Raw genomic sequence first — 144,179 nt, forward strand, 5'->3', positions numbered from 1 at the left:
TTTTATTTCAAAATTCTCACAGCCCATAATTTTGAGCTTGCTAGATCCCACTGGTGGCGACTTAGAAAAAAGAAAGAAAGAAAGAAAGAAAGAAAAGGATCAGTCTGATTTTTATATCATGTTTCAGTTTTGGTGGTGAGTGGGTGATGTTGCTAAGCTTGGCATCTTGATAGTATCTCTACTATAATCTATAGACTATCAAAACGTACTGTGATAGCATTTTCTGTAGTTCTAGACGAAGGCTAGTTCATTTATTTTCTTGTGCTTGAGACCCAAATCAATATCAGTTTTTGCATGTAAAAGAAAAAAAGGTTTGTTTTATCTGTTTTTTTTTTTTTTTTTGTAAAATTTACTTTTGTATTTTTAATTGGTGAAGCCAGTAACCTTGTTGACTTGGACAGTGGCAGAAGATTGCTAGTGGCCTTGTATTATTGTATCTAGTGTTAACACTTGTTCCCTAACCTGAGATTCTAGCAAATATCCTAATCATGCTAAGCATACTTCTTGAAATTGGATCTACTTGTTGATGTCAGAAATGTAACAGAAGCAAGTTACATAGGATGAAATTGGATCTACTTGTTGATGTCAGAAATGTAACAGAAGCAAGTTACATAGGAACCATGAGAGAGAAAAAGTTCTCTATGATGCAAAACCATAACAGAATTATAGACTGAATTTTCTATCTCTATTGATAACACCACGAGAATCTACTTCTGGCAGCTTCTCTTACGTCAAAGCCTTGGTTTTAGGTAACTTAGTGTCTTTATCTAAAACTATATCATTCATCTCTTAGTGAAATTGGTTATTGTTAGTATATGAGAGACGTTATTATAATTTCTATCAGGGCATGTACTACCATGGTAAGAAATACCATTATTATAATTTCTCTTCTTCTTTAAAAAATTATAGGCCATAGCTACAGCTATTAACCGTAGCTTTTTATCTGGAAACCGTAGCTGCTACTAACTTCAGCCTATTAGTACGATTAAATACAAATATAATCTGTAGCTGTCTTTTGAGTTATGGAAACTATAGCTACGGATTTAAACCGTATGGTTTATTCGTAGCCATATCTTTAAGACCTATGGATACGATACCAATTGCTACCAATATGCTACGGTCTTTATCCGTAGCTTTTTCCACTTTCTCTGTTAGTATAAGTTAATACAATCTGTTGCATAAATTGTATTTTTGATTTCATACTTTTAGGGCACCTTTGGGCGTCCGTGGTGGGCCCCACGTACATGATATGTAGAGATGCCTGTCAAGTTCTCTCTCTCTCTCTCTCTCTCTCTCTCTCTCTCTCTCTCTCTCTTGCTTTTGTTCTTCCTTTCGTTATTATTATTTTTTTTTTAAAGCTTCCATGTTAAAAGATGTACTGTTACTTGGTTGTTTCATCTGCAAAGAAAGATGCCTGGAATGAACATTGCTATCTTAATTTTCTATGCTTACTGCTGCAATACAAAGCTGCTATGCAAGAAATTCTTTGTTATGTTAGCATGACCATGAGTTGTAACATGCACGCTTTGCTTTGGGCTACAGGCTGTGTTATTCTTTTCACAAATTTACGTAGAGCCATCTCAGGCCTGTTGTAGAATTATTCTACAAGAATCCTTTCGCTCACCCATATTGAACGTAACTTCACTGCAATGTAACCACAAATGTGTTGTTTTTACAAGAGATGTTTGTTTCTTGCAGGGGCCAAGGAGCAGCAATAGCTCTTCATCAAATCCGGAATCCAAAACTAAAGACAAGTGTGCTGTAATGTAAAGAAAGCATTTGTATATGATGTATTTCCTTCCCAGTTTTGGCCAATTTGTTGTAATACATGATAAGAACATCACCTAAGCAATCATCATCTGTGTGAATTTCCAATCAGCTTTTTTTGGTTACGTAAATAAAATAAAAATTATCTAAAGCAATAGCCTTGTTAAAGGACTTTCATTTCGAGATAAGCCAAACATCGATCATTTCATTTAATCATATTCCCATATGTTCATCATACAACCGCATCATCCAACTGAGTTGGGAAGGGTCTTCTCATCTGAATGGTTTTCGAGATATGCCCTTCAAAAGTGGGGGCCCATAGTATCAATGGTCTGGATCGCTGAAGCACAGTTCCGTTGACACAAACTGCAAACTGGAGAATACCATCCATGTACATGGTCTGCAGATATCAAAACACCAATATCAGAGGCTATCAAGAAATGTGTGTATTAGAAGTAGCAATTGCCTCATGTTGTCAGGCAAAATAGACATGTCCCAAACCTGTTGACAAAGGCGGTCGAACGATGACTTGTCAGCCTTAAATAGCAGTGCCTTTGTTATTGTAAACTTGCGTTGAATGATCTCAGATCTGCACAAAAACAAAAAGTACTTGAAATTGGTAAAAAATATAAGAGAAAAAAAATGCAACCCATGAGCAAGTCAGCACATTGAACGAGATGATAGGCACGTACTTATGCTGCAATTAATTTCTAGCCTCAATCAGGCAATTTGCAAACTAGCCAACTTGCACAATGAGAAGCTCTCCACTCCTTGAAATCTGAGTGCATACAGACTAGTATTTTGTGCACCTCTCCACATGCTTGGAGACGTCTCTGTGCATCTTAGGCCAATAGAAACTTTCTTCTACTACGCTTAATTTGATTAAAGAGATGGATGACCAAATCAATTTCAGTAATTTGCTACCTGATCAAAACTTATAAATGCTACCATCAAACTGAAACTCAGAAACATTTCAAATTAGATTGATTGGGAATCTTCCCTCTCAAAGAAAACCACAGCAGCAACCACCCTTCCCATCTCCTTATGAAGCTTTCTCACCCCTTCAAAAATCTCCCACAAGCCTTGCAGGGATGCCTGCCCCACCAGACTTTTTCAATGCTACCAGCTGCATCTTACAAACCCATGAGAGGTTTCCCATACATCACTACCACCACCACCATCATCCACACCATTCATATCAAATGAAAGATGGAGCTTACATGCTTGGAGGGGAGAATAGCTGTAGCTCTTCTGATAGGAGCTGCAGCCAGATCAGCTACAGTAAGGAGAATGGTCTACAATGTGGTGGAGGTGAATAGATGGGGGTAAATGACAACTATTTCTACAGTGGGTTGGATGAAACCCAGAAGATATTCAATGGCTTCAATGGGCCGTGGGGAGAAGTTCCATTAGAGTATGGTTATGATGAGATTAAGGAGGTGATTAGCACTATTCCATGCAGTAATGGGATTCTTAACGATGCAAGTGCAGTGATGTTGGAGGGAACAAAGCCCAAGGGAGGGATATGTACAAGTGACTGTAAAATCATGGGATTTCAAAGGGAAGGGGGTGGAGATTTAGACCAGTCTGTGGAGTTGTGGTGTTTTGATCTTTCATGACAGATTTTGACAAAATATAAATGAAGAAGAAAAAATATAAAAGAAAAGAAAAAAAAAAAAACAATAACAACCCTTAGCTTAATCTAGTGAATCATATTGGCATATTCTACAGAAGTATCAAATTACTCTCTTCTATATAATTCTAGGAATTGAAATCAATGAGCATGCAAAAAAATTTATTTAATTGTAGAAACATAATGATGAAGTAACTCTTGAATCAGCCCAATTAATCACTAATCAGGAGAAAGCAATAACTACTCTGTTTCAATTAAAAACAAAACAATAACACTAGCAATCTTCTGCAACTGTCCAAGTCAACAAGGTTACTGGCTTCACCAATTAAAAATACAAAAGTAAATTTTACAAAAAAAAAAAAAAAAACAGATAAAACAAACGTTTTTTTCTTTTACATGCAAAAACTGATATTGATTTGGGTGTGAAATCAGGGAAGCTTCAGTTTTAAAATGTTGGCATGTACAATCGGGGCTATAGATATGCTGGGCCTAGGCCAAGCAACTACAAAATTTTGAACATGTCCAGCCCAACAATTCAATATCTAGGCCTAGGTCCTGCCCACTGACAGCCGGAACTATGATAATCCCTTGTGATATTCTCGATATTATGAAACCTGCTATTAAAACTTAATAAAAACCTACATACAAATTATTCTTGTTGATGTTAATAGAACTTGGAACCCCGGCCCATGATCGCTTGCTGCTACAGTTGTTAGCTTGGGGATGATACTGTGATGGATTTTAAGCTGAGGCTAAAGCAAAGCAGTAGGGACTAGGTGGAAGTTAGGAGTTGTGGTTTTGGTGTAGGGTTGGCTGTGCTGTTGTTTTTATGTCGTTATGTTGCTTTGGTTTTGGATTGCATTTGGGGGTTCCCTACAATCAAAGTCTTCATCAATCATTGGATCTTCCCAGGGAGGTAAGGGGCATTTTGGTGGAGGTTTTGCAGGGATTGGACGTACTGGGAGGTGTTAGCTTCTGTTTCTCCCCCAAGTTCCTATTAATTTTATAAAGCTAGATTGTTATGCGGGGCTGTTTTGTTTTTTCTTTTTTCACTCCTTCCAAGTATTGATGTACAAATCTTTTTTTCCTTATCAGTAAAGTTACAAGTGGTGGAACTTGGAACCCCGGTCCATGGTTGTGGAGAGTTCCGTTTGTCACAAAAGCTTGACCGCATTATTGCGGAATCACCAAAACATGTGTATTGTCATTATTCAAACACTGGAAATGTATCAAACACATGATCCAGAGCATCTCAATCTGGAAAAAAAAAAAAAAAAACAGGGAAAATACCAAAAAACAGAGGCCTTACCTGTAAGGCTCAATCCGAGGCTGCACAGCGTGGTGGTAGGGGTCTTACCTGTAATCTGAGGCTGCACAGCGTGGTGGAAGGGAATGAGGGAGAGAGAGGTGGAGGCGGTCGCAGCTGGTGGTACCGATTGAGGGAGAGGAGGGAGAGAGAGGTGGAGGCGGCTGCGGCTGGTGGTGCCGATTGAGAGAGAGAGAGAGAGAGGTGGAGGCGAACGTTGCTGGTGGCGGAGAGAGGGCTGCACGCGGAGGTCGCTCGTGGCAGGGATTGAGGGAGAGAGAGGGCTGCTGGTATTGAGGGCGATAGAGAGAAGGTTGCTGGGCTAGGGATCCCATGTAACCGGAACTACCGGTCTCTCACGGGAAAATCCCGTCTTAACTGTAGCCGTTGATTTCAAAGTTGAGCATCCGACGGCCAGCATCGTGACAACGCTCGACCTTACGGAAGCCTATGGTAAGGTCGAGCGTATAGTACCTTTTCCCTATATATATATATATATATATATATATATATATATATATATATATATCAAGGTGAGCCCCACGGTCAAGTATCCACCGTGAATCTCACCTTTTACCCAATGGCTTTTTGGTGAATTTTACCCTTTCAACCACTAGCTTTTCTAAATCACCCTGACTTTATTTTCCTGGGCTAAACAGAGTACCCCTGCAACGCAAACACTTTTTCTGAAATCTCCTCTCCTCCTTTCTTACGATAATACCTTACCATCCAAAATTTATTTTCTCAAATATTCTCTCCCATTCATATGACAATACCCTACTACAAAAAAAATCATTTTCTAAAACATTCTCCTCTTCACACGAGGATATTCTACCACCAAAAACTCTATGAAAATATCCTTTTACCGAAAACTCATTTTCTAAATTCTTCTCCTCTTACAAATCTTCTCCTCTCTTCTCGTTCGATCTTTTTTCGAACGAGAATATCCTTGTTCCCATAAATCATTATTTATTTTTTATTTTATTTTTTCAAGAAATGATGAAAATAGTACATCCATCGAAGAGGCCACGCATGGAAAGAAGAAAAATTTTGAGAAATGTTGTATTTTGTTGTGAATGATATCTTATATAAAATTCGTATTGAATGAAAACTTGACCGAGAACTTCATAAAATTGACCGATAACTTCATGAAATTGAACGAGAACTTCAATTTCATATACTGCTCGGTCAATTTCATGAAGTACTCGGTCATCTGTATGTAATGCTCGGTCAATTTCATGTATTGCTCAGTCAATTTCATGTAATGATCGGTCAATTTCATGAGGTGCTTGGTCAATTTCATGTATTGCTTGGTCAATTTCATGTAGTGCAATTGTAGTGCTCGGTCAATTTCATGTAATGTTTGGTTATTTCATGTAGTGCTCATTCAATTTCATGTAGTGCTCATTCAATTTCATGTAATGCTCAGTCAATTTCATGTAGTGCTCAGTCAACTTCAGTGTCCAATTCATGAGAGTTGGCGTCTCATTGAAAATGAACAAGGTATGAGTAAATAGTCAGCAGATCACCTAGGATAGAGTCGGCGCCTCATTGTAAATGAACAAGTTGTTCGGTATGAGTGAATGGTCAGCAGCAACCCTAAGGTAGAGCCAGTGCCTCATTGCAAATGAACAAGTTGCTCGGTATAAGTGAATGGTCAGCAGTAACTGTCACACCCCAAACTTGGAAACTGAGTTCACAAAATTCTCAATCGCCGAATCCGGCGCCGACAGCCTCCATACTACCCTATTCTCAGCTCCTGACACCCATATACCAGGTTCAGATCCCTGGATCCTACAAGGAGGATTTTTTTAATATGAATTTGATTCGTAATAAGCATAACCATGAGCATAACCCACAAACAATAACCAAGACACCATCACAAAATTTACTATGATAAAAAACTTTAATGTACAATAATAATAATAACGAAAATTCCTGAAGCTCGACTGCACGCTCCTGCTCCTACTAAGATATGACTGCGTCCTGGCGTCACCTGCACGCATTAATCGTGCATAAGCTTATAGAAAGCTTAGAGGGTGGTGAGAGTGTGTGCACAATATAAGCGTGCTCAGAACGCAATATCAGAGTAATGCAGAATATGCCGGCGAATCCATGAATACTATCAGCCGTACTAAGGCTATGCGATGCAAGGCTGTTGAGGCATAAAAAGAGGAAAAGACGGCAGAAAGTTCATTGTGCGCAAAGTGTTGTGCGGAAATGAGTGATCGTGAAGAAATGAGTATTGTGCGGAAATCATCGTTGTGCAGAAATAAGCCTTGAAACACAGATGACCGCACATAGCGATCCGGGCAGAGAAGTCCGCACACCGGGATCCGCACAGAGGAGTCCGCACAAAGGGGTCTGCACAGAGGAGTCCGCACACAGGGTTCCGCACAGAGATGGCCGCATAAAGGACTTCGCACAATGAAAATCGCGCAATGGATTCTGCACAGTGACTACGTGGCATGTTCGCACGTGTGAGAAGGCTATAAATACCCCCGACCAATCAGTAAGGGGTCATTAGCACACAAACACAGAGAATGAGAAAATTATGAAAGAGGAGAGGTAGAGCCCGTACTCGTTATACGAAACGAGCATTGTGCGGCGCACAATGATGTCAGCGCACAACAAGAGTCAACGCACAATAAGAGCCAGGGCACAACAGTGCTTGCGCATAATGGCTTCTGATAATGGCACAATGGCTTTTGACAATGGCACAATGGCTTTTGATAATGCACAATGGCTTTTAGCACAACATTTGGTATAGTGTCCTAATGCTTGATATGTTTACGCATCATGTTGTTGTTAAATGTTTGTTTTACATTATAATTCATAAATATTCTATTTAGAATCAAATGAGAGAATGATGTAAAAGAACTTAGAATGAATAAATGATGTGATTATCTTCCCTATTTTCTTTTGTTCATAATTAAATAAATAAAATAATTCCTCAAATCAAACGCATTTGTTTTCTTATTAAAACAAAATGGCAACTCTACTGGGGACACTTTTTCACTTAAATATTAGCATAAGAACCGTACGAAAGATAATCGCAACTGTTTGGTGCCTTACGGGCGCCAAAATGGTGACTCTCAGTGGGAACATCCTACCTTTCATCTCCAAATTAGAATATAACTTGATCTCAATTACTAACTTATGTTGTTTTACTATATGATGGACCCAGGAGAAAAAGATATTTCAACCAACTAATCAATGGCAACCATTCAGAAGAACACGGTCTTCTACTTCACTGCAACGGGTTTTGTCGCAGAGTATGCTAAGAAAACAGCATCAACCAAATGTATGGAGCCATGAGCAACTGCTACAGTTATAACTGCTTCACCGATTATGCAGGAAGAAAGAGATGACTAGATCATTGTCACTCGCAGGAAGACAAGGACTTGAAATATCGCTGTGACAGAAGCAAATACATCACCGAGAAGAGATAGGAGACCAATAACACAAAATACTGCTAAGAAACATCCTGAACTTGCTCCGCCGGCAATCTACCCCACGCAGGCAATGACTCCTCCAACCGCACAAGATTTTCTTGCCTTGCCCGCCAAGAACTCTTGGTGAATGAGAGAGCAGAAAGGAAAGGCTTTACTGACAAGTCTGTCAGGATCCATATCACCAATCTCTATGTCTTCCCGACCGATCAGTTACTCCAGAGAGGCACAAAGATCATATGAGTCTCCTCTTTCGGCAACTCCTATAACATCAATACACTCTCATTCAGCGTCGACCACTGCCTCGTCAGGGAATGGAGAGGCTACCGTTCACATGGCCAGAACAAACCGAGGGTCTTCTCCAACTACAGAGGATCGAATCACTGAAATGGCAGAGGCACAAAAAACACTGATGGAAGAATGTAGAAATCTCTGGGAGGCCTTAAGAACTCTTGCACACAACGTAGCCTGAATGGCAGCACCCCCAGTGACTGATAATGCGAATGAACGAGAACAGCATCTCGAAGGGTCGCAGCCGCCGAGGACCGAGTCACATGGATCTGCTCCCACGATGAGAGCGATGACACAGGAAGAAATACGACAACTTGTCAAAGAAGCAGTCAAAATAGAAAGAGAGCATGAGAGCACAGGAAGATTCAGATATCGAATGTCGTACACGAGAGAAGTAGAAGATGTCCCATTTTCGAACAATTTTATGCAGCCTGATTTTTAGAAATTCAACGAGGATGGGTCACCAGAAGAACACCTGATACACATCATCACCAGTATGGGGAATTTCTCTACAGTGCCCCAATATTGCCTCCGATTATTTGGGTCTTCTCTGACGAATAAAGAGTTCAGGTGGTATTCAAGCTTAGTGCCTGGGTTGATAAGAATATGGGAAAAGATGCAAGACGCGTTCATGTCAAACTTTTTATCATCAGAACGTGATGTCAGTATCACAGAACTGGCTTCGGTACAACAAAGAGAATGAGAGATAGTGAAAAAATTTATAGACAGATGGAAGACCTTAGGGGCTTCTTGCAGACAATTACCAGTAGAAAAAGAACACGTAAAAATGTGTCTAAACTCTATGGAAACTGGAGTAGCATTTGGACTCACCAGTGCTGATATCAGAACCTTCCGCGACTTAGCTACGAAAGTGCATGCTTTAGAATTGATGACTCGAAAAATGCTGGCATTCAATTATGAAATGATCAAAAGAGGGTCCTAAAAGTTGATCACAAATGTGGTTGAGCGTGAAAAGAGAAGCCAGTACACAAGAGAAATGAAAGGCAAAAGGATAGAAAGGAAGGAAGAGTCGAATCGCCCTAAAGGAAGGTTTTACAACAAAAAACCTCGATCATTGAATTCTCATGAGAGTTTTGCATTTGAAATAGAGAACGTACTCCCTATGATGAATCAGTTATTAAAAGCTGAAAAAATTGAATTGCCCTTGTCGAAACATTCCGAAGAAGCGTCTAAAAAAAAGGAAAGAGACTTCTGTCACTATCATCGCATAACAAGGCATCCGATGAAAAACTGTTATACATTGAAGTGTATTATACAAAGGATGATAAAAAGGGGTGAGTTAATAGTCGGGAAAGAGAAAGAAAGAGACAAAAGAGGGACATCAAATGTGCGTACCTTGCGAGAAGATCATCATGGAAGGACAAGGGTGGATAATCAGAAAACAATGGGAAAAGTTGTGGTAACTACCTAGCGATCAGGGAAGAAGATGGTTAGTCCGCCAAATTCGAGAAGTGAAAAACTAAAAATAGAAGCAGCCAAAAACCACACCAACAACGATGCAGTGGCGAAAAAGAAAAGGGGAAGGAGAAAGGGATAGTGACTTTTGACATTATAAGCCACTTGAAAGGCATTCCAGCTCGATTGAGTGTCTATGATGCTCTGAAGTTGTCGGAAGACTCCCGACAAAGCCTAATAAAAGCCTTATCTGACGAAGGTATAAGGGGGGGTGTTGATGAATGACATGGAGAATGAGAAACGAGAAGATTATATTCCAGTTATCTCCTTCTCTAATGAAGACCTAGTTTGTGAGGGGGAACATAATAGGCCGCTGATGATAATGGGCTATATTCGCGGTAAACAAGTAAAGCGAATAATGCTCGATAACGGGTCTGCTATAAACCTATTTCCATTAACAATGCTGAATGAATTAGGTTATCGATGCTCGAACCTACACCCTAGTGGAATGATGATACAGGGCTTCAATCAAGACAGACAGTGTGTGCTTAGAAAGATCACAATAACGCTGGAGATAGGAGAATTGACTACAAACGTTGTCTGCCATGTGATCAATAAGGTGACAACATATAACCTCCTGCATCAGTATGGCATCATACCTTCTACCCTGCACCAGTGTTTTAAATACTGCAAAGACGGGGTACAACACAAAGTATTAGCTAATGCAAGACCATACATAGAGGCAAAGGTTTTTTTCGCAGACACAAGTTATTATGATGCATTCGTTAGCGGGGAAGGAAAGAAGAATGATAAGAACAAGGCTCTAGAAAATGCCTGCATGGAAGTAATAAAAGAAAAGGAAGCGAAGCCATCCATAACAGAAAAGGCGAAAAAAAAACTCTATTTTGTCCCGAAACATCTGCGATAGCCAGGACAACCGCCGTTAACATTACTATTGCCAGAGCAATTGGAAATTCTACAGTCAAATTACACAGTACCGCTTCCATATGCTGAAAGGAGTAAGCCATTTCCCCTTGTTCCAAGAAGGTTTCATGTTAAGTCTAGTGCAAGATATCCGGAGCCGATCGAATTCTATGCTCCCTCAGAAATGAAGAAAGACGAAGCGGTTGATAGTGGTATGGGAAATGGAAGATTGACACCCAAAGAGCTGGAAAGGTATAGCTTGGCGAGTCGAAAAATCATGAAGAAAATGAGCTTCGACGACGAAGAACCTATTGGCCTAAATTATGGAAAAAGAGTTTAGATTCCAATAGGGGTGAATCAAAAGAAACGAGAAAAATTTTGAGGACTGGGGGCAGAATCTTCAATGAATATGGTAACAGCTGGCCAGATAAAAGAAATGGACCTTGATATAATCAGCAAGCCCGAGGTAGCCCCAAAGCAGATGGAAGACAGGGGGCAGCCAACAATTGACAATTTGAAAGAAATAAATTTGGGAACGGAGGAAGAACCGCGGAATACGTTCATAAGTGTCAGTTTATCAGAGGAAGAAGCTAATCAATATGTTAGTCTCTTGAAAGAAAATAAAGATGTCTTTGCTTGGACGTACGCGGAAATGCCAGGCCTAGAGCCGACAGTAGTGATGTATCAGTTAAATATCTCTAATGACAAAAGGCTCATTAAGTAAACGCAACGACGGTTTCACCTAGATTTTGTCCTCAAGATAGAAGAAGAAATAAGTAAAGTAATAAAGGTCGGATTCATCAGAGAAGTTAAATATCCCAAGTGGATATCAAATGTAGTCCCAGTAAAGAAGAAGAATGGGCAGATCAGGGTTTGCGTTGACTTCAGAGATTTGAATGAAGCATGTCCAAAAGATGATTTTCCACTGCCAATAACCGAAATGTTGGTAGACAGTACTATGCAATATGCAGTCATGTCCTTTATGTACGGCTACGCCGGTTATAATCAAATACGAATGACACCTGAAGATGAGGAGGTGACAACTTTTAGAACGCCATTGGGGATAAATTGTTATAAGGTTATGTCATTCAGTCTCAAGAACGCAGGAGCGATGTATCAAAGGGCAATGCAAAATATATTTCAATACATGATGCACAAACATGTTGAGTGTTATGTGAACGATTTGGTGGTCAGGTCAAATCATCATGAAGAACACCGCGAACATCTAGCATCGGTCTTCCGCCGAATCAGAAGGAAACAGTTAAAAATGAACCCAGCTAAATGTGCATTTGGAGTATCGTCAGGAAAATTTCTTGGTTTTGTGGTGAGACACAGGGGTATCAAAATAGATCCAGAGAAAGTTAGAGCTATACAAGATATGCCACCTCTGAAAACGTTGAAAGAGCTAAAAAGCTTGCATGGCAAGTTAGCATATATCCGTCGTTTCATCTCAAACCTGGAAGGAAGATGTCAGTCGTTTTTTCATCTGATGAAGAAGGGAGCAAAATTAATACGGGATAAATCCTGTCAGAACGCCTTGGATTCAATAAAAGAACTGTTGAAACAACATCCAGTATTAACAGCCCCCGTGAAAGAAAGACATCTTATTTTATATATATCGGCAGCCGAGAATTCACTAGGAGCTTTGTTAGCGCAAGTGAATGAAAATGGGAAAGAAGTGGCACTCTATTATTTAAGTCGAACATTGATCGATGCAGAATGCAATTATACACCCATCGAAAAAATATGTTTAGCATTGGTATTTGCAGTTCAGAAATTAAGACATTATTGTTTGTCTCATAACATAACTTTGATATCTCGAGCAAGCCCCATTAATTTTTTAATGACAAGACCAATATTGTCAAGAAGGTTGGCAAAGTGGATGTTGTTATTGTCAGAATATGCGATCACGTATGAACCGGCGAAAGCAGTAAAGGGACAGGCAGTGACAGATTTTTTAGCAGCTCATCCTGTGACAGACAATGAAGCCATTCTCGATGAGTTTCCTAACGAACAGGTTGTGATGACAGAGTTGCCAAAAGTGTGGCAAATGTTCTTTGATGGAGCGGCTCAGGCAACAGGGGTGGGTGCCAGAGTAATATTCATTACCCCCAAGGTGATTTGTTGCCTTGTTCTTTCACGTTAAGTACTACATGTACAAATAACGAAACCGAATATAATGCCCTTATCATTGGGATGGAGATAGCCAGTGAGCTGAAAATAAAAGCATTGCAAATTTACGGGGATTCTAAGCTGGTTATAAATCAGTTGACGACTGAATTTGAAATAAGGAAACCGGAACTTCTGTCATACTGTCTAAGGGCGCAACATTTATTAGAGCAATTTTTGAATGTTGAAATCAAGTATATACCGCGGTATGAGAACGCAAGAGCCGATGCTTTGGACAGTCTAGTAGCAACGCTATCTTGCCCAGATCGAAGCCCCCTACAAGTGACAATCGAAGAAAGGAGATTTTTGCCTTCAGCAGAAATAATCGGTGAAACAATGGAAGCACTCCCTATATCATGCTTAGAGGTGACAATAGACGATTGGCAGTAGCCTTTCATTAATTATCTCAAGTACGATATCCTACCAGAAGATCCAGAGGCGAAGTTGCAGATTAAGCAGAAAGCGAAAAGATTCATTATATGTAATGAGAAATTATACGGAAGGTCTTATAATGAAATGTTGTTGTGATGTCTAAACGAAGAAGAGGTAGGTCAAGTGCTACAAGAGGCGCATTTTGAGGAATGCGGGGTGCATCAGGCTGCAAGGAATTTGTTCCACCGAGTGCACCGGATGAGATATTACTGGCCGATAATGTTTAAAGATGAAATAGATTATGCAAAGCGATGCCACGAATGTCAAATCCATGGGGACATCATACATGTACCTCCTGGAGACCTTCATCAGTCAGCTACTTCTTGGCCTTTTGCCGCATGGGGACTCGATGTCATTGGCCCTATAAATCCACCATCGTCCAGAAGAAAATAGTATATACTGGTAGCAACAGACTATTTCTCCAAATGAACGGAAACGATTGCACTGCGAAGTGTTAAAGAGAAAGATGTTGTTAATTTCATTTGGCACGTGATAATATATCGCCATAGTATCCCAAAGAAAATCATCACAGACAACAGCACTCCTTTTAAGAATAGGGGAATGGAGAAGTTATGTCTTAAGTTTAAGATTCGTCAATCGTTCTCAACAACCTATTATCCGTCAGCCAATGGGTTGGCAGAAGCATTCAATAAGAGGATTGTAAAAATACTGAAGAGAACGGTGAAAAGGAATAAGCATGACTAGGATGAAAAATTATAGGAAGCTCTATGGGCCTATGGAATAACTCATCGCACAGCGACACAAGCTACCCCGTATTCGTTAGTTTATGGTATAAAAGTTGTCGTGCCAATCGAAATACAAGTCGCTTGACTAAGAGTAGCAGTGCATCAGTCAATTACAGATGATGAGAACGCAAGAATACGACTGAAAGAGTTGGATCTGCTTGATGAAAAAAGACCGGCAGCACAACAATGCTCGCAATTATATCAAGCCAGAATTTCTGCCGCCTTTGATAAAATGGTTAAACACCGATCTTTTAAGAAAGAGGATTTGGTTTTGATGTTGAAAAGGCCAACAGTAGTCACTCGAAGAGCAAGGGGCAAGTTTAAACCTAAGTGGGATGGATCGTATATCATAACTGAAGTCACTCCAGTGGAGCATACAGAGTAACGGATCAAGATGGACGAGGCATCAGTATACCGGTTAATGCTCACTTTATCAAGAAATATTACTCCTAACAGTAGGAGGAATTTTGATTTAGAAAAATATCAAGATAATTCTTCTATATCAAAAGGGGGCAATCACAGATAAAATATGAAATAGCCTTTAAAGGCGCAGCCTTTATTCTATCTTCATGAATGATGAATAAGAGGCAAATCTTCAAGCATATCACTATCTTCGAAGTCCCAACTATTGCTGTCATTATTGGTTGTTCATCCTTGACAAAATCCCTGCCATTGCCATTATTACTGGTTACTCATCAAAATTGATTATTATCGCCAAGCAAGCTGGCTGGACATAAAGAAAAAATACCATCAGATTATCATACAGGCAATAGCAAGCAATAACGATATATCAATTATTGATTCACCGTCTAAGGTAACCTAACCAAGCCCTATACGGCCAACTATGCATAAGACCTATATTTATTCAGGACAGCAGTGTGGAGCCAGCGGCCCTAAAAAGCCCATATAGGCCACATCACATGCATACCCATATGGGCAGCGGATGGAGCCCGCGACTAAAAAGCCTTAAGGCCAAAAAGTTGTAAAACGGCCAGTCATGCATGAGACCAACGCCGTTTGTGAGCTCTCCGATAGCGTCATGTACGAGGATGAAAATACCCTCCCATGAATGGGTCCGAACTCATAGACGAAGAAAATAGGGGAATGGAATAAGACCCCAGGATCTCTGGTTTGATTTTTGGTATTAACTCATGAGAAAGGGCTTAAAACCTACTCATCGATGGATCAACGGCCTTAGATTTGGTACTAAAGGTAGCCTTGCGCGCCCCGTGAACTCTAGAGAGTTACTGTGGCCAACCATGCACGTAAATCTCATTGAGTTCATGGCTCTGGTAGCTTCATTGGGCCCCTCTGATGAACCATGGTTTGTGAACTCCCCGACCGCGATAAGTCCAGAGAACTCACGAGAGTTAGAGAGACCATTCGCATAAGACCTGACTCCAACTACTTATGAGTCTAAAAAACTATAGTTATTCCACCACTCAAGAGCTTAAACTGTGTGCAAATCTAACTAACTAACTTTGAGATAAAATATTCCCGCCCATTGAAATAAAACATCATATAGGGTCGTCATACAATGCATAGATATAAATAGTTGAAGTAACAAAGTATGAATATGAAAGCATTAACAAGTACCAAAATCAATGATTGTATTATCAAGAATGTATTTTGTTATGAATAAAATACTGAAAGCTGCTTATATATTACAACGTAAAAGGAATATTTACATACAATGCCTACAGATCTTCAGTTATGTTTAATATTTGTAAGTAACGTTGCAACTCTTCTTTTAATTGAGATTGTGCCACAGCAGTTGTGCGTTTGGCTTCAAGAATCATGCTGGCTTGATCAGGAACGCCAATCAATTCTGATTCTAAAAAAGCAGCAGCTTCCCTATTCCTTGTTTGTTTAGCTTGTTCTGTATCAATTACCTGAGTATTCATTTCAAGCTCTTCTTTGATCTGACAAATAGTTAAATCTTCTGCTTCTTTTTGATTCTTCAGTGATAGAATCTCTCTCTCAAGAAGAGCAATTTGATCATCAATAATCGTCTTTTTTCTATCAGAAACTTTTAACTTCTCATGAAGAGACTGACTGATAGCATTGCAATTAGTAAGAACATTATCTGAACAAGAAAGTCTCTCCTTAAGTAATGCCAATTCTTTCTGACGACTTAAAATTTCGAGAGCAATGACTATATTCTGCATTGCTTCTAAGTTTTTCGTGGAATCATAAAACTATGATAAGGAAGCGTGAAGAGACTGAACATCAACATGTGCCAGATGAGCCGAATGGGTGAAAACTGCTAGAGCACTATCCAAAAAGGGCCATTGGGTTAGATCTTTAAAAGCACCAATGGTAACAGAAATTGCGTTCTTGAAGAGTCCCAACATAAGAGGTGGCACCTTTTCCAAAAAAACTTTATCACAAGCTGCAGTTACTGAATTGGACCCTTCAGATCCACTTGGAGTTGGCGCGATTGAAACTGAATGATAAGAAGAAGAGATTATAAGTTCGAAAGAAGATACATGTGTATATAATGATGAAATAAAATAAGAAAAGAAAATATATTCCCGTATTAGGGGCAACAGTAGAAGTAACTTGAACAGAATGGGTTGTGGGTGCTACAGAGCTGGGGACTTCTATAGTCATAACAGCATTAAAAGAAAGCTCCTGAGCCCTTACAGTACTCGAGTTAAGGGTACTTGGAGTTGGGACGTCAGCCAGATCAGAATCAAATTCTAAACTTCGAGCTACTCATTGGATAGGAGAAGGACGCACAATAGGGAGCTTATCAGTTTGAATGGGGACATCAGATGTTATGAGGACTATCGGCAAGATTTCTTCTGTGATAGGAAGAAGAAGTACATTCCCCATCATTGCCTGAATTTCGGATGATTGAGCCTCTGCATCCCTTAAAATTGACATTCCGCGAGCCACCACATTAGCAGTTTCCATGATACAAGGAGAATACGAAGCATCAAAAGAAAGAAAGATATTTGCACCGAGAGAACAACCATATTCTCTATAATCGAGTTGCTCTTCATCATCTAGGGAGGTCACCATAATTGGATGAGAGGTATCTGGATGAGTGATTGGAGCATCAGGAAGTGGGGATTCAACTCTAACATTGCCTTCCTCTCCAATATCCACCTCGGCGTCAGGATCTGCATTCAAGGCATCTCCTTTGTCAGTTAAGCTCGTGGGAGAAGATGTATCATCGCTTGTAGTATTCGCTGAATATTCTAATGAGCTGTCTTCTTTCGATATGATTTGTTTTCCCTTATAAGTAGTCTTCACAGAGAGAAGACAGGCACTTTGAGTGGGAGAAGGGACTTGTTTTGCCAAAACTTCAGGAGACAATGACTTAGCGCAGGAGCGAGTCATAGGAGATGTAGTAATAATAATCCGACGCGCAGCGGGAGAAGTCATGGCTGTAGCATGATTTGTTGTGGTTTTCGTAAGATCCACAACCAAGATAACTGTGGCGGTTGTATGTTTAACAGTCTAAGAGATTGTAGAGGAAATGGGCTCTGTAGCAGGAGGAATAATGGAAGTAGACTGTGTAAGCTGATCTCCTCCTTCAGGGGTAGGGGAAGGTAGAATACCGCTTGCAGTTTCGAATTCATTGTGAGGAGTGGCCGATCTTTCTCCCCATTTTATCAAATCCAAAGGAGAACCGAAAGTGATCCATCCTTCTAGAGTGTTTGGAGGCTTTATTCCTCTAATGGGCTCTTCCACATAAATTTTACGATAAAGTTGTCCTAGAGCGGCAGCCTGATCATTCTCGTAAAAATATCTAATTCCTTGCTTCGGCCTGTAGTTCCTCAAACGTGGAGGAGGAACCCAGATAGGCCGATCTACTAGAAAGCGATTGTGTACCAAGTAGTAATGATGCGTCCACCATCGCATCCATGTATGTGAAGCCGTCACTCGATGATTATAACCTGAGAAAATAAATAAGGAACCAAATTTTCTCGCTAGGAGTTGCTTCCATATTAAAGCCCAATTGTAGGGGCCAACTCCATAGCTTTTCATTGTCTGTGTAACTTCTCCACTTGCTTGAGGCATAGCTTGATCGTACCCAAATTGCCTGGCAAATCAACTTGGGTAGTATGGTTCTCGCCAGAATTATACTCCTTCTCTTATGGGGAGACTACAAGAACGAATACAAAGGAAGAAGGTCCTCTCAATGGGCTTAAGGTTATTGTTATCTTTAACTTCTCTGTCTTCAGCTTGGTGATCTAAGTAAAAAGGGAAGAAATCGATAGATTCCAAGTTGTCAATCTTGTCTACTATCCATTCATATCCCTTCTTTATCATCTTCTGTTTCGAAATATGCCACAGAGGTAAATGGTTGGGATGGACATAAGCCTTCTCTGTATCATTATAGGTCCAAGGGAAATAAATGCCAAGCCATTCAGAGAAATAATGTCATGGAGTAAAAGACGATGTAATTCCTAGTGCTGGGCTTGAGCAATGCGCCGCAGCATGACCGAAAGCTCTATACAATGAGCATAAGACGGGAGGGGCAAGAGAATATCTTTTTCTACCTTCTGCCATCGCGCCCGCTGCCACAAATAAAGTTGGTTGAATAGATTCTGAGCTTTTTGAGCTAGGAAGCATGACTAAGCTCAACCAATAGGCCAAGAAAGTGGCCAATTCAGTTTCAGCAGTGAATTCGGCCGGGCCCCTTATCTTTTTGCGAGTAGCTTCTATTTCGGCACAATGGCTGTCGGGGAACCTGAAAAAAGGAAGAAGTGAGCAATTCATATTTATAGGTAAGTAGTGTTTGAAAGGGAAAGAGGATATTAAAACACTTACACTAAGTAATGGAAAAAAATGTGCGAGCCATTGAAGAGGAGAAATCTTATAAACATCGGCAAAATAAGATGTTTCACGGAAAAGCTCGATGGTTGATGCTGTAATTTTAGGTACTCTATTGGGAGCAACATAAGCAAATTCTTCGTTCGAATGAATGTATTCATCAAGGAAAGATCCAGAGATAGGCAGGCTGGCCATCCTATACAGATCCCATAAGGTAATACTTACTTCCCCTACTGGAAGATGGAAAGAATTTGTAGTGGAAGACCAGTATTTCAGAAAATCCTTGTAAATCATCGTGTCCTTGTGAATGAACTTCGAGGTAGCTTCTATGGCATAATATATATTTACTGCCACAAGGACATCTTCGTACTTCTTCAAGATTGCCTTGGTCCACGCGTTATAATACAAATGATTAGTCCAAAGACCCCGTGTCCTAAATTCTTCTTTGCCCCACAGGGAGTCGCGATGACGGAAACGTTGTTGAATTGTTTCGAAGAAATGAGTGAAATATAAGGTATGAGGGTTGTAACATGGTGTGAGGAAGCGTATATATCTTATTTGCCCAGTCTTCTAGGATAATCCTTTATCTATGAGATAGCCTTCAAAGATTTACGGCTCTTTGATTACCCAATTTGACACATACAAAAGTCTATTTTGTGCCATATGATCAGTCGGTTCGCTCTAAAGAATGGACCGGTGATGTTGAAGTTGCAGAGAATGAGCAATAGTTTCATCCTTATAGGGGTTGCGAAATTTAATTACCTCAGCATTCAGTTTGATTGAATCCCAGGCATTTTGAAAATGTCGCGATTGTATTCTCGAATTTTTTCCTGAAAAGCTTCATCTTTACTCTTTTCTTTGTTTACTTCGAAAGGGTTGGAGCAGGAGAAGCCTCTGCAGCAGAAGGACGGGTGTCGTCTGTGCGGAAATTGGCTGTGCATTTCAACCAATCCTCCTAATCAGACTCTTGTCTTGAAGTGGTAGGTCCCTCTATCTCCTTCATTAGTACGGCCATGCGGATATGTTCAGATAAGCGTTGGATACGATCAACAAAATTAATAATGACAGGGGCCGGCTCTTTGAAGAAGGAAGTATAGTTTTCATCCGATTGGGGTCTTTTCTGACCACGGGTTTCGATTGATTGCAAGTCAGAAGGCCCAGCGGTACTTAGGGAGGTGAGAGGTCTTTTTGAGCTAGCCATCAGATACCTATATAGGAGTTAGTGAACAAGTTAAAATTCAGAAGAGAAGTTCATTAAGTTAAAAGGGAGAAGTATAGAAGATTGCTAAAAATGAGGGAGCAAATAAATTTAAAGTCCAAGTCCGCATTTTATTATAAGTCAGTATGCAGAGCGTTGTGCGCAATATAGTGTGCGTAGATCGTTGTGCGCAATACAATGTGCGCAAAGCATTGTGCACAAGTTCTTTTGTGCAGTAAGGTCATTAAGCGCTACCTATCCTTGCACTAAAAATTTGGTTGTGCACAGAGAGGTGTTGTGCGTGAAGTCCTATTATGCACGGAGAGGTATTGTGCGGGATGGGTGTTGTGCGGCGCACAACAATGTTCGTGTAAAAAGTAACTTGACGAAGAAATAGTGTGCAGTAGGAGGAAAGTGAAGCGAGGAAAAAAAGTAAAAGTGTTGTATTTATAGGTGAGGTGTGATCCATTGTGCGGTGAACGCTATGCATTAAACATTGTGCGAAATATGTTGTGCGCGCACAACACAGAATATGAAGACAAAAGTAGTAATTAGAATGAATCTTTATTTATTATTATTGATCCTACATTATTTTGTAGATATAAGAATAAAAGAATGCAGGATCAAGGGGGCATCTGTTAAGGCATAAAAAGAGGAGATAGCAGAAAGTTCGTTGTGCGTAGAGTGTTATGCCGAAATGAGTGTTGTGCAGAAATGAGTGATTGTGCAGAAATGAGTGTTGTGCGAAAATCATCGTTGTACTAAAAGAAGCCTTGAAACACAGATGACTACACATAGCAGTCCGCACAGAGAAGTCCGCACACCGGGATCCACATAAAGGAGTCTGCACAGAGGAGTCTGCACACAGGGTTCCGCACAAAAGACTTCGTACAATGAAAATCATGTAAAGGATTTCGCACAGTGACTATGTGGCATGTTTGCACGTGTGAGAAGGCTATAAATACCTCTGACCCATCAGTAAGGGGTCATCAGCACCCAATCACAGAGAAGGAGAAGATTGTGAAAGAAGAGAGGTAGAGCCCGTACTCGTTGTGCGGAAGGAGCATTGTGCGGCGCACAATGATGTCAACGCACAACAAGAGCCAGCGCACAACAAGAGCCAGCACACAATAGTGCTTGCGCACAATGGCTTCTAATAATGAAATAATGGCTTTAACAATGGCATAATGGCTTTTGATAATGCACAATGGCTTTTAGCACAACATTTGGCATAGATATGTTTACGCATCATGTTGTTCCTAAATGTTCGTTTTACATTATAATTCATAAATATTCTATTTGGAATCAAAGGAGAGAATGATGTAAAAGAACTTAGAATGAATAAACGATGTGATTATCTTTCTTATTTTCTTTTATTCATAATTAAGTGAATAAAATAATTTTCCAAATCAAACGCATTTGTTTTCTTGTCAAAACAAAGGCATGAATGCTAACGGCCATATCAAGGCCATGCGATGTAAGGCGTGAATGATGTTGGATATACCAAGGCCTTGCGATGTGAGATGCAACTCAAGCATACAAGTCCTCATCAAAATCCATATATCAATGCAGCTCATCACTAGAGTATCAAATATTAGTACAGTTCTCACGCTGGACAATCACCGGGGTCTAGTATACTTTACGTAAGCTTGCCGCCCCTATCCGAGCGCACAACTGGGTAAGTGGAAGAAACCTTACTATCCGCCTGCCAATATCGAGCCCGACTCGTTGATGGCGGACCCATTCCTCAAGCTAGTCAAACTCAACCTAGATATTACCCCCTCACTCAGGCGAGTAAGATCATACCCCTTTCTAACCAACCACAACACAGTGGGAGACGTAGCCTACTGGTATACGGCCCTCGTGCACTCATGTATCCACTTGATCTTGACGTTGGAGTCATCCTCTGATACCATCGGGTTTAGAAATTTTCACCCATGGACATCTATGGCGCCCCGATGCTAGTAACAATATTTTAGGTATCTAATCCGGCTCTCCACGATGTGCCTGTGGAGGCCACGGCCCTAATGTCGCTAGGGTGTATATTAACTACATCACACAATGCATGATACATAAGTCATATAATCCAGTCATGCATCAATCCTGCACGTGATGAGCGCTCTTGAGAGAGAACGCCGCCTATCAGGGAGTCCCATAAATGACCTGCCCAATGGCATATGCAATGGTCAACCACATCAAACATGCAGAAGATGCGTATGGGCATGTATCATAATGTTATGCTAAGCATTCTCGTATAATGATTATGTACTTTCCTTATATTAAGGTGGGCCTAACAATCATGGGGGCCCAACAGTTTGGGTTAGTCTATTAAGGAAAGATGAGAATGGGCCCAACAATGGACCTCAGTCACAATGTGAACATTTATCCATCGTTGCCCATCAATGTGAATATTTAATCAACATTACTTCCAAGGGGTAGCCCGCATAGAGCCAAACATATGGTGGGCCCATGGCCTCACGCAAAGGCCTTATACGCAACATAATGGGCCTCACATAAAGGGTCTAATGTACACCACATTGGACCTCACTCATGAGCCACACATTAATCATAATGGGCCTCACTCATGGGCCTCACATGCATCACATTGGGCCATACACAAGGGTCTCACATACATCGCATTGGGCCACATCGTATGGACCAATATACATCCCATCGGGCCTCATTGTATGGGCCTCATATACATCAAGTGGGACGCATCACATGGGCCTCAACAATGGGCCTCATATACATTAAGTGGGTCGCATCACATGGGCCTCAATAATGGGCCCCATACACATCAAGTTGTGCCCACCGTTATAGGTGAACTATCTACACCATACATCTATTTTTAAAGATCATTTTAAAGTATTACTCGAAAAGAATATGAATTATATTCAAAGATCATATGGACCATACCACAATGGCAGCGAAGATGATGATTTAAAGATCATCTGGACCACACTATAACGATGATTTTCCATCTAAACTGTTCATACGACCACAAAGACCTGAATTAAGAGGAAACAAATTTCATATTGATCCAAAACTTCTGTGACCCCAATGGTTTCAATGGTGGATGGTTAATCCTCCACTGATTTTGCAGTGTGGTCCACCTGATAGATAGATCTGTCTTATTATCCGTCTCAAGCCTACAAGGAGGATGGACGGTTCAGATGTAACCTATGGTTGGACGGTTTGGATGTAACACATACATCATGTATGGACGGTGCTGATTATACCATACAGGTATTAAAGGTGGGTCCCAACTCTCATGCACCATCAGTTAAGAGAGATAAGTGAGATCAAATGACCAAGAAATGTATCTTTGTTGGCTATGGTGGTGTTATAAAGGGGTACAAGCTATATAACCGAGTCACATGGAAAATCATTCTTAGTTATAACGTTAAATTCAATGAAGGATCCTTGTTCCGTAAGGATGAACACAAGGAACCAGAAAAGTTGGTTGTAGACGTTCAAGTAGACAGAGATGAGACACAGGTTGATACAGAGGTGCAAGAGCACGTGGAGTAACCACCTGTGAGAAGGAATTCGCCGCGACATTGTAGGATATAGGAATGATTCAAATGTTGCATTTTCTCTTATTATCAATGAGGGAGATCTGTCTACTATTCAAGAGCTCTTGATAAGTCATATGCTAAAAAGTGAAAAGTTGTGATAAATGATGAGATTGACTCATTGTACGAGAACGAGACGTGGGAGTTGGTGGATCTTCCCGTCAGCCGAAAAGCGATCGGGTGCAAGTGAATCTTCAAGAAGAAACATGATAGGTACAAGGCAATGTTAGTAGCAATAGGATACGCTTAGAGAGAATGCGTAGACTTCACTGAGATGTTCGTGCTGGTTGTGAAGTAGGTATCTATTAGATTCATGTATTGGTTGCCCAATACAATCTCGAGCTGGAATGTTTTGGTGTTCTACTCGATGTCATTGAAGGTTTTCGATGTCAATCGAAGTCCCATCGAGCGTGTGCCCAGAATTGCATAAGTGAAAGATTTGTTTATATATATATATATATATATATATATATATATATATATATATATATATATATATATATATCAGGTGTAATTAGGATTTGGGAAAGATCAGAGGAGCTCTATGCTTTCTAATTCATTCATAAGGGTTTCAAGGGTATAGCTTGGGATTGTGAAGGAGATTTGATGTTTGTTCAAATTGGTAACTTCCCATCTCTTGTATTTCTGCTTTCATAGTGCATTACTTATAGCTTTGTGCCACGATTTTTTTTCGAAAGAGTTTCCACGTAAAATTTGGATTGTTTGTGTTTGAACTTAGTTGTGCGATTAGTAATACTTTGCTTGATTTAAGTATGTGTGCTTCAGCGGTTCCCCAACAAGTGGTATCAGAGATAACGTTAGGAAGCAAACTAAATATGAAAGCATTATATCAATGACATATAACCTAAAGTTCGATGTTGAAAAATATTCCGAGGAAAACAATTTTAAACTATGGAAAGTTAAGATAACATTAAGTAGAACATCAAAATGTTTCAGTGACTAAACATAGATTTTTATGATTTTTTCAATGGCATCAAGATTCTGTTGATGACATCAACCACTACTCGATGACATCAACAAACCCTGTTGTTTACAAATTTAAGACATCAATAACAATCTCCACCATATTTTCAATCTTCATTCTTCATAGTTTTATGTCATCATCTCTAATTCTGACATGCATCATAGCTCCACCATCGCTTCTCGTGCACACTCCATCTTTCATTTACGCCCTCACTAAGCCCAGAGAAGTTGCCTAGAACTTGAACTTCTCTGTGAGAACTACCTTAGTGAATATGTTAGTCTAATTCACACCGATGTGAATCTTCTCTAGAGTCATCCGTCCTTCCTCAAGCTCGGATTAAATGGTGTTGCACATCAATATGTTTAGTACATGAGTGATAAACATAAATTTTTTCACCAAATTGATTGCACTTTCATTGTCACAATTGATCGACACAGCCTCCTACTGAAGCCTTAATTGATTTATCATCCCACTCAACCAAAAACCTTTCTTGAATGCTTCTGTTATTGTCATATTATTATCTTCAGTTGTGGAAAGAACTACCACAGACTAAAGCTTTAGCATCAAACAGATCGTTCCATGCTCTAGCACAAGCGAGTAGCCAGAAGTCAACCTTCTAGTATCCACACTATCTACATAATCAAAATCCATATATCCTACTAACTTAGCCCCTAAATTCTTAAATGATAAGACATAATCCTTCGTACCTCGAATGTAACGAAGTAGTTATTTTACTACATCTCGGTTTTGTTTGCTGGGGTTACATGTATCCACTAACAACACTAAATGCATGTAAAATATCTGGTCTCGTAAAGACCATGGCATACACTAAGCTACCAACCACATTATAATAAGTACACGAGACATATCTTGCTTTTCTTCATTGGTTTTATGACACTGTGCAAGAGAAAGCTTAAAATGAGCCATGTAGGGAACGTTGACTAGCTTTGCCTTATACATCTTATACTTCATCAATACCTTCTCAAAATATTCCTTCTGAGATAACCATAGCCTGTTCATTTTCTTGTCTCTGCATATGTTAATGCCGAGAACACTCTTTGCAGCCCCCAAATCTTTCATCTTGAATGTCCTTGATAACTGAGTCTTCAATTTGTCTATCTCAGTACCATATTGTCTTGATATCTGAAAAAGAAATTTAAATGTCTTTTTTCATGCGATTTTGTTATTATTATTACTATTTTTTTGAATTTTAAATGTCATTTTAACAAGCAACTATTCATAAATCAAGCTTTTCATTTTATGAATCTTCGTGTATACATCATTAACTAAAGATGAAGAATATTTTATTTTCATACTGTCATATTGATGGACATATACATGTGCTAGACATAAGGCGCACTAAATGCACGACTAGGCGACCGGTAAGTCCTATGACTAATGTGGGACCTAGTCAGCCTTAGGTGACTCAAGCTACAATAAGTCCCTCCCGGCCTCAAGATCCGCACTAGTCAACTTCTGGTGGTATGCTATGCATCAGTTATTTAATGTGTTTTTATGCTAAAGAATTATATGGGTATGCATATTATTGTTGGGTTTTTTTTTTTTTCCAACAGTTTCAATGTTTGTGAAAAAAAAGAAAGGCCACACATGATGCCTCAGAGTTTGGAAGATGTGTGAAGGACAACGAATTCCTATTCCCATAAGCACTTTAGGACAACCCGTTGGCTATGACTGGCGATAAGCATGTCATCAACATACAATAACAAGATAATGAATTTCTCATATCTCTGTGTCTTATAATAGACATGATGATCATATTCACTCCTACTAAATTTCTGACTCGTCATGAATGAATCAAACTTTTTATATCATTGCCTAGGTAACTATTTCGAGTCGTACAACAACATCTTGAACCTGTAAACCTTGTTCTCTGCCCCTTTTATTTCGAAACCTTCTGATTGACTCATATAAATATTATCTTTCAATTCCCCATTGAGGAAGACAGTCTCCACATCCATTTGTTCAAGCTCAATATCATATTAGGTAACCAGCGCCAACATGGATCTAATAGATACTTTACAACCAATGTGAATATTTTAGTGACTTTTATGTCTTCTCTTTGAGTGTATCCATTTGCTACCAACTTTGCCTTGTACATATCATATTTTTTCTCAAAAATTCACTTGCACCCGATCGCTTTTCAACTGACAAAAAGCTTCACCAGCTCCCACATCTCATTATTGTACAATGAGTCAATCTCATCATTCATCGCAGCTTTCTCTTTTGAGCATTTAACTCATCAAGAGCCTCCTAAAGAGTAGACGGATCCCCCTCATCCGTAATAAGGATAAATGCGATATTTGAATCATCCTTCTATCTCGTCGGTAACCTGTAATGCTGCGACAGATTCCTTCTCACAGGTGGCTGCTCCACCTACTCTTATACCTTTGTTTGCGCCTTTGTATCATCTTGTGTCTCATCTCTGTCAACCTGAACATCCACAACTAACTTTTCCGGTTTCTTGTGTTCATCCTTACGGAACAAGGATCCTTCGTCTAATTTGACATCACGACTAATGATAATTTTGTATGTGACCCGATCATATAATGTACCCCTTCACACCACTATCATAGCCGACAAAGATATATTTCTTGGCACTTTGATCTAGCTTATCTCTCTTAACTGACGGTACATGAGAGTAAGCATCACAATCAAATACACGTAGTCCCGAGTAGTCTACCTACTTACCACTCCACAATTCCTCTAAAATTTACATTCAATGGCCATAAAAGAGGACCAATTCGCCAAGTAACAAGCTATTTTAATGCCCTCAGTTCATAAGTCATTGCCCAACCTATAATTATCAATCGTACATCGAGCCCTCTCTAAGAGAGTGATTCTTCTGCTAAGTCACACCATTTTGATCTGGTGTTTGATGGACTTTGTTGTGCCTCGGGATCCCTTCATCTTTGCAATACATTGAATTCCCCACTATTATATGTTCTTAATACTTTCACCTTTTATCATGATTGTTTCTCCACCATCGCCTTTCAATGCTTGAAGTTAGTGAAAATATCGAATTTATTTTTCATAAAATAAACCCGCGCTTTTCTGAAATAGTCATCAATAAATGTAATAAACCACGACAACCCTCCACCAGAAATCACGGGCAACGGCCCAAGCGTGCACGCCACATATATGCAGATGTGGAATCTGCTACAAACGTTGGAGCTCCACCTGATGAAATGCTCCTGATCATACTGTAAAGATTTTCGTTCCTCTGTGCCTTCATGACTACGAGTTCCCCTTTGAAACTTTGAGGACACGATCAAACCTCGTGAATTTGCACCCAAGTGCCTCAAGTGCAAAGATATCAGATTCTTCCTCAAATCAGGAACACAGTTCACCTTGGTCAAGATATGCTCTATGCCATCAAACATCTTGATGCGCACCAATCTAACACCACCGCTTTACATGCATTATCATTGCCCATTAACACCTGGCCACCATCGCACTCACTGTAACCAGTGAACCAACTCTGATAAGGGGTCATGTGATAAGAAGCCCCCATATCCAAAATCTAGTCTTTATCGAAGTGACCGAATCTTGATGAGGTCAGCTCGTCACTACTGTTAACTTCCTCGTTGGATTTTGATGTGTTGGCTTCCCTGAAGGAACTCTTTGATTTTTTCTTCTTAGGATTCTAACAATTATTCTTCATATGCCCAAACATCCCATAATTACAACACTTCAACTTTCCTTTGCCCTTGTTATTGTATTTGAACCTTGATCGTGAAGATCCATTATCCCGCTCAGAATTTCTTTCGCTTGTAACCAATGCATCTATAGAAGTACCAATGTCACCGCTTTTCTTTCTCACTGCCTTCAGCTGAAGGGCTGAAATAATGGTCTCGATGATAATGGTAATTATATCAGTGCACAACGAGTCCTTGAATGACTCATACGATGTCGGGAGAGAATTCAATAGGATGCATGCCTAATTCTCATCTTTCATCATTTCCTTTACATCTAATAATTTGCAAATCAATATGTTGACCTTACTAATATGGGCTTCAACATCAGCCCCCTTAGCCATATTTAGCCATATTCAGATTGAACAACTGAAGCTTCAAGTACAAACGATTTTCAAGAGATTTCTTGGCATAGATGTTTTTTAACTTCGCCATGTACTTGTCACAATTTTCTCTCTCATGACATTATAAAGGACCTTATCCGTTAGGCACAATTTGATGGAGGTTATCGCTTTCTTATCCGTCTTGTTCCATTAATCATCTGTTATAGATCCCGACTACTTTTTAAGGAGGATATCATCCAATTTTTCTCAATATATTTTTCTACATCGAACTTTGGGTTAGATGTCATTGATACGATACTTTCAGATTCAATCTGTTTCCCAACGTTATCTTTATTACCACCGGAGAACTGTGGAAGCACACAGAAATGAATCAAGCAAAGTACTACCAATCGCACAATCAAGTCAAAACATAAACAATCTGAATTTTACATAGAAAAATCTTTTCAGAAAAAAAAAAAAAAAAAACAACGGCGCAAAGTGACAAGTAATGCACTAAGAAATTATAAATACAAGAGATAAGAAATTACTAATTCGAACAATCCTTGAATCTCATTCATAAACCCAAGCTATGCCCTAGAAACCTTTAGGAATGAATTAGAAAGCATAGAGCTCATATGATTTACCCCAAATCTTAATTACACATGATACACACACACACACACACACACACACACAGAGTATGCTATAGTATCACAACCGGAATAGGAAACAAATCATACACTTGCGCATAGATCACAATTGGAATAGGAAACAAATCATACACTTGGGCAATTCTACATGCACGCTCGATTGGACTTCGATGACATCAAATACCTTTGATGACATCGAGCAGAACACCAAAATATTCTAGCGACTAAACATGTATTTTCTTGATTTTTTCAATGGCATCGAGATTCTGTCAATCGCATCGACCGTTGCTCGATAGCATCGAGTAGTCTGTCGATAGCATCAATAGACCCTATTGTTTACAGATTTAAGACATCAAGAACATGTATGGTTATATGTTACTTAAAAAAGTACATATATGGCATATCACTATATAAATAATTCAAACTAAACTGTCCAAATTATGGGTTCCATTTAAGATGCACAATCTACATTTATTATATGATTGAAAATTAAATTAGCCAATGGTAATTTTTCACCAAATTACTGGCACCAATTTTAATGCATCATGAAGCAGCATTTGCTCTTATCCGATAGTCTTATTTCAAAAACCAAGTGTCCATGGATAAGAGCGAGGGATTAATCAACTAAACTTAACTTTTCCATATTGACAGTGGTTCCACAATTTATCCAATTCAGGTAATATATACCACGTGCATGATATCTAAGTGCCTGCCAATCAAGCAGTCTGATTATTTCCCAGTCAAATATATAACTCCCTTGCAATGGACCAGTCAATGAACTCTTGCAGGGGTGACAATGGGCCAGCCCCACACTTAAGATTTAAGGCCTGAGCCTAGAATGGGCCTAAACAGCAGGCCCAATCCTGAGACTGAAAAAATTTAGGCCTGGGTCTAACATGGTTCAACCTGAAAATAAAATGCCTACTTCCCACTGGAAGTGACACACATGCATAAGGAACCATAAATTTTAGCGTTCGAAATTCAAGATGTATAAATTACTTGGAGATTGGTATGGCATATTAGTAAGATATAACACGCGTAAATATAAAATCCACAAGCCAAGTCAGGCTAAAATGACTTGAGTCCAACCTGAAAATTGATCAGGCAATCTGTTCAAAGCCCAAGCCCAACCAATGGGCCAAGCTCAACCCAAAGACTAGTTGGCCTGGCTGGCTCTGGTATAGCATAAGAGGAGCTAGTGTTACATATTTAAAAAATAGGGGTGACTCATCTTCTTCCTACGTGGCAATGATGTAAAGCTGTCCAGTTAAGTCATCTATATTGTGAATTAATTCCAGTATCAACGGAGCATTTATTTTACAAATTGGGATCCTCTGCTTATCATAAACAGAAAATTCATATTTTCGTGCACCGTGAGTGGTCCATATCATCACTTGTGTTGTTAGTACTGCTGCATTAACAGTGTGTGATGATGTGACCCAATCAAATTGTAATAAATAGGAATTTCATGTTTGGGGGGAGTAGATGATCCATATTGCTCTTCTACACATATCATAGTGTTTTGACATTTTTCGGAACAATGAAACCCCTCTTTTTCTCCTACCTAAAGTCTAGGACATTTCCTCATCTATAAATCAACACCGGTCAATCAATCCTTAGCATCCAATTAATGGCCATTAAATAGATTATTAAAAGTAATATATTGAGTGGTCCAAATTTGAAGGGAAAAGTAAGATTGTTGTTATTATCTTGTCGTTGCAATTTTTCAATTATGTTCCATCCACTGGTAGATTAATGATTCAGACAGTTTAGAATGCTGTATAACCATGCCATGCAAATGTTGTCTCGAGGGAGAAAAGAAAGGGATTTCTCTCCCTCTTGCTTTGTTATAATAAAATAAAATAAAAATCAATGATGGTCCATGGAATCATGGAATAAAGTACATAGACCACAATACTTTTCAGCGCTTTGAGCAAACATCACGCTACTTTCCAACACTTTGAACATGCACAGTTGTTTCTTAGGCGGTGGAGAACTAACATAGAGTCTACCGCGTCAAATGAACCTCGAAGAAAGTAGAGCCATTTGATACTCCAAGAGAGGTGTAATGGTGATATGCAGGCACTTAGATGGTGTTAACGTGACCTTTAAATACTTAAGCTAAACCATTCATAGACTGAGATTCCATGTATCCCAAAAATCAGATGGTTTGAAAGCTCGGCCGGGCCCATCACAACAACACGCCCACCTAATTACCATAAGATTGAAGCTCCACCTTTTCCCCCTTCATTTTCCTATTTCTCTAGAAATTGTGATGAATGATATCCAAGTAGGGGTGTACACGAACCAAGCTAGCTCGGTCGACTCAACTCGAAAAAGCTCGATTTAACTCAATTCAAAGCTAAATTCGAGCTGAGTCGAGCTGATTTTTTGAGCTTGAAAATGAGTTCGAGCCAAGTTCAAGTAGGCCCCAGCTTGACTCGACTCAGCTCGGATCGAACCAATTTGGTGACTCAATTACTTTGCCATTGATGTTGCTCACCAACTATTTGATAAAATGACTCAAAGAGATTTGGCCGGTGGCAAGGAAGGTTTGTACATTAAGCAAATAACTTTTTTCTCTTCTTTTTTTCTTTTTAGTTTTTATGTTACTTAGAAGGTGTTTGATAAAACATTTGTAAAACTATTGCCTTTGTTTGTAAAATAGTGAGTTTTTTGAAGTTACAGTTTAGGTGTTTGTGAAAATGTCTCAATGGTGAACTCAGCTCGATCTTGGCTCGAACTCGATTTAAGCTGGCCTGAGCTGCTGACTGAACTGAGTCAAGCTGCCCAATCAGGCTCGAAGACCAAGCCGAGCCAGATTCAAGGTGAGGTCAGCTAGTGTTTGACCCGAGTCAAGCTGGCCTCAGCTCGACTCGGTTTGACTCGATGTACACCCTTATATCCAAGTACTTAGAAGTTATTTTGAATCTGCATCAGAGGCATTTAAGCAATTTCAGCTAAACTGTTTTAATTATGAGCTCCAATTAAGATAGAATGATGTAGAGTCTGGATCTTCTGACTCTTAAATAGGAAATTTTCATTTCCTGCATTTTTCTTGGCCACATTATCACTGTTGACATCGGTACTACTGCATTCAATGCAAACTAATGTCATCAGTGATGAGATGGACCAATCACATTGCAAAGAACAAAAATCTTTGCTTCTAAGGAATAACGAATCTAGATTCATGCGATGTAATGATGCACTACGGGATTGAAAGCCTGGCCAAAAGCGGGGTCAGGTTGCCTAGCCCATAGCTACTTTTAGACTTCAATACGAGGGAATAGGGATTAGACTCTCAAGAAGGACGGGTGGTGATTACCAGGGATAGAGATATTTAGAGCTGACTTGGCTTGATCCGATTTTTGAAATGTCTTACCTAAATTAGACCCAACTCGGTACCGAGTCCAGCATGCATGACCGAGTCCGACCCAATCAAAAGTACCAAGTTGAGTCGGGTGCAACGAGTATCCATAGGCTGAAATCACAACTCAAAACCTAAATTCACCTTTCAAATTGAAGCCTCTTCATCAGGTACATGGCATCTCAAATATGAAATGTAAGATCTGTGTTTTTTTAATACACACACATGAGTCGAGTTTTGAATCGAGTTGAGCCAGTACTAATTTCGATTTTGAGTCGAGTCAAGTTGAGTTATTGGATGAGTCGAATTCAACTCGATTTGAGTTCGGATTGGACGAAGCCAACTCGATTTGGATCGACTCACCCACTCGATTCGGATCGAGTCAGATCTGAACGAGTCAAACGAGTTGAGTCGTCCCGTGCCCAGCTTTAGAGATATTCATGTCCTGGGGGCTGTGTGTGGCCCATAGAGACATTCACAACAGTGTCACTCTGTTCATCTATTTTGAAAGGCCACAGTAGGACATGATTCTAAAAATTGGGCAGATCCAAAACTCACGTGGGCTACACCGCATGAAACAGTCAAACAAAAATGTCCACCTTCCAAACCTTCTTGGAGCTGACATTGTGTTTATGTACTGTTCGTAAAAAGGTTACTACTACTAGAAAATGTAAGCACAAATATTATCTTGATACAAAATTTCTATTGCCTCTAGGCCTTTAATCCCCACTGTTTTCTGTGGTATGACCCACATAAGTTTTGGATCTGCCTGTTTTTTAGATTCTTGCCCAATTGCAGTTACAAAATAGATGTACTGCAGTTACAAAATAGATGGATGGAGTAGATTTGTCACCAACATCTCTCTGGGCCCACGCCACCCAGGCACAGGAATATCTCTGTGCCCTGGGTCACATATGACATTGGTGTGAAGCTGTCAAGTTCATTTAGATTGTGATTTACATTCTGGATGGAGCATGTCTATAAAACCATACTGTCCAAGCAATCCTAAACCATCCAACGAATGATTAGAAGTAAAATATCGAGTGGTCCAAAATTGAAAGGAAAAATAAGATAGTAATTATCATATTCTCATTGCAAAATTTGATCATGCTTCATCCATTTATGGGTCAATCATTTAGACACTCTAGATGCATACCATTGAATGAATGTAGATTGCATCCATCCTAGCAAGGGCTCTATAAGGCCCACCATGATGCATGTGTTTCATTTATTCAGACCATTCATTTTGCCCAATCTTTTTAGGATATGAACATAAAAATAAGACAAATGGGAAGGTAAGTCCACCTCAAATTAGAGATTGAACCCCACCATTAAAAACTTCTTGGAAGCCACGTAAGCTTTGATCAAGCTAATTTTTGTGGGTTTATACCAGAATGGCGCCACAGATCACCTGGCAGATGGAGTCCTTTCTAGCAGGAGCAGATGCAGTCCGCTCCCTGTTTAAATCATGCAGAACTCGCACACGAGTCTAGCCCAAGCCCTTTGATACACATATAAAGTGTGATGGATGATATACTAGCGCTTAAATGGTGTACACATGGTTCATGAATGTTTAACCTAAGCTTTCACATCCTGGGATCCAATGTGTACCAAAAGTCAGGTCGACCCAAAGAACTGGACTGTTATTTATTTATTTATTTTTGAACCCATATATGCTATCTTTCATTCAGCCATTCGTTAAACGTCCACACACAAAAGAGGTAGCTAACCAACTCGTTTTAGTTGTTATTCATGAACTACGTGGGACTTGGATTTGATACTGACCTCTCGGTACTGAAGTAGTTAATGTGTCCTAAATGATGTGTATGTTTTAGCCAAGCTGTCTATCCCTATTGTCATATTCTTTTTGAGGGACGAGTCTAAACTGATGCAGATCCAAATTGTAGGTTCACCGCACCACAAAGATCATTCGTGATGATCATCACCATTAAAAACTTATTGAAAGCCTTGTAGTTTTGGATCAAGCTGATATTTTTGTTTTCTTTTCTTCCCAGTCCATGTGAGCTAATCAACATATTGGATGACAAATAAAAATCACAATAGCCATTAGGAAGTTTATAATGATGGGAGTTCAGCCACTGTGACATGCCCCCTCAGAGAACTGGATCTGCCTTATTTTTGAACTTACATGAACCACAAAATACATAGGTGGTGGAGCCTCCCACACTGACCAGTGTCACTACTGACTTCCGGATGTGAATTAGGTACTACCTGATCAAGACCTAGCGAGAGATGAATGGTCTTATGTTGGGCTCAGCTCGAAGGCTCAAGAAAAGCATACCAAAGAAAGCAATGAGGATGGTTGGAAACCTATTCGGAGCCACAAAAGTTTTTGATAAAGCTTATTTTTGAACTTATATGAACCACAAAATACATAGGTGGTGGAGCCTCCCACACTGACCAATGTCACTACTGGCTTCCTGATGTGAATTAGGTACTACCTGACCAAGACCTAGCGAGAGATAAATGGTCTTATGTTGGGGTCAGCTCGAAGGCTCAAGAAGAGCATACCAAAGAGAGCAATGGGGATGGTTGGAAACCTATTCGGAGCCACAAAAGTTTTTGATAAAGCTAATATTTATGTTTACTTTCATCAAGTCCTTTGGATGACAAATAATCATGATGGTGGCCCAAGAAGTTTTAATGACAGTAGTTCAATCCCAGTTGCTTCCCGACAGGACGCTTGGACTGGACCAAACATATTTAGCTATGTCGAAATCCTATTTTCCTGTGTCATTTCTGAACTTGTCAACACTGCTGTATTAAATGTAGTGTATGACGGCGTGACCTAATTAAATTACAACAGCAAGATTTTCTTGCGTGCGGGGGTAGAGGAACGTGATTCTTTAGCAATAACCTAGAATGTTCAAGTTAATTTGCCAGTTTGGCACGTTAACATCTTTTAGTTGCTCTGTAACATCCATCACACTCGGCTATCTTTTAGTTGCTTTTTTCTTTTCCTAACGGACGGGTCAACCTGGTTATACTTATACCAGACGACCCATTGAAATGTGTTGGCATGTGGTCCGGATTTTAAAATGGTGATCCTAACCCGTCAAGATGTGGCCCAACAAATAGACGGCTAACAAAGAAAAAAACAAAGCCCAAAAGATCTCATGCTCGAGCCAGCCAGAATCTCTCGAGCCCATCTCGGCCCGGTCCAGGCTCTCTCTCTTCTCAACCGTCTATTCCTGGGCCACAAATATAAAGATTTGTACAACTCTACACAAAAGATCCCTCGGCCATACTCCATCCACGATGAGCTGCATCAGACAAATGGGGTGGATTACCAAATTACAGGCCCCACTAGTGAGAATCGGAAACACGTGTATGCTGTGCGAAGACTATCCTCTCCGTCCTTAGTACCAAAAGCGTAGAGGACCCTTTTCCGTCCGCCAAAAGAGCGACGCCTCAGTACCGCTTCTCTCTCTACTGAAGCAGCAGCAGCAGCAGCAGCAGAAGCAGAAGCGCAGACACGCCAGTGGTGAGTAATTTTACAAATTCCATGGAAGTCTCTTCTTTCTCCTCTTCACACGAAAAACCCCAATAACGATATTATTGTTGTTGTTGTTGATTATTGTCGTTGTTGCTGTGTTGTGGATGAATGAATAGAAACACGAAATCTGTTTTGATTTCGGTGGGCGTTTGGCTGTCTCATTTTCGGAATCGGTGGATTTTATTTCTTGCTTGATTTGTTTTCATCTCTTTCTTTGGCAGTGTATGAGAATCCCTAGTGGAGAAACTTCATCGTCTCTTTATATCTGTTGCTGAGTGTTAGATGGGGGCTCTCGCTCCTTTTCCTCCTTGGATACCGGAAGATGATCTCTTGCTGAAGAATGCGGTTGAGGTAGCGTTTACTCCCTTTTCGAATGCTTTCGAGCTCATGTGGTGCTTTTTCATGTCGTTCTCATGTTGAAAGTAGCTCTAGATTTTATGACGGTTAGCTTTTATGTTGAGGAATCATGTGATTTTCAAGCCTTAATCTGTCCAAGTTGGGTGTATGCGTCGGTTAGCCAGAATGTTGATCTGACGGCCATGGTGTGGATAGACCATGCCCTACAATCTCCCAGGTTTTAAGATCATTGCCATTGGAACTTGGGGTTGAATGTGAATGGTTGTTGCATCTGCTTCTTAACCATTTACGCTAGGCTGTATTTTGGAGGGTGTCTCCATCCATGGTGCGGCCCATTAGATACATTGTCTGAATTGTTGAGAAATGGGTCCTGCTTGCTCAAACTTAAGGCTCAAGGATACTGTGGTTGTCCTCAGCTCAAGTATCATGTAACTCCTATTTGTCATCCGTCTTACCAAGTGGTGGTGATCTCACCAATTCGTCTTGATGTGATATTGAGCGTTTGCTATTAGAGCATCGTGCTCTATGCATGGCGTTTCGAGGTTTGGACACGATACATGTATCATTTACCTACTATGAAAAATGTGGGTTTCTTATTGTTTTGATGAATGGATAATTTTATTAAAAGAAAGGGAAAATAAGATAATAGTGAAGCTACAAGCTGCAGCAAAATGACTAGTACAGACATCTGAAATCATTAGCTCCTCTTTCAAAACACCCACTCTAGCCAATTGATCAGTAATAATGTTCTCTTCCCTTTTGACTAAATGGGTGGAAGCCGGCCCAGAGGAGAAAATATCTACTGCCTCATCCAGCATATTCGTATACTCCCATGGATAAAGCTCGGAGGAAAGCCACTGAAACACAAAACTCGATTTGCTCTCTGCAATCAGTGGGAGAAGCTTCTTGATTCTAACCAGCTGTAGACCACTTGTCAGCAGTATAGCTTTGGCAAAATTTGATCATTGGGTTCCTGCTGGACCTGAGAAACAGAGGATGATCCAGCCCTCCCCCGCTGTCCCTAATGACACCTCCAAAATAGGCTGGGCCTGGACTGTGAGGGATGATCCATCAAAATTGAGCTATCAAACTTGGGTTTCTTGTTAAGCTCTCTGTTTTGGTAGACTATCTAAAGTTGTCAAGCTCATTACTTCTGTCATTGCACATACATATGGGGCCCTGCTATCAATGAGCCATACCCCAAAAGTCAAATTGGTCAAATAATCCAAGCCACCAATTGAGGGACTTCCCTTTGTATGTGGACCGTTGATTGGACAACTTTTTCCTAACCGCCCATTAGTAACTATCAAGATATTAAGTGATGATATTGATTACCTTATTGGCTGATACGGCCCTGTAATAATCCTTTTTTTGAGAAAATCTAAAAAATTATTGGCAAAATTCTAAAAAATTAAAGACCCCAAATGTGTTCTTTTTTTGGTTTTGGAAATGTTTTTGATGGTGTAACAAGCCATCCTTTGGTAAGAATGTTGTCTATTTTGCTGTTTCAGCTTTACCTGCCTGAAAGTCGATGCATAATTGTAGGATCCTTCTAACTAGGTGCTGCTCTTGCTTTGAATCCCCGCTTTGGACTCTTGCTCCCGCTTCCTACCTATTTATACTTGTGTACATTCTGAAAGATATGCTTCCCAGCTCCCATACTTGAATTTGTTGCTGCTTCACTTCATACTTCGTGCAACTATAAATCGACTTAATAGGGGCCCTAATCGAACACAAATCAAGCATGATTTGGTGGATTGGGGTCCTTAAAAATAAATACAACAAAAAGAAGATGGAAAGATGGAAAAAAATGATGGTTCACCCCTTCTTTTGATCTAGTTTAAAATTAGCTTCTAACCTTCCTTCGTGGTTGAAATGAAGCAAGAAGTGAAAAATGAGAGAAAATGGAAATAAAAGTTTCCAAAATGGGCTCTTTGTGGCCGTATTTGCCTAGTAATGGTGCTAATATGGGATGTATGGATCCATATCGGCCAATATGGGCCAATATGACCCCCTTTTTTTTTTGCATAATGGACCGGTTCACCCTATCATATAATGGGGGTGACCGTTTCCTTTCCTTATTGGCAAATACAGTACTTAACCATTATGGGGAGCATCCCTCAAATTGGTGGCTTGGGTCATCCGACTAGCTGTCATATGAAATCTCTCCTGCAGTTTGATTGGTATGAGGCAATCACACAAACCTTCAGAGGAACATTTCCACTTCATCCACCTAGCTCTAATTCTATGAGCAACATCCATCTCAATCTCTTTGTTCTTATGAATTGTTACCCAAGATATTGGAAGTGGTCACTTTGGCGTACTTCTTGGCCATCAATCTTAACCAATTCCTCATTTCCACTCCTATTATTAATAAAATTGCATATCATTCACTTTGTTTTTGTGTAGCTAATTTTAAACCCTTTATGTTCTAAAGCATCCTTCCTTAGTTCTAGGCTTCTAGCTTTGTGTTTACTCCTCTCTTGCCTCGTCAATCAAAACTATGTCGTTTGCAAACAGTGTACACCACATGACTTCTTCTTGTAAATGGCTAGTTAAGTCCTCCATAATCAATGCCAAAAGATACAGACTCAACTCTGACCCCTGGATCCTTTGTTTTAGATGATTATGTTGCTTTTTTTTTTTAAAAAAAAAATTATTATTTTTATCCATCACACTCGGCTATCTTTTAGTTGCTTTTTTCTTTTCCTAACGGACGGGTCAACCTGGTTATACTTATACCAGACGACCCATTGAAATGTGTTGGCATGTGGTCCGGATTTTAAAATGGTGATCCTAACCCGTCAAGATGTGGCCCAACAAATAGACGGCTAACAAAGAAAAAAACAAAGCCCAAAAGATCTCATGCTCGAGCCAGCCAGAATCTCTCGAGCCCATCTCGGCCCGGTCCAGGCTCTCTCTCTTCTCAACCGTCTATTCCTGGGCCACAAATATAAAGATTTGTACAACTCTACACAAAAGATCCCTCGGCCATACTCCATCCACGATGAGCTGCATCAGACAAATGGGGTGGATTACCAAATTACAGGCCCCACTAGTGAGAATCGGAAACACGTGTATGCTGTGCGAAGACTATCCTCTCCGTCCTTAGTACCAAAAGCGTAGAGGACCCTTTTCCGTCCGCCAAAAGAGCGACGCCTCAGTACCGCTTCTCTCTCTACTGAAGCAGCAGCAGCAGCAGCAGCAGAAGCAGAAGCGCAGACACGCCAGTGGTGAGTAATTTTACAAATTCCATGGAAGTCTCTTCTTTCTCCTCTTCACACGAAAAACCCCAATAACGATATTATTGTTGTTGTTGTTGATTATTGTCGTTGTTGCTGTGTTGTGGATGAATGAATAGAAACACGAAATCTGTTTTGATTTCGGTGGGCGTTTGGCTGTCTCATTTTCGGAATCGGTGGATTTTATTTCTTGCTTGATTTGTTTTCATCTCTTTCTTTGGCAGTGTATGAGAATCCCTAGTGGAGAAACTTCATCGTCTCTTTATATCTGTTGCTGAGTGTTAGATGGGGGCTCTCGCTCCTTTTCCTCCTTGGATACCGGAAGATGATCTCTTGCTGAAGAATGCGGTTGAGGTAGCGTTTACTCCCTTTTCGAATGCTTTCGAGCTCATGTGGTGCTTTTTCATGTCGTTCTCATGTTGAAAGTAGCTCTAGATTTTATGACGGTTAGCTTTTATGTTGAGGAATCATGTGATTTTCAAGCCTTAATCTGTCCAAGTTGGGTGTATGCGTCGGTTAGCCAGAATGTTGATCTGACGGCCATGGTGTGGATAGACCATGCCCTACAATCTCCCAGGTTTTAAGATCATTGCCATTGGAACTTGGGGTTGAATGTGAATGGTTGTTGCATCTGCTTCTTAACCATTTACGCTAGGCTGTATTTTGGAGGGTGTCTCCATCCATGGTGCGGCCCATTAGATACATTGTCTGAATTGTTGAGAAATGGGTCCTGCTTGCTCAAACTTAAGGCTCAAGGATACTGTGGTTGTCCTCAGCTCAAGTATCATGTAACTCCTATTTGTCATCCGTCTTACCAAGTGGTGGTGATCTCACCAATTCGTCTTGATGTGATATTGAGCGTTTGCTATTAGAGCATCGTGCTCTATGCATGGCGTTTCGAGGTTTGGACACGATACATGTATCATTTACCTACTATGAAAAATGTGGGTTTCTTATTGTTTTGATGAATGGATAATTTTATTAAAAGAAAGGGAAAATAAGATAATAGTGAAGCTACAAGCTGCAGCAAAATGACTAGTACAGACATCTGAAATCATTAGCTCCTCTTTCAAAACACCCACTCTAGCCAATTGATCAGTAATAATGTTCTCTTCCCTTTTGACTAAATGGGTGGAAGCCGGCCCAGAGGAGAAAATATCTACTGCCTCATCCAGCATATTCGTATACTCCCATGGATAAAGCTCGGAGGAAAGCCACTGAAACACAAAACTCGATTTGGTCTCTGCAATCAGTGGGAGAAGCTTCTTGATTCTAACCAGCTGTAGACCACTTGTCAGCAGTATAGCTTTGGCAAAATTTGATCATTGGGTTCCTGCTGGACCTGAGAAACAGAGGATGATCCAGCCCTCCCCCGCTGTCCCTAATGACACCTCCAAAATAGGCTGGGCCTGGACTGTGAGGGATGATCCATCAAAATTGAGCTATCAAACTTGGGTTTCTTGTTAAGCTCTCTGTTTTGGTAGACTATCTAAAGTTGTCAAGCTCATTACTTCTGTCATTGCACATACATATGGGGCCCTGCTATCAATGAGCCATACCCCAAAAGTCAAATTGGTCAAATAATCCAAGCCACCAATTGAGGGACTTCCCTTTGTATGTGGACCGTTGATTGGACAACTTTTTCCTAACCGCCCATTAGTAACTATCAAGATATTAAGTGATGATATTGATTACCTTATTGGCTGATACGGCCCTGTAATAATCCTTTTTTTGAGAAAATCTAAAAAATTATTGGCAAAATTCTAAAAAATTAAAGACCCCAAATGTGTTCTTTTTTTGGTTTTGGAAATGTTTTTGATGGTGTAACAAGCCATCCTTTGGTAAGAATGTTGTCTATTTTGCTGTTTCAGCTTTACCTGCCTGAAAGTCGATGCATAATTGTAGGATCCTTCTAACTAGGTGCTGCTCTTGCTTTGAATCCCCGCTTTGGACTCTTGCTCCCGCTTCCTACCTATTTATACTTGTGTACATTCTGAAAGATATGCTTCCCAGCTCCCATACTTGAATTTGTTGCTGCTTCACTTCATACTTCGTGCAACTATAAATCGACTTAATAGGGGCCCTAATCGAACACAAATCAAGCATGATTTGGTGGATTGGGGTCCTTAAAAATAAATACAACAAAAAGAAGATGGAAAGATGGAAAAAAATGATGGTTCACCCCTTCTTTTGATCTAGTTTAAAATTAGCTTCTAACCTTCCTTCGTGGTTGAAATGAAGCAAGAAGTGAAAAATGAGAGAAAATGGAAATAAAAGTTTCCAAAATGGGCTCTTTGTGGCCGTATTTGCCTAGTAATGGTGCTAATATGGGATGTATGGATCCATATCGGCCAATATGGGCCAATATGACCCCCTTTTTTTTTTGCATAATGGACCGGTTCACCCTATCATATAATGGGGGTGACCGTTTCCTTTCCTTATTGGCAAATACAGTACTTAACCATTATGGGGAGCATCCCTCAAATTGGTGGCTTGGGTCATCCGACTAGCTGTCATATGAAATCTCTCCTGCAGTTTGATTGGTATGAGGCAATCACACAAACCTTCAGAGGAACATTTCCACTTCATCCACCTAGCTCTAATTCTATGAGCAACATCCATCTCAATCTCTTTGTTCTTATGAATTGTTACCCAAGATATTGGAAGTGGTCACTTTGGCGTACTTCTTGGCCATCAATCTTAACCAATTCCTCATTTCCACTCCTATTATTAATAAAATTGCATATCATTCACTTTGTTTTTGTGTAGCTAATTTTAAACCCTTTATGTTCTAAAGCATCCTTCCTTAGTTCTAGGCTTCTAGCTTTGTGTTTACTCCTCTCTTGCCTCGTCAATCAAAACTATGTCGTTTGCAAACAGTGTACACCACATGACTTCTTCTTGTAAATGGCTAGTTAAGTCCTCCATAATCAATGCCAAAAGATACAGACTCAACTCTGACCCCTGGATCCTTTGTTTTAGATGATTATGTTGCTTTTTTTTTTTAAAAAAAAAATTATTATTTTTTTTATTTTTTTTGTACTCCAAGAGGTTAGCTGGTGACTTTGGATGGTAAGGGCTTCAAATAGGACCCTATATGGTATGGCTTGTTTTTCCTTGATGCTACACTTTTGCCTCGTTTTTTTATTTTTTTCCTCATTGAGTTTGCTTGTGTCTCTCATAAATATAATTTAGTTGTTTAATACTCTTTGTTCTTACTTATCATAGTGTGGGGTCCCAGGGTTATGATTCGATGCAAGGGCCTGTTTGGCTCAAATCACTGTAATTGGGAGTCGCCACTAGCCCCTATGAGTCGATGCGTGGAGAGAGCTAGAACTATAAGAGAATCAAATGAATCTATCTCCAATATCATTGATCTAACCCAAGATCTAAGTAAGGGATTCGGTTACAAGAGAAGGGGTCAGGCACCTCCTCTTACCTGTATACACAGTCTCCACACTAAGAAATACAAACAACAGAGAAAATTTTGCAAATTTCAATGCATTTAACATGAATCGAATATAGTGAATGGATACAAGTAACAAATGGAAGAAAAAAAGAAAAAGAAAACGGGGCTCTAGGATATATTTTTGGCCTTGATCTTACTCTTTAATTAGCAATTTGGCTCCAATTAAGCTAAAATGGTCTTATCCTTGGTGTCTTGGGGGCGATTTCAATATCATTAGATTCTCTTTCGAAAAAGCCAACGGGGGTCGTATCTCTGAGTGTATGAAATGCTTCTTTGATTGGGTGGGAGACGATAACCTTATCGATCTTCCTTTGCTGGATGCCAGATTTACCCGTTCCAATGATCAATTGCCCCCAATCATGTCGCGCTTGGATCAATTCTTGGTTTCCACTTCTTGGATGGATGCTTTCTAGTTTGTTTCTCAATGGTGCATCCCCAAGCTGTCTCAGACCATTGTCCCATTCTTTTAGATGCAACAGAGGAAAGTTGGGGCCTTAAACCCTCTAGATTTGAGCTTTCATGGTTGAAAGTTGAAGGTTTTTGTTCATCAGTTTCTTGTTGTTGGGAGTCCTTTAATATCTTCGGCAGCTCAAGTTTGGTCCTCAATCGGAAACTCCATCTGCTCAAACTCAAAGCTTATTAAATGGAAACGTGAGACTCAAGATGACCTTGAGGTTGCTGCCTCTAATGCACTTTTAGCCATGCATTTGTTAGATTTGTAGGAGGAATCGTCCCCCCTATTGGTGGAGGACAATCGGAAAAGGGAGAAGCGAAGGGAAATCTAACCAAACAAATTGAAATCCAATGGAGGCAAAGATCCTAATCCATTTGTCTAAAGGAGGGTAATAAAAACACGCAATACTTTCATGCAATTGCCATTGCTAGATCTCGACCGACCAAGATAAGTTCTATTTTTGTTAATGGTTCTTCCATTGACGGCAAGGATCAAGTATGCAATCACATAACTTCCTTCTTCACTACTTTGTTTTCTGTTGAGCACTGGACTAGGCCCAAATTAGATAACCTTGATTTTCAACAAAGTTCTGTCGAGGACGCTTCAATGCTTTCATCTCCTTTCTTTGAGGAAGAGATTAAGTTTGCACTTTTTTCCCTTGGCAGAGATAAAGTGCCTGGTCTTGATGGTTTTCCTCTTGCGTTCTTTCAATCATTTTGGGATACTGTTAAAAAAGACTTGGTGAATTTTATCTCCGACTTTCATTACTTAGGATCTATCTCTCGTGCTATGGGTGCTTCTTTTATTGCTTTGATCCTGAAGCTTGATGGAGCGTCTAGGTTAATTTTTTTTGGCCAATTAGTTTGCTCGACCCTGCTTATGAAATTTTAGCTAAAATACTTGCCTCCAGACTTAGGCATGTTCTTTCTAAGGTGATTTCTGAGGCACAAGGTGCCTTCTTGGCCAATAGACAAATTCTTGACTATGTCCTCTTAGCCCATGAATGTATTGATTCCAAATTTAGAGAGGGTCGAGAAGGTTTAGTTTACGAATTAGACATTGAAAAAGCGTTTGACCGCGTCAATCGAGACTATCTTGATTACATTCTATGTTGGTTCAGCTTCAGCTTAAAATTGAGATCGTGGATTCTAACTTGCATCTCTTTTGCTCACTTCTTTGTTTTCGTGAACGGCTCACCGAAGGACTTCTTCCACTCTTCTAGAGGCCTTAGGCAGGGGGGTCTTCTCTCCCCCTTTTTGTTTGTTATTACTGTGGAAGGGTTGAGTAAGATTTTGATTAAGGGCAAGTCTATAGGTCTTTTCAGTGGTTTCAAAGTGGCTTGTAAACCCATATTTAATTTGTTGACGATACTCTTCTCTTTTGTCAAGCCTTAGTCAAGGCTGTTGCTAATCTTCAAAAAATTGTACGGTGTTTGGAAGCTATCTTGGGTCTCAAAATTAATCTTTTCAAAGCGAGATGCTTGGCATTAATTTTCCATATGATTGTGTTTGGCTGCAAAGCTGGATCTTTCCCTTCTACTTACCTTGGCCTCCCTCTCTACATTGGCAAGCTTACCAATCACCTCTGGGATGTGGTTATTGCGAGAATTGAACGAATACTCTCTCGCCAGAAAGGCAAATATCTTTCGGGGGCTGGCTTGCCCTGATTAAAACTTCTCTCTCTAATCTCCCCTCCTACTTCTTGTCCCTGTTTCGTTGTCCTAAAGCCATCATCTCTAGAATTGATAAGCTTAGGAGAGATTTCCTTTGGAACGAAAATTCTGACAGCAACAAATAGCATCTCCTAAGCTAGCATGAAGTCTGCAAACCCTATGTTGAAGGATGTGTTGGCATTTTGATTAGATATAAACTCAGCCCTTCTTGGTAAATGGCTTTGGTGTTTTGGTAAGGAAATTGGCTCTTGGTGGAGAGATATTGTTGCTTGTAAATATGACCTTGAGGATGGACATTGGTTCTTGAAGCTTCCTCTCTCTACAGAGCTTCCACTGTATAGAAAGCCATTATGAATCTTAAACCTCAATTTATGGGTGGCATTTCTTTTAGCCTTGTGAATGGATTTGGAATCATATTCTGGTTGGATAGATGGATTCTAGATAGCCCCCTAGTCTCTGTCTTCCCTAGCCTAGTTGGAATTAGTTCCAATTTGTCCATCCCTATTGCTAATTGCTTCTGAGCTCTTGGTTCAGGTGCTTTGTGTCCCCCTTGTAGAAGACCCTTAGCTGAGACTGAATTTGCTGCGCTTCTGGAGCTCCTTAAGTTGCTTTAGGGAGTTTAGCCTGCCCCTGGATCTTCAGACTCGCTAGTTTGAAGACATTCAACATTAGGAGTCTTCACTTGTAGATCTTTCTCATGTATTATCTACAAGAGGCTGGTGGAGCACACCTCGTTTCCATCCTTCTTTTGGAATCACGGCAACCCTCTGACGGTGGCAAACTGTACTTGGCTCCTATATAGAGGTAGGTGTCTCATAATTGATAAGTTGCGTTGTAGGGGCATGATTCTCATCAATGTCTGCATCCTCTGCATGGCTAATGAGGAATCTATCAGCCACTTATTCCTCCATTGCTCTTACGCTTCTATTATCTGGTCGTGGATCTTCCTCAAGTTTCACATTGTTTGTGTCCTACCAAGCACCGTGCTTGGTTTGCTGTCCTCTTGGCGTGGTTTGGATGAAGGCAACAGGGACTTCCAAGCAATTAGGCATCTAGCTATCTTAGTTTCTTTTTACGAGATTTGGAAAGAGAGGAGCCATCGAACTTTCTCCAATTGTTCGGCTCCCCCTTCTAGAATTCTAGAGCCAATCTTTCTGGACATCAAGGATCGGGTGACCAATCTCAGGCTGGAGGATGAATCGATGGTTTCTCAGTTCCTGGACTAGTTGCCGGCTGCTCTCCTCTTATGCTTTCTAGGCCCTTGGTGTCTTTTGTTTTTGTTCTATTTTCTGTTTAGTTTCGAGTTGTATAGTTTTCCTAGGTCTCTCTCTCTCTCTCTCTCTCTCTTCCTTTTTTGGTATAGTTTTTGGCTTTGTCTGGTTATTTTTGTGTTGGAATTTGGCTTGTCGAGAGAGAACTCATGTCGGAGCAATTCACATTGAGTCTCTCCCTTATGATCAAATTCTAGCTTTTCTTTACCTCCATAGTTCCTTTCTCTCTTCCTCTCTTAACTCCATAATCTCTAATCTTTAGGTAGGTTCTCATTGCAGGAGACATTAAAAAAAGGTTCTCATCATATGAAAGTTTGGAAATCCAAAAGCCACCTTTTGTAGTTCCAAAAGCCTTCTCTTGTTGACTTCTCTTCCAATGGGGTTTTGGAATGACAATATGCAAGATAGAAGAATATGAGAGGTGTTTAAAAAGGTATTGTCCAAATCGGGAAATTTATTCTCAGTGTTCGTGTTATCGACGAATCGTAGATAATATCAACGATAATATCGGTGTTGTAACACCAACGACACTGAAAACCCATTAATTTGTTTCTCTACTAGATATCGAGGATATTTTTGTTATCTCAAGTTGTCGACGATAATGTTGACTGTCTGTGTAGGCAATATTGGTGTAAATACATTAAAAAAAGCTTTCATTCGATTTTTTTAAAAAGATATATGTGAGAGAGATTTTTAGTATCTGTGGAGGAGGATTGGTTGATTGAAACTAGTGGGCCAATCACGGATTGATCGACAATCATGGCTGGTCCTCAACAAGTACGGAAAAATCTCAAAATTTCCTCTTTTTTCTTCTATTAGATGAGGGATTTCCTAAAATATAGAGATTTTGGCGGGTTTTTGGGAATTTCGGTGGATTTCTTGCGATAGTTGGATGGATTTTAAGGTTTTGAAAGCCCCATTCTTTCGGAAGAATCCTTTTCACGAAAGCCTCTCCCTCTCGATTCGTCTTTTATGCAGACTTAAAGGAGCTGGCAAGTAGTGGTCTGTGCTCATAGGCTCTACCATGATGTAATGTGTTTAATCCATGCCGTCCATGTATTTTTCCAGATCATTTTAGGGCATTAGTGCAAAAATGAGGCAGATCCGCATCTCAGGTGGACCCACACCAAACAAAACAATGGTGATTGAACACTGTACCATTAAAAACCTCCAAGGGCCCACTATAATGTTTATTTGCCATCCGACCTCTTCATTAAGTCACATATACTTGGATGAAGGGAAAACACAAATATTAGCTTAATTGAAAACTTTCGTGGCCCCAAGAAGTTTTTTTTATTTTAATGGTGGGCATTCAAACACTATTGTTTCCTGTGATGTGGTCCACCAATCGAATGGATTAGCCTCATTTTTTAGCTCATGCCCTAAAATGTTGTGCTAAAATTAATGGATGGTGTGGATAAAACACATGCATCATGGTGGGGCCCACAACACCAACCACTACCCAATGGCAACTCACATGCTTGTAGTGTTGGTATGTAGGGTAAGGCGTTTGATGCGGATAACATGCGAAAGCCTTTTCCTGTATGTGGGGCCCATTATCATGCTTATGGGAAATCCACCTCGTCCATTTGTTTTTTCAAATCATGTTAGAACATGGGCCCAAAAATGAGGCATATCCGAAACTCAAATAGGACCGCACGAGTGGGTAGAGAAATGCTTACCATTCAAATTTGAAACCTTCTAGGGGCCCACCGTGATGTTTATCCACCATCCATACCGTTCATAAGGTCATTCCTACTGGGATGAACTGAAAACACAAAAATATTATATTCATGGCGCTGATCCAAGACTTTTGTGGCCCCACAAATGTTTCAATGGTGGACGTTCAATCCTCACTGTTTCCTTTCATGCGGCCCACTTAAATTTTGAATGTGCCTCATTTTTTGGCCCATGTTGTAAAATGATTTGAAAAAAATGGATGGACGGAGTGGATTTCTCACAAGAAAGTAGGTGGGCCCCACCTAGCCTCCGGTAGAGGAAATTCATGCCAAAGGCTTTAGCCGGCAATTTGTCCTCCATGTCCGGCTGCGACGGTGGATTAGTTGTTACTCTAGAAATACGCTTAGTGGGTGTCAACTTTACCATATGGGGCCCACCTTGATGAATGTGTTGTATATCCACACCGTCCATCCATTTTTCCATCTCGTTTTAAGACTTGATCCCAAAACTTAAGCATATCCAAATCTCAGGTGGACCATACCACTATAAACTTTGTTGATTGACCACTAAAAACTTATTGTGGGCCATAAAAAATTTGGATCAGGCTGATCTTTGTATTTTCCCTTCATGCAGGTCTGTTTGACCTTATCAACAGGTTAGATGGCAAATAAACATTACGGTGGGCCCTAGGTAGGTTTTAATAGTGGGAATTCAATCACCATTGTTTCCTATGGTGGATTTGGATTTGCTTTAGTTTTGGGACCATGTCCTTGAATGATCCCGAAAAATGGATGGACAACATGGATATATAACACATTCATCAAGGTGGGCTTCACGGATCGACACCTTTAGATTTTCTTTTGGACTATTCATCTTGTGGGACATATGGTTCATGGCCAAGTGTATAAGAAAGTACACCGAATGTGATAATCCAAACTATCTGATTTGCCCCATTGGTGGTGGACCATCATCAACCATTTTTGTTTCAATCATTCGGCTGGAGGCCCAGTAATTGGATGGGGCCCATTTGGTGGATGATTAAGGTCATCCATATATGCAATTATTTGGGTCATTTTATAAACTGTTCAGTCAATATAACCTCCTGCAATCATGTTTTACGACTCTTTGCACTTGATCGGCCATGCAATCCTAAATAGAGTCGTATTAGGCAACTCAAGGTGATCTTTGCTCAATTTTCGATTGTAATAAATGGGGTTGACGGTTCAGTATTTCAAACTATAGCTTTTGGGATTGACAATCCTATTTGAGCTAAAAAAATGGAATAAAAAAAAAAAAATCCTAGTTCTACAAACAGTTGTCCACGAAAGGTAGGGGTTAGGATTCATCAACGAACTAATTTTGGTTACTATTGGAGTGATTTCTTATGCTAGTGCGTGCTTTTAGGACTCCATTAAATGAAAAATTATTATTGTATGCATTTTTTTTAATTTAAATTCCTAATATGCAAATATGTGTATTTAGGCATCTCCCAAAGTTTCACTGAAAATTTCTACTGTTTTCCTCATGTTTCCCCTTGTTTCTCCCATATTTGATATTATTGGTGATAACAATAATGTTTCTTTATCTCTGACCAATGAAACTTGTAGCGATACCGACAACTTAAACACTGGATACAAGGACAAGACGATCTTTGCCTTTTTTTGGTAGTTAGCGAGGAATTTCTCTAGTAGTTGTTTAATTGGGCATTTTGGGAATTCCTTGGTTTACCACTTTTTAGAGATTCTTGGAGTTATTTTGGAATTTATAAGGGGTGAAGAAGGGGTTTTATTCTGTAATCCTACCTATGAAAGGGAATCATGGATTAAAGCTTGGATTTCTCTAGAATTGAATTGGCTAGATAATTTCTACACCTCTAACCTTAAAAATAAAACATAGATCTCTCTTAATAGCCATTCATCGTTGCGAACTATGGATCTCACGATCCCAAGGCCCATTTTCCACAATTTATATACCATCGAAAATCTCTTTCGATGCCCGTTGCAATTGTAAGGAACATTAAGAATTATTGTGATCGATGATGAAATTACGGTCAAGATCTTCGTGATTGCAACTCCTCTTGTTCACGCGTTCTTGTAGGACTCGAATTTGTGCCTCGTGGGTTGACTCGACAAAAGCTACCTCGGAGATTAGAGGATTTTCCAAACACTTCACAATGAACTCCAAAATCATCTCCAAGGTATTCTGTAATGGTAACGGTGGCCGCATCGTTACCTTTATGATACGGGCTGTAACGGTCGTTACGACCCTCGTAACAGCTGTTACGGTCCCTTTCTCTCTCTCTCTCTCTCTCGCTTTTTCCTATTGAAAAAAACCCGAAAAACTTGTATCGGCCCTGTGACGGGCCATTACGGGGCCATTACGACCTTTACGGGGTCTGTAACGGGTTGTTACGACATCTCCCCATAATTCTCCAAATTTAGATGTCTATCTCAAGGAGCTAGTCGTGAAGGTTTCCAGCTAAGACTTTGACGTTTTAGATTGGTGGAATACTAGAGCTCGTGAAGGAAAATACCCTACACTATCGTTGATGGCTTGAAATATTTTATCAATTCTGATAACAACAATGGTAACGATGTCTACATTTAGCACCGGTAGTAGGGTGGTGAACAAGTATTGAAGTTCTCTTGCACCTAAAACAATTGAAGTACTCGTTTGTACACAGGATTGGTTGCGTCCAGTTTGGGGTAGCAATTCATTTGACAAAGGGGACAAGACCGAGAGTGTGGACGAGACCGGCACTGCATCTTCATCTGTTTAAAGTTTAAACGTTGTTTTTAATTTTTTGCACATCTTGATCCTATTATTTTTATAATTTATATTTTGTTCCGTAAGACTTTAATTTATGTTATTTTTGGAGTGACTTGACATTGACATTTAAAATTTGAACATACTATAATTTATTTATTGTAAATTATATTGGCTTTATGACCTTACCTAAAAATGTAATTCTCTATTAATAAAAGTCCTTGTGCATAAATGTCGTTTGATGACCCATCCATTGACATTTGGGATTACGGTACCCAAGTCTACTCCCCAACATATGGAAGAATGAATATTAAATGCCGTTTGTGTGGAGACAAATTCGTGAACAAAACAAACCGGCTAAGAATACACTTATCTGGTCGGGGAGGAGATGTAAAACCATGTCCTAATGCATCGCAGGAAGTACGAATTATATTACAAGCTCTCTTGGACTCAAATAAGAAAAAGCCCACCCCCTCCACACCGAATTCAACTGGCCCTCCACACCAAATTCAACTGGCCACAAAAAATATAATAACAAGCATATTATAATAGATGAAGATTCAGAAATAGAGAGAATGCAACAAATTAGTAAGAAAGAAGAGGAAAATGGCAAATTAAAAGCTCTGGAAGAAGAACAATTGAAAGTTGCCTTGAAGATAAGTAGGGAAGAGGCAGAGGCATTTAGATATCGATGTCCTCCAAGACAACATGACGTCGAGGCAGGGCCGAGCATGGAAACAAATAAGAGCCATAAAACATTAAAGTTCCTCTCTAGGCACTCCTTATTCTATAAGATGTGGTGAACTCCTTGTAAATTGGCTCATAAAGAAGTAATGAAAAATTTAGCTAAATCTATATAGGAACATGATGGTGAAGTTTCACAAACTTCTGATTTAGAAGAAGTAAACGATTACTTAGGAGAAGATAACACCTCTGGATCTGCAAACATATTTCCTGTCGTTGATGAAATTAAAAACACGTCAAATGGATGGGATGACGAAAGCGATGCTGATGGATTGAGTTCAGATGAAGGTAATAACTCTCTTATCTGTCGGCCGGGAAGGCGTTCCTCATATGGACCATATTAACAAGTTGTTGATGAATTTTGAGTGAGTTGGTTTTGTAGTAACAAACATTCTCATATTGTTATTTGATAGCTTGTAATAACTTGTTAGGCACTGCCATTGCACCTCTCTCAGTTCTAACAATCTTGATTTTTATCATTTTAATTATTTTATAATAATTTTTAAAATAATATTTAAAAAAAATCATATAACTTGACTTGACTCGGCTCGAATAGCTCGCTCGACCCGACTCGATCCTAGCTTGACTCGGCTCGAACCAGCGAGCCGAGGTGAGTTAGAGGGGTGAGCTCGAAGATTGAGTCGAGCTAAGCTCAAGCTTGGGTCATGGTGGGGTCAAGCTGAGCTAAGCTTGGCCTAGCTCGACTCGAACTCGACTCGTGTATAGCTCTAGGAATCACTAAAATGGCCAAACTTCGCATCTCACTTCTCACATGCAGATGCACTCTCTCTCTCTCTCTCTCTCTCTCTCTCTCTCTCTCTCTCTCTCCCTACTTTCCAATTTTACTCGTAGTGCCCTTGCAGATTTTCACTGTGCCTTGAACTTCCCTTAATTTTTCCTATGGCCTCCAACTTCTTCTTCTTCTTCTTCTTCTTCTTTTTTTTTTTTCACCACGTTCAGGGGATTTTGATTTAGCTTTTCCCTTGTTAGTGAATGACTATTTTGATTGCTGGCATCTTTTTAGGTTTTCACCAAGTCCGCCATACATCTATTGTTTTTTTTTTACTCGAGGTGCCCATTTTTGGGTTTTGACCTCACCCAATTATATTTGGATGCTCTCTCTTGGATCAGAATTCCGAATCTCAGAATAAACGACCCTCCTTGCTGTTAATTTATTGGTTTAAGCCACAGGATATCCTCACATGGGACCTTTGGTCACCTACAGGCATCTAGGAGGACTTTTCCTTGGGGTGAAATTGTGCTTTAGGACCTAGGGTGAAGAAAGAGAGGGAATTTAAGGCTCAAAGCAAACACTCACCACTGTCTCAAGAATATCGTTTTCCGACTTTTGAGGCTTTTCTCAAACTTCTCCTTTTTCCACTATCTTTCCTCATTATTCGTTTTTCTTTCGATTCTTTCCTTTTTCTTTCCTTTTCTTCAATTTTCTTGCTCCTAGCATTAAATTACCTTTTCTTTCCTTCAAGACAACTTCTTGGATAAGGGGATTTGGGACATCTCACCATTTTTCGCAAGAAATTGAGTCCCTAGGCTCTTGGAAGTGGGCTTAAAACTGCTTTCAAAGAATGCATGCTTCAGGCTCAAAATATTGGTGCAATTGATTCTAATGGGGTTTAGATGGCTCAGTGGTCAACTGCCCAAGTTTAAATGCTTGTGGGTTAAATCGACAATTATGCTACTCAGACTAATTGGTAAATCTTAACATACTTGACATTCATGGGCTTTGGGAAATCTGGCCCATCCATCTTGGGAATACAAAGAGTGATGTCTGGAAATACCTTCCATGCCCAATGTTGACAAAATCCTATGATTTACGATTTGAGTAGAATCTTAAGCAAAGCTATTTGAATCTCACCTTAAATCCCTTTTTAGATGAATCCTACGATTCTATGTTTTGAACCTATTATTTACGATTCAAATTATACTTGTTCTCTTCTTTTTTAAGCTTTAGTTGGCTTTCATTTTATGTTTTTAAATTGGTGGGGGCTTTAAGAATCCTTTTGAAGAGGTCGATTATTTAATTTTGTTCTTTATAAGGGATTACATGATGGATATTCTCTTCAACGTTAAATTGTTTTGCATTTTCTTATGATTTCTTACTAAGTTGATTGGACCACCAAATTGATGTATGACTTATCTGGAATGTTTTTATAGATGCTTGTGACCATGTTAACCCATATACTGTGGGAATGATGGAATACCTTTCAAACACCAAAGGTGCAACCCTCGCAATACCTTCCAGAGGAAAGAAGCACTGTATAACGAGGATTGCTTAGTCCACCAACCTTGAGGAGACAGACCATATTTGGCTGCAGTAATCTGCCTCCGAATAGAGCAGGGATTACAAGCCTTGCTCCATCTGAGAAGAGGAAGTTTACCTCCCACGTCCCTGGACTGTCACAGAAATTGTCTACGAATTTTATCTATTTTGCAAACACTGATTTCAGGCAGTGAAAGAGGGATAGGAGGTAAGTAGGTAGATTGGATAGAGAGGCCTTTATCAGATTCAACCAACCTCCCAAAGAGAGAATATTTAACTTCCAAGAGGAGACTAGCTTATTCTCCATTCTTTCTAACAGTCTATCCCACAAGGGTAGAGGGGGGGCTGCCGATACAGAAGGGCAAATTGAGATAAAGAGTGAGAAAAGAGCCAACCTTGCACCCAATCAAAGTAGTTACCTCAATAGGAGTGTTAATCCCAAAAACTTCACTCTTAGATAAGTTGTCCTTCAAGCCTGAGACCATCTCAAACTAGCAAATAGTCATCCCAATGAAGGTCACTATATTATCATTTGCTTCACAAAGCAGAAGAGTATTATCTGCTAACTGAAGGTGCGTAATCGGGAAATGAAAAATTTCCACCAAAAAACCAGAGAAAAGGCCCATATCTTGTCCCCTTGAAATCATTCCACTTAAAGCTTCAGATAAAATAACAAAAAGAAAGCTGGGGGGGGGGGGGGGGGTGTGGTTTGTGTGTGTGTGTTTCACCCTGACGAAGGCCTCTAGACGATCTAAAGTACCCAAATGGAAACCCATTGATCAAAACCGAAAATTTAGGGGAAGAAATGTACACTCTTATCCATGTTCTATTCTTCTCAACATATAATCCAAAAAGGCCCAATCAACATGATCATAAGCTTTTTGGAGGTCCAGCTTACAAATAATCCCTTAACTTCTTAGCTCGAATACAGGAATGAAGACATTCATTCGCAATGAGCACACAATCCAATATTTGGCAATTCTCAACAAAAGCAAATTGGAAAGGAGAAGTGATAGATGGAATTACCTTTCTTAACCTCTGACTCGATATTTTAGAAATAATTTTGTAAGGTCTACCAATGAGGCTAATTGGGTGAAAGTCATTGATCTCCTATGCATCTTCAATCATAGGAATTAGAACTAAGAATGTACTACCCAATTCAGAGGCCAAAGTATTGTTCTCAAAGAAGTCCCAAACAAAAGCAAGTAGATCATCCTTAAACAACTCCTAAAACAATTGAAAAAAAGGCCATAGGGAAGGCATCAAGGCCAAGGGCTTTATCCCTGCCCAGGCTCGCAACAGCCTCCTTAATTTCATCAATGTCCACGTTTTTCTCAAGGACCCTAACATCCTCCTCCCCTAAAGAACGGAAAGGAAGGTTGTCAACACGAGGGCGAGCTACCTAATTAGCCGACAAGAGCTCTGAATAAAAATTAACAATAGCTTCAGAGATGGAATTTTTATCCATGACAAGAGCACCATTAATGCAAATGGAAGACATGAAATTGGATCTGGCCCTGACATTAGCTATATTATGAAGAACTTGGTGTTACGATCACCTTCCTTTAACTAAGTGGCCCTAGACCGTTGACGCCACCTAATCTCTTCTTCTTTGAGCCGAGCACAATAGTCGAAAGATAAGGAATTCCTCAACAGAAGATCTTCCTCAGAGCTCTGACCTGCTTCCTCTCTTATATCAATTTCCTGAATCGCAGCTAGCAAGGTCTCTACCTCAGCTTCTCTTTGGCCAAATACCTCTTTAGGCCATAGCTTTAAGCAAATTTTCAAGCTTTGGAGTTTTTTGAACAGAGAGAATCCAGCACGCCCCTCAACTTGAAAGGAATTCCACCATTGGGAAACTAGATCTTTGAAACCCTCAACTTCCATCCACGCCAACTCAAAACAGAAAGGTTTGGGGCCCCAATTGATCTCATCAGTTTCAAGCAAGATTAGGCAATGGTCAGAAACAGGTCTCAGAAGGCCCCTTTGGCGGGCAAAAGAGAATCGGTGGATCCACTCTGGGGAGACTAGAAATCTATCAAGGAGGGACAAAACGGGGGGCGATCGGCCATTAGACCACGTGAACTTCACACTCCCCATTGGCAGATCCACCAACCCATGTTTACCCACCCAATCAGAGAACGCCCTCATCGACGAAGAAATCTTAGCCCCATTCAATTACATTTTTTGATTCCTAAATATGTAAATATGTGTATTTTAGCATCTCTTGAAGTTTAATTGAAAAATTGCACCATTTCACTATGTTTATCCAATGTTTCCCCGCATTTCTAGTCATCTGCGATATCGATATTGTTTATGTATCCCTGACCAACGAAACTTGTAGCGATATCGATACTTCGAAAACAGGCCCAAACCACACATGGCCTGACCCATTATAGTTTAAATTTGTTCCTTAGATCATGGGCATGCGGAGGTAAAACGTGCTTCGGTACCTGATCACCCGCTTTAAAAGTACACGGCCTAACCTTCTTGTTGTAGGCCTGTGCAATTCTTCTCTAGTAACATTACATGTGGCATAGGGCCTTGAGCCTCTTCTCATCTATCAGACGGTTGCTTGAAACGAGACTGCTACCAAGCTCCTTCCTCAACCTCGCTCAAATGCATATGGAGTAGCTCATGTGATAACCCAAATAGTGTATGACAACATCTTGTGCCACACTTTGTAAGCTTTCACTATTTTCTCCAATATCCTGATCAATGTCTTATTTGCAGCTTCAACCGCGCTGTTACCCTATGGACGGTAAATCGTCAACTTGTGTCTTCTTATCGTAAACTGCTCCAAGAAGTCGTCCACTTTCTTGTGAACAATTTTCGACCCATTATTTGTGACAATTGCATAACGCACACCCTATTAGTTGTTGATGTGGCTCTTCATGAATCAAATCACCTGGGCTGCTGAAACGGATGAGAAGGTGGCGACCATCATCTACTTTATAAACTAATCTATGGCCAGTAATATGTATGCAATTCAGTGGCAGGGACGTGAATGTTATTTGTGTGATCCTGGCATTTGATGCACCTTTGGATGTGTTGACAACAATCAGTTTCCATAGTTAACCAGAAGTACCCATGCCTCAAATCTTCTTAGCCATCATGAGCCCATTCATTTGAGGCCATAGACCCCTTTATGTACTTACTACTCTGACATGATCTTTTGTGCTACTGCTTATCAACACATCTCAATAACACCTGATTAGGAGACCGTTTATAAAGCATCTCACCATTGATCACAAACTGACCTGCTAAGTGCTAACTTCTGAATAGCGCGATGATCGTTGCATGATGATCTGCAGACTAAAGCTCCTTATCTGGCACATCTTCTTCCTTTTCCTTCTGCAGACAGTTCTGGGCATCTTCTGTCGTTCGATCATGGCCTCATAACTCTCCATATCTTCCGACATCCATATCATAGCGGCTACAGTCACCAATACATCAGTGGAATGATTCTTCTCTTTAGGCATGTATGTGAACAAGGTTTCTTCAAATTCTTCCATCAAAGCCTCTAGGTATTCGTGGTAAGGGATGGGCTTCTCGTCCTTGGGCTGCCACTTGTTTACTTGAATAATGGTTAGTGAGGAGTTGCCAAACACTTTCAGCTTTCTGATGCCCAAAAGAATTGCTTCCTTCAACCCCATGATGCATGCCTCGTACTATGCAACATTATTGGTGCATGCAGATACTAACTTTCTTGATGCTATGACAAGAACCTTATCAACGGTGATGAGCACTGCACACATGCCCCTGCCTTTCTTGTTTCGGGCTCCATCAAAGATCATTTACCAACATCCATCTGATTCTTCCACTTCCATCCTCTCTAAGCATAAACTTTCCTCATCTGGAAAATGGGTCGAAAAATGGCTCATAGTCTGATAGCGGATGCTTGGGCAGATGATCTGCCACCAGGCTGCCTTTGATAGCCTTTTGCGTACAAGTGTAATGTCGAATTCCAACAACAACAACTGCCATCTTACAAATCTTCCAGTAGAGGCGGATTTCTCGAACACATATTTCAATGGGTCCATCCTTGCAATCAGGAGAACTGGGTGAGCAATCACGTACTGCCTCAGCTTTTATGTAGCCCATACTATGACCAAGCAAGTTTTCTTGAACATGGTGTATCTAGCCTCGTAATAAACCTCTGATTGAGGTAATCGATGGCTCTCTCCTTATGCCCTTATTCATCGTGCTATCCCAAAACTAAGGCGGTTGCAGTCTTAGAGACATTTATGTACAACAACAAAGGACACCCTGGCACCAGTGGAACCAACACTAGAAAATTCAAAAGATATTTCTTGATCTTGTCGAAGGCATTTTGACAGTCCTCGTTCTACTTAGATGGTGAGTTCTTCCTTAGCAGCTTGAAAATCGGCTTGCAAATTGGCATGAGCTGGGCAATAAAATGACTAATATACTGGATTTGGCCTAGAAAACCACAAACTTCTTTCTTTGTTCACAGAGGAGGCATTTCTAGGATAGCCTTCCTCTTTTCTTCATCGACCATGATTCCCTGCTCGCTAACCATGAACACAACAAATTTTCAGAAGACACTCTGAACACACATGTGGCTGGGTTTAGCCACAGCTTATGTTTCTGTAGCCAGTCAAATAACTTATCTAGCCCTTAGAAGTGCTCTTCTACTGACTGGGACTTGACAATCATGTCATCAACATAGACCTCCATCTCCTTATGGATCATAACATGAAAGAGAGCTGTCATGGTCCTCTGATATGTAGCCCCACATTCCTCAGCTTAAATGGCATCACTTGGTAACAAAACGTCCCCTATGGCGTCATGGAGGATGTCTTCTTGTAATATTCTATGGTCGTCCTTATCTGATTATATCCGGAGAACCTGCCCATGAAGGAGAAGATGCTATGTCCAGTAGTATTATGAACTAGCGCATTGATATGACTAAGTGGAAAATCATATTTAGGGCTCACCTTATTCAGGTTTTGAAAATCTATGCACATGCACACCTTGCTGTCCTTTTTGGTAGTAGGCACAATGTTCGCCAGCCATTTAGGATGATGCATTACAATGTCCTCTAACTTGAGAATCCATTCTGGTTGGAGCCTTCTCAACTTCTGCTTGAGCGGCTTGTACCCCTCCTTCAGCAGCAAGCTATGAATGATCAAATGTGTATGAATCTAAGCCAGGCATCTCCTCATATGAAAAGTGAAGTAAGGTATCCTAGATCTCAAGAAATCCTCCATCACCTGCCTATCAACTAGAGACAAAGCTGTGCTGATCCTAACATTCATAGGATTCTTGTAAGTACCTAGTTTTACAGTTTCAAAGCCCTTTGGCACTATAGCGGCTCTGTCTTCAAATCAACTTAAATCTTGCTCAAACTTAGGGGTTGGATCTTCTTCGGACTCCTGGTCCTCAATGCGCATTAATTCAGGATCCCGCCCCTTCACTTGAGGCTCTATTGTGGCTCTTGATGGTTGTTCAAACTGAAAAACTTTTTTTTTTTGAAAGAAACTTTTATTACTTTGGATAAAATAACATTTTTCAAATTTTTTCTGGGTTTTCTGAATTTTCTATATTTTTTGGGATTTTGGATTTTTTTTTTTTTTTTTTGGTTTCTTTTTGGGATTTTTGCTTTTTTATTTCATTGCCCCCCAGGATAGGTAAAGCAGAAGACTTGAAAACCCTGCCCGGGGCTTTTTATTTAAATGGTGTTTTGTGGTCAAGGTCACCAGTAGCCTCAACAATTAGTCGGGTCTTACTCCAGCCTGACCCGTTGCTTTCTTTCCACAACTTGAAACTTTTCTGAAGGCCCACAGCTTTACATTCTCCTTGATCTCCCCAATTACTACGACATCAGGCCCTTTCACATGCGTTCCTGAGTTCTCACCTCTATGACCATGGTATTGGCTTGCAGTTTACGGTATCAAGTGATTTGCTTCAAATGCAAGCAACTGTTAGTCAGATATTGATTTCTCATCTTTGTTGAACAACGTTGTGAATGGAAGATTATACCTATCAAAAAAAAAAAGAAAAAGAAGGAAGATTATGGAAGTCAACATCCTCCCTGGGGTGTTGAACATCAATCACCGTCTTTTGATATTCCTCAACAGCAGCATCGTTGTTTTCTCTCTCAATATGATGGGTAATGACCCTATTCCCGATACATACTTCGCCTTTTGACACAAGGCAAAAGCAGTTGCGGCAGTTTCCCCTTGACTGTGAACCTGTGGGCGATCTCTCAACAAGTTGGAAGTAGACTGAATGCCGAGCATCTGAAAGGGTATTGGCGTTTGATCAGGCTCTATCCCCAAGATCAGGTCAGTCTTTTATCTTTTGGTATTTTCAGATGCTTTCACCGATATGGAACTCGGTCTGAAGGAGGAGAGTCTGATTCGTGACTCGATAGTTGTTCTGCGAGACATGCGTTTGGTGCTGACCCGTGGTCTATCACGACTTTGGGTATCTCATACTCACCATAAAAACAGCTTTTTTTGGGGACTTACTGTGGTCTGTCTCCCCTGGCAACTCCATATCTGGACATGTAAGCCCAACCATACTTACAGTTGTTTGTGGAGTTATCTCCTTTGGCACCTGAGACTCGTTCAAAATCTTAATGAATGTGTCTTGATGTTCACTGGAAACCTGAGAATCGGGGGACTGTTGTTGCTACTTGCTGGAAAAGGACTTTGCAAGATGTTGCTAAGTGTGAGCTGAGTTGTAATTTCGTCCTTGCCACGGTTAACCAGGTCTGGATCGTGTGTTTCAAAGTGGCACGCCCTTTCATGGTATTTCCAAGAATCTGGTGGTATTCAAAGCAAGCATTGGGATCATTGTACCAGAGTAACAGGTTTGATGGGAATCTTGATCGAACCAACTGAATTATCCCTGGAATCTTTGGAACTTCTATTACTTTCCAAGGTATGCAAGTCCTAGTCGACCGAAGTCGTTGCTGGGTCCCGGTTACTCCGCACAACCGTGCGCTCACTGGACTACTGACAAATTTGGCGGTAGTACCTCGGGCTTCACTTGGACATGTAGCTGATGCTTGGAATGCGTGCCTTAGCATGCTTGTGAAGGAAATGTAGTGGCAATGTGGCATTGACTTGAACATTCTCATCCCCATTTAGCTTCCCTCCCCTGCCCAAAGTTTGTTGCACATGGCCATATGGTCCTCCTCCGAACACTTTTTATTTATTTATTGTCCATTCAATCATCGTAACCCTCTTCTCCTTTTATTGATCCACTTTTTTGTACCTTGGGTGCATGATGGGTGGATGCATGGCTTGTTAGAACAGTGACAACATGCATGGTTCATTTGGTGGAGCATTGGATCAGCCAGACTTTGATTTTTGGCCATGGTGTCAAGAGGTTGGCCATAACTGCCAGCATTTGCTCAAACAAGATTTCAAGTCAATCTCACCACCTCTCGGACGATGGCACTGGGTTTGAGGTGTATTATTATGAGGGGTTTGAAGTACATCGCTTGCCTAGCCATCCTAACCAGGCTCTTGTACCAATCAGGTCATGAATCGGTTGGTCATTGTCCAAGTTTCACTGTGATTATGGGACAAATGATTCAATCCAATATCATGCTGACCACGAACCACAAGGCTCAACAGTATCACACCTCATGCATGGTATGCCCCTAGCGCATGCTTTCATATGATCTAAGGGTACCCGATCTCCAACTGGTTCCCTCAACTATATACCTTGCAGATTCAAGAATTCAGTCTTTGGTACTTGTTAGCAAGTGCACATGTTAAGGGGCTTACATGTGTCCAAAGAATGGCGGGATCCCTTATACATGTGGTTGCAAGTTTACACAAAAACTCACTGTATGCAAAGATGCAATGCCGAATGCGATGCAGTTATTTTCCAATAAGTCAGTGTGGTTACAAGTACAAGCTGATCACACAATTACGTCGTCACACAGATCTGATCTAATCAGACCTCCGTCGACTCAGATCTCTCCGACTTAGGTTGGTAAAGATTGCTTGGTTGCCTAGACTTATATTGCCGCCAAACTATCCTACAAAACAACACAAAATAATCTCAGAAAACAGTCTCAGAGCCTTCTAGAAACAAAAAACAAATATCACATATGACGCCTTCTAGAAACAAAAAACAAATATCACATATGACCTTTTTGCACCAGAGATGCAGATCTACGCAACTGACCCAGGGGGCGAGTAATTTTTACTTGCCTGTAGAGAGGCGGGTTAATTTACTTGCCTGTCGGGTACTCTGTATTTTCAGATTTGACAATCATGCCCACTTTGTTTTGATTTTTCTTAGATCTCTGGGCTTTGATCTAATCTCATAGGTGTGGAAAAAAGGAAAAAGAAAATAAGGAGAAAGGATCAAAGGGGAGTGATCACAATAAAGCTAAAATAATGCGCAAAATACAAACTGACAATGCTGTGCAATTCACTGAATTCTTTGAATTTTGGTGTTTTCTTGGACTTGTATCTCACCGTCCCCAGTGGAGTTACAAAAAATCTGTGGGGTGCTTCGGTCACGATTTGATGTTGGGGTGCAGTTTGGCTCAAATGATTGTAATGGGAGTTGCACTAGCTCTCGTGAATCGATGCGTGTAGAGTGCTAGAATTACATGAGAATCGAATGAATCCAACTCTAATATAACTATTCTAATCCAGATCCAAGGGATCCGATTACTAGAGAAGGGGTTAGGCACTTCCTCTTGCCTGTATGCACGGTCTCTACACCAAGAAATATGAACAAAAGATGGAGAATTTAGTGAATTTCAATGCATTTGACAGGAATTGAAGATAATGAATGAATACAAATAGCAAATGGATAAATAATAAGAAAACGGAGGCTAATGGAAAAATAATAAGAAAGCGGAGGCTCTTGGATGTCTTTTTGGCCTTGATCTTCTTCTTCGATCAGCAATTTGGCTTTGATTGCTGGAATTTGTGTGTGTGTGTGTTTGTGTGTGTATATATATATAGATGGACGGATGGTAATCCTTTTTGAGTCATCTTTGTATCTCCTTGCTTTCTTCCTCTCTATCTTTGATGGGCGTTGCCACTTTTGGATAAGAAGAGTCATCTTTGTATCTCCTTGCTTTCTTCCTCTTATCTTTGATGGGCGTTGCCACTTTTGGATAAGAATAGGTAGTTAGCTAGGAATCTCTCTAGAAGTTGCTTAATTGGGCATTTTTGGAATTTCCTTGGTTTAGAACTTGCTAGACATATTCTTGGACTTATTTTTGGAATTTAAAAGGGGTTAAGAAGGGTTTTTATTCTTTAATCTCACCTGTGAAAGCGAACATTGGATAAAACTTGGAATTCTCTAGAATTGGCTAGACAAATTCTACAGCTCTCTTGATAGCCATTCATCGTTGCGGACCATAGATCTCACGATCCCGAGGCCCATTTTCCATAATTTATATACCATTGGAAAGCTCTTTCAATGCCCACTGCTAATTTTTTATTTATGATGAGATCAAGAAGAGTTGCGATCAATGATGAAATTATGATCAATATCTTTGTGATTGTAGCCCATATTTCTTTGATTCATCAGGACACGTTTTCTTGCGGGACTCGATTTTGTGACCCGTGGGCTTATTGGACTTTCCAAACACTTCATAATTAACTCCAAGATCACCTTGATTGGACAAAAAATGAGGATGTGGGCCACCCTTGGTTGTTGTTGGTTCTATATGTTTCATGAGGGACCAAATAAAAATTACTTGCCCGACCAGGGGCAAGTAAGTTACTTGCCCAGTGGCTGAGTCTTTTATTCTGCTGGTTTATTGGGATTTTCTCCTTATTCTTAAGCTGACTCACCTAAGGTGGGGTATCTACACATAGAGAGACAAGATATGAGAGATGACCAATGCATCAATCTCTCAAGCTAGTTATTTGAAGGTGACAGTGGCATTAACACGAGTTTTGGAACTTTACTCATCACATCTTGTGCTTATCAAGTCCTAATGATTCTGTTCCCATTGTTTCTGCTTTAAAACTAAGTTTTCAATTACCAATATGCCCACTGTTGTGATTATTAGAAGCTATAATGAAGGGACATAGCATCAGATGCCATTAAATGACAGCGAAAGGGAATTCTACTGTATAATTCCCTATAGCGATTTGTTTTTGTTTTTGTTTTTTTTTTCATTTTCATTTTCCTTCTTTAGTTCTCAATCAACAGATCACCAGCTTTCTATTGTAAGCTTCTCTTGCATGACCTCATTGCCTGTTTCTTGATTATTTAGTCAATTTTACTTTATGTTCGTTTTCCTTTGTTCTCCTTTCTTTTTCTTCCCCCCTTGTTTCCACTGAATTCCATTCTTGATGTCTTTCATTTGACAGGCTGGTGCTTCCTTGGAGTCACTTGCTAAAGGAGCAGTGTGCTTCTCTCGTCGATTTTCCATTCGAGAATTGCAGGATCGGTGGCACTCTCTCCTCTATGACTCAGATATTTCAGCAGAAGCTTCTGCGCACATTGTTGAGATTGAGCTCTCTGTCTCTAACCTTCCAAGACCGAACAGATCTTGCAATTTCAAAGGAAAAGAATGGATGCCAGGGAAAAGAAAAGTGGACAGTGTTCGCAGCCATTACCATGCCATGCGAAAGAGGATTTGCCATGAACCTTGTAACTCTGTTGGTCTTGATTTTCTTGTGCCACCCGCTATGCATATTTGTACAGGCAATGAAGGTGGTTATCAAGAGCAGTTGAAACTTAATACTGAGCATGCAGTTGGGAACTGCATGCCAGGAGGAGATGATTTTGGATTCCCAGATGCAGACTGGGCTATCACGGATCATGATTTTCGTCAAATAACGAGGGCTGATGCTGTTGGCTCACTTGAAGATGATGGAATAATGACTAGCGACTGCTTGTATGGCTTTGCAGAAAATGTTTCGTCTGTCTCAGTTGATGAAGCAGGAGGAAATGGCACTGGGCGCTCCTTTGAGCACAATAATTTACACGAGGATATTCCGCAGATTCTTGGAGATAATCTGGATGTCTTTCAGAATTGCCCACGTGTTCAGGAAATGGGGCAACCACAAACATTACCGGCGAGCAACCTATTTGGAAGTGCTGATGACGAAGAGACAAAATCCTTGTCTACACTCGATCCAATAAATAATAATCAGGGAAATGCTTGCTCTGGGTGTGGAGGAAATCAAAACTTCAGTTCGCCAGTTTCAGATTGTAGTGCTTCATTCAATCAGTTGGTATATTCGTCTCCACTGCCTACTTTACATATGTGGAGAACAATTGAGGATATTCCTGCGCCGACTATGCCAATTGAAGCAAACCTTGAACACAAAGATAACAGAATAAGAGATCCATTAGCACTCCCCAGTGGGGATGTTAAGAAATTGAGTTCTCCACAATATGATGTTGTCCACCACCTGGAACCCAAGTTGAGTGATGGATTATCTAGTGATGGATTGAACCATTCAGCTGCTATCACAGATGGTGATTTGATCACTATGTCAAATTCTCTTTTGAACTTTGAGAATGAGGAACTCCTTTTTATGGATGTGGATGTGGATGAGAAGGACATGATAGATAGATCTTCCCTTGATGGTCTAAACTCCATTTTGCTGAGTTCTCCTACTGATGGGCATCAAGATGATATACCCAACTCAAGTGAACCTCAAGCATCAGCAGGTTTGGACACATGCCTTGTGATTACTAAGCGTGCCTATAATACAGAATTAGATGATATTGACGGTCCCCTACATTCTGACCACAGCCATAGGCAAAATGTTTGTGATTCAGAGTTCAGTGTCTCTGCTGCTTCCTCACAAAATCCTCATTCATCTGAACTTCTTGAAGGGTTTATGGTGTGCACCCTGAACACAGAGGACCCTGAAATCCCATGCAATGATGATGTTTTTTCACCTGCTGAGGTGCAAGGCAAATCTGAGGGAACTACCAGATCATTTTCCTCAGCTAAAGACTTTTGTGATACTCAGAAGGCTAGTGAGCAAGTACCAGCCCCAATTAAGGAGGAGCGTGAAACACCTGTGCAATCCACTGTAGCTTCACTGATGCTGTCGAAACTGGGTTCCAAGCATCCAGGTGGTGGTCATCCAGTGAAAGCTGAGTTTCCTGAGAACGATTCCTTGGCTGTAGCCTCCAGGCATGCAGGTATTGTAGGTGAGGATGCAGAGACATGCACAAATGTGCATGCAACTCCACATTGTGTTCCAATTGTTACATTAAAGCAAGATGTTACAACAATAGAAATGAGGAGACATGAAAACAACCCCGACTCCTTCTTAGAGAAATCAGTTCAAGGATCTGATCATACTAAAAGCTATCCCCAAAATACTTTTGGTGGTTGTAAACTGGAAGTTGACGTGCCAATGGGAATACAAAAACATGCTTCATCGCATGCAGAACTGGGTCCTGGTGAAATGGGGCTCTCAGAACCAGCAACAAACTTCTCAACTTCAGATCATGAAGAGATACTTTCTGAAAGTGACAATGATGTGCCTTATTTTTCTGATATTGAAGCCATGGTAATTCTTAAGCTTTGTTAATAGTTATTTTCTGTTTGGTTTTAATGTCAGGTTATTAATTTCTTCTAAGGATTTACTTCATGTCCCACTTCAGCTGAAACTGCTGAACCTAATACTTCCATTTCATTCTGTAACATTTGCCTGCAGATACTTGATATGGACTTGGGTCCATATGATGAGGAATCAAATTTCACCAGAGAAGGTAATTCCTGTAGGGTAGCTTGTATTCAAACAAGTGTGCATCCAATTTTTGCTTGTATTTTATTTTGTTAACAGCCAATTTTTAGGCGAACAGAAATACTCTTATTTGATAATAGTTACTTCATAATGATGTGATGCTCAGGCAATTATGTATTTCAGTATCCTATGCAAATGTATAGTCATTTCTATGACTTATATATAATCTTTGTTTATCATATATGCAGTCAGAGATGTTTTGTCTTTATACATGTCACTTGGGTTCACATATTTCATGATGTATCTGGATGGAAAGAGTACTCGTAACTATACTATCCTCACCCAGTGAGGTGCCTTGGGCCTTTTCCACATAGGAAGGCAGGCTTCGTTGGCCATTTTCTTTCTTTTTTCCTTTTTTCCTTTTTCATTTATGTTTGTGTTGATGGATGGGTGTCTGTGGCTGTGACAAACTGTTAGTAAGAAACCACTTCGCAAGAGAATCGGGTTGGGGTATATTGGGGGGCATTTTCAAGTAGACAATTTTCATTGGCCTCAGGGCATTTGGAGAGAAATAGATGTGGTAAAATACGAGCTTAGTTATGATGGGTGGAGATTGAATCGGTCATGTTTTTATCGGGCTTCTGCTGTGTGGAAGGCGATTGCTTTGGTTGAGCACCACTTTTGCGAAGGCATTTCCTTGTCCTTGGGGAATGGTAGCCGGATCCATTTCTGTATAGACGTTGGTGTAGAGTCTGGGCTTTTGTCCATTCTTTCCCTGGTTTAGCTCGTATTTCTTCAGATAGAGATATTCTGTTGAAGGATTGCTATTTGCTTTGTGGCGGTTTAGTGTTGTGGTCTCCTCCTTGTAGGAGGAATTTGTTAGATGATGAATTGTGGAGATGGCAGAGCTCCTTGGTCTTTTGAGGGACAAATTCCCAGCCGCTCATGAGACAGACTCTTTGATTTGGCGCTCCCACAGCTCCGGTCGTTTCTGGGTCAGATCCTTTTATCGTCTGCTCCATGAGAAGTCTTCTATTCAGTCATTTCCGTATTTTTGTTGGTTTTATGGAGCTCCTCCAGTGGTGGTGTTTGGTTGGTTAGTGGGAAATAAGAGAGTGCTCACTATCAATAACTTGCAGTGAAGGTCTCTTATTTTGTCCAATATCTGTCTTATGTGTATGGAAGCGGCAGAGTCAGTGGACCACCTCTTCATTCACTGCTCTTTTGTTCGTAAGGTTTGGGAGCATTTTTTGGGCATGTTCCATATGAATTGGGTGATGCTAGGATTGGTCATTGACCTGATGCGAGCTTGGCATAAGGGGGGGAGTTGGAGAAGGGGGCAAAGTGTTGTGAAGGATGCTTATTTTGGGGATTTTTTGGACTATTTGGGGCCATTGAAATAGGAGGGCTTTTCATAACAGAAGCTCTTCCATCCTAAAGGTTATTGGGGAGATTTAAGTGGATTCTGGTGGGTTGGGCTTCTTTTGTTAAGGGCCTGTTTGATTTTCTAATTACAGAGGTAATTCAATGTAAATGGGTAATAATTATTTACCAATGTATTTCTGGTTGGATTTCCAAGGTGATGTTGACTGCCACCTTTCATTTATAACACTCCTCACGTCACCTGAGGAGAAAAATGTTAAATCATGGGGCCCACCAAGATGTGTCTTATCCATACCGTCCATCCCTTTAGCCAACTCATTTTAGGGCATGAGCCGAAAAATGAAGCACATCCCAAGATCAAGTGGACCACAACACCGGAAACAATGGGAATTGAACTCCTACCAATGAAAGCTTCTTGAGGACCCCCAAAAGTTTTGGATCAAACTGATATTTTTGTTTCCCCTTTATCCATGACTGTGTGACCATATGAACAGGTTGGATGACAAATAAACATCAATGTAGGCCCTAGGGAGAAAACAGCTTTCAACCATTGACGTCTTAATGATCATTGTTCCTTAAGGTGTGGTCCACTTGAGCTTTTGATTTTCTTAATTTTTAGGTTCATGCCTTAAAATGTATTTTTTAAAAGGATGGATGGTGTGGATAACTCACATATATCATGGTGGGGCCCACATATTTAAATCAGTAATAACAGGTATTGTATGGACCGCTTTTCGAAACGTAATTCCCGGTGAATTTCAAACAGGTGGGGTAAGTAATAATTACTTATTTCCCTGTATTTACCAGGGAAATTAAAATCAAACAGCCCCTAAAGAAGCCAAATCTGTAAATCTCTTTTCCTTTTTTGGTTTGTAGTTAGCTTGTATTCTTTTGCATGCTTGGTGCACCTTCTAATAAATTATCGTTCTCTCAAAAAATAAAAAAATAAAAAATGGCCTTAGGATCGATACGGAACACCTTGGTCCTATTGCTAGGAACATAAATGCTGATAAGAGCTTCTGAATTGCTTGAGGTTCATTGATTTGGACTGAGATAGTTCTCAGCTTATGTTCAAACAATTGCCTTGAGCAGCTTATGCAGTGGATATATTTCAGCCAGTGGCTTATGAAACATTTCCTACAATTCCAATCGCGTATATTAGGTGTACAATTTGCAGTTTTTGATAACCATGGTCCTGATGGCATCTGTTGGATTAGTTTTTCATTTCGTCTTTATAATGGTCATGATCCTTCCAAATGCGTGCTTTTCCTGCTTCGAATCACACTTCTGATCTGTGCCCAGTGTCGCTTCCTAGCCGTTTATACTTGTTAGTTGTTAACATTTTGAAACAGACATTTCATTGCTCCCGCATCCAAATCTGTTTCTGCTTCGCTTAAAGCTTCATGCAACTATATGCCCTTCTAATTTCTCCTTGATTCCATGTTAATTTCTTATGCAGCAACAGTCATGCATTATTCGTTCATCAATTTAGTTTCTGTTTTCCAATTATTAACAACAGTCGTGCATTATTCGGTATTGTGAGAACTATCGTTCTCTCGGCAATTTAGTTTCTGTTTTCCATTGTGCTTACATTCTTTTGCTGAGTTTATGGTTCCTTCATGTTCGTAGATATTGATAATAATAATAGTAAATAAATAAATAAATAAAGGTAAAGGATGAACACCCATAAAGAAAAACAAGCTATTCTGTTAAGCCCATGTCCTCATCAAAGCCTTGTCCCAACTAATGGTGTCAGTTCGTGTATAATCTCATATATATTTGTATGTAAATACATATGTATATAGAATCTCATTCTTATACTTTTTGTTGGTTTTGACTTGGTGTAGTTCTATTTTGTTCTAATTTTCAGTATCGAGGTATCAATATGAAGATACTAAGAAGGCAATCATAAGATTGGAACAAGGTGCACATTCATATATGCAGAGAGCTATTGCATCTCATGGAGCTTTCGCTGTTTTTTATGGTCGCTATTTGAGACATTATATTAAGAAATCCGAGGTACTTTCTCTAGTTTTTATTTGTTATTTTCTTTTGAGATATCTTTTAATGCCTCCTTTATATATATATATATATATATATCATTGATATTGATTTGACAATAGTTGTTCTACTTTTAACTAAAGAAGATAAATTTTCCATTGTTGTATATAAGTTATTGCATTTTTATGCTGCATAAATTATCTGAGTATTGGAACAGGTATCGAGTAAATGGATCCCTTAACTTCCAAATTCTCAGAATATGAGCATGCCAATTTGTGGTCACAAGTCATCAAGTATGACCTTATTAAATTGTTTCCCAGCAATATCACATGTTTGCTAGCCTGGTTGTTATGATTCACTCTAAAATTTAAATAACCAGTGTCTCTAGTTCAAAAACTAGGTCAGTCTCCGTCAAGAGCAAGGGGTTCTTTTTGATTAGATTCCGCTATTGTAGTCACCCCATTTTGGATAAATCCAGATAAGAAAAATTAAACTCAGTTCAAATAAATTTGGATGATCTAAGATGTGTGGCCCACGAGTATATTGGATGACCTATATTGTTTTCCGACATGAAATCCTCTTCTGGGCGCGTAAAATTTACTCGTTTTTCTAGGGGTGAGTAACATTTACTTGCCTACTACTATGCCGTAAGAGCAACAATCTTCGAGTTGCAATATCTCCTTCATTTTAAATTGGATTTTAATGATTTTCGGGTCTATCATGTAGTACTTGAAGATCTATGTAATGGTGGTGGTATTTATGGGATTAAATGAATATATTGTGATTAATGGGCCCCGCAAGTGACTGGTATTCTCGCGCATCATTGACGAACCAAGCAGAATTTGTTCAAGGGTGGTTCACACCCCCATTTTTGGTCTGAATGGGATGATATTGGAATCCACTTTGAAAGATCTATAAATCCTTATAAAGCTTTTGTCAAATAGATGTGTGGATATTTTATAATGTGTCCCATAAGAAAATGTGACTTACTGGGCATAAGTGAGATGGGTCAAGATTGAGGAAATTTCAATGATACTTTGAACAACTATTATAATTATTCTTGATCTTTTGTACCATCATAACGGGCATAAAAATGCTTTATGATGGTATAAAGATTATGTGATTTGGATTCGGGAATTAGAAGATCCTTGGTTCGTAATGATGAGCGGCTATTCAAAGGGTTGCGGGCCTTATCTAGTCACTTGTAAAGTGTTTTAAACCTAATTCTATTTTTCCTCTTAATAAGCTTGGTTGTTGAATAGAATACATTTTTAATCTCTTTAACTCAAGGATAAGCCCAAGGAAGTTTCCTAAAAAGTGCATGAACCAAGCAAATTCTAAAAATACCCCAATCATGCAACTTCTAGAATAATTTTCAAGATATATATATTTTTTTTCTAATTACCTATTTTTATCTAAAAGAAGTAATGACAATCTTGTTCTTATATCTAATAAAAGAGAATAAGCTAACCTAATTTGTCATATGTCCTCTTTAATGCCATACACATCTTCTTATTTTACAAGATTATCATCAAAGATGCTCATAAATAGAGGTGATTTCTACAAGAGGGAAACCATCGAGATTTTCAAACTCTCATGTGTTGAGAACCTAGCTAATAGAGAGAAGAGAGAAAGAAAGAGAGATCAAAGAGAAATGGAAAAGAAGAAGGACAGTGTTTGTGTGTAAGGGATTGGGGAATGGAGCTAAAAAATGATTACTTCAGTTTGAGTCTTTATCTTGGGAAGCCAATCACCATCGATCCAATATGAGTTGTTGATCAAGGGAGAAGATCAAGGCCAAGGATATCTAGAAGAAAGCATCCTCCCTTTTATTCTCTTTATTATTATTATCATCATCTTATATTATATACATCTTTAGTGAATTAAAATTCCTTGAATTCTTCTTTCTTCTTTCTTTTCTTGGGTTGAAGACTGTGCAAGCAGGTAAGAGGAGGTGTGTAACCCATTATCCTCTTGTAACCGGATCCCTTACTCTATCATCTTTGGGTAGATTAGTGATTGAAGCATTGATTCACCATTTTCATATATTTCTAGCTCTATTCGTGCCGATTTGCAAGAGCTAGTGGTGACTGCCAGGAGTCCCAATTGTAATGATTTAAGCCAAATCGTGTTCGACATCAAATAGTGATCTGCTCGCCCGTAGTTTTCTGGTGACTACACTGGGGGTTACAAGATCTTGATTTAAGCTGGCCATTGACAGGGGGGAAGGAGACGGCCATCTCGGTGCGGTTTGACTTAAATCATTGCAAATTGGAGTTGCCATAACTCTTACAAAGCGGTATGTGTTGAGTGCTAAAACTATACGAAAATGATAAAATCAAAACTCCGATCATTGATCTACGTAAAAATAATAGAGTAAGTGATCTGATTATAAGAGGAGAATGTGTTGGGCTCCTCTATTTGCCCACTTTTGTAGTTTGTGCACCAAGAAAAGAAATAAGAAAGAGAATTCAACAAATTTCAAAGCATTTAACAAAAAAAAAAAAAAACTAAATATAACCTATAATAAGAGTACTAAACTAAAATAAAAAATGAATAAATGAAAGTAGATAATTTTCTCTCTATCTCCTTGGCCTTGATATTCTCTTTATTCAACTTGTCTTCAAATGATGGTGTTTGGCTCATCGAGACAAGTGCCTAAGCCAAAATAATCCTTTTGAGCCCCCAACCCCTAAACACCATATTTTCTTATCTTCCATTGCTCCTTGCTCCCTCTCTCTTTTTTTCCTCTCGTTGTGGCTAGGTTCTTAACACATGATTGTTGGAAGATCGAAATGTCTTTTTTTTGTATAGAAATCACCTCTATTTATTGGGGCATCATTAATAGCAATCTTATGAGATAAGAGAACATTAGGGTCATTTCAAAGGGCATGTATAAAATTGGGTACCTTATTCTCCTTCACTAGATGTAAGGACAAGATTGTCCTTGTCTTTTTTAGATAAGAAAAGTTAGAAGGAATATTGGAAAAATTCTTAGAAGATGCCTAATTATGGTATTTTGGAATTTCTTTGGCTCATTGTTTTTTCTAGGAAGCTTCCTTTGACTTATTCTTTGATTTAAAATGTTAAAAAATGATTATATTCAATAATTGGGTTTATGAAAGAGAAATATTTGATTGAGCTTAGAATTCTTTAGAAGTGTTTGGATAAGGCCCATAACTCTTTTCATATCCGTTCATCATTGCGGACCACAAATCTTCCAATTCTTGGGCCCATATATCATGAACTTTATACCATCAGAAAGCTTTTTCAATGCTTGTTGCGATGGTATAGAAGATCAAGAATAATTATGATCGTTGTTCAAAGCATGGTTGAAATTTCCTTACAAATGTCTTCATCATGTATACCCAGTAAGTCACATGTTCCTGTGGATTTTTCAAAGTACTTTATGATGGACTCCAAGACTAACTCAATTGGACAAAAATTGAAGGCGCGAACCACCCTCGAATGATGCCGGCCTGGCCTATCAATGGGAGGTGAGTATACTGTTCACTTGTGGGGCCTATAATATATTCATCTTATCTAAGAAATACCACCACCGTTATGTAAATCTTTTTGAGTACTATACGATAGACTTCAAGATCATTAAAATTCAATTTAAAATGAGGGAGATATCCCATCACGTGGATTGTCACTCCTACCACAGACCAATAGGGAGCAAAAGTTACATGCCCCTGGACAGGTGAGAACTTTACTCGCCCAAAAGAGGCTTTCATGTTGGAAATTAATGTGGGCTATCCCATGTACTTGTGAGCCACACATCTTCATAGATCATCTAAATTCATTTGAAATTTCATCAATTTAAGTTTGAATTTTGTAATATGGACTTATTCGAATGGATTTATCCAAAGTGGGCTGACTACAGATGCTCCTCTTTGATAGAAGTTGGAAACAACTGAATGTCAAAGCTTGAGATACCCTACTCTGAAATAACTAATGATCTTAGACTCAATCATCCTTCTCATAAACGAATTGGGGTGGAAACAATATGTAGTGCATTGTGACGAAAGAGGAATTCCCAAAGGTTTATAAGTGGTGTTGCTTGTGCCAAGCCAATGCCATCGACCCTTATAAACCCGCAAAGGTCACACACTACGTAGGACTTTTCGGAAGCACTATGATAGTGCCTATACTTCCAACCCTGGTCATTAGATTTGGGTTTCAAAGTAGAAGATTGGGAAGAAGACATGATGAATAACTTGATGTTGACGAGGCTGTAGAGATAAAGATTATTAAATAGTAATTGAGTCTACTTCTAGGTTTTACTCTACTTCTAGGTTTTACTCTACTTCTATTCTCTAAAGTACTATAGAAAATTAGAAACTAGAGAGAGAGAGAGAGAGAGAGAGAGAGAGAGAGAAGAAGAAGAAGAAGAAGAAGAAGAAGAAGGTTCCCCCAACAATCTTATCCAGCAAGGAGGGTCGATACATCCTCGAATTTGGACTAGTTATCTCAATAATTTGTGTATGGTTGTGCAAATTGGTATCATAACCAAGATAGGGTATGCCCAAGCACAAGATGGAAGATAGATGGGCGATCGTCGAGATAGATATGATAGAAGTGAAGTCCGCCCTGCGAGAACTCAAAGAATCGATGGAAGCTCTCCCAATCCAGAATGAGATCTTTTGAAATTAAACCCGCTAAAACCACAAAGGCCATGAAGAATCCAAGCTTTCAAATGACAACAACTTCAACAATGGAGGATCGGTTCGAGGGTGATATGCTTGAATTGATTTTTCAAAATTTGCTGGGTCGGATCCAAAGAAATGGGTGCATCATGTGAAACAATTCTTCAAATTTCAGGGTCCACCAAAAGAAGATAAGATGCTCCTTGCATCTTTTCACTTGGAAGGCGAATCGAACTATTGGTTCTAGTGGTATGGATCAATCAATTCCACAATGACATGGGCTACATTTGTCAAGGCCTTGTTTGTGGTATTCAGACCATTGAATTACAAAGACTTTGATGAGTAAGTTGTGCCAAACATGGGACCGTTTGCGAGAATCAAATGCAGTTCGAGAAGTTGGTAAATCACGTGGAAGGATTTGGTCAGGTGTTTTATTGAAGCAACAAAGTGCAAACAACACCAAATTCATTGAGTTAAAGTTGGTCATGATGGAATCATGGTTCTCAAGAGGGCATCACCTTTCATAAATTAAAAATAAAAATCAAAAGCTGCTACCGAGTTCTACATCACAATCATATGGAATCCACTTATTTTGGCACATAAGTTGTGGGCACCCACTTCTTCACTCTTTTCCTACTAACCTTTATATTTTGGCCCACCTACTAGGAGTCCCTAGAGTATGTGATGAGGACATTACTTCATGTACACCCTTGCTTATGTATAAAAAGGGGAAGCGGGCCACATGCCGAAGACCACATGCCCGAGCATTTAGAAGACCCCACATTAGGAAGGTGCACATGGGCTGCTTTATGGAGTGATCTAGACCGTTGGATCGGAGGGATGTGACGATCGGGCTGTTGGATCATATGATCGGGCCGCATGCCGAAGACCACATGCGCGAGCATTTAGAAGACCCCACATTGGGAAGGTGCACATGGGCTGCTTTATGGAGTGATCTAGACCGTTGGATTGGAGAGATGTGACGATCGGGCTGTTGGATCACATAATCAGGCCATTGATTATGGATCGTCCACATTAGTTTTTTTTAGCTTTTATTTGCTTATAGGATTTAGTTTTGTTTATGTTGTGTTTGGACGCCATTATGAGTGTTTTTAGTTAGACTAGCGCTATTTTCGTCAAAATTCACAAAACAGGGTGTTTATTGTAATTTTTGAACTTTCGTAAAGATATAAAAGAGGGTGCGCATGTGGCCCTTTCCCTCATTGGATTTTATGATTTAAAAAAAGAAGAGAGAGAAGCTCTTGCTTTTTTCTTCCATCTTTATGCGATTTGAAGATATTTTCATGCGATTTGGAAGGGACATTGGTGCAAGGCAAATATTCATCAACGGAGGTGGGAGGTCTCCTTCTATCCCCACACCATCTTCTCTCTTCTCCTCCATCAACGTATTTTCTTCGAATTCTTCAATTCTCCCATCCTAAGCCTTCATTCTTTCATAAACCCATCTTTCATTTACCTTTCCACAATCTCAAATCCTAACCGACCTATTACCCATCCATCCCATGCCACATGTGTAACCGTGCGGCCACACGTGTGAATCCTTCGGGTTGGCCTTATGACCTCGCCTTGCCACTTTTGGCTTTCCATCATCCTTATATCAAAACCCCTCTCTTCCATTCCCAAAATCCTAACCCTAAACCTAATATCCCTAATTTTCATACTTTTCCAAATTACCAAAATCCTAAGTTTTACCCTAGGTTGTATTAGGCCTTCTACTTTGAAATAGACTATATCCTATGCTAATTGGATGTCCCTACATCTATTAGATCATAGTTTCGTTTTATTTAATGATCTTGTGTAATGATGTTGGTAACTTAGGCTAGGATCACGCATAATGTTTTTTTAGTTTTCATGGGATTCGTGATGATTATGGCAATGCTTGTGTTTTTTTTTTGTTAATTGTCTTAATTCTGCTACTTGATCTCACATGTTGTTTGATTCATGCATCGGTCCTGCGTTAGTCAAGGTGTCCCGTATCGGTATCGGTTGGCGTAACGGTGCCCTCCGAAACCGATACGGATACGAGTGCGTAATGGCGATACGGGGGCGTAACGGCCCATAACGGCGCAATTTTATTTTTTTGCCAAAAAAATATGAAAAAATATAAATTAAATCCGGAATATTTTAAGCATTCCAAATATGCATTCATTTATAAATTGGAACATGTTTATGGTGGTGTAACGGTCCACTCTTTGGTGAGAAATTGTATCGGACTGTCTGATTAATTTTTTAACCAGGTAACTTGAATTTGACTACAAAATTCATATATTTAATTTTTTAAATATGTAATTTATATACTTAACAACTTGATATCATTTCTCCCAATAGTTCTTTAAAAAAATGAAATTAAATTCAGGTAGATGGCGTTGCCAATTTGGGGCTGACTTGGAGGACCAATCTATTCTCCAAATCAGCCTCAAATTCATGCCATTTATTGTCATTATCCCACTTATAAATTGGTGGACATTTATTGGATAGTGAATCATAAAAAAAATAAAATCAAAAGGCCCTATTTTAAAAAATAAAAGTTCACAAATTAACAATTAAAACTATTCAAATAATTTGATTTTGGCATTGTGAGTTAGCAATTGCAGTCCATAATTTAATTGTCAAATTTTAAGTTAATATATGTCTCATGTACAATTTTTTAAGGCTTGAATTAGGAGGGACTCGGATGTAAAGTGCAACACACGTGTCAAAGTTTTTTGGCCCCACCCGTGATGAATGTGTTATATCCACACCGTCCATCCATTTTGCCAAATAATTTTAGGGCATGAGCCCAAAAATGGGGCACATCCAAAGCTCAGATGGATTGCACCATAAAAAACAACAATAATTAAACGTTCACCGTTAAAAATTTATTGGGGGCTAGAAAAGTTTTAGATCAAGCTGACATGTGTGTTTTCCCTTCATCCACGTCAATGTGACCCAATTAACAGGTTAGATTGAAAATAAACATTACAGTGGACTTTAAGAAATTTTTAATGGTGAGCATTCTAGAACCACTATTTCCTATGGTGTGGTCCACCTGAGATTTGGATATTACTAATTTTTTGAATCTTGACCTAAAATGACGTGGCAAAATGGATGGACGATATGGATAAAATATATACATCATAGTGGGGCTCACTCGGGTCTGATCAGATTGGATGGAAAATAAACGTTACCGTGCGCCCTACGAATTATTTAACCGTGAAAATCATTATCTCTGTTGCTATTTTTGGTGTGGTCCAGATGATCTTTGGATATAATTCATTTTTTGGGTGGTGCTCTAAAATGATCTCTGAAAATAGATGAACAATGCAGATGTAATAAATACATCACTGTGGAGCCCATATAACTTTGATCTCCTTTGAACCGTTCGTACAACTCGGAGCTCGAGGAGTGTCAGCGCTCGTCTTTGCGTGACACGTACCTACAGCAGTCAGCAGCTAGCTGCTGCAAATAAAAAAAATGGAGAGAGAGGGAAACGAAAAGAAAAAAAGAGGGAAAGAAGAGAGAAGGAAAAAAGAGGGAAAGGGGGAAAGAAGAGATTGAGAGAGAGAGAGAGAGAGAGAGAGAGAGAGAGAGAGAGAGAGAGAGAAGAAGAAGAAGAAGAAGAACAGGAAGAAGCCGCAGCAGGGCGCAGCTGCTCGAGAAGAAGAAGAAGAAGAAAGAGAAGAAGAAGAAAAGAAAGGAAAAAAAGGTAAGTTTTTTTTTTTTTTGGTTTTTTGTTTTTTTGTTTTTTTTTTTCAGGGCCCGTAACAGCTGTTACGGGTCCATAACGGCCGTTATGGCCCATAACAGCCCCGTAATGGCCGTTACGGTCACAGAATTCCGTAACGGCCGTTTCGACCCCGTATCGCGTAACGGGTCCCACCGTTACCGTTATGTATCGGCCGTTACAGCCGATACGTAACCGATTTGGGATACCATGGCGTCAGTATGCATTCGTTGCTTTTATTGCTGGCATAAGTTATGGACGCACACAATATTATCCTACAAACCTTTACATTGAAGCTCACCTATGAGTCCTAAAAATATGGTAGGAAAATTTTGTGCAGTGCTTTCCATTTCATGGGTTTGTAGTCTATAGGTACTATGGACATCCCTAAAAGGCAAGATAGACCATCTTGATTGCTACGATATCATTTTACCAACACGCTCAATAACTGTCAAATTGTGCTAATCCAAATCCAAATCTAAAATAACCTCAAAGTGGTGCACGTGGAAGTACACAGAAGCATGTTTCCATAGAGTAAATTTTGAGATGACTATTTTTTTGAAAAGTTGCTGCATTTGGAAAGTCATGGATAGCAGATGCCATGTTTGGCAGGCTATAAGTTTTTCCCAAATCAACTTGGAATAATGATTCCGCTCCTTCCATTAGGAGCTCCAACAAGCAGGCCATTGGTTCTGTGGGGTTAGTTTGCATCAATAATTTTCACGGAAGTGAATGGCTGCGATTTTTGGAGTTTCTATTTGTGTCATTATTAGAATCACTGGGGATATATTTTAGTACTCGAAGATTTTGATTGATTAACTAGTAGCCCCTATAGTAAACAGGCACCCTTTTTTTAAAAAATTTTCTGGATTGAGATGAAACTTTTCTTGATCTTGCAGGTGACACTTGGAAGAGCGACAGAAGATGTTAATGTTGACATTGACTTGGGAAGAGAAGGGCGTGCTAATAAAATATCTCGGAGACAGGTTATATAACCTTTATAGCCATGAATTTGATTCTTAACAAATACTGGTCAACTGATGTTGTGTATAACTTCTATTCTTTTTCGTATTGCACTGTATAGAAAGGAATTACACCCACACACAAAAATAGTAGATTTTGATCATTATGGTTTTGATTGTGAAGAAAATCATTTTTTCTGTAAATGAGCATGGAAACCTTATTTGTTTCTAGTAATCCAATCTGCAAACTGTTTGTATTACTGACCAGTTAATTTATGTTATTGACCTTAGGCTTTTCTAGGAATCAAGAATTCTCTTGTAGAAAATTTGTTTTATATTGTTGTTATTTTATGTTTAGGATAGGTTCATTACTCTTTTAGTAAGGACATTTTAGACTCCTGGTTCAGTAGCTGTAAAATGATGTTGTACGGGTTCTTCCAAACTGATGATCTGCCCCATGTCGGATGCCTTCAGATTCCAACATGATACTTTTGTTCAGCGTTGATAAATAGTATCTGATATGACTTTACATTTACCATAAGCCTTGTATTCCAAGCTTTTCAAGGGACATGTTTTGTACATTTAAGCTCGGATGAATGATATTCATTTTAGTCCAGCTAGCTGCGTAGGAAACTGTGGAAGTTGTTAGGTGCAGTTTGCAAATTGTATTTAAGTTGATGATTGGGATCATATAATTCTTTTGGATATTAGTGTTATCTCCTCTGTCCTGGCCTTGTGATGGGCTGGTTGTTTCCAGTCTTGGGAGTTTTCCCTGTTTCGAGCCGTATAGTTGTTTTGCTTTCCTGTTTTTGCTTTCTTTTGCTTCGGTTTGCTTGTGTCTCAGGTTGTGTAGTTGGCTTCTGTTTTGTTTTGTTGTTTTTGGCTGTGTTGTTTTCTTTTGGGTTGCCCCTGGCTCCCTTCAGTAAAGTTAAATCATCAAAAAACATAATTGGTTTGGTAAGGTGTTTAGTCTTTTATTTCAATTACTACAAATGAAAGACATTCATTCATACCCCTATAAAAATAATAAAATAAAATAAATGAATGAAAGACATTCATGACATTTCAGGATGAACTTTTTACCCAATTTGTGCTTCATGACCAAAGTTCTCTATTGAACCAGGACATCTTGGGAGAGTTTGATATGCTGTTGGAGAAATGTCATGGTAGGATGAACCAGGTGGTTGACACGCTGAGTTAGAAAAGTATTGTTGTCAGTAGAACTAGAAGAGGTAGGATTCTCAACCGCATCAAAGAAGGGTTGGTGCATAAGCCATGGCAAAGAGCTTGGAGGAGTTAGCCAAGGGATGACAGAGATTTTGGGTGCAAGATGGTTTCTTCGGCACAAAAGGAGATGATCTCGACCTATGTGGGGTGATCTTAGAAGAGAGCTGCTTAAGGAGTGCTATGACCCAAGATGGGTGGGTCACCCTGGCCAACATTGGATGTTGGTCCTCCTTGAAGTAAAGCTGCTATTGGCTAAACGTGAGAGGTTGTGTAGAAGGATGTGCAAACTTTCCTTGTTGCCAATAAGCAAAGGTCAAGCACAAGAAGCAGGGATGCTTGTCAGACTTGAAGCCGCTAGTTATACTAGAGAGGCTTTCAATGAACATCTCTATGGACTTCATCAGTGCATTGCCTAAGGTGGGAGGTCATGGGTCTCTCATGGTGGTTGTGGACTGGTTCTCTAAGTGTGCCACATTCGTTGTGGCGCCAACAGACTGCATAGTAAAGGAGATCATAGGGACGCCAGGTTCATGGGCCAGTTTTGGACGAAGGTGTTCAAATTGCTTGGGACGTGGTTATTCTTCTCCACGAACTTCCACCATCAGATGGATGGTGAGACTGAGATGATCAATGCATTGTTAGAGTATCTACAACATTTCATTAGCGTCAACTAGAAGGACTAGGTCCAAGTCCAACTTCTGGATGTGGCATAGTTGCTACAACTGGCAATGGAGTCGTGCAGGCATAGCCTCTTCGAGCTAGCAATGGGAAAACAACCGCTCCATACACCATAATAATTTGCTACATGGGGAAGAGCCCAATGATGTATTACTTTGTGAAGGATTGGTAAGAGAGGACCAACATCACCAAGACGCAGAGAAAGCAACTAAACACATCAAGAAGTGTAAGGACATGGAGAGTTGGTCTGTCGAGTACAAAGAAGGGGATAAGGCGATGGTTAGGGTGATATCACATTAATTTACGGAGTTCAGGAAGGTGCACAAGGAGTTAGACGTTGTGAAGGACCTTTTCCTATCGCTGGAAGGTAGGTAAGGTGTCCTACCAACTTCAGCTTTCCACTTGGTTGAAGATACAACTAATCTACCTTGCCGTTGTGTTGAAGCATATTATGAGGATGTGGAAGACCCTGTGCAATGCGAGCAGGAACTGTCGACTGTGTTTACCACCTTCGATAAGGAGGTAGAACATGCGATGTTTGACCACACGATAAGAATACTTAAAGAGTACAAAAATATAAAGAGTACTTAATGAGAATGGACTACCTGAGAGTGAAGCTAGCTGGGAGCAAGCTAATACTCTATGGGAATTTGAAGACCAGATCCTTGGGTTTGTCAACGGTGGATCGATGGGGCTTCAATCGATCAAGTTGGGATGAATTGTCATAGGCTTGGAGAGCCACTTATGGACACAACCATTTTTGGGACGTCTTGTACATACGAGGCTTGTTTAATGTGTAGAGACCAAGGTCTCTATAACAATAACAATGGCTGTAACAACCATCACCGTTACCTTTACGATATGAAAGAGATAAATTTGGGAACGGAGGAAGAACCGCAGAATACGTTCATAAGTGTCAGTTTATCAGAGGAAGAAGCTAATCAATATGTTAGTCTCCTAAAGGAAAATAAAGATGTCTTTGCTTGGACGTACGCGGAAATGCCAGGCCTAGAGCCGACAGTGGCGATGTATTGGTTAAATTTCTCTAATGACAAAAGGCCCATCAAGCAAACGTAACGACGGTTTCACTCAGATTTGGTCCTCAAGATAGAAGAAGAAATAAGTAAAGTAATAAAGGTCGGATTCATCAAAGAAGTTAAATATCCCAAGTAGATATCAAATGTAGTCCCAGTAAAGAAGAAGAATGGGCAGATCAGGGTTTGCATCGACTTCAGAGATTTGAATGAAGCATGTACAAAAGATGATTTTCCACTGCTGATAACCGAAATGTTGGTAGACAGTACTATGCAATATGTAGTCATATCCTTCATGGACGGCTACGCCGGTTATAATCAAGTACAATGACACCTGAAGATGAGGAGGCGACGGCGTTTAGAACGCCATTGGGGATATATTGTTATAAGGTTATGTCATTCAATCTCAAGAACGCAGGAGCGACGTATCAAAGGGCAATGCAAAATGTATTTCAAGACATGATGCACAAACATGTTGAGTGTTATGTGAACGATTTGATGGTCCTCCATCTGCTTTGGGGCTATCTCAGGTTTGCTAATTATATTAAGGTCCGTTTCTTTTATCTGGCTAGCTGTTACCATATTCACTGAAGATTCTGCCCCCAGTCCTCGAAAATTTTCTCGCTTCTTTTGATTCACCCCTATTGGAATCTGAATTCCTTTTCCATAATTTAGGCCAACGGGTTCTTCGTGGTCGAAGCCCATTTTCTTCATGATTTTTTGACTCGCCAAGCTATATCTTTCCAGCTCTTTGGGTACCAATCTTCCATTTCCCACACCACTGTCAACCGCTTCGTCTTTCTTCATTTCTGAGGGAGCATAGAATTCAATGGGCTTCGGATATCTTGCACTAGACTTAACATAAAACCTTCTTGAAACGAGGGGAAATGGCTTACTCCTTTCAGCATATGGAAGCGGTACTGTGTAATTTGACTGTAGAATTTCCAATTGCTCTGGCGATAGTAATGTTAACAGCGGTTGTCTTGGTTGTTGCAGATGTTTCAGGACAAAATAGAATTTCTTTTTTGCCTTTTTTGTTACGGACAACTTCGCTTCCTTTTCTTTTATTACTTCCATGCAGGCATTTTCTGGAGCCTTGTTCTTATCATTCTTCTTTCCTTCCTCGCTAGCGAATGCATCATAATAACTTGCGTCTGCGAAAAAAGCCTCGGCCTCTATGTATGGTCTTGCATCAGCTAATACTTTGTGTTGTACCCCATCTTTGCAGCATTTGAAACACTGGTACAGGGTAGAAGGTATGATGCTATACTAATGCATCCACAGTCTTCCCAAAAGAAGATTATATGTAGTTACCGCATTTATAACGTGGCAGACAATGTTTGTAGTCAATTCTCCTATCTCCAGCGTTATTGTGATCTTTCTAAGTGCACACCGTCTGTCTTGATTGAAGCCCTGTATCATCATTCCACTAGGGCGTAGGTTCGAGCGTTGATAGCATAATTCATTCAACATTGTTAATGGCAATAGGTTTACAACAGACCCGTTATCGAGCATTATTAGCTTTACTCGTTTACCACGAATATAGCCCATTATCATCAGCAGCCTATTATGTTCCCCCTCACAAACCAGGTCTTCATCAGAGAAGGACATAACTGGCATACAGTCTTCTCGTTTCTCATTCTCCATCTCCGTCATCAACACCCCCCTCATACCTTCGTCAGATAAGGCTTTAATTAGGCTTTGTCGGGAGTCTTTCGACAACTTCAGAGCATCATAGACACTCAATCGAGCTGGAATGCCTTTCAAGTGGCTTATAATGTCATAAGTCACTATCCCTTTCACCTTTCCCTTTTCTTTTTTGCCACTGCTATCTTTGTTGGCGTGGTTTTTGGCTGCTTCTATTTTTAGTTTTTCACTTCTCGAATTTGGCGGACTGGCCATCTTTTTCCCTGATCGCAAGGTAGTTACCGCAACTTTCCCCATTGTTTTCTGATTATCCACCCTTATCCTTCCATGATGATCTTCTCGTAAGGTAAGCACGTTTGCTGTCACTCTTTTGTCTCTTTCTTTCTCTTTCCCGACTATTAACTCACCCCTGTTTATCATCCTTTGTATAATACATTTCAATGTATAGCAGTTTTTCGTCGGATGCCCTGTTATGCGATGATAGTGACAGAAGTCTCTTTCTTTTGTTTTAGACGCTTCTTCGGAACGTTTCGACAAAGGCGATTCAATTTTTTCGGCTTTTAATAACTGATTCATCATAGGGAGTACGTCCTCTCTTTCAAATGCAAAACCCTCATGAGAATTCAATGATCGGGGTTTTTTGTTGTAAAACCTTCCTTTAGGGCGATTCGACTCTTCCTTCCTTTTTGTCCTTTTGCCTTTCATTTCTCTCGTGTCCTGGCTTCTCTTTTCACGCTCAACCACATTTGTGATCAACTTCTGGGACCCTCTTCTGATCATTTCATAATTGAATGCCGGCATTTTTCGAGTCATCAATTCTAGAGCGTGCGCTTTCGTAGCCAAGTCGCGGAAGGTTCTGATATCAGCACTGGTGAGTCCAAATGCTACTCCAGTTTCCATAGAGTTTAGACACATTTTTACCTGTTCTTTTTCTGCTGGCAATTGTTTGCAAGAAGCCCCCAAGGTCTTCCATCTGTCTATAAATTATGGGGGCTTTAACAGCCATTACGACCTCATAACGTGTAACAGTTGCCACTATTACCTTTACGTAACGGCCTTTATAGCCTCATAATGGGTTACGGCACACCATGGTAGAGACATCTAGAATACGCTATCTTCAAAACATTCTAGAGGTTTTTGGGAGAGTCTTATGGCTAGGCTTGTATAAATTAGTCTAAAAGCTTTCTAGAGGATTATCATTGGACCATCCTAGCAATTGATATATGCTTCTAGAGATTTTATAGGCCTATATATGGGGGAGTCTTCATTTGGTAATTGGCACTACCCCACAAAGTTGTAATCTTCTCTCCTCAAATGCAATATAAGCTTTCTTATTCCACTCTTTTATGTTCTCTTGTAATCTTCTCTTCCTTGATGTTATACAAGCTTTCCCATCCACTCTCTTGTGTTTTGTTGTGCTATCTAACACCCTAACTAGTTTTTGTTTCCTAGTATTTAGAATTGCAAGTGGCTAAGACTGAACAGTGTTGTGTTGTTGCACGATTGTCATATAGGCAAGTGGGCTAATGAATTGGCAAGTCCTTGACAGTCTGCTTAGATTGGTTTCAGCCGGCTACACAAGCAAAAGGATCTCCACAAATGAACATGCATAGGCATATTACACAGCTACAACATGGGGGAGAACCCTTGCTAATGCCTTATCCGGTTTTAATGCACTATTCTTTTTTACTAGTTATATTGTTCCACTGAAGCATTACCATGCATCATCATCTAAGCCTTCTCCCAACTATTTGAGGTTGGCTACACAAATCCTGTTCGGCCATTCCACCTTATCAAGGGTTGTATCCTTAGTTAAACCGTAGGTAATCAAATCTTTTCGTACTACCTACACCCATGTCCTTTTGGGCTTTCCCCTTGCCCTTTTAGAGCCTTCAACTTGGACAAACACACTTCTAACTAATGCAGTCCTTGGTCTTTGTTGGACATGGCTAAACCATCTAAGTCTACTTTCCTTCATCTTATCACCTATTTTTACTACTCTTTAAGTTCATTGAATGTTTTCATGTCTAATTATATCATTCCTCGTATTGTAGAAGTGGTGTCGGTAGAACCATGCTTTTGCAAAATGATGGTGAACTGTAATGCAGGGGCATTTTCACACCGGGCTCGAGTGGGGTCGCCTGCGGGATGCAGGGGCATACTCGGGGTGGGCAAGGTCCACGGGGGAGATCTCGTGTTCGAGAATCCTCACCAGGGGTGATTAATGCGCATTTCACACCGGGCTCGAGTGGGGTAGCCTGTGGGATGCGGGGACATAGTCGAGGTGGGTGGCCCGTGTGAGGCGGTACCCATGTGATTTGGGGCCCACGAGAGGGGTTCGGCTGAGGTCCTAACTCATGAGATGTAGGGCCTGGGCTATGAGGTAAAGGGATTAATTCACCATGCTCTAACAGTTCGAGCTTTTAGAGCAAGTGGTTAATTGTCCTGCATCAAACTGTGCCCATGACATCGCATTAACTCTTCAAGTTGTTGTCATAGACGCTTAATATCTTCATCATGAGGGTTTATGAGGAGCTCTTGTGGTGCAATGCGCCCACCCCACCCATGAGGCAACATCACAAGAAACATTGTCAAAACTCGACATACACTGCAATCTTCAACTCATGTATTCGAAGACACAAAATCACGCAAATGCTTACGCTTCTCTTGCATCCACAAACAACCAAAGGTCCGCACCCCACCCCCCCCCCCCCCTTTTAAGGACCCAAATTACACAAGAACCCTTGCAAAATCATGAGATATTTTACAGTCTCAATGATGGGTGCTGCCATACGGTCTGTTGCACAAACGCCCTCCTTGCATTGTGGGCACTGGAGCCAAACATGTGAATGACTTGTGCAGATCATGGAATACTTCACAATCTCGCCCACATGTACCAGACAATGCTACACCACACAAAAGCACTCTCTACGTTGCCAACAACACTTCTACGAAGCTTATTCCACTCTCCTTTGAGAACTAAATATGTAATTTTACCAAATTTCCACTTTGATACCACTAGTGTAACTCGGATGTTGCTTCAATGGGTTCCTTAAACAAGGGAGAAGGGAAGAATTGGGGATATGAGGGAAATGGAATGGTATCCAAACACACTCATGCACACAAAAGCAAACCCTTTTTTTCTAAACTATCTCTTGATTTCTATTACAAAACCCAGCGCTAGCTCACAATGCCTATTATAAGGTATTTATAGATCTCCTATATGTTAGTAGGATAGACAACAAACCTACCATATATTGTTGTACCATATATTGCTGTAATTAAGGGCTGTAATTAGGGGATATAGATGCTGTTGTTATGCTGTAATTAAAGGCTGTAATTAGGGGATATTGATGCTGTAATTAGGGAATATAGATGCTACTGTAATTAGGAGATATTATGCTGTAATTAGGGGATATAGATGCTGTTGTTATGCTGTAATTAAGGGCTGTAATTAGGGGATATAGATGCTGCTGTTATGCTGTAATTAAGGGCTGTAATTAGGGGATATAGATGCTGCTGTTATGCTGTAATTAAGGGATATATTGTAAGTAGGGAAAATGATTTCTATATAAGAAAAGGACCACTCGATTGAGGGTCATTGAGCAAATTTGACATGGTATCAGAGCCACTCTCTGCAATCTTGTCTTTGGTCCAATCTTCGTGGTTCTAGGCTCTGGTTTTGGGTGCATTTCGAGAGATTCTAGTTATGGCTAACAACTCCAACTCAGAAGTCTTTCAAACTCGGTTTACAGGGAAGAATTATGCTGCCTGGGAGTTTCAGTTTCAACTTTTTGTCATGGGAAAGGAGTTGTGGGGTCATGTTGATGGGAGTGATTCAGTGCTTACCGATCCTACGACGTTGGTTCAATGGAAGGTGAAAGATGCTCGCGTGATGACTTGGATTCTTGGGTCTATTGATCCACTGCTTATACTCAATTTAAGGCCGCACAAGACGGCTAAATCGATGTGGGAGTACTTGAAAAAGGTCTATCATCACGATCATTCCGCCCGGCGATTTCAGTTGGAAACTGATCTTGCTGCCTATTCCCAAGGTACACTCTCTGTTCAGGAATATTTCTGTGGTTTTCAGAATCTTTGGGCTGAGTTTTCCGACATTGTGTATGCTGACGTGTCGGCCGAGTCCCTCTCTGCTGTTCAAGCAGTCCATGAAGTTAGCAAAAGAGACTAGTTTTTAATGAAACTAAGGCCAGAATTTGAGTCTATTCGCTCCAACCTAATGCACAGGGATCCTTTACCATCTCTTGACGTGTGTTTTGGAGCACTTCTTCGAGAGGAACGTCTTCTTACTCAATCTTTGCTTCCACAAGAGAATACTGTCGCATACGCTGCTCAAGGCAAAGGGAGGGTTCGAGACATGCGTACAGTTCAGTGCTACAGTTGCAAAGATTATGGGCATATTGCTGCCCATTGTGCTAAAAAGTTCTGCAACTACTGTAAACAGAAGGGGCACATCATCAAAGAATGCCCAACACGTCCTCAAAACCGACCCGTGAATGCTTATCATGCTACTGCTACTGGCCACACTTCGGATGGGGTAACCAACACTCAAAATCTCGCTCCAGTGTCATCTTCCACTACTGCTACACCTGCCCTTACACCAGAAATGGTGCAGCAAATGATTGTATCGACATTTTCCGCTTTAGGGCTGCAAGGTAAGGGTACTATACGTACCATACCCTCTCAATCTTGGCTTGTTGACTCCGCTGCATCCAATCACATGACCAGTTCTCCTAATATGCTTAGCAATGTTCGTAAGTACACTGGTTCTTCTAATATTCAAGTTGCTAATGGCCATCATTTACTGATTACTAGGGTTGGTGATATTGCACCATCACTTACTAATATTTTTGTATCACATGGGCTTTCTACGAGTCTTATCTTGGTTGGACAATTAGTGGATGATAATTACAATGTTCAGTTTTCTCGTGATGGTTGTCATGTGCAGGATCCGGTGTCGGGGAGGACAATAGCAAAGGGGCCTAAAGTTGGGAGACTGTTTCCATGATACTTTTCCATTCCTAGTATCATTTCTTTGGCTTGTACTACTGTCTCCAATAATTGTGAAGTATGGCACAAACGTTTAGACCATCCAAACAATGTTGTTTTATCTCATTTGCTGAATTCTGGTTCGTTGGGAAAAAAAGATTCTTCTTTGCCTCATGCTTTGTCTTTTGATTGTTCTACGTGTAAAATCGGAAAAAGTAAGATTCTTCCCTTCCCTTCTTCCAGGAGTAGGGCAAAGAATTGCTTTGACCTTGTTCATAGTGATGTATGGGACATTACTCCTGTCATTTCTCATGCTCATTATAAATATTTTGTGACATTCATAGATGACCATAGTCGGCATACTTGGGTATATTTTCTGCGCTATAAGTCTGAAGTCTTTGCTGTTTTTAAATCGTTTCTAGCATATGTTGAGAATCAATTTACCACTAGCATTAAGACTTTATGATCTGATTCTGGTGGAGAATATATGTCTCATGAATTTCTTGAGTTTCTTCGTCACAAAGGAATTGTTTCTCACCGCTCGTGTCCTTATACGCCTCAACAGAATGGTGTGGCTGAGCGCAAAAATCGACATTTGTTAGATGTTGATAGGACCTTGTTACTTGCATCTTCTGTTCCTCTTAAATTTTGGGTTGAAGCTTTAGCTACAGCAGTATACTTGATTAATAGGTTGCCTTCTAAAGTGCTAAATTTCGACTCTCCATTCTATCGTCTGCATAAACAGCACCCTAGCTTTCTTGACTTACACACTTTTGGCTGTGTCTGTTTTGTGCATCTACCTCCGCATCAACGTCACAAACTCTCTGCGCAATCTGTGAAATGTGTCTTTTATGGGATATAACTTATCTCAAAAAGGATTTGTGTGCTATGGTGCTTCTTCCAATAAATTTCATATATCTTGTAATGTCGTTTTCTTTGAGCATCAATATTTCTTTTCTAGTACTATTACATCATCTCCTGCAGTTTCTGTTCTTCCTCACTTTGATGATTTGATGTGCCCTCCTTAACGCTTCAAGCCTGGTTTTGTGTATGAACGCCATCGACCAACTCTACCCCTTCCTGAGTCTGATCTGCAACCTGATCCCGTTTTGCACCCTCCTCGACGATCTGGCCGTACTTCTCATCAACCGGATAGGTATGGTTTCCCTCATACCTCCTTCACGGCTACCTTATCAACTGTGTCGATTCCTAATTCCTACTCACAAGCTGATAAACATAAGTGTTGGAGAAAGGCTATGCAAAAAGAACTTCAAGCTCTTCAAGAAAATCAGACTTGGGACATGGTCCCTTGTCCTTCTCATGTCAAGCTAATTGGGTGTAAGTAGATTTTTTCTGTGAAACTTCGGCCTGATGGGTCTGTGGACCGTTATAAGGCTTGTTTGGTTGCCCTTGGTAACCGCTAGGAGTATGGGGTTGACTATGAGGAGACCTTTGCTCATGTTGCTAAAATGACAACTATGCGTACTATTATTGCCATCGCAGCCTCTCAGGGATGGTCCCTTTGCCAGATGGATGTGAAGAACGCATTTCTTTACGGTGATTTACAGGAAGATGTTTACATGACACCTCCTCCTGGCTTCTGCTTGTCATCAACGTCGAATGTGTGTAAGTTGAAGCGCTCTCTGTATGGTTTGAAACAGGCTCCCCAGGCTTGGTTTGATAAGTTCCGGGCTACCTTACTTCGATTTTCTTTCATCTAAAGCCAGTATGATTCTTCGTTGTTTCTTCGAACGACTTCTGTTGGTATCGTTCTTCTTCTAGTTTATGTCGACGACATTGTCATCACTGGGACTGATTCTGCCCTCATTGATCAACTCAAGCAACATCTTCATGATTCATTCCATATAAAGGATCTTGGTCCTCTCCGGTATTTCCTCGATTTGGAGGTTCAGTCCGATTCCTCTGGGGTTTTCCTGCATCAGCATAAATACACGGAGGACTTGATTTCCTTGTCTGGTTGGCAGGACTCCTCTTCAGTGGATACCCCTTTGGAAGTGAATGTCAAGTATTGCGTGAGGAGGAGGATCTCTTTCGTGATCCCATGGTTTTTCGACAGTTAGTTGGTAGTCTCAATTATCTCACTATTACACGGCCTGACATCTCCTTTGCTGTCCAGCAAGTCAGTCAATTTCTGCAATCTCCTCGCTACCTTCATCTTGCCGCAGTCTGCCAAATTATTTGATTATCTCCGGGGTTCCTCTCACCGTGGCTTGTTCTTTTCTACTGGTACTCCTCTTCGCCTTGTGGCTTTTAGTGATGCTGATTGGGCAGGGTGTCCTGATACTCGCCGGTCTGTCACCGGGTAGTGTATGTTTCTTGGTGATTCACTTATCTCTTGGAAGAGTAAGAAACAGGATCGTGTTTCCAAATTTTCGACCGAGTCCGAGTACCGTGCCATGTCAGCAGCCTGCTCGGAGATTATGTGGCTCCGTGGCTTACTTGCTGAAATAGGTTTTCCTCAGTCTACTCCCACTCCTCTTCATGCTAATAATACGAGTGCTATTCAGATCGCTACCAATCCCGTCTATCGCGAGCGTACCAAACATATCGAGGTGGACTGTCATTCTATTCGGGAAGCTGTTGATACTCGGGTTATCTCTCTTCCACATGTCTCAAGTGACCTTTAGATAGCGGATGTCTTCACCAAAGCTATGACACAACTACGTCATCAATTTCTTGTTGGCAAATTGATGCTTCTTGATCGACCAACATCAATTTGAAGGGAGATGTTAGTAGGATAGACAACAAACCTACCATATATTGTTGTACCATATATTGCTATAATTAAGGGCTGTAATTAGGGGATATAGATGTTGCTGTTATGCTGTAATTAAGGGCTGTAATTAGGGGATATAGATGCTGCTGTTATGCTGTAAGTAAGGGCTGTAATTAGGGGATATTGATGCTGTAATTAGGGGATATAGATGCTGTTGTAATTAGGAGATATTATGCTGTAATTAGGGGATATAGATGTTGCTGTTATGCTGTAATTAAGGGCTGTAATTAGGGGATATAGATGCTGTTGTTATGCTGTAATTAAGGGATATATTGTAAGTAGGGAAAATGATTTCTATATAAGAAAAGGATCACTCGATTGAGGGTCATTGAGCAAATCTGACACTATAAAAACCCCGAATGTACAACAAACTCTCCACAATCATTATTAACACTCCCGAATCACGAGGCTTCGGCGAATGGGCGCGAGTTCGAATCCCTTCGCCGGGATAACCTGATGCACGTGGTTTGTGGATAACCTAATCACGGAATACTTCACAATCTCGCCCACATGTACCAGACAATGCTACACCACACAAAAGCACTCTCTACGTTGCCAACAACACTTCTACGAAGCTTATTCCACTCTCCTTTGAGAACTAAACATGTAATTTTACCAAATTTCCACTTTGATACCACTAGTGTAACTCGGATGTTGCTTCAATGGGTTCCTTAAACAAGGAAGAAGGGAAGAATTGGGGATATGGGGGAAATGGAATGGTATCCAAACACACTCATGCACACAAAAGCAAACCCTTTTTTTCTAAACTATCTCTTGATTTCTATTACAAAACCCAACGCTAGCTCACAATGCCCATTATAAGGTATTTATAGATCTCCTATAAAAACCCTGAATGTACAACAAACTCTCCACAATCATTATTAACACTCCCTAATCACGAGGCTTCGACGAATGGGCGAGAGTTCGAATCCCTTCGCCAGGATAACCTGATGCACGTGGTTTGTGGGTAATTACGTGCATCTGCAGGGAATAGTCTCGCCTCAAAATGGGGCGGGGACACCCTAACGTTATATTAAAAAAATGGGTGAGAGTTCGAATCCCCTCCCCGGGATAACCTGATGCACGTGGTTTGTGGGTAATTACGTGTATCCGCAGGGAATAGTCTCGCCTCAAAATGAGGCAGGGACACCCTGACGTCATATTTAAAATAAAAATTAAAAAAAACTAAAAAAAAAACTACCTAATCACAATGATTAGTTGTTAATCACAACTAACCCCAACAACCCAATACTAGCTTTAACAAACTTTATAACTCCGTAACTAGCAACTAACAGCTAACCAATATGAGAAGGAAATTACAAAGACACCTCCAAACTCCAAAATTAATAAAAAGGAAAACCCACTTGACCTCACTCTATCTACATGTTGTTCAAAGGCCCCAATCATGGGTGGCGCAATCCAAGTTGTCCAAGTAGGTCATGGTCATGTGCCCACATCATCTTGCCACTCGTCCATCTCAACTTCCTCATTTCAGCTATGATTATCCTATGAACAATTTTTTTCCCCTTAACTGCCCAACATTGTCCCCTAAAGCATAGTTGGTCTTATAGCCATCCTATAAAATTTCTCCTTCGGTTTGATTGGTATGTGGCGATTGTTGAACCATTGCAACACATGGTCACATCATTATTATCATCATCATCTAAGCCTTATCCCAACTAGTTGGGGCCGGCAACACCTGGTTACATGAAGTGTAAATAATTTGTCATCTGTCTATCTACTAGCCATTGGTAACGTGATCCATAAAAATCAGATTTGCATCATGGTGTGCTGTAAAGGCCGTTACGGGGCTGTAAAGGCTGTTACGTGAAGGTAATGGTGGCAGCCATTACACGTTACGGGGTCGTAAAGGCTGTAACGGCCATTATGGATAAAATGGCCCATAAAGGTCGTTATAGCCCCCATTACGCCCCTCATAAAGGCCGTAACGGCCCCATAATGGACCGTTACAGGGCCAATACAAGTTTCTTTGGATTTTTTTCAATAAAAAAAGAGGCCGTAACGGCCCATTATGGCCCCCCATAACAGCCGTTACACACCGTATCGTAAAGGTAATAATGGTGGCCATTACGGCCCCCGTTACTGTTACGGAATACCTTGATTTGCATAGATAGATATTTCCTCTTTGTAGCCATCCTTTAATATATTTGTACATACATTTGTGACATTATTGTTTGTTTTCTTTTCTATGTGCATAGATAAGTTTACAAAATATTGTGCATCTATTGGATGCATCATAATTCTTCTAACCTACTTGGTTCCTTTATATAGTTCTGCTTTGATGCAATATTAAATTACATCCATTCATTTTGCTAGGCAATTATAAAGATGGAGGAAGATGGTTCTTTCTATCTAAAGAACCTTGGCAAGGGTTTGATCTTAGTCAACAGCAAGGAGGTGGCAACTGGACATCGTTTTAGTCTTAGTTCAAGTTGTCTGATTGAGGTATGTGATTCCTATTGTCTATGAACTGAAGGAATCATATTCTGCCATTATTATCATATAGTTCTTCAGATTGCCTTGCATAGCATACTGGCATTTAACATCATTTACACAAAATTCCTTCCAGACCATATTTCTTATAATATCGTACTATCCTGTTCCTCTTCAATTAAACTCTAGTCAATGATACATGCATGCATTACGTTTCAGTAGAGTTCTTTTATTGCCATTCTTTTGGATCTTTTATGGAGTACTTGAGTCTTACTAGTACCGGGGATGTTAGTCCTGTAACTCTTTTTATTTGTGTGTTCCCATTCAAGTAAAGTTTCTTTTCTTTTTTCTTTTTTCTTTTTTTTCTTTTTTTTTTTTTCCATTTTATGATTTATGATCATTTTGTTTTCATGGCACTAGAGATGCTCATAAAAACCGTTTTCCTTGGGATATTGAAGAGCTTAGAGGAAATAAGATGGACTTAATCATTTGAATTCTTTATTCTTTATACTTGAATACTTTCTGAGAACAATCACTATATAAACTGATGCTTGCATATTTTCTCAGAACGGTCTCCTCTACAAAATGAAAAGGCACGTACTGTATAAACTCTCTGTTACTATATGTCAAAATGCCTATATGTGGATTGAACTTCTGTAAAAATCTATGAAGTATGAAGCATCTCTTGAGCGGTCAAATTTAACATATGATTATTTGTATTTGTATTCTTTCTTCTTTTCCTCGTAGCGACATATCAATGGTCCCAATCCCTGGAAAAGGAGAAGGGTTGTTGTCAGGTAGGCAGCAGTTGCAAACTTTTGTCAAGCAATCATGAGAATTCCTGTTTCAAATCTTTTAACTAAAACCCAAAAGTTGCAGTTACCGATGATAGGGATGTAGATAGGAATGATTGGTAAAAGCAAGTTTCTTAAAGTGAGCCCCCAATAGTTAGTACAAGATTATAATGATGATAAATGATGATATATTTTTCCTTTTTTGTTCCTTTCCATAAATCTAAGGGAATCAAAGGCACTCTTCCCAAGTTTGTATTAGGTTTTCTATTCTGATTTTTTGTTGATAGTCACCATTGTTTTCAGAATTGATGATATTGGCCGATATATCCTGGTGATATGAAACCCCAAGGTAGTATCTGAAATTCTTCGCATCACATAGCTATCACAATTTATTGCATAAAATCGCAGATATCGTGACCAGTCCCTTTTATAAATTCTCAATATCGACGATATTGGTCAATATCAACCAATATCACATAGAAATGTGGGAAGTCCAAGGCTTTCTTTAGAACTTTTGAAGAAACCCATTTTAAATCTCCGTTTCTTGATTCCTCTCCACTTCTAATTAGATCTATTATGAATTTTGACCCTTCCTCTTGAATCCGTTCGAAGAAAAAACATAAATTTCGAGTTGGAAGCAAGATCCAAGCCGGTTTGGATCTGTTTTCGATCCAAAGTCCATTTCAAAGTTTTTTTTTTTCTTTTCAAAATTCTACTCCTAATATATGCCCAACTCTATGTGAGTCTAAGCCACAGCCACACACATCATTCAGAGGTATATTTCTAGTTTTCTACTTATTCTTTTGCTTTTGAATGTATTGTTTGTGTTTCCATACATGTCTTCTTAGATCTGTAAATTATATGAATTGATTTTGAATGTACTTGCATCGGTTTAGTCGGACAACATGTAGATTAGGACCCTATACAAGGAGAACATATTATATGCACTTGTTTTTTTATGGGTTTTTTTTCCTGTGTATTGATGTCTTTTTTAACAATCCCTTAAGTTTCATTGAAAAATTCGACCAATTTCCCAATGTTTCCTGACAACAACGATACAACTGATATATCCCATGGGATAACCGATATGTTTCCATATCTGAAGGGTGTGATACATTACATGATAACTATACAAAAAACACTGATAGTGACTGAAAAACTCTACTGAAGACTGGCCAAAGGATGTTTTGGCAAAATGGGATTGTTGAAACGACACTATGGCTAGGACATGGCTATGATAATGATGAATGATAAAGAGAAGTTTTGTTCCCATCTAGGTGGTATTGAAGCTCGCTAGTTGCTTTTTCTTAGCTCTTTTTTATTTTTTTCCGGGCCACTAATAGCCTTAGTTTCTTTTTGCAAGATCTTTTTTTAAATCCTCGTTTGTTTAAGTGAAAGTTCATCATGTTTCCTAAAAAATTGCAGTTGGGGCTTGTTTTGTTATTTTCGATTTTATTTTTAATTTGGCCTGTAGATTCTTTGCAAAGCTGGTCTGCTTTTGTATATTTTGTCTTCTTGCCCCCTTTTCTTCCTACTTGGCTTAATCATCGCTACATTGATAAGCTATATCTATTCAATATTTCTTTTTTTGTTTCTTATTAGTTGCCATCTTGTTTTTCTTTTTTAAAGTATGATACACTCATCAAATGTATCCTTTTGGCCTTTTTGGACTGTTGTTTTTTTAGAGGAGACATCAATTTATTTATTTATTTATTTGGGAACATTGTTGCCTTCATTTTCTGCTAAAACTTAAGTTCAGAATTAGTGGCTGTTAAGGAGTCTGGTGGTGTCATGCCAACCCGGATCCCAGCATGGTTGAAGGAGTTGGGTTGATGTCAGGTAGTCAATCATCAACACTTTAATAAGCAAATCATGAGAATTCCAGTTCCATAAACTGGTTAGGATTATCATGTCCTAAGCAGGAGGTCATTGGTTTGAACTCTGCACAGCCCAAATGAACTTTCACTTATCTAAGTTTTGTAAGAGAAAGCAACCACCAAGTTTAGAATCCAGTTGTTTCATGTGCGTGCGAGTGACCTACTAATCCACTCTCTGTTCACCCAGGGAGACCTTGCGTTTCATCCTCCGCCTCTTTGAGGAGTTATTCTTGTGGTTTTGGCCTACAATGATAGACAGTGTGGATGTGTAGAGGGATGTGGTATATCAGTGCAGAAAATGGGTTTTTATGTTCTGGATAAAAAACCCTTCTCTTGACATAAGTGATGTAGTCATGTGTTTTTATGATAAGTAGAAGTGAAGTATCATCTACTGTGAAGGTTTTCCACAAAATGATTCTAACTCATTTTGATATTAAAATAAGAGTGCATCAATTGGATAATCCAAAGTTCATGGTTTTCAATGTTATCTGTGTGATCGTGGCATAGAATTCAAAATATTGTGTCCGTATACTCCTCAACAGACCAGTATCACAAAATAGAAAAACCGCCACCTTTTGGAGGTAACTAGGTCTATTTTAATGGGATGAACATTCCAAAGGTCTATTGGGATGAGGCAGTTCCCACTGCCACCTACATGATCAATAGGATGCAATCCCCAATACTTAGACATAGTCATTCTCTCAACTTCCTACAATTCGATTTTGAGTTGTTTATTGTCCCTCCAAAGATTTAGGGATGTGTTTTTTTTTTTCCAAGTATTAGGGTCATCCAGTGATAAGTTGGGTCCTCGATTTGTAAGATGTATCTTGGGATATGCTAACACACAGAAGTGACATAAATGTTATTGTCCTGTGACTAGGACAAGGTACAATCTCAGAGGATGTTGCATTCTTTATGAATGCTCCTTCTCTATGCAGGCAACTAGACTTATCTAGTGGTGATGCATTACCTCTTCCTTTCATGGTGCACCCTATGGGTCCTGCTGAAGTCATTTCTCAGTCGGTGGACAAGCCACTAAAGGCGTACACTTGGAAACAAAAGGAGCAACCCTTAGAGATGCTGGACCACTGCTGATCCTCCGACCTAAATCCTATGCCATCTCCTTCAGACTATCTAACTTCCCTCTGAAAGGCAAAAAGTTTGTGTACCTTTCAGCAATTTTGCACCTATCATTCTACTTTTCCTTCTCTTCAGTTGTTCGATTCCTTTATATTCTATGTTTCTGTTCCTTCTAAATTTTTAGATGGCTAGTTGCAAAGGTGCTTTGATGGAGGAAATGGTTGTCCTTGAGAAATAGGGAATATGCGATCTAGGTGAGTTACTTGAAGGAAAACACATTGTTGTTCGTAAATTGGTGTTCACCCTCAAACATAATCTAGGCAGGCTTCATCACTAAATATAAGGTTCAACATGTTGAAAAGGGTTTTGCCCAGCAATTTGATGTTGATTATTAGGAGACATTTACTCCTTTTGCTAAGTTGATTTCCATTTGTGTGTTTCCATCTGTTGCTACTCATTGTAATTGGTTGCTTTCTCAGTTAAGTGTGAAGAATGCTTTCTCTTCATGAAGAGGTTTATATGTGATGGGGACATCACGTGCGCACACACACGCACGCCGCCCCCTTACGTATGTACGCAAGGAGGAGGGCCCCACCATCGATCTGGATCGATGACGACATTCAAGGAGGGTCTCCTAGTTAGAAGACTGAGTTTTGGTTCGTTGGTGTGGACCCGGTAGTCAAGTAAATCCCATCATGAGATCTTATGATCGTGGCCTACTAATCTGATTAACTTCATATTTTAGGTCTTGCTTATTAATGTTATTAGAATATTATGGACGGTTTAGATTACTTTGATTGGTTATTATTTTTTATTACTTAATCGCCAAGTAATAGGTTGCGCACATGGCGCGAGTTTTGTGGTATATGTTTTTCTTATAAATAGGCCCCCCTTGTAGGTTTTTTCCTCATTGGATATTAATAAAACATTTTGTGTTTTTTTATCTACTTTAATTTCTTGAGTTGTAGAAATCCAATTGGGTGCGAAACCCTCTCTTTATCGAAGGGCTAACTACCGTGTGAAGTCACATCTATCCCGATTCACCCCCATCCACTACCATCTCTGCTTCTCATCTCCTACAACCATCCGCACTTCAAATATGTCCGTTATTGCAGCAATTTTCCTCTCTTTAGTAGAACTCCAGAATCTAGCCCTGCAGGAGAGTTGAAACTTCAGCGGAGCACCACGCATAGACCGCGCATCCGATCGACACGAAACTGGGGGGTTTTGAAGCCCTCCCCTGGCCAACCAGAGCCGAGGCATTTTCCACATTCGGGGCCCCCTGCGCACGTGCATTAGGCCCGGCCCGCTGTCCGCACGCGTGGATTATCGTCAGGTTCAGAATTTCCGCCTATTTTATCTCTCTCCGCCTATTTTATCTCTCTCATACCTCTTTTCCATACCCTAACCCTAGATTGCGTTATTTCAATTTGTTTGCCTTTTTTTCTAATCCTAGGGTTCTCTGAATTAAAACTAGTGAATCCCTTGGATTAGGGACTCATTGCTGTGCATGTGTGGATGAGTTTTACTTCCCCTTGAGTATCGTTTGGCTCATAATTTTTATTGATCCAACCCTAACATGTGTAGGCCTGAACCCGCACAGATTCCCCTTGCTTGAATGTTTGAACTTTTGTGTGGGATGTGGAAAATTTATGTGAATGTTTTTAAATTAGTTTGATCTAAAGCCTGAGATCTTGCATATCATAGTTAATTTTCATGTCCTGCATCAATATGTCACTTAACCCCAGTTTTTGCATGTTTAGAACAAGAGGGAAGGTATGCCAGTTGAAGAGGCCCTTTATGGTCTCAAATAATCTCCCAAGGAGTGGTTTGAGATATTCAAGAATGTCATCTCTGAGATTGGTTTCCATAGAAGCTCCTATGATCATTATGTTCTCATTAAGGACATTGCCAAATCCTTAATCGTTTTAGCAGTTTATGTCAATGATATTGTTACCGCTGGGGATAGTGAAAATGAAATTGATGAGGTGAAAAAGTTTCTGGGAACAGAGATGCTTGGTGCTTGACCTACAACTACACCTATTGAGGTGAATAATCAATCGTCTTCATCATGAGGAGTAAGAGGTCATTAATGACCCGGGCATGTGTTGGCGTCTTTTTGGGAAGCTAATCTATTTGACTATCACTGGACTAGATATTGCATATGCTAGAGCATGGTAAGTAAAATTCATGCAGGCTCCATGCTCTCATCATCTCAATGCTATGTACAGAATTCTCCACTTCAAATCAGCTACGAGGAAGGCCCTTTGTCAACATTGGTCATCTTCACATTCATGCATACTGTGATGCAGATTGATCTGGGTGTCTGATGATAGGAGATCTACCACTAGTAATTGCATGTTTGTAGGAGGCGACCTTTTGTTTTTTATTGTTTGAAATGATATCCACTACTAGTAATTGCATGTGGAGGCAACCTTGTCTCATGTAAAAGAAATAAGCAGTTTGTCGTTGCTCGTTTGTCAGCCAAAGCTGAATATTGCGCCACGGATCATGTTGTGTGTGAGGTTATTTGGTTTCAGTCTCTTGTTCAAGACATGGGCATCATAGTCCCCCGCTCCATCATTCATATTTCATCCAATCCGTTCTCTCATGAGAGGGCTAAACACATCAAAGTTCATTGTCACTCTGTTTATGAGAAGATTTCATCTAGGTTGCTTTGTACTCATGTTCGATCCAGTGATCAGCTACCAGTTATTCTTGCCAAGGCCATCCATCCTTTCATCTTCAAGAGCTCATGGGAAAGCTTGGCATGTGTGATATGTTTGCTCCAGCTTGAAGGGGAGCTAAGAGATGGCGTGTACTCATGCCTGTGTGTGCCTGAGTTTGGATTTTGTTGCATGCGTGAAGTATTCTATTGTATGTGTGTGTCATGTTGTGCTTTCTTAGGACACCATACTTCGTTTTTATGTTGCATGGGGTTTTATAATAAAAGGTTACGGTGTGACTATGTGAGAGATTAACTTAATCTCTACACTACTCCCTTTCCAACCCTCTTTCCAAGCACTTTCATCCCCATTGATGTAGCTGATGTGTTTTGATTAATTGAAAAAAAAAATGTCATTTACCAACTCCCTTTTACTTCTCCCCTTGTTGTTTGACATCCCTGCTACCCCTTTTTCCATCATGCTCATTCAAAGAATCAAAGACATCTATAGGATTAGAATGTGTCCTCCTTGACAGGAAAGGCCCAACTTGCTGGTGAGTTCCACCATTTCCCCACCACCAGCATTGTTAGAGGCTCTTTTCAGTTTTGCCCAAAATCTTCTGCGGACTCCTTTACATGGGAACAAGTTTATTAGTCTTTGTGCCATTCTTCTTCACCATAGCTCATACCAACCTTCTTGGACTATGGAATTGATCAAAGGGACTGACCATGGACTGGTTCAAATCCTCAGATGACAAAATGGATGGAGACCGGAAGGTGGAGTGCTCCTGATGAGAAAAGGGGGAGTGAATAAATGAGTTTGTAAGATTAAGCTTCAACACTATTTCCTTGGTATCTGGGACTGGTAGAAGTTATTAGTCCCTTGAGAGTTGAGACTGGCTGCAAGCTTCTCTATGTGCTCCAGCTGAATTCATCAACACATAAGAGATCGGCCCACATCAATTTTCACATCAAGGGGTCCAGGATCACCTCTAAGTAGCTTCAGCCTGGCCTCGAACTATTCTACATGAATATATCAGCAATTCATTCCCACAATGCAAGTCCTCTAATGGACCTAGTGATCTTTCGCACCCTTCTTATTAGGTTATGTTAGCATCTCCTTTTGAGGCTCATGTACATCAAATAGAGCATCAGTCTATTCCCCACCATCAATATTGTTGTTTTCCACCAAACATTCACCCATTTCTCAAGTTCAAAGACTGTTGAAATCCATCTTTCCCACTAGATAGGTAACTCAAGACAATTGACCACTTGCTCTAAAAGTTCTAACTGATAGAGCATAACGAACCAATCCCTTTATGTCATAGCCCAATCCCCACATCCCATGGGTTAGGACCTCGGCCGAACTCCTCTCGTGGGCCCCACTTCACATGGGTTCCGCTTCACACGGGTGGGGCCCGCCTTACACAAGCCACACCACTCGAGCCCGGTGTGAAAATGCCTGCATTAATCACCCCCGGTGAGGAGTCTTGAACACGAGACCTCCCGCTCTGGTACCACTTTGATGCCGGACAATTAACCACTTGCTCAAAAAACTTGAACTGGTAGAGCATGGCGAATCAATCCCTTTATCTCATAGCCCAGGCCCCACATCCCTTGGGTTAGGACCTCGGCCGAACCCCCCTCGTGGGCCCCACTTCATACGGGTTCCGCCTCACACGAGCCGCCCACCCTGAATGTGTCCCTGCATCCCATAGGCCACCCCACTCAAGCCCGGTGTGAAAATGCCCCTGGATTAACAGGCTTTAAGGAGATTGCTCTGCTCTGCAGTTAATGGATCCTTTGACCATCATCCTTGTCTTTTTTTTTTCATACTTCCCTTATAGGCTTTTAGGTTCCCACTTTGAGCATCACCCCTACAGACTGACTTGTAATAACCTTGAGCATTTATCCCCTTGAAGGCTGCCACCTCTTTTACTTTGGTCAGATTTGATATCCCCTTCAATGCCTTATTCTTCCAACCACCTTCTTCCACTTCTTCATATTTTCCATTCTTCACAAAATTCATGCTCGTCATCTCTTGTATGTAAACTCCTTGGAAGCAAATATTCTATTGCGGGATCACCATCTCCACTAATTCCCTGATCTCTTTGAAATAAAGGCCACATCTAAAGCCCCACATCAATCTTGCTATGAAGACAATGAAGAGAGTAGTCTTTCCTTTTAGAGATCGTCTCAATCGCACCATCATCCCGCCCATCAAGGTGTCTTCCACTTGTCTTGCGAAGACTTAACTTTTTTCTTCATCTTTTTATTTCAATGTAGAGTGAGGGGTTATGGCTTGTTGTTTCCTAATTTTTGCTTGAGAATCGTACTCATTTTGGTGTTGGTGTGCCTCTCGAAGGTTAGATTAGAAGGTTGTTTTTTTTTTGTTTTTTTTAATTATTATTATTTTGACAACACAGTTGTCCCCGCCCCCTTTTGAGGCGAGACTATCTCTGGATGCACGCAATCACCCACAACCATGTGCATCGGGTAATGCCGGGGAGGGGAGTTTAACCCACTCCTGTAGGGAGCAAACTGATGGGGACATCTCGCACGCACCCCCCCCCCCCTACACACACACACGCACGCACGCACGCAAGGAGGGCCCCACTATCGATCTGGATCGATGATGACGTCCAAGGAGGGCCTACTAATTAGATGACTTTGTTTTGGTTCCTCGGAGTAGACCCGATCATCATGTCAATCCCACAATTGGATCTCATGATCGTGGCCCACTACTCGAGATGATCTAGTACTTTGAGTTTTGCTTATTATTGTTATTAGGAATATCATGGACGGTTTAGATTGCTTTGATTAATTGTCATTTTTGTTACTTCGTCTCTAAGTAATAGGGTGCACACATGGCGTAGCTTTTGGGGTATAGGTTTTTCTTATGAATAGGCAACCCCTTGTAGGGTTTTTCTCATTGAATATTATAAATAAAATTTTATATTTTCCTGCTCTTCTAATTCTCTGAGTTGTGGAAATCCAATTGGGTGCGAAACCCTCCCTTCTTCGAAGGGCTGACTACTGTGGTGCGAAGCTACACCCATTTCAAATCGCCCCCATCTTCTATCATCAATATTTATCATCTCCCACAGCCATCCATGCTTCAAATCCACCTCTTGTTGCAGCCAATCCTTCTTCTATAGCAGATTTGCAGAATCAGGTCCTGCAGTAGGCTGAAACTTCAGCGGAGCACTGTGCACAGACCGAACGTCGGATCAACTTGAAACTTGGTGTGTGGGTGGCCCACCCCTGGCTGACCAAACCCAAGCTGACCTTTTTTGGGTTCGTGGGCCCCATACACGTGCGGGCAGGATCCCACGCACATGCGTCTAGACCCTGCTGCTGTCCACGTGTGGTACACCTCAGGTTCGTCTCTCTCATCTATTTCACTCCTCTCACATCTCACTTCCCTAACCCTAACCCTAGGTTATCCTAAATCCCAAGTTCTCTTCCCTTTTACAACCCGAGGGTTTCCCGAATTGAAACATGTGAATCCCTTGGATTGGGGAAATAATCATTTGTATGTGTGGATGAATCTAATCTCCTTTGATCATTATTTGGTCTATAATTTTAATTGATCCAGCCCTAGCATGTGTAGGCTTGGACCCTTGTAGATCCCCCTTGTTGAATGCTTGACTATATGTGGGATGTGGAATTTTTGTGATTGTTTCTAAATTAGCATGATCTTAAGCCTGAAATTTTGCATATCATATTTAATTTCCATGTCTTGCATCACAAACCCACGGTGTTAGCCGCTCGCCCAAGCCCCATGCTAGGCTATGAGAAGTTCCTTCGTCAAATTTTCAGATTTCTCATATATAGTATGCGGATGACACACTCTTATTGTGTCAGGCGGATGATTTTTTTTGTAGAAAATCTCTGCTCGATTATAGTAAGCTTTGAGGTGGTTTCAGGTTTGAAAGTTAATATATCCAATAGTGAGATTTTAGGGGTAGGCATTTCCAAAGAGAGGGTGTGAGCTTTTGCAAAAGTGCTCGGGTGTGGGGAAGCTTCTTTTCCAACAACATATTTGAGGCTTCCATTATGTATAGGAAGGCCAACAAAGCACTTGTGGGACAAAGTAATTGACAGGTGTGAAAAAATATCTCTAAATGGCAGTCGAGGTATTTATCCATGGGTGGGAGGTTGGTCATGATTAAATCATTTATGTCAAATCTTCCGATCTATTTTATGTCTCTTTACAGGTGCCCAAAATCCATTTTTGAATGCATTGGAGAGGCGAAGAATGAATTTTATGGGAAGGGTCAGGGGAGAAGCATGAGTTCCATTTAATGAAAATCGGAGGGGGGTAATAGTGAAAAAAATATGGGGTAGAGGGAGGGGTGGGTAGACAATGGCTTCATCCTTGTACCGATGTTCTTATTTGTGAAAATCATTGGCGTCTTTGAAAGAGAGGGTGTGGGAGGTTATAGGCTTTCATTTGGGGGATCATAAGAGAATTAGATTTTAGGTTGATAATTGGTGGGAGAGGTGTCGTTGCGTGAGAGATTTCCATCTTTAGCAAGGCTAGCTAGGAAAGATGGCGAGATGGTGAACAATTGTTATTCAAAAAGAGAGGAGGAAGTCACATGGATGCCCAGTTTTAGAAGAAATCTTTCGAACGGGGAATTTGAAGAGTTGGTGCTTATGCTTGAGTTGTTAGCAAAGTAGTCTCCTCTTCTTACAGAAGTGGATTCCTTGAGATAGTTCAAGTCTAGGGTAGGTTCTTTCTCAGGTAGATCATTCTATCATTTCCTGAGTGTGTCGGCCAAAAATGCAGAGGTGGCGGCAATGGCTTTCCTATGGCACTATGGTGCTCATTTGAAGGTGGCGGATTTTGGTTGGCTAGTAGGCAAGAACAAAGTGCTAATGATAGACAATCTTGGCAAATGGAACATGTGTCTCCCAAATGTTTGCTTGATGTGCTTCAAAGGTGCAGAATGTGCGGATCACTTATTCATTCACTGCGTATTTGCTAGGGAGGTGTGGGGTTTGCTCCTCCCATCTTTTGGGGTTCCATGGGTGTTCCTGAAGTCGATGAAGGAACTTCTCATAGCCTTGCATGGTAGGGGGGTAGGGAAAAAGGGAAAACGGAGTGGCGATTAAGTTTTTTAGCGTCCCTTTGGGCAATATGGTGGGAAAGAAATCAGCGCTGCTTCAACAGCAAAATGAGTGGACTAGTGCAAGTGTTCAATAGGGAAATTCTTAATATGAAGGCTGGGGTTGTACTTTTGTACTTATGTATATGGCTTCGGCCTTTTTATATTATATCATCATTGTTCAAAACCAAAAAACATCAGAACCTCGGTGACTGCTTTTTCTCTATGACCAGCTTAGAGACCTGATTTCAAGGCTAACCTTCCCTTTTCTTTAAAATTTTCTGATGATTTTGATTGGATATCTTGTAGCTGTTGGGACTCGTCCCTTGATTTTGATTGGATTGCTTGGACATTTTCTTTTGCTTTAATAAACTTAATCTGAAAAAGAAACAAAAATTACTTTCTTGATGATAAAAATATGAACCAGACCTCTCCAAAATAAATAAATAAGATACAAACCAGAGTAACTACTGAACAAAATAAATCCTAGAACCTAAAGGAATATGGAACCCAATAAATTCTCTCACCTATCAAAACAACTCTCTCCACCACTTTGGGACTCCTATTTAAAGAAAACTTCTTATGCTGTTAGGTCCTTAATTGTGATTCCTAAAGCTGCGTGTTGTGTGTGCATGCGTGCATTTGTGTGCGTCTGTGTATGAGAGGGGTGTGCATAGATTGTTTTTCTTCTTATGCTATTCAAAGAAAACATAATGAAGTGAAGATAACATGCTTTACTCATAGAAACTTGGGAACTCATTTCCCCTCATGCTTACCAACATTTCTCACTTCCATTTCTCTAGTAGCTTCCCACATCCATTTCTCAGGCTGGTACTATGAGTAACTTATGTGGAACAACTAGTTTATGTAATAGTGTTTTTGTTTGCTTGCAGATCAGAGGAATGAGGTTCATGTTTGAGATGAAACGGAATTTTGGGACGCAGAACAAGACTGCCAGTGTTGCAAAACTGAAGAGCAGCCAAGAAAAGAACACAAAATTCGATTGGTTACCCAGATAGATTCCTTGATCTTAATATGTTTTCGAGGTACTTTAGTTTCTTGCTCTCTTTCTTTCCTCTCTTATTGTTCTCTTGTATTGAGTTCACCTTTTTTCCCTTGCCATGGCGGAAGTTTTAGGTTTCACTGCCTAAGGTAAGAATGTAATAGTACATTCCATGTGATAAAATGTATGATAAGCCGTTGGCTTCTCCTTTTGGTTTCTTCCCACTTATTCATATGCAGATGTGCAGTCACAGCACTTGCATCGAGATTTTAAGAGCACACTGGGTAAAAATGTTCAGAGAGTTTGCGATTTTCTTGCATAACAGTTGCAGCATTGGTGTTGCATCATAAAGGATGGTGCAACACCTGATCTCCATTGTATTCCTGGTCCCAAGTTGAACCCAATCATCCATATGGTAGGAATTTCACAGTCAACAAGCCTCTGTGCAAGGTTGTCGCTGGACTATCCTAGCCTAGTTATCCGTCAGTGGCGGCCTGTAAATGAACAAGGAAACAGAAAGACGTAATGATCCATATTCAATAAGGGAAAGTAATTGGACGGTTGGGTTTACCTGATCAATGCATTCTTTTGCTCCCAGATGAGTATTGCCATTTAGATGGCCGCTTTGTGTGGTGTAGATTGAGTGTTCATCGTTTTCTCATACAACCACAGGAGAAAATGCATCTGTTATAGGAACTCTTCAAGGTTGAGAAGCTCTTCCAGCATGATAGAGCATATTGCTTAACCTGTAAATATAAAGACTTGGGAAATTTTCCAGGAAGATGGAAGAGGCTTGACACATGTACCAGACGTGAGAAAGATCCAGGTTATTCATTAGCTAGATCCCCTCAATGAACTCGGCCTGGGTCAAAAGTAAGCCATCCCACTAATCTAGTGGGCCAGACATGTATGAGAAAATTGCCCCAGTATATATTCAATGTACATAATATCAATCTGTAGCACTAATTCAGTGTGTTATAGTTTACGGAGTAAACTATGTGGGGCCCACCATGATGTATGCGTCTTATCAACGCCGTCCATCTGTTTTATCAGCTCATTTTAGGGTATGACCCATTATTGAACCATATCTATAGCTCAAGTGTGCCACACCACGGTAAACAATGGGAATTGAACACCTTCCATTGAAAACTTCATAGGGGCCCCAGAAGTTTTAGATCAAGTTGATATTTGTGTTTTCCATTCATCCATGTCTGTGTGACCTTATGAACAGGTTGGATGACAAATAAATATCCCTGTGGGCCCTAGGAAAGTTTCAACGGTGGAGATCATTATCCCCACTGTTTCCTATGGTGTTTCCTATGGTGTGGCCCACTTGAGCTTTGGATGAGCTTCAAGTTTGGACTCATGCCCTAAAATGATCTGGAAAAACGGATCGAAGGCTAGATAAGACATACGTCCATGGTGGCCCCCATATAGTTTACTTAGCACGCAATCTGCTTTCCCATGCAAATGGGGGGCCATGGAACAGGCACGCGTGAAGTGCCTTGGTGTGAATCACCTTCGCTTCCTATGCCTGTATGAGCATAGTGATCTGCCTCCGTTGATAAGAAAGTGGCTGCTGGTGATTGATGTGGTAGGACCAATCATGTGGAGTGGCAATAGATGGGCCTAAAGTTGCTGTAATTGAACAACTCTGACCATCTAACCATTCGTTTTGCTGGGAAGTGATCAGATGGCTAAACAGCCCAAGAACTGTGATTTGTTCCCTACAATCCATCCATGTGGTGGTTCACCAGATCAATGGTCCCGATCACCAATTCACCCCATACTGGAGCTGCATAGATCTTTACATGAGATTTGTTCCCTACAATCCATCCATGTGAATTTTACATGAGATTTGACATGTTAGCCTGCCTTTAATTGCTCATGACTCAATAAAAAAAAATCACTTTGATTGGATGATTTCAACCATTCGACAGGTAGTAAGAAAAGACAAATCCATGACTTGGTTGACCATGGTGGAAATGGTTAGATCAATCTGGACCATATATCTTGGTTGACACTCATGTCATGGTTGGTAGGACGTGCAATCAAAGTTAAAGTCCACGTAATAGATGATACCAAAGATCACTCCACGTAATGGATGCTGCAGACACATGATTGAAGCGTTTTTTTTTTATTTGGCGGGGGGTGGGGGGGCGCTATATTATATATGCTTTGGCCTGTCAATTTTTATGAACCCTCTATTAAAGTGTAAAAATAAAGCCAACTATTTCATTTAGATACCAAAACTTCCAGATTCATGGATTGGCTTCTTCTTTTTTCCTATAGGCAAATCGTACTCACTTGAAATCAGTACCCTGAAAATGATGGGCCCCACAATTTTAATAGGACCCTTGATGGAAAATCATGTTGAGTCAAACCAGCAGCTGCCCATTGATTCCAACGGTGTGGCCTACCTGATGAGTAGATCAATGTGATTTTTGTATAAATGATCTCTTTGGTGGGGCCTGCCTTTTTTAAGGTGAGGCTTAGATCTCACCATGCGACAATTATGGATTTACTGATTTAATGGATTCTCCTAGATTGGGCACTTGATTAGCAAATTGAGCCATCAGATGTCTTCAACTAGAGCTGTATACGAACTGAGTTATCTTGGTTTTGTTAAAGTGCCTGTTCGACGCTCGGTGTATGGGGCGATGACGCGTGACCTGTCCTTGGTTACGGAGTGAACGACAGTGCTTCATGTGTCCAGGCAGGGGTGTCAAGGAGCTGTTTTCGCTGCGGATTAAATACGGGCATTGAAAGCTCACACGAGTAGGACTGCTATAAGAGGGGGTGCCTTAGCATCGCCCAAGGCTATTTGCCTTGCCATCCTTCTACCGATAGCTCCATACTCCATTCCTTGAGTGATTTTGGTTTGATTTTCGACGTCTTCTCAGGCATTCTTCCCCCGTGAGCCACACTTCTGCTCTTCTACCCCCCTCCCTTCGTCTTTTTCTTTTTCCTTGGGTTTCTGGCTTCCGGCAGCTTTCTAACCCCCAAAATCAAGTGTCTGATCAACGGGAGGGGGCATTCCGATGTGGCGGTGGGGCAGATGATCTTCGCCCTATGCTAAATACACCTTCACCGTTCATGATGATGAGCGACATGGACTTCTGGGCGTCTCATGAGTCGTGGATGGTGGAAAGGTCTTCAGCTGAACAACCAGAGGACGTGGAGGGGGCTGCCCTGGCGATAGAGGAAACTAGTGAGTCTTCGTCAGAGGCAGAGGAGAAAGGACCAATAGGGTCCACGTAGACGGAAGCCAACCTGGTGCGGATCAGGTCGGGGTATCACATTCCAGACTCCGTGATACTCCGAGCTCCCTAGGGCTGTACACGAGTCAAGCTAGCTCGAAAAGCTTGCTCAACTTGGCTCGACTCAGCTCGGATTGACTCGACTTGAAAGGCCGACTCAAGGCGAGTCAAGCTTGTTTCCTAACGCTCGAGTTGAGTTCAAGCCAAGTTCAACCATGGTGTATTTCAACTCGACTCGACTCGAAGCTCGAGCTGGAGCTCGACTCGGCTCGAGTAATATATTTTAATAATATATATTATATATATTATATTAATATTAAATATAATATATATATATATATATATATATATATATATATATATATATATTTACGTTTAAAAAAAGAAGTTAAAACTTAAAAGTTTTTACTAAAAAACCCTATCCGATCCTACCCATCCCCATTCCCTCTTTTTCTTTCCCTTACCCTACTGAGGTAAACTTGACTTGACTCGAGATAAACTCGACTTGACTCGAACCACTAGCTCGACTCGAACTTGACTCGAAAGCTTTGGCAAACAAGCCAAGCTTCAATGTTGAGCTCAAGGGCGAGCTCGAACTCGAGTATAGCATGGACGAGTCAAGCCGAGCTTGGCCCACCTCGACTCGACTCGGCTCAATGTACAGCCCTAGAGCTCCCACACTAGGCGAGCTTCCAAATAAGTCACAGGATGGCGAGGTGGCCATCTACTAGGTCGCCCTCCAATGTGGGTTGAGACTTCCTTTGCAAAGCATAGTGAGGAACGTTCTCGCATATCTGAGGTTAGCTCCTTGGCAGTTGATCCCTAATGCCTGGAGGGCGTTGGTGGGGTCATTCATTCTCTAGTTCGAGCTTGACCAACCCGAGCTGACCATGAATGAGTTTCTCCACCTGTACCAGGTGAAATCCAATCTGTTTCACAAGGATTGGTACTACTTTGCTACTTAGCTAAGTTCTGGCAAAGCCATGATCACAGATACCCCGACCTCGAACAAAAATTGGAAGAGCAAGTGGTTCTGGGCGTCGGGGGATTGGCAGGCTCCAGGAACTGTCAGACTGCGCTCCTAGGTCTGGACATCCTTCTCTAAACTAGGTCGGTAAATCCGAAATTATTTTCCCTTGATTTATTTTGTTTTCTCCATCTTTGATTGGTCGTCTTTGGCAGTTTTTCCTATGTATCCCTTTGAAGTCAGCGAGGAGGAGTGTGCTTGGATTGTTGAAGCAAGGTCAATAGACGTTGACTTGAAATATTGGAGGCACCTAATCACACTCAAGCTACTGCTCAAATTAGGTCTCGCTTTATTCTTGACAGGTGCATCTTTAGGAGAGTCGAAAATTCCCTTCACCCTCATGCATTTACTACTACTACTTTCTTTCATATAGAAATGCCCGAGCAAAGAAGCTCAAAACGCAAGGCTCCTTCTATGGTCGAGGTGGCCCAAAAGAAGCAAAAGTCGGCCCAAAAGAAGAAGGGGACTACTGCTTCATCGTCCTCCGCTGGTCAGGAGGTTGTTGACGTCATCCCCACCACTGTTTCTACAACTGCCCCTTCGGGTTCACCAATAAACTCAAAAATGGTTGAGGTCACTACGAGGGTGACCTATGCTGTTGAGGCCCAACCTTTCGAGGTTTGGGGGGCTCCTAGTGGTGAAGCTCTCTCCCTCTTCCCCCAAGTGGACAATTAGGACATTGGCCAGGGTGGTGAGGCTCGAGGACCTCTCAAGTCGGCCTGTGCCTCGACAGAGGGCCTCCTACCCTAGAAAGATCGGCACGTCCCGGATGCCGAGTTCACCAATGTGATGGACATGTCCCCGGACGGGGTTGTGGGTCAGTTGGTGGAATGGTTCTATAGGGTAGATCGTCTCTTTCGTATTGGTCATCTTTTGTTACTTGGTGATTTTTCGTTCCTTCTAATGTAGATTTATTTTTAGTTCGCCCCCTCTCTTCTCAATGTTCATCGTAAGAAATTTCACGGCAAGACGGAGTGCAAGGAGGCGAAGGCAACTCTGTTGCATAAGGGCATCAAATCTGAGCAGCTTCGCTCCAAGAACGTTGCTCTGATGGCCTAGGTGGAGGGGGTGACAACTGAGCTGGAAGCGACAAAATCGCTTCTTAGAGAAGCTCTAGATAAGGGTGCCCGGTGGAAGTTTGATCTAGGCGAGTTGAAGCATTCGTTCAATGCAAAGATGAAGGAAGCCTAGGCATCTATTCCGGTGGTTCATGTGGCAGCTATGAAGGAGTTCAAGGCCTCCAAGGAGTTTGAAGACAGGGATGCACTTTTCAGCCTCGGGTATGAAAAGTGCCTCGAGGAATCAAAGAGTCATATCCCAAGCTTGACCTGACTCCTTTCGAGAACAACCCTACTAAAGAGCCGACTCCAACGGAAGCCGGGCAACTGACCTCGAAGAAGCCCTGATATGTTTTCTCCCTCTGTAAAAGTTCTTCTTTTTCATATGTACCCTTTCCTTTCTATGAATGAAACAACCTTTTGCTACGATGGTTGTTGTGCTATAATTCTTTAAGTAGACTTGTCAAATCAGTTTTTCTTCAGTTAGCGGGTCGATCTTTTAAATCGTGTCAGGGCTTAAGCACGAGCCCTCCTTGTAGATCGTGTAGTCTTAATGACGTTATTAAGCTAGTGGCCCGACCTCTTCTTTAAGGGTCAGGTGATTGGTGAGGACTGTTCCTCCCTTGCACAAAGGGAAGTCCTTAGTAGGCCATGTAGGTCAAGCAATAGACGACGAATGGAAAGCAAAACATCCCGACTTCGGGATTTTTATTGCCAATTATGAGGAAAACACGTGGGTTCCGACTTGGTCGATTATTGTAGATTTTTGGTAACAGAACTGTGGATTTTGGCTTTAGGCCTGCTTGGCTTTCATAGGTAGTAGATCTTCAGGTTCTTTACATTCCATGGATGTGGCATAGATTGTCCTTCCATATTCTCGAGTAGATAGGTTTTAGGTTGGGTTATACTCGTCACCTTGTAGGGTCCTTCCCAGTTCGGTCTGAGGGTTCTCGAACCGAGTTCCTTGGTGTTCTGGAAGGTCCTGCGGAGGACGAGATCTCTTACTCGAAACCTTCTCTCTTTTACACGAGAATTTTAAAATCGGGCGACCTGCTGTTGTCGGGCTGTAACCTTGAGCCGGGCCATCTCCCTTTTTTCTTTGAACATATCGAGATCCAGTGCCATCTACTCAGCATTCTGAATTTCTCTGTAGGAGTAGGTCTGAGCAGTCGGGAGTCCGATCTCGACTAAGACGACGACCTCAGCCCCGAAGGCTAAGGAGAAGGGGGTTTCTCCTATTATGGCCATTCGGGCAGTGGTCTGATGTGCCCAGAGGACATGGGGAAGTTCTTTTGCCCACGCCCCTTTAGCCTTCTCGAGCTTGGTTCAAAGATGGTTCTTTACGATTTTGTTGACCACTTCGACCTGCCCATTAGCCTGGGGGTGCCGAGGCAATGAGTAGATGTTCCGAATTTCAAGGTTCTCACACATACTTCGGAATCAGTCATAGTCAAAATGCTTTCTGTTGTCCGAGACGATCATGTGGGGGATCTCGTAACGACATATGATGTTCTTCTAGATGAACTTGGTAGTTTTCTGCTCGATGATCTTAGCCAGGGGGCTCGGCCTCGACCCATTTAGTGAAGTAGTCGACAGCGACAACCACAAACTTGGTCTATCCTTTTCTAGTCCGTAAAAGGGCCGATGATGTCGATCCCCCACTGGGCGAAAGGCCATGACCAGGTCATGGAAATTAGTTGTAACGCCTCAAACTTTTCAATACCCGAGTATTGAAGTTCTCGAGCGTTACCTAGAAATTAACTTACGTGTACATGTGTACGATACCAATCCAACTAGCCTATCCTCACATCCTCGCCCTGACACAAATCTCACTATTGGGAATTACATCCATTCAATAAACCCAACCATCTGACCGTTGATTTCAAGACAAGACCATCCATCACGTGATTTGAAGTAGGTATGTCCCCATGGATGACACGACGAATAACTTCCTATCCGTAATGATTTAGATATACATCCTTTCATAAGAATTTCTTAGAAACGTGCCTAGAACCTTGTGAAGCCTTTGGATTTCCCAAAACTCATAGATCAATAATAATTACAAAATTGCCATTAATATAGACCCATGACTCGAAATCACATAGTTTCCACAATTCGTTTGATGTAAAACATTACGCCAAGCCTTGGTATCACAAGTTAGCCATACACGTTGGATTTCAACTCCTGGATCATTGTAAGAACAGTCCAATAGATAGATCATACGTTAACCCTTGATTTGGGGCCCACCCGATCTATAGATATACTTCAAATTTGGACTCAACCCTTTATATCAGATGGAAAGATGAATGGACGGTGTATATTTCACAAAAGGCAGACCGATGGACCCCACCTGTGATGCATGCGCACGTCCTGTGCATGCACTCGAGGTGCACGGGACCGGAGCTCCCGGTCAAAACCTGTGGACCCGAAGAATTCGAGTCCGAGAGAGACTCTCTCTCCTCTCTCTTGCGTCCGTGCGGACGATCGTCCGCTGGGACGATTGATGGCCCACCATCGTGATCAAAAGAGAGATCCGGACCGTCCTGCCATCCAAAGGGACCGATCAGGTGAAGAACGACCCCAGCCAGAATCACCATTAAAACAGAGCCCATCTGATGGGTGGATGTTATGTGTTGGGCGCTGATCTAGATGATCAGGAACATCTGATCAGTGGCCAAAGTACGTCGGACATCAATCTCAGACCGTCCGAAGGAGAGGTTTCAAACAAAGAACGGTCGGGGACAAATCTACCATTGGAATGAAGCTTGCAGAACGCTGATTGGTGGAATCTACATTAGGAGTCCAAAGGCCGATCAGAGCCGTTCATCTGATGGCCCTCATCAAATAGATTTTCCCATCAACTGGATCAGATCCAACCCATCAAAACGCAGCGTGATCCCAGGCCACACACCGGCTGACTGCGAGCAACGCATCCGTGTCCCTGTTGCGCATGAATTGAGCTGTGAAAGGAGCTACACCGCCTTCCTGCGTACGTAGAAGGTTCTGGATTTCCAGGAACCTCCCTCTGGTATGCACACACGACAGAGAGAGAGAAGATATGTAACAGCAGTTTCCGTCAGACAGGCCTGCTGCCGTCCAGCAGGGGAGGAAGAAAGAAAGAAAAGAAAAGAAAGAAAGAAAGGAAAGAAAAGAAAAGAAAAGGAAAGAAAGAAGGAAAGAAGAAAAGGGAAAGGAAAGGAAAGGAAAGGAAAGAAAAGAGGGAGGAAAGGAAAGAGAAGAAAAAGAAAAGAGGGAAGAAGAGTGCTGAGTTGACTTGCCGAGTGCTGGACCGAGTCAGGGCCGGGATCGAGTCAATTTTTGGGTCCTATGGTGCTACAAACACAACGAGGGTTTTATCCTTTAAGCTTACAGTACTTTAAGTTGATTTATTTATTCTACTCTTTACCTACATTCCTATTAGTTCAGTTGACCTCTTTCATGCCTTTTACGATATGAATTATTCTGTCTTTCATGTTTACATGTTTTCTGGAAATTATTCTATCAATTGATTTAGTTTATATCATTATAACTATTGGCTCTTTTGGGATTATGACATGATGTCAAATACAAGTGAATTTCTCTGAATTTATGTGAGGCTATGGATACAAGCCTTACCCCTGCCTTATCAAATTTATTGAGTTGGCTCTGCCACTCGTTTCTATATTTGAGTTGGCTCCGCCACTCGTCTCTTTATTAGAGTTGGCTATGCCATTCATCTTTTTATTTTGAGTTGGCTCTGTCACTCTTCTTTTGTTGAGTTGACCATTGTCACTCTTCTCTTGTTATGTTAGCCATTGCCACTTTTGCTGAGTTGACCATTGTTACTCTTCTCTTATTATATTGGCCTTGTGTTGTCTATCTTTAAGGCTTGGGCATGTGTCTTATTATTCTAGAACCTCCATGATTCAATTTATATTCTTCATGATTTAGATTATACTCTTCATGATTCAGATTATATTCTTTATGATTCAGTTTATATTCTTTATAAGTGCAAGTGGTGTGTTAAGAGGTATCACAACTAGTGAATCAATTATCTTATCATGGGCGTAATACGTTATGGGTAGCGGCCCTCTTAGTCGGCACGTAATTCCGTGGGTTGGTTGGCGTGATGTACAATCGACGTATGTAAATTAGCATACGTGTTACGTCAACTTTTCAGGATTGGATGTCGCAAATAGTCACTCCATGAACACATCGTGTTACGTAAATCCCCCAACTGCATGTTGTGTTGCCTTAAGATGTTCACATAAATTCACGTTAGTGTTAGCCATGCCGGCGAATATCTGTAGTTATGGGATGCGAGTCGAGCCGAGTTTCCTATGAATTATATTTCACATTGTGATGATCACTACATATGATGAACCGCACACTCTATGCTAGGCATGCATCTCATGTAGGCTGTTTACGCATACTGATATCTCATGTAATAGTAGAATACGAGACGTATCAGTACTTTTACTTTACTTTTATGAATCTCTTGAATTACTGTTAATCTTAAAAGATAATCTTCACTATGAGTAGGGCATTGACCCTCTCCCAACCGTACAGATGATGCAGGTGACGTACAGATTGAAGACTTAGAGGACTACTTCCCTATAGAAGATTATCTTGAAAAACTAAGAAGACAATTTTACTATTTAGTTTTATACTTCCGCTGTGAACTCTGATGTTGTAATAAACCTCTCATTATGAGGCCAATTGATTATTCTTTTTACTCTGATGAAATACAATCAATACAGTTGATTTTATTCTTATGAATGTTACCTTCATGAATGTATTTGGAGGTGATCCCAATGAAAAAATAAGGTACGATTTTCCAAAGCATCCAATTTATACATCATTAACACCTAGTTTCCTCGGGCACAAGTACAAACTCTGGCCGTGAAAATTCGGGTTGTTACATTAGTTGCTCAAGCGACTGATGAGGTATTGCCACGAATTGCTGACACGCTGACACTTGTCACATCTACGAGTGTACTGCCTGGCGTCTATTTGGATAGTCGGCCAAAAATATCCCTACCGGATGATTTTTTTTTTTTTTTTTTTTTTTGATAGTGGAATTTCTCTTAAAAAAAACAACAAAGGTTCTTTGTTTCTTCTTCATGTGAAGTGAAGACTTGTTCCATGCAATTTGGAGTGAAGATCAGTGCGATGCCCTTCTTCAACCACGAGATTGCGAGGCTTCCAACTATCAATAATTGATTTTTCTTTATCTATTTGAAGTATTTTGTTGAGATTTCATCTTTTTCTTATTTCAAACCTCCAATAGCCTTCTAAAACCCCAAATTTGCTTTTCCCCTTGACCTTCCCCATCAACCCCTTCCACCATGGACCAAATCCTAGACGCCCAAGCCTCACACATGTGACCATACGACCACATGTGTGGACCCCGTGGGCTAGTCCATATGGCCACCCTCTTCCCCTTTTGTTTTCCTTTTGATTCCCCATCAATACCCTCTTAATCCTAGACCTAAACCCTCACCCTAAAACCCTAATTCCCTTAATTCACTTCAATTCCCTAACCCTCGATCATCTAAAGCTTAATTCATTTTAATTACAACCCAAATCCCCAAAATTTTCTCATTCAATTAGAACAATTAAGCCCTAATTTCATTCTTCCCTAAATTTCCCAAACCCTATACTTACCCTTATCTTGATTTAGCAAACCCTAGGTAGTAATAGGTTTTTCTCCTTAAATTAGACCAAACCCCATGCTATTTCGATGTCCTTACATCCATTAGATCCTAATTTTTCATATTTAATGATCATGTAGGACGATGCTTGACAACGTAGCCTTGAATTATGTATAAATTCTTCTTAGAATCTTGAGATTTGTGGCTGATTGATTTCACTCATTATTTGGCTCCATACATTGGTCCTGCATTAGGAATTATCTCAACTATGAGGTAAGGCTCTTGCATTGAGGGCATAGAGAGAGAAGCGAGACCAGAATCCTATACAACACCTGTTTTACACAGCGTTAAAAACCCAAACTTGTGGGGGCCATTATTCTATATATGTATAACTATTCTGTCCATCAAGTTCTATGCTCAATTCCAGGAACCGGGGCAAGAAAATAGTGAGATCCATAACTCAGGTGGGCCGCATCACGGGGAATAATGAGGTTGGGTAGCCAACTATAGTTTTATGTGTGCGGCCACCATGATGTGTTACTTTCATCGAACCGTTAATCATATGTAACTCATCATGATGAGTGAAAATATAAGAATTAGCCTAGTACAAATATCAAATAGGCCACTCCGTGTGAACTTGAGAGGTTTTAGGAGCAGTTTTACATTGTTCCCACTGGTGTGGCCCGTCAGAGTCTTCATCGAGCTAGCCTTTTGTGTGTACGGTTCAAATGATGACTCAAACTTGATGGACGGTGTGGATTTACATATAAAACATGGTGGCCTCACAAAACTTGGTTGTTTTTATGCACCTATGTAAAATAGGTGTTCTGGACAATTTGGTCTGAGAAAAAGAGAGAAGAGTAAGGAAAGGTGAGGATTACACGGAAGTGCATGCTACGCATAGAGAGAGAGAAGGGAACAATAGGTAATCCGTCACACATTTCCCTTGTTGTGGCCCACTCGAGTTCTTAATCCATTTAGTTTTTGAGCTAATCCTAAGATGAGCTTAGTTAACAAATGTATGGAGTGGATGGCGCATAGTTATTAGGATGGGCCCCACAGTGCCTTTGACACGGTCTCCTAATTAGATGCTTTGTGCATGTGTCGAAGAGAGGTTGGTGCAGGATCTACACTGAAAGAAGTGAAAGGAAGTATGTGCAATCCATGTTGTCCCTTATGCGGAAAAATATAAACCGTTCCTTTAGGATAATTTTTCCCTTCCACGAATCAATCAACTGGTCGACAACACGGTTGGACATAAGCTTTTGAGTTTCATGGACACCTACTCGGGCTACAAACAAATCGCCATGCATCCCTCCGATAAGTAGAAGATGACCTTTGTTACCGACAAAGGGCTTTACTACTACAAAGTCTTGTCCTTTGGATTGAAGAATGTCGGAGCCACGTATCAGCGACTCGTCAACAAGATGTTTGCCTAGTCGATTAGGCACTCCATGGAAGTTTACATTGACGATATGCTCGTCAAAAGCATCAAATCCGTAAAGCACGTTGTTGACCTCAAGAAAATGTTTGCAATCATGCAAAAGTACTGGATAAAACTGAATCCAAGCAAGTGTGCCTTTGACATCAATTCAGAAAAGTTCCTCGGCTTCCTAGTTATCCAGAGAGGGATAGAGGCGAACCCTAATAAAATCCGAGCTCTGCTGGACATGAGCTCGCCCAGGACGACTAAAGAAATTCAATGCCTCATAGGGAGAATAGCCGCCCTTAACCATTTCGTCTCGCTGGCCATGGACAAATGCCTCCTCTTTTTCAAATAGTTGAAGGGAAAACAAAAGACAAAATGGACAAAGGAATGCGAGCTTGCCTTTCAGCAGCTCAAACAGTACTTGAGATCTCCATCGCTACTTTCAAAGCCTGAGCAAGGAGAGCCACTCCTACTATAGCTAGCAGTTTCGACTACAACAGTCAGTTCGGCCCTTGTCCGAGAAGAGAAAGGGAAGCAGCTACCAGTGTGTTATATCAGCAAAACCCTAGTCTTAGCCAAGACGAGGTACCCGAACATTGAAAAGCTCGCCCTGGCCCTGGTCATATCATCCCACCGCCTTCAACCTTACTTCAAGGCTCACACCATCATAATCTCGACCAACCAACCTCTCCTTCAGGTACTTTAGAAACCTGAGGTATCAGGTAGACTTACAAAATGGGCAGTCGAGCTCAGCGAGTTCGACATTAAATATCAACCTAGAACTGCCATCAAAGGCTAGGTGATGGCTAATTTCATTGTCGAGCTCATGTGCAAGAACGACCAGAAAGCCAGTCCGAACAGAAGGATCGACCAGCCTGAAAGTCACATAGTCGAGCCAGATTCGCCGACATGGATATTGTATGTCAACGGTTCATCCAATTCTAAAGGCAGCGGGACTGGGATAGTCCTTGAAGCTCCTGATCGGGCCTGTGCACAATATGCCTTAAAATTTAGGTTCTAAACATTGAACAACGCGGCGAAGTATAAAGCTCTGTTGGCTGGGCTCAGGCTGGTAGGGGCAATGGGAGCTCAGAACCTGAAAGTCTACAGTAATTCACAGCTTTTCATTAATCAAATCGCTAGTGAATACGAGGCCAAAGAGGAAAGAATGATAGCCTATTTGCAAAAAGCCCGAGAACTTATCAGTAAATTCCCTAAATGTGACATCAGCCTAATCCCTAGGTCAGAAAATTTCAAAGCAGACGTGTTCGCAAAACTAGCTATGACAGCTGAAGACGACATCTTGAAGTCGATCCCAATCAAGTTCTTGGTTGAGCCAAGCATCAGCAAATCTGATCCAAGCACAGTCCTCCTGATAGATTTGAAGCCAAGCTGGATGGACCTGATTAGGCTACTTTATGACTCGAGTCGAACGCCACTCGTTGACAACCCTAATCCTAACCTTATTTAATATAACTATTTCTTCACATATAAGTGCATTTGTGATTCTTTGGAGCAAATGGATATCTTGTTGGACTATTTTTACAATTATATATGCAATTATTTTGCCTTTGAGATTTTGCAGGACATTGAATGAGACTTTTAATATAAATATGGTATTTTTGCAGATGGAATACCAGGCTTGAAGAACTGGTGGAAGAAATTGCTCGGGTTATGCAGGATGGATGAGAAGATATTAAAGAGGATTTGCAGTGGATGTCATATCTGAAGGCAGAGTGATCATTCTATAAAAGAGCAAGGAATTGTTGGATTATAGAAGCCTGGAAATGAAATGTTGTATTGACATTGGAAATTGGAATTTAAATTGAAATGTGTACTAGAAAAGAAGGAAAAAATTATTATGTGTGTGAATCATTCTGTTGTCTTTTTCTTCTATTTGTGTAATTATCTGGCATATAATACAAGTAGATTACATACCCAACTCTCTCTCTCTCATACAATGAACAAAGGGGTTTAAAATTGTTCTTAAAATTCCGTCCTAAAATCTGACTGTTGGCAACATTAATAAGCATTCAAAACCGTTTCTAAAATTTTTTGCCCAAAATGTGACCGTTGGCACCAGAACGATTTAAAACCGTTCCTAAAATTCCGTTTCTAATAACTGAAATGGTACGCAAAATGGTTTTGAACCATTCCTGATTTTCTGCGACGCCTCATTCAGGAACGGTATTAAACCGTTCTTGAAGCATTTAGGAACGGTTTAAAACCTTTCCTAAATGACGATTTTGGTGTAGTGGGTTGTTTTCAATGAACAGTGCCTACAGAATTTTTATGAAGAAATTCTCTCCATCTATGTGTGTTTCTACTCATTTGTATGTGTTTCTACACACACATATAAATAATATAATATAAAATATATCTACATGTATACAAGTACATCTACACGTATATCATGTCTAGACATATATATGTGTGTGTCTGTGTGTGTGCATTCATACATATGTTCATATATGTATGCAAGTGTGTGTGTCTGTGTGTGTGTGTGTGTGTGTGTGTATATATATATATATATATATATATATATATATATATATATATATATATATATATAGCTATATCTATATATAGATAAAGCTTTATATATATTTATCAAATATGCATATGCATTTATATAAAAGCTTGTAAAGTTACACATATATTATTTGCATGTATGTATATGCATAGATATGTGTATATGTCTGTGTGTGTATGCGTGTATATACAGATGTACATGTACATGCACATACATATATATACATATTTATAAATACCTATTCATATATAAGTATTTACACACACATATAGAGAGAAAGAGAGAAATGCTTACCTACACACCTTACGTGAGCACTCGTGTACACCTTCGCAGACGTGTCATGGAAACATAATCTGAACGTTCAATGTGATGCAGCACCCCTTAAAACATCACAAGCCCAACTTTTAGCCCGGTACATAACTCTGGTGGGGCATGGAAAAAGAACATTATAGTTTTGGATTAGGCTGAAAATTGGGCCTCTAAAGTTTCAAGGGGTGTCGCATCACGTGGACTGTTCAGATTTTGTGCCCATGACACGTGCAAAGGTGCTCACGTAAGAAGGTGCATAGGTGAGCATTCCTGTACACACACATATGCATAAGCATATATATATATATATATATCATGTATGTGTATATATGTGCATGAATACACACACAAACACATATGTATGTATGTATGACTATATGCATATATACACACACATACATACATATATGTGCATTTATTTATATATGTATTATACACACACACATATGTATGTATGACTATATATGTATGTGTGTGTGTGTATGTATGTATGACTATATGTATATAGTCATATGACTGTATAAATATATATATATATATATATATATATATATATATATATATATATATATATATATATATATATATATATACACATATATATACACACAATCGTTAATCTTATTGGACACCCCATGAATGGACGTCGAGAAAATCTTTGCCGTTCAATTCTTATGTAGTTTATCTAAATAGCCCAAATGGTTTCTAGACTAGCAATTTGAACACCTTGGAGTATTTATCCAACGGCTGAGATAGTAACAGTAGGATGGTATCTGATTACGCTAGCCCATCGTGAATTGCCTATGCCCCGCCCCAGGAAGTTACTGTGGTCGAAAACTATGTAGGGCATGACATATCCACTTTGTCCATCAGCTTCTAAACATCATAACAGAACATGAATGACAAAAAAATTAGATGAATCCATAAATCAATTGAGCCACACCGTACGGAAAAGTGAGAACGGAAACATCCACCATTGAAATCCTCCTGGAGCCAACCATAATGTATATAGACCATCCAAACCGTTCATAGGGTTATTGTTAATCAAATGAGATGTAGGAACAAATATCATCCTGATAAAAAACTTCTGTGGTCCCTAAAATGTTTCCAATGATGTGTCTCCAATCCTCCCCTTTTCCTGTGATGTGGCCCACGTGAGCTTTTATCTACTTAATTTTTGGATGGAAGTTGTAACGTGATCTTGAGAAATTGATGGATGAAGTGAATTTGTCAGAGGCATCTCTGTGGACCCCACACAACTTCCAACCATGGAAACTTTCTATTTACGGGGGCATAGGAAATTCGTCATTACAAGGCGGCGTGCAATACAAATTCTTGCAAAGCTCCTCATCTTCAGCAGAAGGAGGAAAATAAAAAAGAAAAAGAAAAAAATCATAAATTCCCTCTCTTTCGAGAATCTTCCCTACGTCAATCCCCTCATCGAAACCCCATTTTCTTCCAATTTCAACCCCAAAATCTAACAGCACAAAACCTTAATTCATCCCAACACATGCTTTCTCTCTCTTGAAAACCCGACATTTCTGAAACCCTAGGTCAAGAATTTCAACTGCTCCCAATAAGAGGTTCTCTTCTCCCGACAATTGGTTCGATCCTATCAGAACTATGGTACGCATCATTGTCCAACCTTCTTCCTCTTTTCCACAGATTTTCTTTTTTTTTTTAAAGAACTTTTAATTGTTATACTATTTCGGTTGTTTTCAATGAATGGTGCCCGCGGAATTTTTATGAAGAAATTCTCTCCCTCTGTGTATTTCTACTTATTTGTATGTGTTTCTACACATACATATAGATAATATAATATAAAATATGTCTACATGTATACAAGTACATCTACACACATATGTCATGTCTAAACATATATGTGTGTATGTGTGTGTGCGCGTGCGCGTACATTCATACATACGTTCATATATGTATGCAATTGCATGGATACACACACACACACACACACACACACACACACACACACACAAATCGATATAAATATATGTATATGCATTTATATAAAAGCTTGTAAAGTTACACATATATTATTTACGGGTATGTATATGCATAGATATGTGTATATGTATATATGTGTGTATATGTATGCATGTATATATAGATGTACATGTACATGCACAAACATATACATAATTGTACATATATATATGTGTATATATATATATATATACATATTTATAAATACATATATATGAATAAGTATTTACACACACATATATAGAGAAAGAGAGAAATGCTTACCTGCATACTTCTTATGTGAGCACTCGTGTGCACCTTTGCACATGTGCCATGGGCACATAATCTAAACGGTCAACGTGATGCGGCACCCCTTAAAACATCAGAAGCCCAACTTTTAGCCCGGTACACAACTCCGATGGGCCATGGAAAAAGAACATTACAGTTTTGGATTAGGCTGAAAATTGGGCCTCTGAAGTTTCAAGGGGTGTCGCATCACGTGGACCATTTAAATTTTGTGCCCATGAAACATGTGCAAAAGTGCTCACATAAGAAGGTGCACAGGTGAGCTTTCATGTACACACACATATACATAAGCATATACATAAATGCCTATAAATATATATATTGTGTGTGTGTGTGTATTCATGTATATATATATATATATATATATATATATATATATATATATATATATGCATGAATACACACTCAAACACATATGTATGTATGTATGACTATATGCATATGTACACACACATACATATGTATATACATAAATACCTATAAATATATAAATTTATCATGTATGTGTGTGTGTGTCTACACACACACACACACATGTATGTATGTATGTATGACAATATGCATATGTACACACACACATCCATATGTATATACATAAATACCTATAAATATATAAATTTATCGTGTGTGTGTGTGTGTGTGTATGTATGACTATATGTATGTATGTGTATATAGATGTATGTATGACTATATATATATATATATATATATATATATATATATATATATATATATATGTATGTATGTATGTATGTATGACTATATATGTATGTATGTATGGATGGATGGATGTATGTATGACTATATATATGACTGTATGTATGTATGACTATATAAATATACATATATACATATATATATATATATATATATATATATATATATATACACACACACACAATAGTTAATCTTGTTGGACACCCCATGAATGAGTGCCGAGAAAATCTTCGCCGTTTAATTCTTATATAGTAGCCCAAATGGTTTCTAAACTAGCAATTTGAACACCTTGGAGGATTTATCCAACGGCTGAGATAGTAACAATAGAATGGTATCTAATTACGCTGGCCCACTGCGAATTGCCCACGCCCCGCCCCAGGAAGTTACTGTGGTCGAAAACTATGTAGGGCGTGACTTATCCACTTCGTCCATCAACTTCTAAACATCATAACAAAACAAGAATGAAAAAAATCAGGTGAATCCATAAATCAATTGAGCCACACCATACGAAAAAGTGAGAACGGAAACATCCACCGTTGAAATCCTCTTGGAGCCGACCATAATGTATGTCATGCCCCAAACTTGGAAACCGAGCTTACAAAATTTTCGATTGCCGAATCCGGCACCAACAGCCTCCGTAGTACCCCATTCTCGGCTCCCAGCGCACATACGCCAAATTCCGATCCTGGGATCCTACAAGGAGGATTTTTCAATGTACATTTATCTCGTAAGAAGCATAACCACAAGTTTACCTAAATCACAAAGGCAACAACATCATCACATATCCACTAATATAAACAGTTGAATACAGTACTGAAAAAGAAATACATATATAGAAAAATCAAAGCTCTAAAAGACAGCTACACGCTCCAAACTCAACACTGTTGCGACCTAATGCCACCTCCACGCATCTATCATGCATAAGCTTATAGAAAGCTTAGAGGGTGGTGTAAGTGTGTGCACAAGGTAAGTGCCAAGTATACAATGCAGGTCCATAAATCATACAATGTCGAAATACTGAAAAGTCTACAAATCGTGCATTATTAGAGTAATGCAGAAACATGCTGGCAAATTTACAAATACCATCAGCCTTATCCAAGCAATGCGATGCAAAACATAAACCAATATCATATGCTAAGGAAGGAATGTAGATCAGCTATGCAATGCGGAGATATAGTAAGCTAAATATCAAATACCGAGTCCACGAATACCATCAACCTTAATCAGGTTATGCAATACAGAAGCACAGTAAACCAAATGTTATGTACTGAGGATGCAATGTAATATGCGATGCGAATGAAATGACCAAGCTGGAGTGTGAAGTCGGGATGATAGTACGTAGTATCGCAGGCTATAGGGTCCATCACAAGGGACTTCTATCCAAACTAGTCTCATACCTAAATTTGGATAATCAGACGCAATATGATAGACTCCTGATCTCAGGTTAGTCGCGCGACCGAACCAAAATCTTGGCCATTGCGAAGGTACACATAACAATTAGTTGCGAACCACTAGCCCAAGTGGATAGTGAATGAATGAATGAGTAAAATGCTAAGCATGTAACTCCTGCTCAATAAGTCCACATATCAGTACTGTACATCTTTGGGATCATCACCGAGGTCTATTACACTCTACGCTAGCTTACCGCCCCTATCCGAGTGCACAACTGGGTAAGTGGAAGAGACCTCACTATCCGCCTGTCAATATTAGACCCGGCTCGTCGATAGCGGACCCATTCATTAAGCTAGTCAAACTTAACCTTGATATTGCCCCCTCACTCAAGCAGGTAAGGTTACACCTCTTCCCAACCGACTACAACACAGTGGGAGATGTGACCTACTGGTATAAGGCCCTCATGCACTCATATATATCCACTCAGTCTCGACGTTAGGGCGTCTCCTAGCTACGGAGATTTAGGAATTTTCACCCAGGGACATCTATGGTGCCGTATGCTAGAACCAAACATTTTCAATGTCCATCTGGCCATCCACGGCCCTGATGTCGATAGGGGTACAGTAATCATAATACACGTAAGATGCATAAGTCATACAATCCAGTCATGTATCAATCCTATGCATACCGTGTGCTCATATGAGATAATCTCTGCCTATCGGGGAGTCTCATAACAACCTACCCAATAGCATATGCAATGGTCAACCACATCTCATATTAAGTATGCAGATGATGCGTATGGGCATGTGTCATGATGCTATACTATCGCGTACTCACAATCGGTATCAATAATCGGCCTAACAAAAGGCCTAAAGGAAGGTCACAATGTGGACATTTAACCATCATTGCCCACCAATGTGGACATTCAACCAAAATTGCTCCCAAGGAGTGACCCTCATAGGGCCAAACATATAGTGGGCCCATGGCCACACACAAGGGCCTAACATATATCACAATGGGCCTCACTCAAGGGACACATATACATCACATCGGGCCTCACCACATGGGCCTCGTATACATCAATGGGCCGCATCGCATGGGCCTCACTCATGGGCCACGTGAACATCACATTGGGCCTCATACACGGGCCCCATATACAGTAGGTGGGCCTCACACATAACAGTGGGCCTAACATATGTCTCAATGGCCGCTCACACAGGCCTAATATACATCACAATGGCCTCATCGTCTATCCCTCAAATGCATCACAATGACACTCATCACTTGGGCCCAATAAACATCACATTGGGCCTCACTCATGGCCACGTATACATCACATTGATGGGGGCCGTGAAGGTGCATGAAATACACTCACACGTATGGCTAAGCCCCTGTGCAGGCATGCATTCGAATAATATTACCCAAGGAGTGCTTACTCGACCTCAAGCTTCACACATGCGTTCCTACTATGGTTTAGCTCATGCGCGGATCAGGTGTGCATCCCATATATGTCACATATGCATTCAATATAACCCATCACTCATGCATGTATTACTTGCATCCATGCATGCATAACACATAACGTGGTGTCATGCACCTTATCAAACACTCATCATACATGTACATATGCATACAACTATTACAAGTACTAAATAGTCATGCATCTCACATGTACATACACACATGCCATGCATTCAAGTCATTTAACGTAACATGCATTCATGCAATCTGTCACCCATAGCATGGGCCCACTTCACTACTAGATGGTGCTCCATGGACCCATGATGTTGCATGTATCTCATCCAAGTGGACAATGTAGATATAATGCATACATCACTGAGGGGTCCACATCCTCAGATGGACGGCTTGGACTAAACACGTACGGCATGGTGGGCCCATGTCCAGGTGGTCTAGACAACGTGGCAAAACAAATACATCATGTGGGGTGTCTCACCGTCCTAGGATGGATGGTGCTAATACAACCCATGCATCATGCCAAGGCCCACCATCCAATCCCTGCTGGACGGTGCCGGCCACCCGTGTAGGGTGGGCCCTACAGATGGACAAAATGGTTAGAATACATACATTAGGCCCACCGTCCATTGCTGGACGGTGGGATGCAATACATACCTCAAGGTGGCCATGAGGGTGGGGTCCACGTCCCAGCAAGGGACCGATGGTTAGGATAAAACCCATACCTCATGGTGGGGTCCACCGTCTCAGCCAGTGGATGGTTGGATGGAGTGGACAGAACACGTGCATTAAAGGTGGGTCCCGCTGTCAGTGGACGGTATGGATAAACATAGACCCACATGACTTGCTAATGTCATGTACAACAGCTATATAGCTGCGTCAGTTACACTAGCCAATCCGATCCATGGAGGTGGGTCCCACGTGGGGCCCACCATAATGTTTATTGTCCATCCCATTTGATCATAAGGTCACAAAGACCTGAATTGAGAGGAAAAATAAATTTCATATAGATCTAAAACTCCTGTGACCCAAAAAAAGAGTTTCAATGGTACACATTCAAGCTCCTGCTTTTGTAGTGTGGACCACCTAAGTTCCGTATATGGCTAATTTTTGGGATATCCCAATAATTAAAGGGGACCCGTCACATGGACGGTCTAGATGTGCAACATGCATCATGGTGGGGCCTGTGGTGGGGCCCACTGATCTGTCCGTTAAACAGTAGGACGCTACTTGCTGCAGCGTCCTCTGGATGCTAGCAGCGGCAACGTCAACTTCCTTCTCTCTCTTTTTTTCTTTTTTTTTGTTTTCTCACAGATTTTCATAAGTGGGGCCCACATCAGGGGAATCCACTCCGTTGGTTGGATTCCTGGACTCGGGACAGGTCTAACAAGCCCCATATCAAATATGTTTCGGTGCGTGGAAACATCAAGTGGGCCCAAACAATTGATATCACCAAAAACCACTAGTTTCCACAATATGGCCCGCCAGAGATTCGGTTGGTCTTCATTTTTCGGCTCAATGCCTAAAATGAGTTGGGAAATTGGATGGACGGTGTGGATTGAATATATACATCAAGGGTGGGGCTTGCTGTGGTTCCATAGCCCCCTTCTACTAGGAGCATGCTAGGACGCTGCAGCCCTGGACGCTGGCAGCAACGTCCTTAGCCTTCCTTTTTATCAGGTGGGTATGCACCACCCCACACTCACGCTGTAGTGAGATTTCACCAGCTATGTGGGCACTTAATAGACGGTATGGATAGTCCACTGGATGGACATCGTGGGTAGAATACATACCACAAGGTGGGCCATCATACAAGGGAAGAGAGAGAGAGAGAGACAGCGTGATGGAGGGACCCCGCCATTATGGGTCCCTCTAGGATCTACAGCACATACATCCAAACGAGTCCCATCACAAGTGAGCCTTATATCAAAAATCAAGATCTACGCTATAAACACCTACCTTTGATCATAGACTTCTCCTTCCACCAATGCATTCTAGAGCTGCAAGGGATGCATTTCAACTGTTGAGATGATCTTTGGAGGGTGGGATTAGATGGTAGGAAGGTGGGCGATACTAGCTTCTCTCCCATGGAGCTATCTTGGATGGTGGGTTGCTTGGGAGAACGAGAGAGAGAGGTTGTAAAAGAGAGAGAGATGGGTAAAAGGTGATGGATGTACTTGACATGTAAGGGATGTGTAAGAGGGAGAGTTGACTTTGGGGATGGGTATTGTACTCGGGGATGGGTGTGAGTGATGGGAGTGATGGGATATGTACTTGACATTTGATGTGATGGATTCTCTTAGGATTACAAGCACGGCGTTTTCCTCAAACTGAACGCGGGCCCACATCTCCTGGCCTGGGCATCGCTTCCACGCGCGAGACATGGCGTTGGAACCACGGCGACAACGCAGTCGCAAGGGTACAAGTCTCGGGTTGAGCCGACTCGGGTTAACAGGGTACAACTCAAGGTCGCACGCAATTGCTATCTATGCGTCTCGGGTTGCCGAAATTCGACCGAGAGGACCGCGGAAGCCTAAGGAACAATGCAGTTTAGGATACGGGCCTCACAATGTATATAGACCATCCAAATCGTTCATAGGGTTATTATTAATCAAATAAGATGTAGGAGCAAATATCATCCTTATAAAAAACTTATGTGGTCCTTAAAAAGTTTCCAATGATGTATCTCCAATCCTCCCATTTTCCTATGATGTGGCCCACCTGAGCTTTTATCTGCTTAATTTTTAGATGGATGTTGTAATGTGATCTTGAGAAATTGATGGACGGAGTGAATTTGTCAGAGGCATCTCTGTGGACCCCACACAACTTCCAGCCACAAAAACTTCCTGTTTATGAGGGCATAGGAAATTCGTCGTTACAAGGCAGGGTGCAGTACAAATTCCTGCAAAGCTCCTCATCTTCAGTAGAAGGAGAAAAATAAAAAGAAAAAGTAAAAAATCCTAACTTCCTTCTCTTTCAAGAATCTTCCTTGCGTCAATCCCCTCATCGAAACCCCATTTTCTTCCAATTCCAACCCCAAAATCTAACCGCACAAAACCTTAATTCATCCCAACACATGCTTTCTCTCTCTTGAAATCCCGACATTTTTGAAACCCTAGATTAAGAATTTCAACTGCTCCCAATCAAAGGTTCTCTTCTCCCAACAATTGGTTCAATCTTATCAGAACTATGGTATGCATCATCGTCCAACCTTCTTCCTCTTTTCTGCAGATTTCCTTTTTTTTTTTTAAAGAACTTTTGATTTTTTATACTATTTCAGTTGTTTTCAATGAACGGTGCCTGCGGAATTTTTATGAAGAAATTCTCTCCATCTGTGTGTGTTTCTACTTATTTGTATGTGTTTCTACACACACATATAGATAATATAATATAAAACATCTCTACATGTATACAAGTACATCTACACACGTATGTCATGTCTAAACATATATGTGTGTATATGTGTGTGTGCGTGTGTGTGCGTGCAGTTATACATACGTTCATATATATATGCAATTGCATGGATATTTAATATATATATATATATATAAATACTTATTCATATATAAGTATTTACACACACATATAGAGAAAGAGAAATGCTTACCTGCACACCTTCTTACGTGAGCACTCATGTGCACCTTCGCACACGTGTCATGGGCACATAATTTGAATGGTCAACATGATGCAGCACCCCTTAAAACATCACAAGCCCAACTTTTAGCCTGGTACACAACTCTGGTGGGCCATGGAAAAAGAACATTACAGTTTTGGATCGGGCTGAAAATTGGGCCTCTAAAGTTTCAAGGGGTGTCGCATCACATGGACCATTCAGATTTTGTGCCCATGAGACATGTGCAAAGGTGCTCATGTAAGAAGGTGAATAGGTGAGCTTTCATGTACACACACATATACATAAATGCCTATAAATATATAAATATATCGTGTATGTGTATATATATGCATGAATACAAACACAAACACATATGTATGTATGTATGACTATATGCATATGTACAGCACATACATATGTATATACATAAATACCTATAAATATATAAATTTATCATGTATGTGTGCATGTGTGTGTGTGTATACATGAATACACACAAAAACACATATGTATGTATGACTATATGTATGTGTATATACACACACACACACATATATATGTATGTATGACTATATATGTATATATGCATGTATGACTAAATGCGCGTGTGTGTGTATGACTATATGTATACATATATGTATGTATGTATGATGTATGTGTGTATGTGTACACACACACACACACACACACATATACATGCATACATGTGTATGTATGTATATATGTATATGTATGCTCACCTGCGCACCTTCTTACATGAGCACCCATGTGCACCTTTACACATGTGTCATCGGCACAAAATATAAATGGTCAACGTGATGTGGCACCCATTCTCACAAGCCCAACTTTCAGCCTAATATAAAACTCCGGTAGGTCATGGCAAGAGGAAACAATTTCCTCCATTGATTTGCATTTCTCTTTGTTATGGCCTACTAGAGTTTTGTTTTGGGCTGAAAATTAGGCCTATAGAGTTTTAAGGGATGCCGCATCATGTGGACCGTTCAGATTGTATGCCCACGATACGTGTGCAAAGGTGTGCACGGGTGCTCACGTACGAATGTGCGCAAGTGAGCATCTCTCTCTCTCTATCTATATATATATCTAAATGCTTAGCTGCGCACCAGTTCGGACAGAACTCGTTCGAACTTTTTTGTAGAACTTATCATGTGTGATGTGACTCCAAAATCTGAATGGTCCGCACGAAGCAATACCTCATAAAATCACCTGGGCCCAATTTTTACTTTGATCCAAAACTTTAGCGGGCCATGAAAAATGAAAACAGTTTCCTTCCTTGATTTGCAATTCTCTTTGCTATGGCTCACCAGAATTTTAGATCATGGTGAAAATTTGTCTCTTGAGGTTTCATGGGATTCCGCATCACATGGACCGTTCGAATTAGACACCCATGACATGTGTGCACAAGTGCACAGGTGAGCATGACTATATATATATATATATATATATATATATATATATATATATATATATAGTCATGCTCACCTGTGCACTTGTGCACACATGTCATGGGTGTCTAATCATAGGGGACAAATTTTCACCCTGATCTAAAATTTTGGTGGGCCATAGCAAAGAGAGATACAAATCAAGGAATATATATATATGGGGAGAGAGAGATGATCACACACAACTAGTTGGACCGTCCAATGAGCTGTCTTAATTAAATGCTAATTAATATTAATAAATGATGCGTATGGAAAGTAAATTAAAGAAGGAGAGGAGTTGTTGTCTTGGGATGTCTCCGCCATGGTATTTATGTAAAATCCACCTCAGCCATTAGATAAGTCACCCCATGATACACCAACAGCCTGAAAATCAGCCCTACATGTGGTTCAGGTAGACCACACGATTGAAAATATAGTATACAGGGAACACTAACCCTTGAAACTATTTCTCTTGTTATGGCCCACTTGAATCATGTATGGGCCTGCATTTTAAACATCAGTCCTAGCATTTGGTGTCGCATCTAATGGTTGAAATGGATTTCATATGCTCATCACATTGAGCCGGGTGACAATCAAGAGTGGACGTCTTTCCCAATTGTTTCCATTGGTATGGCCCACTTGAATAGCGTATGAACTTGATTTGTTTTTCTCTGAAACCTACATGGAATTAAACATCCAATGATCGGAGTGGATCTTACTGTACACATCAAGGTGGGCCCAGTACAAAATATAGGGTGGGCATTGCTCTCAACTGATAGTTCTCGAAAATGTGGGACGCTACGGACAAGGTGGGACTGGATACGTATTACCCGAATCACAAGTAGTGGGGTGCTTCTCAGACTGTGGGGCCTACCTTCATGTATGAGTTGTATATCCATGCCATTCATAAGTTGTTACACATCATCTTAGTGTATGGTCTCAAAAATGTAGCGGATGTAAATCTCAAGTGAACCACATTACAAGAAACAATAGATATTGAACGCCTGCCATTAAAAACTTCCCGAGGCCCATCGTAATGATTTTTTGTCATACAGCTTGTTGATGAGGTCAGAGAGACCTGGATAACACACACACACACAGTTTTTAATGGTTAATCACCACTGTTTTCTGTGGTGTGGTCCACTTGAGATTTGGATCTACTTCATTTTTGGGATCATGCCCTAAATTGATCTAGAAAAACTAATGGACGTCCACCATATACAACACATACATGAACATGGCCCCCATTGAGTGAAACACCCACTAACGTGTGACCCAGGGATAAAAAGCAACACCTGAGTTACAAACTGACTCGGATTGGGCAGCGCCACAGCAATCCGGGCTGGTGCTGTGTTGACGTGGCAAATTTTGTGAGCCAGCCATGATGCATGTGTTATATCCACCGCTCATTAATTTTCTCAAGAGAAAATGACCACTGTAGACAAAACCTTTTACCCAGCGGTTTTTATGAAGAAAGACAAACTTTAGTTACCAAGTTAGACTAGCACGTGCGGACAGCGACTTTGAGGACGAAACTACCCCTCCTTTCACGGAAACGGACTGGGTACTCCCCCTGCCACCAGCCAATGGCGGATGGTCGGTGGTCTGTGGGCCCCACAATGATGTATGATATTCATCCATGCCGTCCATATATTTTTCCATATCATTTTATGATATGCGACCAAAAATGAGGTATATCCAAATCTCAAGTGTACCACATTACAGGAAACAGTGTTGAATAAGCGTCGACCATTAAAAACTTTTTGGGGGCCCACTGTGATGTTTGTGAGAAATCCTCCCTGTCTAAGTTCATTCATAGGTCACAAAGACCTGGATGAAGAAGAAAAACAAATTTCTTAATGATTCAAAACTTCTATAACCCCTAAAAAGGTTTCAATGGTAGGAGTTCAATCCCCATTGCCTTTTACAGTGTGTTCTACTTGATAGTTAGATCTATCTTATTTTTCGTCTCAAGCCTGAATATGAGCTCGCCAAATAGATGGACGGTTTGGATATAACACAGACCTCATGACGGGACCCACAAAAGGCGGTGGGGATTACAACAGGAAAAGAAAAAAAAAGAAAAAAAAATAGCAATTTATGGCTACGGTTTTTAATAGCTACGGATTATAACCGTAGCTAGAACCAAAGCCCGGCAATTAATCGCAGCTCCCGCGATTCCATCGCAAGTCACTGTCTGGATTTGGCGGTTCCAACTTCGATCTATGGCTACGGATTATAACCGTAGCTATAGCCGTATCCCTATAATATTTGTTTGTGATTTTTTATTTTTTATTTTTTTTTACGTGGAGAATTTCATTCTACCTACATTTTTCTCCAACACATATTTATATAAATATATATATATATATATATATATATATATATATATATAAGCATATAAAAAAAAATTTATCTCTTTTTTTCATTTCTTTCATTATTCATATAACAAGAATATCTTCTAAACCAAAATTAGTTACTTGACGTATCATATATGATTTTAGGGCTAAAAATTGGACAGGCTCAACCCGACCAACCTATGACCGACCTGACATTAGGTTGGGCTTGGGTAGGGTGTATCAAGTTTGGTCTTGGGGTTGGGCCATACAAACACCAACTCGATAAAACTTAAGTTGGGCTCGGGTTGCCTGACCCAACACGAACCCGATTAATATATAAGTTCCTTATAAATTAGTTATAATTGAGTACAGATCATTTGTGTTGATGGCAAAAGAAATTCTAATGCCTCCCCTCAAGCTAACAAGATATGCCAGATTTCCCTCTCCCAAATCAATTGTTTGATACAAAATGTGACTTGTAATGGAGTAGTTGTCCTATATTTTAGCTTATTTGTTTAGAAAAAAAAGCACGGAAATGATCGTGAAGTGAAGGGAATTGACCGTGAAATGAAACGAAATCGCCGGTATTGAACGTGAAATGCAGGAAATGACCGTGAAGTGAAGGGAATTGACCATGAAATGCATGGAAATGACCGTGAATCAACACAAAATCGCCAGGATTGACCGTGAATTGCATGGAAAAATGACCGTGAAGTGGAGCGAATTGACCATGAAATGCTTTTATTGGTCCCCATCATTTTCGGTGACTCATCTCACATGTAGACTCTTACATGTCAATATCACATCTGGGGATAATATATACATTGACTTCCTATTCCAGAGTGAAATGAGAAACGAAATCGCCAGGATTGATTGTGAAATGCATAGAAATGACCTTGAAAATCTTTGAACTGGGGGGTTATTTTAAAAATCCAAACATGATGGGAACTTGAAAATCTTGAAATTTTGGATAAGAAACAAAAAATCAGAACATGATAGGACCCACGACAAGAACACATCATTATGGGCTATTGTGTTAAGCTCATAATGAGCGGCTAAACTGGAAATTGAGCGGGCAAACATGGAAATAAGCGGGACAAACTAGAATTTCAGCTGGCTAAATTGGAAATTGAGCGGGACAAACTGGAAATTGAGCGGGCCAAACTGGAAATTGAGTGAGCAAACATAGAAATGAGCGGGACAAAGGAAATTAAGCCGAACAAACTAGAAATTGAGAGGGCCAAACTGAAAATTGAGAGGGAAACATGGAAATGAGCGGGACAAAGGAAATTGAGCGAAACAAACTGGAAATTGAGAGGGCCAAATTGAAAATTGAGTGTGCAAACATGGAAATGAGCGGGACAAACTAGAATTTCAGCAGGCCAAATTGGAAATTGAGCGGGACAAACTGGAAATTGAGCGGGCCAAACTAAAAATTGAGCGGGACAAATTGGAAATTGAGCGAGCCAAATTGGATATTGAGCGGGATAAACTTGAAATTAAGCGGGCCAAACTAGAAATTGAGCGGGCAAATATGGAAATGAGCAGGACAAACTAGAATTTCAGTGGGCCAAATTGAAAATTGAGCGAACAAACTGAAAATTAAGCGGGCCAAACTGGTAATTGAGTGGGATAAACTGGAAATTGAGCGGGCCAAACTGGAAATTGAGCGGGACAAACTAGAATTTCTACGGGCCAAATTGGAAATTGAGCGGAACAAATTGAAAACTGGAAAGGGCCAAACTGAAAATTGAGCGGGCAAATATGGAAATGAGCGGGACAAACTAGAATTTCAACGGGCCAAATTGAAAATTGAGGGGGCCAAACTGGAAATTGAGCGAGCCAAACTGAAAATTGAGTGGGCCAAACTGGAAATTGAGCGGGACAAATTGGAAATTGAACGGGCCATACTGGAAATTGAGCGGGCAAACATGGAAATGAGCGGGACAAACTAGAATTTCAGTGGGCCAAATTGGAAATTGAGCGCGACAAACTGAAAATTGAGTTTGGCCCGCTCAATTTCCAGTTTGTCTCGCTTAATTTCTAGTTTGGCCGGCTCAATTTCCAGTTTGTCCCGCTCAATTTTTAGTTTGGCCCACTTAATTTCCAGTTTGGCCCGCTCAATTTTCAGTTTGGCCCGCTCAATTTCTAGTTTGGCCAGCTCAATTTTCAGTTTGTCCCTCTCAATTTTCAGTTTGTCCGACTCAATTTCCAGTAAATTTCCTTCACTTCATGGTCATTTCCATGCATTTCACGATCAATTCACTTAACTTCACGGTCATTTCCACGCATTTCACGGTCATTTTGATGCACTTCACTGTCATTTCTAGGGGTGCACACGGGTCGGTTTGGTCCAGTTCTGGGGTGTAACCGGAACCAAACCGTTCTTGACGGTTCCACAGTTTTTGGAACTGGAACTGGAACTGGACAGTTAGCACCATAGAACCGAACCGGAACTGGACCGTGAAAAACGGTTTGGTTCCGGATCAGTTCCGCGGTTCTGGTTATTAAATGGTTGGTCAAAAGCTGGCATCCCTTTGGCTCTCACCTTGGCTAGTTTTCTCTTCTCCATTGTCATCAGAAGCAAAGCCCAATCACCTCAACAACATCAAATGAACGGTCTCGATGAAGAAGAAGTCGAAGAAGATCACTGCCTTCTACAAACTCAAGGTTCGAATTCTTTAAAAATCTCACAGACTCAATGTCAAGATGAAGCTAGGGAGGAGGAAATCAGACAAGTCGTTGGCAAAGACGGATCTAACATGGAGGAAGAGATCGATGGCCTTAAGAACCAGGTTGGTGCTTTTCAAGATAGGGAAGGAGAGCTTGAGGCACATTTCCTTCATTATTGTAGCTTGCAGGAGTATGGTTCCGCTCTTAAAGAGCTCCAAAACGCTTTGGAATTGAAGATGAACCACATCGAATTCTTGGGTATGAAGGTCAAGGCCATGGGAGCGGAAAACCAGAGGCTCCAGGCTGTGGTGCTTGTTAAATTTAGTGACATTATCTATCATGGAATATCCATTCAGCGATGCTTATATGAGATTTCTTAGCGAATTTTCATTTTTAACTCCTAGTGCGGGTTTTAAGTTTAGGGAGTGCTTAAATTTGATCTAATGTACAATGTAATGGGTAAGGAACTGCTTACAATGCCTAAAATCATTTCACCTACTGTCTACTAAGTGTCTTCACAATGTCATTTCAACTAAGGAAAATTATGGGAAAATTCAAACTAGAAATTGAGTGGGCCTAACTGGAAATTGAGCATGACAAACTTGAAATTGAGCGGGCCTAACTAGAAATTGAGCGGGACAAACTGGAAATTAAGCGGGACAAACTGGAAATTGTGAAATTGAGCGAGACTAACTGAAAATTGAGCATCATTCAAAGCATTCCTTAGAAGATCTATAAAGTATTCTTTTGGGACACCTCTATAGTTTAGTAGTGAAATTAAAGTCTTATTTAGGTACGTTTTCCTTGGCTGGTTGCTAAAAAATACAAGCATTAAAAGCAAATAAGGTACTGTACTATTATTCACACAGCAAATACAAAATGAAGAAAATGGAGGGTTTTACTGGAAGGTGGACAGTCACAGAGGGGGGAGAAGTAATCAAAGAATCAGATTCGGTTGGCTAAGATGAAGGAGTAGGGAGAAGAAAGAAGAAAAATTTAGTGGGACAAACTGGAAATTGAGCGGGACAAACTGGAAATTGAGTGGGCCAAACTGGAAATTGAGCGGGCTAAATTGAGCAGGTTAAACTGAAAATTGAGCGGGCCAATCTTGAAATTGAGTGGGACAAACTCGAAATTGAGCGGGCCAACTGGAAATCCAAATCTCAAATAATCTATGTTATAAGAGATAGTGGAGATGGAAATAGATGCATTGTGATGCTTGAGTTCGAGTACGCTTGGTAACAAAGTAAGATTTTCTTATTTATTGCCATGTGATTGGGCTACATTATTACCTCAATCAGGTTCGGGTTCGGGATCAGGTTTAGGTTAGGGAGTTGAGATTAGGATTAGGTGTAGGTTTAGGTTTAGGGATTTGAGAATACATTTAGGTTTTAGATTTAGGTTTAGGTTTTAGGTTATAGGTTTAGGTTATAGGTTTTGGGAATTGAGAATAGGTTTAGGTTTAAGAAATTGGCTTCGGGTTTAGGCTTGGGTTTTCAAGTTTAGGTTTAGGTTAAGGAGTTAACATTAGGATTAGGTGTAGGTTTAGGTTTAGGGATATGAGAATACATTTAGGTTTTAGGTTTAGGTTTAGGAAATCGGGTTCAGATTTGGGATCGGGTTTAGGTTTGGGTTTTCAAGTTTAGCTTTAGGTTTAGGTTAGGGAGTTGAGATTAGGATTAGGTGTAGGTTTAGGTTTAGGGATTTAAGAATACATTTAGATTTTAGGTTTAGGATTAGGTTATAGGTTATAGGTTTAGGTTTAGGTTTAGGTTTTAGGTTTAGGTTAAGGTTAGGTTATATGTTATAAGTTTAGGTTATAAGTTATTGGTTAAGGTTAAGGTTATAGGTTTAGGTTTAGGTTAAGGTTATGGGTTTTGGTATTTGAGAATAGGTTTAGGTTTAGGTTTAGGTTTAGGTTATATGTTTAGGTTATATGTTTAGGTTTAGGTTAGGTTATAGGTTACGGTTTAGGGAATTGAGAATAGGTTAAGGTTTAGGTTTAGGAAATCGGGTTCGGGTTCGGGTTCAAGTTCGGGTTTAGGTTTAGGAAATCGAGTTCGAGTTTGGGTTCGGGTTTAGGTTTGGGTTTTCAAGTTTAGGTTTAAGTTAAGGAGTTAAGATTAGGATTAGGTGTAGGTTTAGGTTTAGGGATTTGAGAATACATTTAGGTTTTAGGTTTAGGTTTATGTTAAGGTTATAGGTTTAGGTTATAGGTTTAGGGATTTGAGAATACATTTAGTTCCAGTAAATTCCCTTCACTTCACTGTCATTTCCATGCATTTCACAGTCAATTCACTTGACACTTGCATAAACAAGTTGCAACAGGCAGTAATGACAATCCACGACTGGACAGAGGGATTGGAACAGAGCACATTGCAAAAAAGAGACTTCACCTTAAATTTACATTTTAAAACTCAAGGGATATATTTACCTGTAAATTATTTCTGCGAAGGTAGCTTTCAGACATAACAACTTTGGCAAGATGTGATGGTTGATATATGTGGCATACAAGTAACTCAAATTAATCCGTCAGCACCAACTTAGATGATCAATCTCAAAGAAAGCCTTTTCTGTGCAAGAATGCAGGAAGGAAACAACCTGCTGATCTTGTATTGTGTTGTTTTGTTCCATATAAACAATGACAATATGGTTTGAGGCCGCTTCATATTGCTAACTGTTCAGAGGCATAGCAAGGGTGTCTCTTGAAAATTCCCCTTTGATAATTTGAGTTATGGTTGAGCTGATATAGTATTGCAGATAGTTACAAAATGATGCAGCATTTTCAGAAGAAAACATAGGAAATGTTCTTCAATAATCATAGTTACTCATGGTTTTAGAACTCCCATTCTAAAAAATAAAAAGAATATTTTGAGTTGAGTATTATGAGGATCCTCCTGGTTGTTGAGTAAAGTTATCTTAAAGGAAGATCAAGCAACTTGTTTAATGTTGCATTTTTTAATTTTGTTTTATTAAAAGCCTTACTACAAATTAGTCAGTTTGTTTTATCTACACTCTGTTGTCAAATGTCTTCAACATCAAGACTTTCAGATTTTCTATTATGCCTAATGAGCATGTGTTGCATTGCATGCTAGAGACCTTAATTGTTTGCAAATTTTCCTTTTTTGGATAATTTGCCATAGTTAGACTCATGCAATAATGGTGTGGGGCTGATCATGTTTGCATGTGAGTTGAGTTGGTAATCAAATGTGGGCTTGATCGTGTTTGCATGTGAGTTGGCAATAATGTATCGGTGGGTTTTGTGCTATTTTGTGCTACCAACTACTACGCATGGCATATCTTGTGTGTGGGTGTTTTGTGGTTGGCCGTTTGTTTGGCAACTGTTGTTCCATGATCCTACTTTGCTTGCTTGCCCTCACCCTTTCGACAATCTGCCATTTAAAGGCCAATCCCAAATCACTATGAGAAGGAATAAGATAATGATGATGCCGATGGCAGCGGCAACGATCAAGAATAGCAAAGCACGGATAAAGACTGGGTTAGAAAGTCCCAACAAACCAAAACTAGGAGATTTTCCATCCAAACTACCTTTTATTTTATTTTATTTTATCTATGCATACACTTGTGCCACTATATTCATGAAAGTCTGGGAAAACCGTAGAAGAGTCTAAAATCATGTTTTAATTCCCCATGTTTTTCACTCCCCGCCTAGAAGTTGGGGCAAGATTTAGGACCAAAAGGAATTCATGGGAAATGTAAAAACCAACCAAGAACTGATTTATTTTTTATTTTGTCCAAAAACTAAGGAATTACTAAGCTAAGAAATGTAAAACTCAGCAACCAAAAATTTTCCTCACATAATGAATGTATTTTATTCAAGCCCACCATTCATCTTTTCAACTCATTTTCAAGCTTGAATCCGAAAATGAGGCAGATCCAAATCTAAGGTGGGCTACACCATAGTAAATTACATAATCTAAGGTGGACCCCTGACTCTCCTCTTTTATGTAGTAATACTTGGTGGCCTTATCCTGTGTCGATTTTCTTTTGGACTGTTGGAAGCTGGCATTCTGAATCAGGTCAAGATGATCTCTTACTTTTTTCATATACCTTCTAATATTTGGTCATCTGTGACATTGATGCAACAGCTCATTGGAAGGATGATAATCATCTACAGGAAATTAAGGATAGCATTCATTCCTTGTAAGTACTGAAAGTATTGAACGATGACAGACTATGGTAAGTTTTCGTAGATGCAACATGCTAGTGTCTTTATGTGTGCACATGCATGTATAAGTGCTTTTGTGGCGTGCATATGTAGCACTTATACGAAATTCATGTTTATCTTGGGGCCGTTTGGTTAGCCTTTAAGTTGTATTCAGATAGAACTTTTTGAATGCATTTGTTTAGCTATGCTTGTTCGAAGTTTCTTGTATGGATAAGCAAATCTTCAGTTTTTAAAGATGCTGGAGAACGAGATGGAGGAGAGCAGGAGTGGCACTATTAAGACAAGTGATGTATACTGTGACGTTCTTCCCTCCTTTGTACACTACTTGTACACTAACACCATTTTGTTGTTAGTGAGTCCATACATATTTATGTTGAAAGCACTAAAAAATGAGAGTACCGAGCTTCTTTAAGCTACCTCAATAGTATGTAGAAAACGGGGACATAAAACATGCATATGAAAAAGATTTTGGTCAGTTGGGGTTCTCCCCAAGTTGATGAAAGAAAGAAAATTGATGGATTCTTGCTTCTTCCAAGCTGCATTTGCAGTTCTACAGACAGTTCTTGGCCTTAGCACCATGATCTGATGAACATTTTCATTGCATGGAGTCTGCAATACTTATCCATTTATGTCGTCAAAGTTGTACTTTTTTCTTTTAAGTTGTTTCTTTATTTCTTAGCATATACCTTGAAGGACAAAAATCCTTCATATCAGTGACCTTGCTTTGATTTTGTATTATGATTCAATAACAGTCACTTGAATGGGTTGCTTTCGAGTTTCAACACTTGATGTAAAAGTGCATTTGGATTTCATAGTTCCCATGGTTGTCATAATTCATTGCAGAACATACCGACATAGGATGGTCTTGGTGGTGTGGGCTGTTTTTCGCTTATTTTGTATCTTCTATTTCTCTTGATTTGGTTATGTTAGGTCACTCTTTTCTAATCTTGCTGGCTAGAAGATAGTCTCTTCTTTGTTTGGTTGAGCTATCAGTGCTAGCAACAAAGAGGTTCATTTTATTTTATTTTTTACTGGATTTCATGATTTTGTTCATCATCCACATGATTTAGTGATTATGTTGTTGTGGTACGATGCAGTTAATAGAGAAGGTGAAACTCTCATGGCATAAAGCATCAACAAGTCTATTTTTACGCAAACAAGCATATGGTTTTAGTGGAGGTTAAACACATTGAACCTGATTTCCTAAACATAAACCTTAACATATTCTCAATTCCCTAAACCTATAACCTAAACATATAACCTAAAACCTGAACCTAAATCTAAAACCTAAATGTATTCTTAAATCCCTAAACGTAAACCTATACCTAATCCTAATCTCAACTCTCTAACCTAAACCTAAACTTAAACTTGGAAACCCAAACCTAAACCCGATCCCGAACCCGAACTTGATTGATGTAATAATGTAGTCCAATCACATGGCAACAAACAAGAAAATCTTACTTTGTTGGCAAGCATACTCGAACTCAAGCATCACAATGTATCAATTTCCATCTCCACGATCTCTTATAGCATAGATTATTTGAGATTTTGGATTTATCTCATTTTTAGACTCATGTCCTAACACAATATGATAATATTAATAGACAAGGTGGATTTGTCACCAACATTATTCCAAGACCCATATAACTTCTTATAAGAAGTTGGGTAGGGCACATGCAGCTTAAACCATCAAAGGAGATAAGGATCACCTCTCATATGTTCTATCTCTTTTCATTTATTTTTTCCATAAAATTGTATATATATATATATATATATATATATATATATATATATATATATATATATATATATATATATATATATATATATTAAAACTAGATTAGGCTC

At 40.3% G+C, this 144,179-nt stretch overlaps 3 protein-coding genes across 4 annotated transcripts; 2 read left to right on the plus strand and 1 right to left on the minus strand.

Moving 5' to 3' along the window:
* Positions 1-1,870: 1,870 nt before the first annotated feature.
* LOC131243374 (uncharacterized) lies at positions 1,871-4,916 on the minus strand. 2 transcript variants are annotated; one of them, XM_058242696.1, is made up of 4 exons: positions 4,710-4,916; positions 2,513-2,893; positions 2,269-2,356; positions 1,871-2,167 (listed from the first exon to the last, which is right to left on the minus strand). In XM_058242696.1, the coding sequence occupies exons 2-4, from the start codon at positions 2,584-2,586 to the stop codon at positions 2,000-2,002; spliced, it is 330 nt and encodes a 109-aa protein (XP_058098679.1). In that variant the 5' UTR covers positions 2,587-2,893; positions 4,710-4,916; the 3' UTR covers positions 1,871-1,999. The 2 variants fall into 2 exon arrangements, 1 of the variants encoding a protein (XP_058098679.1); XR_009170039.1 differs by lacking the exon at positions 4,710-4,916 and having other exon boundaries at positions 2,460-3,386.
* A 34,790-nt stretch (positions 4,917-39,706) lies between these two features.
* LOC131243375 (uncharacterized) lies at positions 39,707-107,172 on the plus strand. The gene is made up of 8 exons (XM_058242697.1): positions 39,707-39,842; positions 40,076-40,205; positions 64,517-66,685; positions 66,833-66,887; positions 70,116-70,264; positions 79,519-79,605; positions 94,312-94,440; positions 106,852-107,172. The coding sequence occupies exons 2-8, from the start codon at positions 40,137-40,139 to the stop codon at positions 106,975-106,977; spliced, it is 2,784 nt and encodes a 927-aa protein (XP_058098680.1). The 5' UTR covers positions 39,707-39,842; positions 40,076-40,136; the 3' UTR covers positions 106,978-107,172.
* On the plus strand, positions 88,366-89,189 carry LOC131243376 (uncharacterized). The gene is made up of 2 exons (XM_058242699.1): positions 88,366-88,843; positions 89,137-89,189. Exons 1-2 carry the CDS (start codon positions 88,366-88,368, stop codon positions 89,172-89,174), a joined length of 516 nt encoding a protein of 171 aa, XP_058098682.1. The 3' UTR covers positions 89,175-89,189.
* Positions 107,173-144,179: the final 37,007 nt, after the last annotated feature.

The sequence above is a fragment of the Magnolia sinica genome, chromosome 4, assembly GCF_029962835.1.
Source record: "Magnolia sinica isolate HGM2019 chromosome 4, MsV1, whole genome shotgun sequence".
In the NCBI taxonomy this organism is placed as follows: Eukaryota; Viridiplantae; Streptophyta; class Magnoliopsida; order Magnoliales; family Magnoliaceae; genus Magnolia; species Magnolia sinica.

Coding starts and splice junctions, on each gene's coding strand:
- LOC131243374 (XM_058242696.1), bottom strand. CDS start 2,586: ATGTGGAGAGGTGCACAAAATACTAGTCTGTATGCACTCAGATTTCAA. Junction 2,357..2,512: donor GAGAGCTTCTCATTGTGCAA/GTTGGCTAGTTT, acceptor GTTTTTGTGCAG/ATCTGAGATCATTCAACGCA. Junction 2,168..2,268: donor TCGACCGCCTTTGTCAACAG/GTTTGGGACATG, acceptor TGATATCTGCAG/ACCATGTACATGGATGGTAT.
- LOC131243375 (XM_058242697.1), top strand. CDS start 40,137: ATGGGGGCTCTCGCTCCTTTTCCTCCTTGGATACCGGAAGATGATCTC. Junction 40,206..64,516: donor TGCTGAAGAATGCGGTTGAG/GTAGCGTTTACT, acceptor TTCATTTGACAG/GCTGGTGCTTCCTTGGAGTC. Junction 66,888..70,115: donor ATCAAATTTCACCAGAGAAG/GTAATTCCTGTA, acceptor TCTAATTTTCAG/TATCGAGGTATCAATATGAA.
- LOC131243376 (XM_058242699.1), top strand. CDS start 88,366: ATGAAACTAAGGCCAGAATTTGAGTCTATTCGCTCCAACCTAATGCAC. Junction 88,844..89,136: donor TTCCGCTTTAGGGCTGCAAG/GTAAGGGTACTA, acceptor TGTCATGTGCAG/GATCCGGTGTCGGGGAGGAC.